Consider the following 119,595-nt stretch of genomic DNA (forward strand, 5'->3'; position numbering starts at 1 on the left):
ATACATAAAACATGAAAAAAATATAACAATAGCGCTGCATTTATATACATGTTACACAAATGCATTTACTATTGTAGTTGCTCCGACATTTTGAATTTTTCTATTTGGTAGGTTGAGGGGAAAAATATTACTTTATAAAAACAGCCGATAAGGAGCCCTACAACCTGGTGGACAAACTATTCCAAACGGTGGATGGGACATTCAGGTATGGATGACAACTTCATTTAGTTATACTATCCTTTTCGGTGTTAGCTGAGTTGATTCTGAAATTTATTTAAATTTTACTCATTGACAGAAAGTAAAGAAAAAGGAACTTGTAAGGCAATCCATGCAGAATAAAGGAGATGCCTTGTTTTACTGTGCCTACAGAAGACGGGAAGCAAAGGAGGTGTATATATTACTTTTTTTCAAAATGGACACAATAAATGAACTTACAGAATCTAATATCTGATCGACAGGATGCTGAGTAAACTTTGCATGAATTATTGCAAAACATCATCTGTCCTTCATGGCTGTAACATTCATCACCCAGATCAAGGAATCATCCCACCAGACACTATCAGATGTGATTGAGTGACTTCTGAGGTATATAGATCATCTACTAACTACTGAATTAAGAGAACTCTCAGGGCTTCACTTCAAATTCTTGCCATATGGAATGTGTGTCAATGAAACTTAACGACAAAGACCAGAGATGTTATATACTTTTCAGCAGTGTAAATAAGAATGATGGATATTCAAGCTGCCTCAGTTTTTCCTAATAATCTGATTGCTGTGTGAAAACTTAAGAAAACAGTTCATATTACTTCCATGATATCTTTTATGGAATTGCTCGTGAAAGAACACACTGAAAAACAAAGACTTGCTCATACTCAACAGAAGTATCTTTAGAGTAAAAGATCAACTATTGACCAAGATTACTTAGGTTCACTGTTATATCTGAAAATGACACCACCTGTGTTTATAAGAATCATTTAAGAGAGTAGTCAATCATTTTCGAAGTTAATTAACACCAACTTCACACCAAAAGTAATGAGCTCTAATTGTTAAACATTTTTTCTCCTGCACTTTTTCCTTTTTTAAGTTTATTAACTAAGTTGACCTAATATTGTTATTACACTTATGTATGTGTCTTATACATCATTTTTTTCTTTTTCTTTTTGAGCAATTCTTTTAATTTTATACATGTAACAGAAGCTATTTTAGTTTACTGAATTTCTAAGATATCCTTAGATTTTTCTTTACTTAGGTATGTCTTTATATCTATATGGGTTTTTTTTCTTTAAGTTATTTAAGCTTAGAAACAATGGACATTTTTTAATCAGCGCTTGTCTTCCTATTGAAAGCTTAAAAGCAAAGGTTGTATTTTGATCAGTTCTGGTCCGAATATTTAAGCTTAAAAGCAAGGGAGATTTTTTAATCAGTGCTTGTGTAAATATTTAAGATTTAAAACAAGAAAGGTGTTTAGTGCTTTTCCGAATATTCACATGTAAATTTAAATGTGAGGGAGGTATTTGTGCTTGCCTTAATATTTGAGCTTAAAATGAGGGAGTATTTAGGCCTGAGTTTTTACATGTCAGTTTAATTGCTGTGGAGCTATTCATTTCTCCCCTGAATATTTATGTTAACAAACGAAGGAGGTATTTAGTTCTTGCCTGAACATATAAGCTTAATGCAAGGGAGTTATTTTGTGCTTGCTGAATATTAAAACTTAAATGTTAGGAAGGCATTTAGTGCTTGTATGAATATTTAAACTCAAAAGCAAGGGAGGTTTTTGTTGCTTGTCTGAATATTTAAGCTTAAAAGCAAAGGAGATATTTAATGTTTGCCTGAATCTTTAAAGCGAGGGAAGTTTTTTTTTTTGTTTTTTTTTTTTTGTTTTTTTTTTGCTTTTCTTAACATTTAAGTTTAAATATGAGGAAGGTACTGAGTATTTGTCTGTATATCTAAGATTAGAAGTGAGGGAGGCATTCAGTGCTTTTCTGAATATTTAAGCTAAAAAGCTAGAGAGATGTTATTTTTTATTTTGCTTACCTGAATATTTAAGCTTGTAAGTGAAGGAAATACTTTGTGCTTGTCTGAATATTTAAGTTTATAAGTGAGGGAGGTATATGGTGCTTGTTTTAATATTTAAGCCATAAAGCAAGGGGTTTTTAAGTGCTTGTCTGAATATTTAAACTTAAAAACGAGGGAGGAATTTGATGTTTTTGTGAATATATAAGTTTAAAGACAGGAAGTATTTTGCTTATCTGGATATTAAAGCTTAAAACCTAGGAAAGTAACTATAGTGGTTCTCTGAATATTTCAGCTTAAAAGCGAGGGAGTATTTTGTGCTTGCCTTAATACTGAAGTTTAAAAGCTAGAGATGCATTATTTCTTTCTTTTTTCTTCTTTCTTTCTTTTTTTGTTGTAGATTAAAATGAAGAATTTTTCCCCAATATTTCCTTACATTGAAAGCTAATTTATTTTTAATTTCTCTCTCTTTCTATGTAGTTTTTTTTTCTTTCAAGGATGGTAAGTAAAAAGGCTGACCAGTCCCCTTCCTCTCTTTTTTCAGAGGAAAAGATGGCAGGAGATATCTCAAAGGATATAAACCCCCCTCTCCTTTGTATCTCAATTTAACTATGAACATTGAAAGTTAGACTTCTTTTTGAATAAATAAAAGTCTCCCTCGTACAGATTTTTTACTTAGACAGCATGTCTTTTCTTTTTACATTTTTAAAAAGCAAGGAAGGTATTTTGATCAGTGCATGTCGGAATATTTATACTTAACAGAAGCTATTTTTAGTGTACTGAATTTCTAAGATATCCTTAGATTGTTTCCATACTTAGGTATGTCTTTGTATCTAAATTTTTTTATTATTATTATTATTCTTATTTTTTAGACAAATTTTGTCCAAGCAATATCTCGAGAACTATTCAGTGGTTTTTCATCATTCTTTCAGGGATAACGCACCAGTTAATGGCATTGTTACATTTAAAAGAATTTTGGAAAAATTCGCTTCCGGTTCCATGTTATGGACATTTTTCTGATTTTAAAATGAAATAGTTTCTGCGGGATATCTAAAGAACAACTAAAGATATGAACTGGAGACTTGTTAGAGATTATAGAACATGACTTCTAGATATGCAAATCGACCTTGATTTTCGTCAACAGTACTTCCGGTCGCTACCGGAAGCGAATTAAAAAAAGTCGAATTTTTCAACTTTTCTGCTTTTCGATATTTTTCTATGATATTAGTAGGGTTAATAGAGACTCTTTTAAGAATGATAAATATATAATTTGTTTTAAAATTAATAAATCCAAACTCTAGAGAATTTTTATTATTCTCTTTTTTTTAGACAAAATCTTCTGCACGCGAATTCTCGAGAACTATTCAATGAATTTCTTTGAAATTTTCAGAGATAAAAGATCTGTATATGAATTTTATATGAAATTCCGTTTTTTGGTAAATTCGGTTCCAGTGCCGAGTTATGGACATTTTTTTTATTTTAAAATGAAACTTTTGTCTGTGAGTGTTTTCAAGAATGGCTAAAGATATGAACTGGAGACTTGTTAGAGATGATAGAACATGATTTTTAAATTGGAGAGGGGACCTTTTCATGCGTCGTCGTTACTTCCGGTCGCTACCTGAAGCGAATTTAAAAAATCGATTTTTTCTACGTCAATATTTTTGCTGTAATATTTGTAGGGTTAAGAGAGCCTCTTTTCAAAATACTAAATATATAATTTGTTTTCGAAATGATAAATCCAAACTCTAGATATTCGTCATTTTCACTTTGAAGCGGGAGTCCAAATGGCGAAATGGTTATCGCGTTGGATTTTCACGCTGACGACAAGGGTTAAATCTCCAGTGTGTCTGATTTTCTTTATCACTTTTTAGCTTCAATTTACGTTTTCATTTTCAAAATCGGACGGAAGACCTCTCATTGCTCGCAATGAGTTTCTAGTTTTTCTTCCTTTCTTTTTCAAGAGAAGATTTTTTTTTTGATCCATACCTTATCATGTTTATTGTCCGTTTCCTTTAAATAATATTTTGCTTAATATTTTATATGTCATTTTTCTTTCTCTTATTTCTACTTATTTCTTCTTTTATCTGTTTTAAAAGTTTGAAGTACATATAATGATTTTTCAAATTTTTTACTCTACCTGAAACTGAGTTGTTTTTCTTTCAATGATGTGTTGTAAAAAGGACTTCGTTTTTCAGATGAACAAGACGGCTTGAGATATCTCAGAGGCTATAAAAATCTCCCTCTGTACATCGATTTAGCTATGAACATTGAAAAGTTTGCTTTCCTCCTCAATAAAATAAAGTCACCCTCGCAAAGATTTTTATTTAGAGAGCACATTGAAGTATATTTTCTTATTAATATGTTTTTTTTAAAAAATCTTTTCACGTAATGGGTAACTTCTGTCGCTCGAATTGTTTGTTTTTCCCGCATTTCAATTCCACACAAGCAGTAATACTCTTTAGCTTTGTTTTAAAAACTGTAAAAAAAAATCTACAAAAATTAATTAAACATAAAATTTACCTGATATGTGTTTTCATTGTAAGCTAGATATTCTATCCTTTTTTCTTTCTCTCATTATTCTGATTAATATTATATTTATGAAGCTAAGTGAGGCATTCTTTTGCTCTTCTTTTTTTTTAATTAAGAGCTTTTTAAAAGCTTTCTCTCTTATTTAAGTTAGCTTTTAAAGGATATAAAAAGGACCAGTCTGATCAGTCCCCTTCCTCTCTTCTTTTTTTTCCAGAGGAACAAGATGACAGGTCTGGAGATTTCTCAAAGGCTATAAGCTCTCTGTATACTTTAATTTTACATTAATTTATGACTATAAACATGATGAATTTATAACTATAAACATTATGAATTTATAACTATAAACATTATATTTTTGATTTATAACTATAGAAATGGAAATATTTTTTTGCCATCTGAATGAAAAGGAAACGGTCCTTAATTTTCTTCCTTTTTTCTGAACTTGTATCTAAGCAAATCACTGTTTCAAGCAGATATTCATTCACTTTTATATTTTAGCAATTTATATATGAAATACCTCCCTCCATCTGCTTATTCTCTATACATTTAGATACTGTTATATATTTATATATTTGGATACTTTTTTGCTTGTGGTTGTAAAATTTATAAATCTGCCAGATAATACAATTGCATCTTCAAAAATATGTTATGTATTATTCTCTGACAAATAAAATTTTGTTTGTATTTTGACATTGATGATTCTAGAATGAGCCCAAATGATTACCACTAGACATCCTTTATGTGTAGAAATTTTAACCAGCAATTTTATTTTCTTGTCCATAAGTTTGATTTTATTTTATTGTTCAGTATAATGAAGATAAGACTAAGACTTCTGCATGTACATACCTTCTATATGGTCTTTCAAATACATGCATTTTTGAATGCAAGTTATCACATCATATCTCAGTTTTGCAAAATAGCTGAAATACAAATACATGTACTTTTTAGGGATGTCAACGAGTACCCGGTTAACCGGGTACTCGATCGAACGTCCGAGTATCGAATACTAAAAATGGTACAAGGTTACCCGGAAGTATATTTTTTCTTATTTCAAAGTACATATTTTTATCAAAAACTTATCAAAAAATTACTTAAATATTCATACGGTAATTAGCGTGTCGTCATCTACAGCTGTAAAACACCTGTTATCACCTGTGGCTGTGTATATACAGTAATTAATGACCAATCATCTGGTACACAGCTGTTCTCACCTATTGTGGTCCTTAATTTTTGGATGGCTTCAATGATTGTTTTCAGTAAACATCGTTTAAGTATGGTCTATTATATTCAAATCGTTTTTAAATTATTTAATTAATATACGGTAGCGAAATCGGACATGCATAGAAATACCGCTACCCACTTCAAAAGTGAAGAAATATTTAGAAATAACTAAAGATTTAAAAAAAATTGAAAGTCAGTTTGCGTAGTAGGTTTAGTGGGACACAACAAATTATGAAATTATATTAGATTAGCGATCCCAACAGCGTCTTTTCCTTGTGTTTCGTTTGTCTAACATCACAAAACTGCGTAACAGATTGTCCTTTTGCGTTGATGAAATAGCTCCTAAACAAGAACTGTAAATCATTTTTATTTTTTTATGTATTAATTGTGTCTTTTGAGTTTATCTGATAAAAAAAATTGGTACCAAAAAATCATTCCCTTTGACTCAGTTGTTTATATACATTTATTAACGTGATAAAACAGCTTTGGGATTTAACAGAGCTTAACTGGGCTCAAGAAAATTAACACACTGTCTTGTATTTTCATTTTACCGAGTACCCGGGTACTCAATCGGAAAAACGTCCGAGTAACCGAATATCAAAAATTGACCGATTTGACATCCCTAGTACTTTTCAATGCATATCTCATTCCCTGAATGGGGGGGATGTATATGTAAATATGGTTCATTAAATGCATAATTACTGAAAAAAATCACCACTGTATATCCAAGATTTTTTTTATTGTGGGAGAGGCATGCAGATACATATATTTTTTAAAGAACTTAAAAGATATACCATCACTGTAAGTTATTTTCTGTATAGGGGAGAAACAATCCAGTTCATTTTCTTTTCTTTTTGACAAATTTAATGCATCATTGCAGGAAAAAAGGTATCAATTTCCTTCTTCTCGTTATTATTAATTGGAGAAGAGACACTCTAGTGAAATATTTTTGCCAAAGAATGGTGTGTTTTGTTAGAAAAAAATATGGAATTATTATACTAAGTAAATAATTTTTTCATACCGGGTGAGATATGCCAATACATTTTTTTTCAAAATTTTATGCACAATTGCCTAAAAAATATATATATAATGATCATATTGTAACATTATTACCTTTTTGGTATTTTGTTAAGCAGTCCAATATACATAATGCATATTTTCCCACATTTTCACCTTTTCTCAGCAAGACCCCACATGCTTATTTACTACCTATTTTATTTTTATTTTTTTTGTTTTTATTTAACCAATTCTTACTTTTCTATGTTAGAAATACTTGATACTCTTTACAATATGATATGTTAAATAACTTTTTAAAAAGAAAACAAAATTAAAATTTAAAGAAAATTTATAAATAATACTATGAATCTTTGTTTAGCACATTAAATTTTATGCACCTGCACCTTTTGCAACAAAAATAGAATTTCTGGTACACAAAGGTTTTCTACAGATTCATTTTTTCTCTAGTTTTTCCTGTTTGAAAAGCATGCAAAGATATCTAATTGTAAATTGTCTTTTTTCATAGGTTATCTAGACTTTCTCTCTCTGTCTCTCTCTCTCTCAAGTTTTTCCTTTCTGAGAAGCATTAAAAGTTATATGATTGTAAAGTGTCTTTTTTATAGGTCTTTCTAGAGTATCTTTTTTTTTTCTAGCTTTTCCTTTTTGAGAAGCATGAAAAGTGATGTAATTATAAAATTATGTATTTTACATTTATTAATTATTTACATTTTGGTGTTTTATTTGAGGGAGAGACATTTTCGAATGAATAATTGCTAAAAAAAAAAAAGTTACTTTCTGAATAGGTGAGAAACTAAACAAATCATTCTTTTTCTTTTCAAAAACTTTAATGCATCATTGCACGAAAAAAAAGATATCAATTTTCTTCTTCTTAACATAATTATAAATTGGGGAAGAGACATTCCAGTAAAATCATTTTTGACAAAAAACAATGTGTGTTGTTAAAAAATATGTTAAATCACTATACTAAGTAAATATTTTTTTCATACTGGGAGAGATATACCAATACATTATTTTCGTTCAAAATTTTATGCACAATTGCTTAAAAAAATATAGTGATCATATTGTAACATTATTACCTTTTTTGGTATTTTATTTAGCAGTCCAATATACATAACGCAATTTATATATATATATATGTTATATATATATATATATATATATATATATATATATATATATATATATATATATATATATATATATATATATATATATATATTCACCTTTTCTCTTAATTTTGTCTAGCAAGACCTCACAATGCTTTATTAATTACTTATTTTATTTTTATATTTTTTATGCAACCAATTTTCATTTTTCTGTGGTAAAAGTACTTGTTGCTCTTTATAATGTAATATATTAAATAACTTTTTTAACGACATTTTGCAACTACAATAGAATTTCTAGTACACATAAGTTTTCTAGAGATTCATTTTTTTCTCTCTAGTTTTTCCTGTCTGAAAAGCATGCAAAGAGATTTAATTGTGAAGTGTTTTTTGTCATAGGTTTTCTAAGGGTTCTTTTTTCTCTCTGGTTTTTCTTTTTTCAGAAGCATGAAAAGTGATACAATTGTAATATTTTATTTAATTACATAAAATATTGATGTTTTATGATTCACATCAAAATAAACTTTGCTATGTGACTTTCTTGTCGAGGTTTTATTAATATTTCTTGTTACGAAGAAACTGTAAATTAAAACAGAATATGTGAAGCGTGAATTTTTTTTGATTTGATACTTCAAAAGAAAATCAAATACCTCTACTTTGCAATTCAAACAGCAAGAAAGTAGGTAAAACATGTACACCTACATAATCCAGGGCATGGTCCCTGTAATTTTTAGCTCACCTCAACGAAGTTGGGGGAGCTTATGTAATACCCTCGGCGTCGGCGTCGGTGTCGGCGTCCCAGGTTAAGGTTTTTGGAGCAGTTTTCTTTTCAAGTACTTCTATGGTCTATATTAGTCAGAGATGCATGGCTTCTAGTGTGTTTCATTGTACCAGTCAAGGTTTCAGATGTTGCAATTTCAGCTAAAGAATGACAAGGTTAATGTTTTGGAGCAGGTAAAAGTTTTTGGAGGAGGTCTCATTTCCAAGTAAATATAAGCCCTATATTGACCAAACTTGCATGGATGATACATCTAAGGATGCACACTACTGAACTTGCTTCGGATGCTGGATCTGACCTACATTTTTCGGATGAGTGACTAGGTTAAGGTTTTTGGAGTAGGTCTCATTTCCAAGTAACTATAAACCCTATATTGACCAAACTTGCATGGATGATACATCTAAGGATACACACTACTGGACTTGCTTCGGATGCTGGATCTGACCTACATTTTCCGGATGAGTAACCAGATTAAAGTTTTTGGAGCAGATCTCATTTCCAAGTAACTATAAGGCCTATCTGAACCAAACTTGCATGGATGATGCATCAAGGGACGAACAATCTCAAAACTTGCTTCGGATGCTGGATTTGACTTACATTTTCTGGATGAGTCAGTAGTTTTAAGTTTTCAGATAAGTCTATTCCCAAGTAACTGCAAGCCCTATCAGACCAAAATTGCATAAATGTTGTATCTAGGGATGCACACTCCTAGATTATTAGTTTAGTGTGGGACTTTGCCTTACTTAAAGACAGCATTCGTTGAGGTGAGCTCTGTAATCTCTGATTACCTATGTTTTCTACCTAAGGTTGAGAGGTACAGAAAATATGATAGGAGATACCATTTGTTATTTGAAAAGAAAAGACGTGAATTTCAAATAAGAATGCATGTATCTACTTTTCAAAAATGGAGAAGAAAATATAATTAAAAGATGGGGATGTTTAGTTCTGTTAAGATTTTCTTTTTGTGCTGAATGCAACAACATACGTAGTTGTAAACAAGTGGAATATCAAAGGCGAAGTGCAAAGTCCAGAAATCAATCGATTCCCTGCGTTTTTGTATACTTTGGCTACATTTGAACGAGATTTAAAGACAAAGGGTCAGAAGTCAGGGTTTTCCGAAGAAAAAAGGCTTCATACAATTTTTTTTTTCTGACTTATAAAATAGATAAGATTTATTGATACCCTCAGGGCATACAAGTAAAGAATAAAACACATAAGAAGAAATTCAAAATTGATAGCAGAAACATGTCGATATTAAAAGAAAAGAAACTAACTAAAGAAGATGATGATGATTATAGCAGATGGGGATTACCTATAATAAATGCTCAAAAACATATTTAATTAGCATTCGTACAAAGAATTTGATACAGAATAGAGCAGAACAGAACATTTTATTTCTAATTTAGAGCCAAGAACAGACAAGTATGAAATTATTACAATAATAAAGAAAAGATCTGCAACATGTATATATGTACTAGAGTATTAATATTATTACTCTTATGCATTTATTTGGTTCTTTTTAACATTGTCTAATTCGCTATTTCTTATTTAAAAAATATTGATTAAAAAATTACCCAGCTTGATAAGCAACATATCATTCTCATTAGACATAACCCACAAAAATAGTAATTGAGAGTGACCTCCTGTAAAATTCTCTAAGCGGTGAAAACCAATAAAGCGTAAGTTACAGTGGTAAAGAAAAGCACGTGTACTTCCTTCAGAATCATACAGCAAGAAAGAAAAGTAATAATGACTCCTTGTACATTGTATTCAGGGGACAAAGAGCCAACAGGTAGTCATTTACCATAGTTATGCTCAGTATAGAAAGGGCAAAGATATGCTGAAAGGTAGACCAACTGAGAACAGTTCTTAGGTCGTGTGAAGGAAGCAGCATTAAGTAATAACTACGAATAAAAGTTAAAAATAAATCCATGCCAATATTTTTATGACAATGTGTTTGATTTTAATCAATTCAGCCAATAACATGATAGAAACAAGATGTGTTTGTGAAACACTGATGCCCCCGTATGGCAGCTTATGGCGAAGGTTAAAGTTTCTTAAATGCATGTCAAACTCCAGGTCAAGAATCAAAAATTGTTGGTACCCAAAGAAAGGTCTTGTCTCAAGGAATACACCTGGGAAATTTGAAAGCCCTAGCACCAACTGTTCAAAAGTTATGGCCAAGGTTAAAGTTTTTTTTAAAAATAAGTAGAACGTCAAGGGCAAGGTCAAATGGGGCCCTAAGGGAAGGTCTTGTCACAAGTGTTACACATGTTCGTGAAATGTGAAAGCCCTAGAACCAAACGTTCGCATGTTATGGCCAAGGTTAAAGTTTTTTTAAAAAGTAGGTCAAACTCCAATGTTAAGGTCAATGCTAAAATTGTTGGTCTTGTCACAAGGAATGCACATGTGAAGTATGAAAGCCTTAGCACCAAATGTTTAAAAGTTATGCCAAAATTAAAGTTTTTCAAAGGTAGTTCAAACTCCAAGGTCAAAGGGTCAAAGTTGTTGGTATCCAAAGGAAGGTCTTGTCACAAGGATTACATAATATGTAAAGTATGAAAGCCCTAGCACCAACCGTTTAAAAGTTATGCCAAGGTTAAAGTTGTTCAAAAGTAGGTCAAGGTCAAAGGGTCAGAATGTTTGGTATCCAAAAGAAGGTCTTGTCATAAGGAATAGACAAATTAAATATGAAAGCCCTAGTACCAACTGTTCAAAAGTTATGGCCAAGGTCAAAGTTTTTCAAAAGTAGATCAAACTCCTAGATCAAGATCAAAAGGTCAAAGTTGTTAGTATCTAAAGGAAGGTCTTGTCACAAGAAATACACATGTAAAGTTTGAATGCCCAAGCATCAACTGTTCAAAAGTTATGGCCAAGGTTAATGTCTCATAAAATTTTGCAAAAGTGGGTCAAACCCCAAGGTCAAGATCAAATATGATGGTACCCAAAGAAAGGTCTTGTCACAAGGAATACGCATGTGAAATATGAAAGTCATAGCTCCAACCAATTAAAAGTTATGCGCAAAGTTAAAGTTTTTGCGGACAGACAGACAGACGGACAGAACAAAAACTATATGCCCACGAATCTTCGATTCAGGGGCATATCAATCAACCAGTCTGAGTCTCTTGACCAATTTTAGCTGTTAAAGAAAGCAACTCAAAAAAAATGATCGACGCCGGTCTTGTAGAATAGGCTTTCCCCTCTAAAATCTTTCCCCCCCAGAAAACTGGCTCTAGAGAAGGATTTCCTCCCGGAAAATAGGCTCTAGAGTAGGATTTCACCCACGGAAAAAGGACTCTAGAATAGGATTTCTCCAACGGAAATGCCAGATCAGATTTAATTTTCCGGGGGAAATCCTACTCTGCATAATAGTTATAGAGTGCGATTTCCCCCAGAGCCAGTTATATGCAAGATATAAATTTCTGGCATGGTCTTTAACCTGTTGATTCCAAAAGGAGTCTTTTTTTTATGTCATATTGACTTAAGGTATAAAATTTCATTCCAAAACCCCAAGGAGAATTAGTTATCACCAGGAAAGCATTTCATGCAAGATATGAATTTTCGCCTTGATTTTTGACCTAAACTTCTTTAAGTCACTGGGAGATATAAAATTTCATAGAAAAGGCTCGAGGAAACAAAAGATATCATCCGGAAACTATTTTTGTATTGTAGGAAATTTTAACCTTTGATCTTTTGACCTAGAAATAAAAAGGGGTCTTTTTATCTAAGTTATTGAGAGCTATAATATATAACTTCATTGAAAAAACTCGAAGAGAACTAGTCAACATCTGGAAAACAATTTTTGCAATAAATAAATTTCTTACCTTGACCGATTTAACCTCAAAATCAATAGGATCTTTTAAAGGTCATGGGGAGTTGTTATATAAAATTTAATCGTAAAATCTCTCAGATTTTTAAAGATATAGACCTGAAGCGAAATTGTTATACGCAGACAGAATTTCTGACCTTGACCTTAAACCTTTTTACCTCAAAATCAATAGTTTGTTTTCTTGATCCACAGGGAGTTACATTTAATTTTATTTAAAAAAGCTCGAAAACTAAAGATATCATCTGGAAACTGTTATTTGCATGAATTTATGACCTTGACCTTTTGACCTCAAAATCAAAAGGGTCTTCTTTAGACCATGGGGAGTTGTGCTATAAAATCACAAATGCAAAAGCTCCTGAAAAGGCATTTTGATATATTGTACGGAAACGAAAGTGTTCAACTCCGACAGAATGTATGAATATCTGACCTTGAACTTTAACCTCAAAATTAATAGGGGTCTTCTTGACCATAGGTAGTTGTAAAAATTTGATTTTAAAATTACACGCAAAAAAGCACAGGCTTTTCGAGATATCATCAGCAAAAGAAAGTGTGACACACAGACAGAATGACAGACATACCCAAATTAATATCCCCCACTTTCAGTGAAAGCGGTGGACTAAAAATGAATTCATGCAAATTTTCTTAACTCCATTCATTATATGCCTTTAGTCTATTATGATCAGCGTTTGTATATAACAATTGATACTAGAAATGTACTGCAAACATGTATAGGTGTAACAATGAGCGAGTCCGAATCTGCCAAGAATCACATCTTTACTTTTTTTCTTATACTAGTATACCAATAGCATCGTTTTACAAACGGAGCAGAATCCTATTTTATATTCAGCACAGAAAAATAAAAGGGTATAATAACGTAGGGAGGTCAGCCAAATCGCTAATTATATGTGGGTGTGCGGGGGGGGGGTATACAAAAATAGTAATTGAGAGTGACCTCCTGTAAAATTCTCTAAGCGGTGAAAACCAATAAAGCGTAAGTTACAGTGGTAAAGAAAAGCACGTGTACTTCCTTCAGAATCATACAGCAAGAAAGAAAAGTAATAATGACTCCTTGTACATTGTATTCAGGGGACAAAGAGCCAACAGGTAGTCATTTACCATAGTTATGCTCAGTATAGAAAGGGCAAAGATATGCTGAAAGGTAGACCAACTGAGAACAGTTCTTAGGTCGTGTGAAGGAAGCAGCATTAAGTAATAACTACGAATAAAAGTTAAAAATAAATCCATGCCAATATTTTTATGACAATGTGTTTGATTTTAATCAATTCAGCCAATAACATGATAGAAACAAGATGTGTTTGTGAAACACTGATGCCCCCGTATGGCAGCTTATGGCGAAGGTTAAAGTTTCTTAAATGCATGTCAAACTCCAGGTCAAGAATCAAAAATTGTTGGTACCCAAAGAAAGGTCTTGTCTCAAGGAATACACCTGGGAAATTTGAAAGCCCTAGCACCAACTGTTCAAAAGTTATGGCCAAGGTTAAAGTTTTTTTTAAAAATAAGTAGAACGTCAAGGGCAAGGTCAAATGGGGCCCTAAGGGAAGGTCTTGTCACAAGTGTTACACATGTTCGTGAAATGTGAAAGCCCTAGAACCAAACGTTCGCATGTTATGGCCAAGGTTAAAGTTTTTTTAAAAAGTAGGTCAAACTCCAATGTTAAGGTCAATGCTAAAATTGTTGGTCTTGTCACAAGGAATGCACATGTGAAGTATGAAAGCCTTAGCACCAAATGTTTAAAAGTTATGCCAAAATTAAAGTTTTTCAAAGGTAGTTCAAACTCCAAGGTCAAAGGGTCAAAGTTGTTGGTATCCAAAGGAAGGTCTTGTCACAAGGATTACATAATATGTAAAGTATGAAAGCCCTAGCACCAACCGTTTAAAAGTTATGCCAAGGTTAAAGTTGTTCAAAAGTAGGTCAAGGTCAAAGGGTCAGAATGTTTGGTATCCAAAAGAAGGTCTTGTCATAAGGAATAGACAAATTAAATATGAAAGCCCTAGTACCAACTGTTCAAAAGTTATGGCCAAGGTCAAAGTTTTTCAAAAGTAGATCAAACTCCTAGATCAAGATCAAAAGGTCAAAGTTGTTAGTATCTAAAGGAAGGTCTTGTCACAAGAAATACACATGTAAAGTTTGAATGCCCAAGCATCAACTGTTCAAAAGTTATGGCCAAGGTTAATGTCTCATAAAATTTTGCAAAAGTGGGTCAAACCCCAAGGTCAAGATCAAATATGATGGTACCCAAAGAAAGGTCTTGTCACAAGGAATACGCATGTGAAATATGAAAGTCATAGCTCCAACCAATTAAAAGTTATGCGCAAAGTTAAAGTTTTTGCGGACAGACAGACAGACGGACAGAACAAAAACTATATGCCCACGAATCTTCGATTCAGGGGCATATCAATCAACCAGTCTGAGTCTCTTGACCAATTTTAGCTGTTAAAGAAAGCAACTCAAAAAAAATGATCGACGCCGGTCTTGTAGAATAGGCTTTCCCCTCTAAAATCTTTCCCCCCCAGAAAACTGGCTCTAGAGAAGGATTTCCTCCCGGAAAATAGGCTCTAGAGTAGGATTTCACCCACGGAAAAAGGACTCTAGAATAGGATTTCTCCAACGGAAATGCCAGATCAGATTTAATTTTCCGGGGGAAATCCTACTCTGCATAATAGTTATAGAGTGCGATTTCCCCCAGAGCCAGTTATATGCAAGATATAAATTTCTGGCATGGTCTTTAACCTGTTGATTCCAAAAGGAGTCTTTTTTTTTATGTCATATTGACTTAAGGTATAAAATTTCATTCCAAAACCCCAAGGAGAATTAGTTATCACCAGGAAAGCATTTCATGCAAGATATGAATTTTCGCCTTGATTTTTGACCTAAACTTCTTTAAGTCACTGGGAGATATAAAATTTCACAGAAAAGGCTCGAGGAAACAAAAGATATCATCCGGAAACTATTTTTGTATTGTAGGAAATTTTAACCTTTGATCTTTTGACCTAGAAATAAAAAGGGGTCTTTTTATCTAAGTTATTGAGAGCTATAATATATAACTTCATTGAAAAAACTCGAAGAGAACTAGTCAACATCTGGAAAACAATTTTTGCAATAAATAAATTTCTTACCTTGACCGATTTAACCTCAAAATCAATAGGATCTTTTAAAGGTCATGGGGAGTTGTTATATAAAATTTAATCGTAAAATCTCTCAGATTTTTAAAGATATAGACCTGAAGCGAAATTGTTATACGCAGACAGAATTTCTGACCTTGACCTTAAACCTTTTTACCTCAAAATCAATAGTTTGTTTTCTTGATCCACAGGGAGTTACATTTAATTTTATTTAAAAAAGCTCGAAAACTAAAGATATCATCTGGAAACTGTTATTTGCATGAATTTATGACCTTGACCTTTTGACCTCAAAATCAAAAGGGTCTTCTTTAGACCATGGGGAGTTGTGCTATAAAATCACAAATGCAAAAGCTCCTGAAAAGGCATTTTGATATATTGTACGGAAACGAAAGTGTTCAACTCCGACAGAATGTATGAATATCTGACCTTGAACTTTAACCTCAAAATTAATAGGGGTCTTCTTGACCATAGGTAGTTGTAAAAATTTGATTTTAAAATTACACGCAAAAAAGCACAGGCTTTTCGAGATATCATCAGCAAAAGAAAGTGTGACACACAGACAGAATGACAGACATACCCAAATTAATATCCCCCACTTTCAGTGAAAGCGGTGGACTAAAAATGAATTCATGCAAATTTTCTTAACTCCATTCATTATATGCCTTTAGTCTATTATGATCAGCGTTTGTATATAACAATTGATACTAGAAATGTACTGCAAACATGTATAGGTGTAACAATGAGCGAGTCCGAATCTGCCAAGAATCACATCTTTACTTTTTTTCTTATACTAGTATACCAATAGCATCGTTTTACAAACGGAGCAGAATCCTATTTTATATTCAGCACAGAAAAATAAAAGGGTATAATAACGTAGGGAGGTCAGCCAAATCGCTAATTATATGTGGGTGTGCGGGGGGGGGGGGGGGTTGTTGAATGAATTGGATGCACTAGCTACATGTGCAGGTCTGTGTTTGTCATACATATAGGCAAGTATTTTTCTTGCTAGATATGGCCGCGGAACATTAACTGGCAAAATTGGAAATATACAGCTTACGTTTTTTCTATCTGTTACCGTCAAAACATTTAATGAAAGACAATGAAATGGGCGGGTACAATTCGGCACGGACGTCCGAGAAAACATTGGATTGAAATTCTAGTTTGAAATTCATTTTCAATCCACCTGAGCTGTTTTCAAACGCAGAGTGTGAATGTATGATCCAAAAGACAAAATAAATTAAATTCCCAAATACATGTTGTTTGAAATTCATATTTATCATTGTTTATATGAGTTTTTACCCTGTAAGTTTGAGGACACGTAAAAGTCATAGACGGCAGAGATTATTTTTTTTCAGGAAATGGCTATTTTATTCTAGATGGGGGGGGGGGGGGTTAAAAATTGTTGAGTCAGATTATGCCTTCACATGACAAAATATATTTATTTCTAGGATGACAAGAGGTATTTTCTTCAGTTTTATCTTCACTGAAAAATGTTTGACAATCAGAAACAGGGAGAGGTCGTCCAAACTAAAAAAAAATACTTTCTTTTTTATTTCCAAGATCGCCCCCCCCCCCCCCACACACACACACACACATGCATGTGTATACCTAACAGAAATCAAATACTCAATATTTGTCCCTTTATATTTCTTTAAAAACACTGGACAGAAATTCTGAGTTATATATTTAAACTTCAAAATATCCCGAAATTGAAATTATTTGTCGTCTGGGTCATTCAGTAACACATTGCCTAGGTGGATTGAAAATGAATTTCAAACTAGAATTTCAATCCAATTTTTTCTCGGAAATCCGTGCCGAATTGTACCCGCCCATTCCATTGTCTTTCATGAAATGTTTTGATTGTAAGAGATGGAAATGACGTAAGCTGCATACTCCGTATTTCCAATTTTGCCAGATACATGTAATGTTCCGCGGTCTTAATTGATAAATATGGTATAGATACATATTTGTAAAGTACTTAAGTTCATGACTTGACCATGCATTGCGTAATACATAGCAGAGTTCTGCATGGCAGTGGTGTTTGGAACCCATGGACCAGGAAAGAATTGAAATTGATCCTGCTAGAGCTAAATTTATGAGCAATTCTCTCTGGATGTTATTAAAACATGGAAGTTTTTCCTCGGGTGAAAAGGAAGAGGATGTGCCATATGTGTTATAGATAAATTATAGATGGTTCTTGAAAAATAAATACTTCGAGACTTTGTGTGCTGCAATATGAGCTATCTTTTAAACTGAAAATTTTCATTGAATGTCGAAAATTTTGTTCTGTCGATCGTGATGTGACTAACGGCTTAAGTTTGAACATTGCTTGGAGTTTAAGTTATTATATTTTGTTGTTTACATGTCGGTTTCACAATTAATGGATGAACAACAGCAAGACGATTCTAATTGTCCAATATGTGCTTATCAATTTTCCACTCCAGATAAAGTTCCGAAAATTTTACCCTGCTCTCACACGTTCTGCAGTCCTTGTATCGACAATATTATAGCCGCCACTCCTTCCAATTCAGACTCCGCTGTAAAGTGTCCAATCTGCAGGCAGGACATCTTCATTTCGAAAGATGGGGTCCAGGGATTTTTTGACAATTATTTTAAATCCGCGCCAAAACAAGAGGAGATGTGTGATATCTGTGGTGCACGAGAGGTACGAAAGCTGAAGCACTGTCATGAATGCAACAGTATTCTGTGTAGCGTTTGCCACAAAAGTCACCATCACAAAGATGAGAAAAAATTCGGCGATTACGACGAGGACAGCGACGAAGAAAACGATGGTCATCGTGATTTGCGAATTCTCCGAAGAATTGGAAATGCTTATCGAAGTACTGTGAAGTCTGCATTCTTCGCTTACCTCAGTACGTCATTCAAATGTAATAATTTTGAGCGTATTCGAAAGATAATTCCAGATGACAAAAACGAGTGCTGGGTTCTGACAAATAGACCATTCGTAGCCACATTTTCCCGAAATGGCCAGGAAATGTACAGAAAATATGTCGAAAACGTACTCCAAGACATAGCTCGATTTAGTGATGGTACACTTGTTTTAGCCTTCTCTAGTGGTGATATTCTGTTGCTGCGGGGGCAAGAATTAAGCTTAGCAACAACCACAGAAAACAGCGTCCCCATCTCACTGTACGCGTACGACGATGGTCGTCTGCTAATTGCTACGCGGCCTCACTCTAGTAACACCCATTTAAACAACAGCGGTCTATATATCACTGACCTGATAAAGAAGAAGATCCGGCCACTTTATGTGTACAATCTTTGTGAAGAGTCATCAATGACTGTAAATGAAAAAACCGGACAGGTCGCTCTCTGCGAAACGACAAAAAAGTGTGTTTATTTCGTAAGTACAGACAAAAAGTTCAAGTATCCTAAAGTGAAGAAATATACAGGAAAGAGGGGACTACAAAGACTTGAGCAATCAGAAGATAGTATTAATATCACGAATAGCTACCCTTTCCAACCACAATCAATTGCAAGTGACCAGAATGACAACTTCTACATACTGGATGCAGGGACAAACCTAATCCATGTAGTGGACGAGGAAGCAACGTTTCAATCCATTGTTCTAGCCACCATGTTTGGCAGTATAAGTTGTTTCAACGTGGATTCACATGAAAATTTGTGGATAGGCGACATCTCTGGTCAGATCAGAGTGTTCAGAATGGAGCGGTACAATTTTCTTGGACCAGAAGAAACAGACACTAGATCAGAGGAAGAAACAGACATAGACCTACCAATTGGTGGTGGTGGCCCGGTGTCTATGGAAGACCTCGGCATGATACGTTTGCTAAGAGTTGGACGGTCAAACTCGGGAGGATTAGAGCTTCCTGAAGGATTTGATCTTGGTAGTGGACTAAGGGAGATGTTGTCTGGTTCGTCATCGAATCGAGAGGAGCCGACTCGAATTCGAGACAATTTCATAAGAAACACATTTTAATTACCAAAATCCAATTATGTAAATAGAATTTGTACATGCAAGTTTCATAAAAGGAAAAAAAAAGACTTTTAGATTGCTTTTCTGCAGACTTGGTATGTTCTTTAAAACTGAAGTTTTGCAGTGAGTTAACATTAGTGCAGTATTGTAGTCCAAAATTTAGTTTCCATTCCTAGACATTTCCTGGAAAACGACATTCTTCCTTTATAATACGCCGCCAAGAGGAAAATTGAATCTATTTGAAACAGTGTGTTCGAGAAGATCGAATGTAATTGTTTCATTCTCAAACTGGAGGATGTGAACTGTTCACATCCTCCAGATTGAGATGCCTAGAGACAAAGAGGGATCTAAGGTAGTGTTCAGGTTTGAATGCCTTTCCACACTCTGGGCAGATCTTTGCTTGTTTGTCATTATGGTGGGTGAGTTTATGGGTGTATAAACCACACCTCTGACTGAAGGACATCCCACATGAATCACACATATAGGTCTTTTTATTCAGGTGGATTTTCTCATGTTCTTTCTTCCCACTTCCTGTTATGAAAGCCAGATCACAGTACTTGCATTTAAAGGGCCTGGCTCCCAAATGTGACCGCTTGTGAGCAGCCAGGGACTGCCGAGCACGAAAGGATTTACCACAATCGTCACACAGGTAGTGCCTGTCATTGGAATGAGAGTTCATATGAAAAGTTAAATGACACTTTTCGGTAAAACCTTTGCCACAGCTATTACAGATATGTGGAAGCTGTGCCAGGTGTTTTTTGGCGTGTCTGGTTATACTGTCTTTTGAATTGGTAACAAAGTTACAAAATCTACATGGAAACGTCCCCGTGTCATCGTGTTCCAATTTGTGACGATACAAAGCCATTGCCTTCTTGAATATTTGTCCGCATAAATGACATATCAGATCATTTGAACTCTTGTCACTCTGTGATGCAGAGGTGGGAATGTCAGTTGATGTATTAATTTTAGAAGCACTTTCTTGTTCCACGTTTGTGCACTCAAAACGAGAAGAGCCTGTTTCTATGTCTTGTTGCTGAACATAATTTGAGGATAACTTGCTCAGCTCACTACTCGGTGGACTCATTCCACTTTGTTCAACATTGATTTCAGTAGTATTTTCTGAAACTGTCATTTCTTTTTTGAACAAGAATCTTGATTATTTTTATGCATTTCCAAATGCTTTTCGAAATTTTTCTGCTATGCAAACACTTTGTCACAAATCCAACAGTTAAAGCTAGTTTCCTCAGGTACCTCTGGGGCACTGCAGCTGTTCTTTTCATTATGATATTGTAAGGTCTCATCTGAATCAAATCCATTTCTGCAAGTCCCACACAAGTAGACTACAGACACCTTATGAATAGCTGTATGGGTAGACAACTCCTTTTCAGTACGGAAAAAACTGAACTGAATTGAACCTGACAAAGTTTACATGTTCTACTTTCAACTTCATTTATCCCACTTGCCACATTCCTATCATTCTTTGTATTAATACTAGATTCCGGTTTTGAAGAACTTTTTCTTCTGGTTTCCAAAGCAGGTCTTACGGACTGAAAATCATTAATTCTAAGATGCTTCTGTAGTATATCTCGCTTTTTACATAATTATGATGTCACAAATTTTACATCGAAGTTTCTTCCCAGCATCAATGACAGCATCTCATCAAAGTTTTTCTACTCTTCAGTTGTTTATCACAAAACAAACAATTATGTCTAGATAACTTTTCTTTTTCTTCAGTTTTTCCATTTCCACATTCCTCCTCTTCAATAGAATTTTTCTTTCTTCTCCTCTTTTCAACTAATTCAGCCCTCATTCCTAATTTTTCTCTTGTTTGTTTACTCTGATTATTTATTTCATCTCGTTGAATGATTTCGTTATATTTACTCTCTTTCTGACCAGATCTTCTAAGATTCTTCCCTTTCCTTTCAAACTCTGATCGTAGTACGACTCTAATGTCATCATTCTTTTCTGTACCCTGTAAACCCCCTGAACTTTCCTTACTGTTATTCGGAACCCTTTTTTTGAACTCCAAAGACCCAGGGCTGCAGACGTTATTCATTACACTCATTACCTAGTCTTTAAATTTTTCTGGGGTATTATTACACATTTGTGCTTTATTATTAGATTTCTCTTCCTTGGAAAGCTGCTCTGTACTTGAAGAATCTTGTTCATCTTCAAATGTTTCACTGGGATCAAAATCAGACACATTGTAAGCTCCAGAACTTATCTTGTTATTCTTGCATTCTTTATCAGTATCCTCCAAACTTCCATGTAAAAAAAAACTTTCTGAAATGTAAAACACATTTCAATGAATTAGATCTTATTCTCTCCTTGCTTGAACTGCTTGTGGGCTACACATCTAATAAAATATCAATATTAACATTGATTATTTAGAATTCAGCTTATGCCACCTTCAGGCAATGTCGTTACATTTTTTGTATATAATGTGTGCGAGAAGATTATGTGTTGACAATGATTTATGAAAATAAAATAAATTTATTCTTGGGAATGAAAGAATCTTAAAAAAATCTTTTTGCATATGATTATAAAAAAAAAACATGTTTAAATCTCTTTTTAAAAGGATCAAAGAAAATCTCAAGTACAAATGAAGATACATGTAATTGATTTCATTTCATTTTAAATCTGGTAGTATTGCATAAATAATGTATATTTACATCCACTAAATATTATCTCCTTTATTTCTTAAGAAAACCATTGCCATTTATCAGTCAGTAAACACAGCTAAGCAAATCATCTCTACAGATCTGTTGGGCAGTGGCTCTTCCATCAATGAAATGTACAATCACGTACATATCAATAATACACTATTTCATCTACTAAATCCTACTTTAAATGATTATTTGTACAGTTATAAATTTAAACAATAAAATGCATTTCTTTGTTTGTTAGTACGGGAATTAAGTTCAATTAATGTTGCAGTTATTGCAAAAAAAATTACATTTTTCCTGCAACAGCTGTAACATTAATTCCCATATCAACAACCAAAGAAAGCACTTTATTGTTTAAATAGTTTCCATTTGAATTGTACCTATATCCTTAATAATTAATCTACATGCATTTTCTTCTTAGTTACCTTCATAAAGTGTTGTATCTGCTTAATACGTATCTACGATAAAAAAAAAAAAAAGAAAAAAAAAAAAGACAGATAATATGTTCAATATGGTAATATGTTGTTATAATTAATGAAATGTGACATTTTTCTGTGTTGTGCATGTAAACAAACCCTATACTCTTAAGGATATCCTATCCTCAGCCAGGAAGGATAACTCTTAAAATTATTATTAAATTAAAAATGTCTCAACATGAAGCTTGAAATTGAAAACTTTTCATGCAAGAATTTTCATTTTATGCATCTTAATATGATTCAAGATTCTTTGAAGTGTTAGAAGGGGTCTTGTAAAAAATTCTCATTTGTAGCTTTAAAAAGTAAAAAAATAAATACAGTTTTAGAGAAATAGGATTTTCTTGAATCTAGCCTTAGATACCAATGCTTATTAGCATGTTATGAAATTGAATGAGCTGTGTTGTTTTGCAATGGTAACACAATCTTTTTACTCAACCTATTATAAAATAATTGAAGAAAAAAGAAGACCTAGAATACAATAAGCATTAAAAAACATGCATTTTTTCTGAATGGCTGGATACCTATAATTTTTTTTTACCTAAAATATGTTTGTTGATCAATTTTCAATTAGAAAATGCATAGTTGATGTTTCTATTCGCTTTTTTCTGAAAATATATTGGAGATTTGGTAGTTTTCCCCATATAATATGATTAACTATAATAATTAACTTTAAAGAAATACTGTGAGTAAATATACATTTCTTTGTGAATTCAGAGATATTTTTGTGAGCATTTTCAATTATTTAATTGCTGATTTTATGAACCTGAGGATCGGACTACCTTAAAAAAATCATATCACGTAAATTCCACATTAATTTACCTGTACAGAAACTGATAAAACTTTTCACTGTATTCCTGTTCAAAGAGAAGTTTCTGCCAACACCACTGCTACAATGATAAATTTTCTCATTTTTTTGATCCAAGATTTTACTATAGAGGCATGATCTGCTTTCTCTAGCATGGAACACTAAACAAGGAAAAATTGCACATAAATGTACACACCAATAAAACATACAAATAATTGTAAAACCATACTATTTAAAAAAATGTTTACCATTCCATGCAACAGTATCAAATATCCATTTCTATGCTTTTTTGAAGTAGCCATTACAAACTTCTTTTGAAATAAAAAGCAACATGTTTTGAAACAACTGGAATTTTGCCTTTTTCAGAGAGATAATACTCCATTGTCATATTGTATGATAATATCCACAACAATTCACAAATATTACCAGACTGGATAGAAAAGAACCTATATCATCCATTTTGTATTTGGTCTCCATGTTGCTGAGTTAGTTTTGATGATTGTCATGAATCAATATTCTGCAAAATTGAAAAGACATTTTCATTCCACAATGATTTGACAAGTGATATTATGAAAGCTTGATATATATAAAATAAGCAATTTCAATACTGATCAGCCAACAATTTACCAAAGAAGGATAGCACCGATTGATATATATTCCAAGGCTTAGACCCATGTCTTCCCCATCATCACCTGCAAAAAGTACCTTGCATGTATTGACTTAAAATAAGTGTTCCTTATAACCTTGTCTTCATAGATGAAATAAATGGAGATAACAAACAGTATTCAAGCTCAAAAGTCCATTAAACAATACAAAATAGGAGCAGAGCAAACACGGGCCCCCCAAACATCAGAGGTGGGATCAGGTGCCATGGAGGAGTGAGCATCCCCTGCCGACCGGTCACACCCGCCGTTTGCTCCTTGTCATGATCGGGAAATAACGGAAAGATCCGTCGACAATTCAGTGTGTAAATAATGGCCTAACAATTAGTATGAAAAACGTCAGTCAGCATTTGACTCAATCTATGAAAATCTTTATGCCACATGTAAAAAATTTAGTGACTGTGTAAGGCACATTTTAATTGTTATGTATTCACCAACAAGTTTTCTTAAAACTTGACAGAAATTCTAAGCAACCTACCTAGCTACTACATGACAAATCTACCTGACCACCATATCTTTGCTTTTTTAAAATTGTCTTCATTACCATACTCTCACGGTCTCACCTGGCTTTTTTTAAATACACAAGTCAGTTCTAGTAGCAGCAGACAGCACAAAATTCAGTCAAACCTTATTATCTCCAACTCGATGGGACCGAGAAAAAACTTCAAAATATATGAGGATTCGAGATATCGAGGGTAAGATACTTAAGAAAAACGTGGTAACCACTTCCTAATTACTTCTACATACCCATAGTTTTCAAGATATCCGTGTTCGAGATACCGAAGTTCAACTGTAAAACAGGGATAAGTGAGAGGCTATAACAGATTTTTCATAACCCCCACTTTTCTGTTTCTGAACAGCTGCTCTTGCAACTGAACGTCACCATCTCTAGCTATCTGCAGGTCCAGTCCAAAGATTATTTCTACCTATGTAGCTACATAAAACTAAACCTAATCCAGGTAGGTATTTTTACATACTTTTTGCTTTACTTAATATTTTATATCTCGTCTTTTTTTTCTCTTATTTCTACTTATTTACTTAAATTTTTTTTATATTTAAATAAAGCATTTCTTCTTTTATCCGTTTTAAGTTTGAAGTACATGTAATGATTTTTCAAGCTTTTTACTCTATCTTAATTTAAGTTGTTTTTTTTTTTCAATGGTGTGTTGTAAAAAGGACTTCTTTTTTCAGAGGAACAAGACGGCTTGAGATATCTCAAAGGCTATAAAAACCTCCCTCTGTATCTCAATTTAGCTATGAACATTGAAAAGTTTGCTTTCTCTCTGAATAAAAAGAAGTCACTTTCCCAAAGTTTTTTTTATTTAGAGACCACATCATTTGAAGTACCGGGTATATTTTCTTATTTTTTTTCCTTCTTTTTTTAAAAAACAATTTTATCATATAATATAATATAATCTGTGGCTCAAAGTATTTTCAGTATTTTATTTAAATTTTCATTAAAACTGCAAAATTCTACAAAAATTGAAAAAATGAAAATGGGAAAGAAAACAATCTAAAAACAATACAAATCTGTGAACCGGGCCTAAAACACAGATTCTCGGAAACTCCAAAGGTGGAATCAGGTGCCTAGGGAGGAGTAAGCATACCCTTTCGACCGAACAGATCCGCCGTGATTCCTATGTGTATTGGTCAACTAGACGGAATATTTAGTCAGATTTAGAATAAAAACAAAAACCTACGAACTGGTATGAAATATCTGTCAAAATAAGCACAAAAATTACCCAATATATGGTATTTTAAAGAAAGATATTCTTTCTTTCTTCTTCCTTTTTCTTATTATATTTTTTTGATGGCAAAGCTTAACGAAGCATTTTTTCTTCCTTTCTTATTGAAGTAATAAAATCCTTTTTATTATCCATTCCTTATCATGTTTATTTCCTTTTCCTTTAAATGATATTTTGCTAAATATCTTATATCTCATATTTCTTTCTCTTATTTCTATTTGAGATATCTCAAAGGTTATTAAAAAAACCCTCTGTATCTCAATTTAGCTATGAACATTGAATAGTTTGCTTTCTTTCTGAATAAAAAGAAGTCACCCTCGCAAAGATTTTTATTTAGAGAGCACATCATTTGAAGTATATTTTCCTATATGTTTTTTTTAAAAATCTTTTTAACATAATGGGTATTTTCTGCAGATTGTTTGTTTTTCCCGCATTTTCAATTCCACTTAAACAGCAATACTCTTTTGCTATGTTTTAAAAACTGCAAAATTCTACTAGTATGGCAGTAAAATTTATAAATCTGCCAGATAATACAATTGCATCTTCAAAAATATATTATTTATTATTCTCTGACAAAATTTTGTTTGCATTTTGACATAGATGATTCTAAAATGAGCCCAGATGATTACCACTTTATGTGTAGAAATTTTAAACAGCAAATTTATTTTCTTGTCGTCCATGAGTTTGATTTTATTTCATTGTTCAGTATAATGAAGATAAGACTAAGACTTCTACATGTATATGCCTTCTATATGGTCTTTCAAATACATGCATTTTTGAATGCATGTTATCACATTATGTCTCAGTTTTGTAAAATAGCTAAAATACAAATACATGTACTTTTCAATGCATATCGTATTCCCTGAATAGGGGAGATGTATATGTAAATATGGTTCATTAAATGCATAATTACTGAAAAATATCACCACTGTATATCCGAGTTTTTTTTTTTAATTTGAGGAAGAGGCATGCAGAAACATACTTTTTTGAATACCTTAAAAAATATATCATCACTGTAAGTTATTTTCTGAATAGGGGAGAAACAATCCAGTTCATTTTCTTTTCTTTTTGACAAATTTAATGCATCATTGCAGAAAAAAAGGTATCAATTTCCTTCTTCTTCTCATTATTATTAATTGGAGAAGAGACACTCCAGTAAAATATTTTTTTGCCAAAGAATAATGTGTTTTGTTAGAAAAAATATGGAATTATTATACTAAGTAAATAATTCTTTTCATACCGGGAGAGATATGCCAATACATTATTTCTCAAAATTTTATGCACAATTGCTGAAAAAAAATTAATATAGTGATCAAATATTTGGTATTTTATTAAGCTGTCCAATATACATAATGCATATTTTCCCACATGTTCATCTTTTCTCTTTATTTTTGTCCCAGCAAGACCTCACATGCTTATTTACTACCTATTTCGTTTTTAAATTTTTTATTCAACCAATTTTTATTTTTCTATGTTAGAAATACTTGATACTATTTACAATATGATATGTTAAATAACATTTTAAAAAGAAAAGAAAATTAAAATGTAAAGAAAATGTATAAATAATACTATTAATCTTTGGTTAGCACATATAAACGATATGCACCTTTTGCAACAAAAATAGAATTAATGGTACACAAAGGTTTTCTAGAGATTCAATTTTTCTCTACTTTTTCCTGTCTGAAAAGCATGCAAAGAGATTTAATTGTAAAGCATATATATACAAAGAGATTTAAAGCATGCAGAGATTTAATTAATTGTAAATTGTCTTTTTTCATAGGTTTTCTAGAGTTTCTTTTTTTCCTCTCTCTAGTTTTTCCTTTCTGAGGAGCATTAAAAGTGATATGATTGTAAAATGTCTTTTTATAGGTTTTTCTAAAGTTTCTTTTTTTCTAGCTTTTCCTTTCTGAGAAGCATGAAAAGTGATATAATTATAAAATGATGTATTTTACATTATTTACATTTTCGTGTTTTATCTGAGGGTGAGACATTCAGAGGCGTACATTTTCGAATAAATAATTGCTAAAAACAAAAAAAACAAAAACAAAACAAAAAACAAACAAACAAACAAAAAAGTTACTTTCTGAATAGTTGAGAAACTGAACAAATCATTGATTTTCTTTTCGACAAATTTAATGCATTATTGCACGAAAAAGATATCAATTTTCTTCTTCTCATAATTATAAATTGGGGAAGAGACATTCCAGTAAAATCATTTTTGACAAAGAACAATGTGTTTTGTTAAAAAATATATAAAATCACTTTACTAAGTAAACATTTTTTTCATACCTGGAGAGATATACCAATATATTATTTTTTTCAAAATCTTATGCACAATTGCTGAAAAAAAATATAGTGATCATATTGTATCATTATTACCTTTTTGGTATTTTATTAAGCAGTCCAATATACATAATTCGAATTTCATATTCATTGTATTGTACCATTAAACAGTCATTCATATTTGTTTGCATTGTATGATTATTCATTTCACATTTTATCTCAAAATAAAGCCATGACAAAAACTGCCAAATCATTGTTGCTTTATTCTATCGAAGCATATTTTTTTTTTTTAATTTTCACCTGTTCTCTTTAAGTTTGTCTAGCAAGACCTCACAATGCTTTATTTACTACTTATTTTATTTTTATATTTTTATGCAACCAATTTTCATTTTTATATGTTAAAAGTACTTGATGCTCTTCACAATGTAATATCTTAAATAACTTTTATAACGACATTTTGCAATTACAATAGAATTTCTAGTACACGTAAGTTTTCTAGAGATTCAATTTTTTCTCTAGTTTTTCCTGTCTGAAAAGCATTCAAAGAGATTTAACTGTGAAGTGTCTTTTTTCATAGGTTTTCTAGGGGTCCTTTTTTCTCTCTAGTTTTTCCTTTTTGAGAAGCATGAAAAGTGATGTAATTGTAATATATTTTTTTATTACATCAAGTATTGATGTTTTATGATTCAAATCAAAATAAACTTTGCTATGTGACTTTCTTGTCGAGATTTTAATTGATATTTCTTGTTCCGAAGAAACTGTAAATTAAAGCATAATAGATATGCAGCTTGAAATAGTTTTGATTTGATACTCCAAATGAAAATTAAATACCCCCTACTTTGCAATCTGATTCACAAGAGATATCTAAAAATATTAATTAAGTAAGTTCCTAGATTTGATCAAACTAGGGCCTGTTCTTGGATAGGAACTTTGTCAAGAATATGACAAGTGTGCAGACAGCCATCTGCAGTTTTTTAGACCTACGTGCACTCTTCTGAGTTTGAAAATTATTATTGTAATTTTTTCTTCAAAACCTTATATAAAAATTCACCATTCTAATTCATAACAACCCATGGACATCCTTTCATGTCAAATGAAGATGAACTAGATTATTTTATTATAGACATATGGTTCAAGTACCTGTACAGTTGTATTTTTCCAATTCAGACATCAAGAAAGTATAGGTAAAACATGTACACCTACATAATCCAGGGCATGGTCCCAGTAATTTTTTCTACCTAAGGTTGAGAGGTACAGAAAATATGATAAGATACCATTTGTTATTTAAAAAGAAAAGACGTGAATTTCAAATAAGATTGCATGTATCTACTTTTCAAAAATGGAGAAGAAAATAAAGATAAAAGATGGGGGGTTTACAGTTTCGTTAAGATTTTCTTTTTGTGCTGAATGCAACAACATACGTAGTTGTAAACAAGTGGAATATCAAAGGCGAAGTGCAAAGTCCAGAAATCAATCAATTCCCTGCGTTTTGTATACTTCGGCTACATTTAAACAACAAGTCATACATTGGCATGTCAGGGTTTTCCGGCGAAAAAATGTTTAATACATGGGTTTTTTTTTTCACTTATAAAATAGATAAAATTTATTGATACTCAGGGCATACAAGTAAAGAATAATAAACACAAAAAGAAATTCAAAATTGATAGCAGAAACATGTCGATATTAAAAGAAAAGAAACTAACTAAAGAAGATGATGATGATTATAGCAGATGGGAATTACCTATAATAAATGCTTAAAAACATATATAATTAGCAATCGTACAAAGAATTTGTAACATGTATATTTGTACTGGAGTATTAATATTATTATTCTTATGCATTTATTTGGTCCTTTTAACATTATATAATTCATTATTTCTTATCTAAAAAATATTGATTAAAAAATTACCCAGTTTGATAAGCAATAGTGTTTTTCTTAATCCACAGGGGGTTGTATTAAATTTCATCTTAAACGCTCAAAAACTAAAGATATCATCTGGAAACTGTTTGCATGAATTTATTACCTTCACCTTTTGACCTCAAAATCAATGGGGGTCTTCTTTAGGCCATGGGGAGTTGTGGTATAAAACTGCAAATGCAAAAGCTCTTGAAAAGGCTTTTTAAGATATATTGTACGGAAACGAAAGTGTTCAACTCCGACAGAATGTATGAATATCTGACATTGAACTTTGACCTCAAAATTAATAAGGGTCTTCTTGACCAGAGGTAGCTGTAAAAATTTGATTTAAAATTACACCACAAAAAATCAACTGAAAATGAATTCATGCAAATATTCATAACTCCATTTTTTATATGTCTTTAGTCTATTATGATCAGCGTTGATATATATATATATATATATATATATATATATATATATATATATATATATATATATATATATATATATAAAACATTTAATACTAGAAATGTACTGCAAACGTTTATAGGTGTAACAATGAGCGAGTCAGAATCTGCCAAGAATCACATCTTCAATTTTTTCTTATACTAGTATACCAATAGCATCGTTTTACAAAGGGAGCAGAATCCTGTTTTATATTCAGCACAGAAAAAATGGGTATTATAATGTGGGGAGGTCAACCAAATGGCTAATTATGTGTGTGTGTGTGCGCGGGGGGGGGGGGGGAGGGGGGAATGAATTGGATGCACTAGCTACATGTGCAGGTCTGTGTTTGTCATACATATAGGCAAGTGTTTTTCTTGCTTGATAGTTGATAAATATAGTACAGATATATTTGTAAAGTACTTATTCCTATGACTTAACCATGCATTGCGTAATACATAGCACTTGAGTTCTGCATGACAGTGGTGTTTTGAACCCTGGACCAGGAAAGAATTGAATTTGATCCTGCTACAGCTAACTTTATGAGCAATACTCTCTGGATACAATTAAAACAAGGAAGTTTTTCCTCGGGTGAAACGGAAAAGGATGTGCCATATATGTTATATATAAATTATAGCTGGTCCTTGAAAAATAAATACTTCGAGACTTTGTGAGCTGCAATATGAGCTATTTTTAAACTGAAAATTTTCATTGAATGTTGAAAATTTTGTTCTGTCGATATGTGACTAACGGCTCAAGTTTGAACATTGTTTGGAGTTTTAGTTATTAAATTTTGTTGTTTACATGTCGATTTCACAATTAATGGATGAACAACAGCAAGACGATTCTAATTGCCCAATATGTGCTTATCAATTTTCCACTCCAGATAAAGTTCCGAAAATTTTACCCTGCTCTCACACGTTCTGCAGTCCTTGTATCGACAATATTATAGCCGCCACTCCTTCCAATTCAGATTCCTCTGTAAAGTGTCCAATCTGCAGGCAGGACGTCTTCATTCCGAAAGATGGGGTCCAGGGATTTTTTGACAATTATTTTAAATCCGCGCCACAACAAGAGGAGACGTGTGATATCTGTGGTGCGCGAGAGGTACGAAAGCTGAAGCATTGTCATGAATGCAACAGTATTCTGTGTAGCGTTTGCCACAAAAGTCACCATCACAAAGATGAGAAAAAATTCGGCGATTACGACGAGGACAGCGACGAAGAAAACGATGGTCATCGTGACTTGCGAATTCTTCGAAGAATTGGAAATGCTTATCGAAGTACTGTGAAGTCTGCGTTCTTCGCTTACCTCAGTACGTCATTCAAATGTAATAATTTTGAGCGTATTCGAAAGATAATTCCAGATGACAAAAACGAGTGCTGGGTTCTGACAAATAGACCATTCGTAGCTAAGTTTTCCCGAAATGGCCAGGAGATGTACCGAAAATATGTCGAAAACGTACTCCAGGACATAGCTCGATTTAGTGATGGTACACTTGTTTTAGCCTTCTCTAGTGGTGAAATTCTGTTGCTGCAGGGGCAAGAATTAAGCTTAGCTACAACCACAGAAAACAGCGTCCCCATCTCACTGTACGCGTACGATGATGGTCGTCTATTGATTGCTACGCGGCCTCACTCTAGTAACACCCATTTAAACAACAGCGGTCTATTTATCACGGACCAAATGCTGAAGAAGATCCAGCCACTCGACGTGAACTTTGGTCTTTATGAAGTGTCATCAATGACTGTAAATGAGAAAACCGGACAGGTCGCTCTCTGCGAAACGACAAAAAAGTGTGTTTATTTCGTAAGTACAGACAAAAAGTTCAAGTATCCTAAAGTGAAGAAATATACTGGAAAGAGGGGGCTACAAAGACTTGAGCAATCGGAAGATAGTATTAATATCACGAATAGCTACCCTTTCCAACCACGATCAATTGCAAGTGACCAGAATGACAACTTCTACATACTGGATGCAGGGACAAACCTAATCCATGTAGTGGACGAGGAAGCAACGTTTCAATCTATTGTTATAGCCACCATGTCTGGCAGTATAAGTTGTTTCAACGTGGATTCACATGAAAATTTGTGGATAGGCGACATCTCTGGTCAGATCAGAGTGTTCAGAATGGAGCGATACAATTTTCTTGGACCAGAAGAAACACGTATAGAGGTACCGATTGGTGGCGGTGGCCCGGTGTCTATGGAAGACCTCGGCAGGTTGGGTTTGCTAAGAGTTGGACGGTCAAGCTCGGGAGGATTAGAACTTCCTGAAGGGTTTGATCTTGGTAGTGGACTAAGGGAGATGTTATCTGGTTCGTCATCGAGTCGAGAGGAGCCGACTCGAATTCGAGACAATTTCATAAGAAACACATTTTAATTACCCAAATCCCAGTGTGTAAATAGAATTTGTACATACAACTTTTATAAAAAGACAAAATTGACTTTTAGATTGCTTATCTGCAGACTTGGTGTGTTCTTTAAAACATAAGTTTTGCAGTGAGTTAACAATAGTGCAGCATTGTAGTCCAAAATTTAGATTCCATTCCTAGACATTTCCTGGAAAACGACATGTTTGCACAATCTTCTTCCGTTATAATACGCCGCCAAAAGGAAGACTGAATCTATTGGAAACAATGTGTTCGAGAAGATCGGATGTAATTTTTTCCTTGTCTGCATTAGGGGTTGCGCACTGTTGAAAACCAAAGCAAGAGATTACAATTTAAACCATGCTTAACTCGTAACTTGCAACGATAAAATTAAATTCCTTAACATTAATATCTCAACTTCCGATGTTATTTCAACAAGGAGCAATTACAATCTAACGTTTCTAGAATCTGAAAGGACCAACAGATTACATCATGCTTGGCCAATGTTTAGAAGTACATATGACATGTAACATTCAATCTAGAATCTACGTGATGATTTTGTAACATTCAGAAAAGACAACGAAGCAACATGTAATAAACTTATTAATTATTACAATTTGTTGGCGTTATCTATGCCCTTTCAAATGGCAAATTCCCAAGAGATAAATGATTAAGTCCGTATGTGCATGGTTGCGTTTTTTTCCACTGTGGCGTACACAATGTGAAATATATAATTACAGTATATATGGCGCAAAGGGGAAGAAAAACCAAGTTTAAAAAAGACGTACCACACCTATATACATATAGGTGTGGTAGGTCTTTTTTAAACTTGGTTTTTCTTGACTGAGTGTCAGAATCTTTATTTTAACAACTTTTAAGTGTATTTAAAGTAGATTTAAAAAATTTTTAAATTTATTTTACATTTAACAATGCGGAAGACAAGCCCCTATGATATGGCGTACACAATGTGAACTCTCCCTCTCTCTGTATATATATTTATATGTATATATATATATATATGTTACGGCGCATCTTGGAAGTTAAGGGTCCAAAGATACTGATCAAAGGTACGTTCTGTCAAGATACTGTTTACCTTAAAGGTCAGAGTTCAAGGCTGTGACAATGTACATAATGTTCTAGAAACACCTCAAGAGTAGCATTTGACCTTTCATTCATACAGTACCCACTGAAAAAATTCTACATTGTCAGAGAAAAGCATTGATGTTAGTGTAACAAGGACAGACATCAAAAAACAAAAGCAGTATAATTTAATAAGCTTTTTGCTGTGTTTGAAGATGTAAATGTGTTTGGGAGACACACCCCCTTCCCCATTTTCAGAGAAAAAAAATTAAAAGCAATAGAATTTGTTTTTTTTAGAGACTGACAAGAAACATACAGCTTGCATTACTGAAGGACTCCCATAAAGGGGTTTCAACTACTGAAACACTAATCATCAAGAAGAAACAATTTTATTCTAATTCACATACCATAAAAACTAAAGTATTTGAACATGTAAATAGAAAATTCAAAACTTTTTGCTGTTAGAAAAATATAATATTTCCTTTTATCAGGATCACAGTTTCTTATTAAAAAATGGTGGATGGCCAAAGATATAAATATCAACAACATCCACTTGTCAACTTTGTGTCAGATTTAAAAAAAATCATTTATACATATAATCTTGAGAAATATTGGCATGGACTTCAAACTCCCCAATAGTATTGGTATTCTGTACTTCAACTGTCTCTGCATCATCTGTATTTAGAGAGGACCTCAAAAATTCCACAGCAGCTGCCGATTCCTGCAATCTGTCTGTGTCATCTGCTTGAGGTGAGTGGGATCTGAGGTGCTTCTTGAGGTCCCTATTGAAAATAAAGCCTTTCCCACAGATATTGCACAGATGGGGCCTCACTTCCTGGTGAATTCTCTGGTGGGCCCTCATGTTACTCCTATCGGAGAATCCTTTATTGCAGTAGGCACACTTGAATGGTTTCTCTCCTAAAATTAAAGGAAAAAGAAGAAAAAAATTCTTTGGACAAACACTATTTATTTTCATCATATTGGTTATCCCTATTTGTCTAGCACAAAAAAATCCATTATTGCAGTAGGCACACTTGAATGGTTTCTCTCCTAAAATTTAAGGAAAAAGAAGAAAAAAATTCTTTAAACAAACACTATTTATTTTCATCATATTGGTTATCCCTATTTGTCTAGCACAAAAAAATCCATTATTGCAGTAGGCACACTTGAATGGTTTCTCTCCTAAAATTTAAGGAAAAAGAAGAAAAAAATTCTTTAAACAAACACTATTTATTTTCATCATATTGGTTATCCCTATTTGTCTAGCACAAAAAAAAATGAAACTCAAAAAAGCTATGACTCTTAGAAATTGAAAACTTCTGTTATCAATATTTCATTTACTGTTGATTGTAAATATACCAAATAAAACAAACCTGTATGTTTATTCATGTGACTTTTCAAGTCACTCTTGTCTGAGAATAATTTTTGGCAAACTTCACATGTATAGACTTTAAAGCCATAACTGTTCACATCCTCCAGTTTAAGATGCCTAGAGACAAAGTGGGATCTAAGGTAATGTTCAGTTTTGAATGCCCTTCCACACTCTGGGCAGATCTTTGCTGGTTTGTCATTATGGTGGGTGAGTTTATGGGTGTATAAACCACACCTCTGATTGAAGGACATCCCACATGAATCACACATATAGGTCTTTTTATTCAGGTGGATTTTCTCGTGTTCTTTCTTCCCACTTCCTGTTATGAAAGCCAGATCACAGTACTTGCATTTAAAGGGCCTGGCTCCCAAATGTGACCGCTTGTGAGCAGCCAGGGACTGCCGAGCACGAAAGGATTTTCCGCAATCGTCACACAGGTAGTGCCTGTCATTGGAATGAGAGTTCATATGAAAAGTTAAATGACACTTTTCGGTAAAACCTTTGCCACAGATATCACAGATATGTGGAAGCTGTGCCAGGTGTTTTTTGGCGTGTCTGGTTAGACTGTCTTTTGAATTGGTGACAAAGTTACAAAACCTACATGGAAACATCCCTGTGTCATCGTGTTCCATTTTGTGACGATACAAGGCCATTGCCTTCTTGAATATTTGTCCACATAAATTACATGCAAGATCATTTGAACTCTTGTCACTCTGTGATGCAGAGGTGGGAATGTCAGATGATGTATTAATTTTAGAAGCACTTTCTTGTTCCACGTTTGTGCACTCAAAACGAGAAGAGCCTGTTTCCATGTCTTGTTGAACATAATGTAAGGATAACTCGCTCAGCTCACTACTCGGAACACTCATTCCACTATGTTCCACACTGATTTCAGCCATATTTTCTGAAACTGTCAATTCCTTGTTGGAACAAGAAACTTGATTGTTTTTATGCATTTCCAAATGCTTTTCGAAATTTTTCTGGTAGGCAAACACTTTATCACAAATCGAACAGTTAAAGCTAGTCTCCTCGGGTACCTCTGGGGCACTGCAGCTGTTCTTTTCTTTATGATATTGTAAAGCCTCCTCTGAATCGAATCCATGTCTGCAAGTCCCACATGAGTAGACCAGAGATACCTTATGAATAGCTGTATGGGCAGACAACTCCTTTTCAGTACGAAAATTCTCGGAACACACATAACATTTGAATATTTTTAAATTTTCATGACATTTCATATGTCTCTTAAGGGAAAAAACTGAACTGAATTGAACCTGACAAAGTTTACAAGTTCTACTTTCAACTTCATTTATCCCATTTTCCACATTCATATCATTCTTTGTATTAATACTACATTCAGGTTTTGAAGAACTTTTTCTTCTGGTTTCCAAAGCAGGTTTTCTGGACTGAAAATCATGAACACTAATATGCTTCTGTAGTATATCTCGCTTATTACATACAATGTCACAAATTTTACATCGAAGTTTCTTCCCTGCATGGATGACAACATGTCTCATCAAGGTTTTTCTACTCTTAAGTTGTTTGTCACAAAACAGACAGTTATGTCCCGATAACTTTCCTTTCTCTTCAGTTTTCCCATTTCCACATTCCTCATTCTCTTCAGTAGCATTTTCCCTTTTTCTCCTCTTTTCAACTAATTCAGCCCTCCTTCCTAATTTTTCTCTTGTTTGTTTATTCTGATTATTTATTTCATCTCCCTGAATAATTTTGTCATATTTACTCCCTTTCTGACCAGATCTTCTAAGATTCTTCCCTTTCCTTTTTAACTCTGATCGTAGTACAATTCTGACGTCATCATTCTTTTCTGTATCCTGTAAACCCCCTGATCTCTCCTTACTGTTATTCTGAACCCCTTTTTTGACGTCCAAAGACCTGGGGCTGCAGACATCATTCTTTACACTTATTACCTTATCTTTAGATTTTTCTGGGATATTATTACACATTGGTGCTTTGTTATTAGAATTCTCTTCCTTGGAAAGCTGCTCTGTACTTGAAGAATCTTGTTCATCTTCAAATGTTTCACTGGGATCAAAATCAGACACATTGTCGGCTTCAGAACTTATCTTGTTATTTTTGCATTCTCTATCAGTGTCCTCCAAATTTCCGTGTAAAAACGTTTCTGAAAAATAAAATACATTTCATTGAATTAGAACTTGTTCTCTCCTAGCTTAAACTGCTTGTGGGCTACACATCTAATAAAATATCAAGACTAACATTGCCATTTTAGAATTCTACCTATGCCATCTTTTATGCAATGTCATTACATTCTTTGCATAGGATGTGTGCAAGAAGATCATATGTTGACAATGATTTATGCATAGAATTTTTCTTGGAAATGAAAGAACAAAAAAAAAAAAAGCAAAACAAAAAGAAAACAAAAAATCATCATCCTTTTCACAGACTATGATGAAACAAATCGTTTTACTTTCTTAAAGGATGAAGGAAAATCTCAAGTGCAAAGAAGATAATTGATTTCATTTCATTTTAAATCTTGTACTCTTGTATAAATAATATATAAATTCCAGTTGAATTGTACCTATATCGTTAATAACCAATCTACTTGTATCTTCTTCTTGGTTTTCTTCATAAACTATTTTATCTGCTGCATATGTATCTACAAGAAAAAAAATCTGTTTAGGTTTAATATGTTGTTATATTTAATGAAAAATGACTCTTTTTCTTTAAGTTTTTTTTTGCAGATTATACTAATCAAATACTGCATAAAACAAATATTTTTCTGTGTGATGCATGTTAGAAGGGAAAAAACCCAAACAAACCCTATACTCTTCAATAAATCAATATCAAGTAAATAATTCCACATTAATTTACCTGTACAGAAACTGATGAAACTTTTCACTGTATTCCTGTTCACTAAGAGAAAGTTCCTGCCAACACCACTACTACAATGGTAAATTTTCTGATTTTTTGGATCCAAGGATAATACTATAGAGGCATGATCTGCTGTCTCTAGCATGGAACACTAAACAAGGAAAATTTGACATAATTAAATGTACACACCAATAAAACATACAAATAATTATGAAAGCATAATATTAAAAAAAAATAATATTCCATGCAACAGTATTAAATATCTTATTTCTGTACTTTTTGAAATAGCCATTACTAGCTTCTTTTGAAACAAGAGGCACATAGGCCACAACACTCACCTGAGTAACTGTGACCCTGCTGTTCTTGACCTGATTTCCCCCTTTTATTACCTATTCCCCCCCCCCCCCCGGGTCATGATTTGAATAATTTAGAAATGAGAATCTACACTACCCCAGTATGCTTCCACTAAAGTTTCAGATTTTCTAGCCCAGTGGTTCTTGAGAAGAAGATTTTAAAAGATTTTTCCTATATATTTTAATGTTAAACTTAGATTCCCTAATGTGGCCCCATCCTACTCCCAGGGGTCATGATTTGAATAATTTAGAATTTACACTACCTCAGGATGCTTCTACATAAGTTTCAGCTTTTCTGGTCCAGTGGTTCTTGAGAAAAAGATTTTTAAAGATATTTTCTACATATTTCAATGTAAAATTTGGATTGTTATTTTGGCTTGCCCTACCCCAATGGGACATGATTTGTACAAGAATCTACACTACCCCAGGATGCTTCCATTTAAGTTTCAGCTTTTCTGGCCCAGTGGTTTTTGAGAAGATTTTTTAATGATCCCACCCTATTTTTGTCTTTTCTTGATTATCTACCCTTGGAAGGGGGCTTGGCCCTTTATTTTATCAATTAAACTCCCCTTCACCCAACAATGCTTTGTATCAATTTTGGTAAAAATTTGCCTAGTGGTTCTTGAGAAGAAGTTGAAAATGTGAAAAGTTTATAGACTGACAACAGGTGTTCAGAAAAGCTCACTTGAGCTTTCAGGTGAGCTAATAAAAAAGCACAATGTTTTGAAACTACTGGAATTTTGCCTTTTTTCTCAGAGATTATACTCCATTGTCATATTGTATAATAATATCCACAATTAACAGTCACAAATATTACCAGACTGGATATCGAAGAACCAATTTCATCCATTTTGTACTTGGTCTCCATGTTGCTGAATTAGTATTGATGATTGACATGAATCATTCTGAAAAATTGAAAAGACATTTTTATTCCACGATGTTCACACTTCTGGCAAGTGATATTACGAAAGCTTGATATATAAGGTAAGCAATTCCAGTCCTGATCAACCAACAACTTACCAAAAAAGGATAGCACAGATTGGTATATTCCAAGGCTTAGACCCATGTCTTCCCCATCATCACCTGCAAAAAGTACCTTACATGTATTGATATAGAATAAATGTTCCTTATAACCTTACCTTCATAGATCTATGTAAATCTTTATGCCACATGTAAAATATTTAGTGCCTGTGTAAGGCACATTTATTTGTTATGTATTCACCACCAAGTTTTATTAAAATTTGACAGAAATTTTAAGCAAGCTACCTAGCTAACAGATGACAAATCTACCTGACCACCATATCTCTGCTTTTTAATTGTCTTCATTACCTTACTCTCACCTGGCAGTTTTTTTTTTATACACTCAGTTCTAGTTACAGTAGACGTCACGAAATACAGTCAAACCTCATTATCTCAAACTCGATGGGACCGAGAAAAAACTTTGAGATATTCCAGGGTTTGAGATATCGAGGGTAAAATACTTAAATATGTAGTAAGGAATTCCCAATTACTTCGACAAATCCATGGTATTCGAGATATCCATGTTCGAGATACCGAAGTTCAACTGTAATACAGGGATAAGTGAGAGTGTATAACAGATTTTACATACTCCCCATTTTTCTGATTTTGAACAGGTGCTCTTGCAACTGAACATCACCATCTCTAACTATCTGCAGGTGCAGTCCAAAGATTATTTCTACCTATGTATCTACATATAGCTACACAGACCTACTCCAGGTAGCTATTTTTAGCTTTACTTTTTGCTTTACTTGCATTTCATGGCCAAACGCAGGAACAGCACAATATGGTGATTACCAAATTTCTAGATACAGTCACACTGACAATAAATACAACAAAAAATTTGGCCAAAAAATGATTACGTTCTAACTTATCAATTTTGCATCGAAAATTACATCCAGTTTCATTTTCTGATAGCTAAGAATCAAAACTAAGTCTAAAATGTCTTCAAATCTGTATCAATTTAAAACTTATCTTCATGCATTCTTAGATAAAATGTTTTTGGGATGATTTTTCATGCTTTTCCTCTCCATTCTCCACCGGCCTTCATAAAGTTTTCAAATTAACACCCTGAATTTTGCAGTGCAAGTGCACAAAATGATAAACCACAAGTTTGACCTATTCTAAATATGCCCCTCAATTATTATTTCATTTTACTTTCAAAGATAGGTTAAATTCATTATATTTTCAAAGATACGTAAAAGTAGGTGTAAGTAGCTACTTCAAGTAGGTTTAAATACCTAGGTAGCTATTTATAGATATGTAGTAGAAATAATTAATCTTTGGACTGGACCTGATCTGATCATGATCAAATGCATATGATGAGGTCTAACACTTTAACTTATGGTGGCCACAATCTGCAACATGATGTGGTTACCCATCTAACCGAAGGTTTACCATGCTAATTGTAGCTTAATCTGCATGAAATGGACAGATGGAAGGAAACTTTACGGCATCACTTGAAAATCCAGATCACTTACTAGTGAGGCAGTGTATGTACCCTACGGGCCTATATAATATTTACTGTCCACTACAAATTATAAGAACAACAACCACGACTGTTGAATGGAGCACATATATGAATATAATCTGCATTCTGTGCAGGTTTCCTGGAGTTTTAAATAGATCTTATATTAAACGAGTTAAAAAAAAAATAAAAGGGGGGGGGGGCTTGGTATTTTCATGGGCAAAAGAATTAAGGCTTGAAGAAATCTAAAGTTACAATAGAAAATTTGATCAAGCACTGCATATCTTAAATATGAAAGTATATAATATAAAAATATGCAATGCATAAAATACAGGTCTCTACAGGTAAAAATTAAGGAAATTCGAGCTGAATACATGGGTTTGTGTGATTTTTTTTAAAAATAGAAATTAGTTTCAAGTATTTGTTAATGACATAAACTACCTGCCAAGATGAAAATGTTGAAAACTGAACACGACTAAACAACTTCAGTGAACTTGTACCCTTTGCCTACGGTGCATGCAATTTTCGGATGACATCTGTCTTTTTTAAAAAGGGTAAGAAGTTCCGATGGACAAATTCAAAACATCCGCATGCGCAATTAACCATTTTAAAGATGGCGGAAAGTTGAAAACTTTCAAAGAACAGAAAGAAGCATGATTCTACCTTGATAAAACCAGGTTAAAAAGAATGAACAGATCGAAGTTGTACAATGCAACTTTACCGTTAAGTGCTGATGACAGGTATGTAATGTTTTGATTTTAAAATATACTTTGAAAATTTGAAAAAAGAAACTAAATATTGTATGACACACCTTTGAAAAACTAACGATCATTAGCATTTTGTTTCCCACTTAAGCCTTCACTCAATTGTATCAGAAGAGCCAAAGTCTAAATATAAAATTAGGAATTTGAAATATGGGTAAAAAATGTTACAGAAATTTTATTATTTACGTGGATCAACCAGAAAAATAGCATACCAATTCAACCATGTCAACCAACTAAAAAGTAATAATTGTTTTATTACATAGTATCGAATATCAAATTTACTGAAGTCTCCTAAAAACACTTCTTCAATAACTTCTGTTGCAGATAGGTCCAACAGTTCAAATTGTCTAGTTTCCAAAGGTGTCTTTAGATAATTTATCCTTCGTAGATTTGCCAGAAAGTTTTTGTGTTAGTTGCTCAGGTCGCTCCAAACATCACAGCAATTGTTTACAGTTATTTGAGGTGTCCTTTGTGATGTTGCTATCACTTTAGATATGATTTGGTTGAGTCAATGTGATGTTTCAGGATGGTCTATATTTGCTGCATGTGTATGACCTAGTCTTGGGATTCAGTATTGGTTGTACCCTTGGGTTGGTTGTGGCCTACCTGATCATTGGTTTCTTCAAAATTTGTACAGTCTTGATGAAATTCTATTCTTCAGAAGCTAACTTGTCTTGTTTCAATCTAATGTTTTATTGTTAAAATGATACTGTCTTACGGACCTGCATCCTCACAATGCCAGGGGTCTGGAATCCGCAGGTGGTCGTTGAACCCCAGAGAAACTTCATTTGATATTTTAGGGCTGACTGCAGTGATGTCTTTCAGGGAAATTACAAATCTTTATTGTTTTTTTAATCTCTCTACCAATCACATTAAGGCTTTTCATGATAAACAACTTGGAACACGTGCATTGAGGTGTCATATCTGTTTTCTTTCTGTTCACATTTTTCAAAATAAAGGAAAACTGGAGACCAACACCATAAGGTTGAAAATGCGGAAGATTCCCATGTGTGGATACTGAACGGTATTCAATAGGGTCTCCATATATATCAGTACTACTAATCATGGCTTTGCTGTACTTAAACAGAAGAATTTTAAAGATTTTTTTCCCCAATGTTTTCCGATGTAAAACTGATCTCTCATTGTGGCCCTACCCTACCCACCCTAAATTTGAACAAATTTATACTACCTGAGGATGCTTCTATATTAATATGACTAATCATAGCTTTGCTGTTCTTAGCAGAAGATATTTTGAAGATGATTCCTATATATTCTTATGCAAATCTTTGACCCTCTGCTGTACCCCCAACCCCTGGGGGTCACAATTTGAACCAAAGAACTTAAGGAACTATTTTATTAATCATAAAACATACATATTTCATTTATTTCCTGTACCTTAATTCTTATGTCATAAAAAGTTTCAGAGACAATGTAAACTGAAAATATAAATTGTATAAAATATAACTGTTTAATAAGCAGATTTTCATAGGTACAAAACCTTTCACATTTTATTTTGTAACATAATGACAGCCAAGTCTGTTCAGTTAAGACTGTGTAGATTATTCACTCTGTGTGATTAAATAACATATTAACTATTATGGACTTCAGTGAATGGTCAATATGTGGTTATAAGGACCCATGTCAAGAGATATTGACCTCAGACACAGAAAATGATAGCGACCGGGCTGTGTCTGAGGTCAATATCACTTGACATGGGTCCTTATAACCACATATCGACCTACACTGAAGTCCATAATTGTATAATACTGACATTTCTTTTTGCTGTGCATTATGGTATCAGCATGCTTAATTATTAATTTCATTGCTAGCTGCATTTAATATAGCACATGTCATTTGATTGATAATTAAAGATGATAACATCCTTACACCGTTCATTGAATTTAGTCAGAGGCATCACAATTATTTTTTACCTAAAAGTAAACCTCCAGAAATGCTTAAGGTAATGTTGAAATGGTAACTTTCACTTGTGAATATTATGGTCTAGATATTTATTTCTGAGGTAAATTGAGAAATATTGACTGGTTACTTTTCATTTCACTGTATTAAAACATTACAAAGGCACACAATCTAGATAAAACTGAAGTCAATAATATAAGTACATGTACTTTCATTTATTAGGAAAAAAATAACTGAATTTAGTTATGTCCCTGAATGCTATAGAATTTATCTTTTTTTTTATGTGTTTAAATTGAAAATAAACATGATAAACATTTGCTTTCTTAGGTTTGATACTCTGATAAGAGAGATAACTCTTAATGACATATATCTCTATTACTCTTTTATAAATAGATTTGTCAAGTTGAAATGTCTTTTTTGTTTAGTTTTGCCCAGCAAGCTATTGTATAATTGTTTGTACTTTACTTATAAAATACATTTCTTTTGGAAAATCAGAAAAGTTCAAGCAACATTTCATATGATTGAGCAGAGGGTTTATGAACCTTAATTGATTTAAGTATAATGTACATGTACAAAATGTGAAGTATTATAATTAATTTTATTTCTTCCATCTTTACTTGTTAAAAGTAGAGAGTTCAGTATATACTGAGCAATGTCACTTGTCTGACACATCTAGGAAGTGAGAGTCTGGTCCATTGGATATAACAGGTTTTTGTACTTTATTTTTGTATTGGTTGTGCTGTGCAAAATGCAGATCTGGTGTAAAGATTAATGATCTCTGTCAACCTATTTAGTAAAGCATTGAGTTCTTTTGTTAACTTGTTAGGTGATCTATTCAAAGTAAAATCTTCCAACGTCATGCACAGTAAATTTTTTCATCATCAGTATAGACTTTGGCCTTGAGCAGAGGAAAACACGGACCTCTGAAAACAGAGGTGGGATCAGGTGCCATGGAGGAGCAAGCATCCCCTGTCAAGGGGTCTAACCCTTGTCATGATGGGGTAAATGGAAAATCCGTACACAATTCAGTATGGAATATATGACCTAACAATAGTATGTTTGAAAGACGCTCAACATATGACCTATTGATTCCTTATTCATTCAGTTATTTCACCTGATAAACTTGTTTCATAATGGTGTTTTATTTATTTATCTTCATATATGCTGCCATTTTCTACTTTTGTCGTTGTATTACCATGATGTTTTTAATACAGTATGGTAAAACATGAAATAAGTCATAAATTGAACACTATATTAAAAAAATATTTTTTAGTAATTCTGTAAATTTGGTGCAATTGTTTCTGAAAAACATTCAAGTGAAAGAAAAACTGTTTGTTGCATGTATGAACTTCTGTGTTTACAAGAATAGCTTGTATTATATAGATGATCAGATTAAGAATAGAAAAACTATAACCCAATTGAGAGGCCTTTGGACATTTGACTTCATCATTGAACCAGATAGATTTTCATCAGATTTATCCAACGGACTGTAAAGTTGCTTTTGGAATGGACTGTTAGAGTAATGGTTGGGGGAGGGGGGGGGGGGGGGGATTGGCGATGACAGGTTGTTCATAGGATTGTATGGGCGTAGAAATAATATGGTTGAAAGTGCTTAAGTTTTATGCATAGGTGTTTTAACTCAAAAAAAAAATTGGGCTGTAGTGTCTTATAGCTGTTAGCATGAATAAATTAGATGTGTGTCAATATTTCAATTTATATTTCTTTTATTTGAGAATTTTACTACATGTCGTTTGCTGAGTTTAAGTGGCTGAGCTTATCATGAAAGGTTTCTTCATTTTGATGATGGATGCCAGGAAAAATTTCTTTCCTGACGTAAATGAAAACTATTTTTGTAAGTTGAGAAATCGTCTGAAAAGACTCAGTTGCTCATCTGCAAAAAATTATCATTAATAGTCAAGCGATAAGTATTCCTTTGGAAATTCTCTGATTTTCAGACAAAAACCCAGGGACATGTAATATATGTGCATTTTGAAAATTTTAATCAAATATAGCAAAGTTTGTTCCCTGGGTAAATTTTCTGCTATAGACACCTTCATCACTTGTTATGTTCTTTCGTAATGGCTTTGTGCACTATAGGAGTGTTCCTGGTCAGCTGTGTAACTGAGAAGATCATTTCTTGGCTATTGATCTGAACAGCACCCTGTGGAGTCCTTGGCATTTAGACACCAGCCAGTCAAACAGCACATATAATTTCATACATACACATACCATTGGCACATTGAATGAGATAGCCCAATTACCAGCTACATAGATAAAGACACTGGTATCATCATGCTCTTGGATTCAGCAACACTAGGGGTTACCCAATCATAATCTGCCAAGAATTGAGAACTATTTATATCTTTTGGCTGGTGTGTGTGTAAAACTTGTGTCATTCAATTGTGAATATCCTGTGAAAACTTTAGGAGTGAAGGATGTAACTTCCTGTAGGTTGTGTCAAATCAAAATCTTGCACATGTGTGCTTGTGATTCAGGAGTTACTGATTGTGATGTGGAACAAAATAATTCTGGGAATTACGTAGTAAATACAGGGATATTTTTATAGGAGTAAAGGTTTGTGTATTTTGGTTATTGATATTGGGAGTGTGAATGGTATTTCATTCATTTGACCACTCCTGAACATACAAGATTCTGAAAACATCTTGTTAGTTTCATGTATACATGTGGCCTGTGAGTTTGTTTACAGCATGTAGTTTTATCTGGGTCAGCCTCCAAGTATACTTCTTATCTTCTTCAGACATCAGTTTCTTTGTGAAAAGAAAACCAGTATTTCTAATCTATTTGCCTTCCCCCTAATTTCCTGATAATGGTTTAATTGAATTTGGTGCGAATCCCAATAAAAATAGTTCCAATGGGAAAAGAAGTTTTTGTAGCCAGATTTGATGTTGGTAGACTGAGTGTGGTTTTGGGGGAAGAATGGAGAAGGATTCATGATCAATTCACAAAGGTGATGGAGTTTATACTGTTATGTTTTGTTTCTGGGGTATAAGAATGGGGTATTAATTTGGGAATGACTTGGCGTGTGGCTGTGCTTTTAATATGCCTGATTGAGATCATTGGTTCACAATAGATGTAAGCCGATACTGTCAAAAGATACTGTCAATTTGGCAATATGGGGGCCTTGTGCCACGATCAAACCATTTAGTTCAGTTGTTGTCATGTGTCATTGGCAGACTTTAGCACATGGCTTTGTTTCAAAATAAAACATGATTCAAGATTAATATTTGGGTCTTAAGAAATCTACTTCCAAAATAATATTATCAAAGTAATGAAATATCTGAAGTTAAATGGTGTCATAACATTACCCATGTGATCGTTAGACTGATCGTGTGAAAAATGTAATTAACAAGTTGGAGAACGAAATTGAACATTGGTTATTAATTATTGGACAGATGGTGCCATCTGGGAAAAGACAACTTAAGATACAAGACAAAAAAATCAATCATATGTGATGCATGTTAGAAAAGACAAAGGTTTTTTTCCGAGGATGGACAAAGCAGGAAATATTTAACTGATGACTGCTTGCAACTTCCTATACAATGTCAAGGACACTCAAAACTTCATTGTGTGTGTAGCTTGTAAACGTGTCTCAGATATTGGAATTATAAGTATTTTGTCATGATAGGGATTAAGGTAGGACAGAAATAGTAGATTTGTGATTCATTGTGTAATATTGAGTTTTGTCAGTTGTTACAATTTTCCTCATGATGATGCTCACGAAGTACACGATTTGTGTGTGGGTGTCATGTGCAAGGTTCTGATTGAGCTTTAACTAAGCATCAGTTTTATCTTTGCCTAGTCTGGCTATATTTGAAGTTGAAACTTCTCAGAATTATGTAATATGCTGAATGACTGGTTGGGTTTTTATTGATTGTGTTTTGAAGTAGGGGAATAAGACATCTCTGATTTCTGATTATTGTTGCTCAAGCCATATAGTGTCGACTCAGAGAGGTGGAATTTTTTTCATAAAGTCACAAAATTAATACACAAAATTGGTAGTTGATTACACCAAAAAATTCAGCAATGGTGAGAAATGCTTAGAAAATTATTCCATTATTGAGCTAACCCCAAGATTGCAAGTCATATTCTTGTATCAGCTACATAATTACATTGATTGAGAATTTATGAGAGAAAAAAATAAGGTGTTGAAAACCACCAAAATCACTGCAATGTGGAACTGCTATTCAGCAATAAGTATGCAGTGCAAAAACTTAAAGTAGATTTCAAATCTTCTACATTGTCAGGAACAATTCTTTTTTCTACACTTCAATTGCCCTTTTGTTTCTAATATGTACCATAATAATTTCTGTACAGAATGTTTAAGTTTTTTGTATGTTTTGTAGTTTGAACACAGATAAATTACAAATGGATCTAAACTCTGGACCTTACTTAGAGTACCCTGATGGGACTGTGCCAAGTAAGTAGGAAAAATGGTACAAAATTCACTATAGTAGAAAGCTATTTTATTAGGTTACTATCATGAGCTGATTTTCAATATATTCATTAGGTCTCTTTTTGGGTAAAACCTTGTGTGGATTCATGATACATGTATGTATAATGTAAATACAATAAAGTATTTTTGTTTCAAATATTAGAATCTTTGGACTTTGAAACTTCTCCCTAAATTTCTCGGAGGGAGAAGTAACGTCTCCTTAAATTTTGGGTCTAGGTTGGTTACTGTATAGTATCTTGAAATCAAAAGAAACTGTGTTCAGTATGGAAAATTATTTTATACAAAGAAATGACAATGTTCCAAAAATTATATTTTCTGTTTGATATTTTTTCCCAGTGGTAACCAAGATGAACACAGGGCGGATGTCACCAGTTCGGTCCAGGACCATGAAGGAATATGATACAGTAAGATAGCAGGCCACAAATTATCAAGTCTTTTTACATTACCTATAGGTCTTAATCTTACCTATCTCTTTTCCTGCATAAGTTTCTCATTAAAAAATTGTTGTTGTTATTAGAGAAATTATTAATGGACATGTATCAGCATTATGTTCATGATGTTTATACATTAATTTGAATGCATGAGTTTTTTTTAAGAAACAGAGATGAGTTAAAAGAAAAAAAAGAGAATAAGGATTAAAGTTAAAGATTTTGTAGTTAGTTGTAGTTAGTTGACAGATATCATGAAATTTCTGTATGTTTACAATCAATGGATGAAAGAGAAAGAGGTACTGTGGTTCACCACTGAATGTAAGACAAATAATAAAGAATGTGGTACTGTTGTATATATGCAATAGTTAATCAAATTTCCTTTTATTTTTACTTAAAACAGCAAATAACAGAATTAAAGAAAGAAAACTTTAATTTAAAACTGAGGATTTATTTCATGGAGGAGAGAATGCAGCAAAGGCTAGGAGATGGAGACGATGTGTTTAAAATTGTAAGATTTTCTTTTTCTTTAAATTTTCAGTGTCTGGCATAAGTATATCGATTATTTATAAAGGCTTTGAAAAATAGGAACCATGTCTTTTAAAATAAGAATTTTTGCAGAAAATGATACTTATGTCTATATTTATAGAATATTGAACTAAAAGTAGAAGTGGAGACCTTAAAGAAGGAACTGAAAGAAAAACAAGAATTATTGAAAAAAGCCTCGTAAGTATTTTATATGTTAATCATTGGTTGGTTGATTCTTCTGCAATGTCTGTAATGTTAGGTGTAAGAGATACTGACCAAATGAGAAAAGATTGTGCATCAGCTGTGACCAAAGTCCTTATCTCCTCTCTGTAAAGAAAAAAAACTGCAGAGTATTATAAATCAGGAATAAGTGAAGGGATGAACAAAGTCATTTTATTTTATTTTTCCCTAGTGAAGCCATAGAAACATTGTCCACAAAACGTGAAGAAGACCTACAAGAAATGCGCCGAGAAATGGAGGAGGAAATGAATGAAGTCAGGCAGAGGCTGGAAGAGGAAGTGGAGTGTAAAAAGAAGGTGACAAGAGATTGAGAGATTGTGTCAATTGTTTTTTGGTTTTTTTTTTATTTGTGGGGCCTGATTGATATCTTGCTTTATTGATTAATAATCATGTTTCCTGAAATGACTTGTATTTGAGATGGAGAGATTACTGGTATTTCTGTTAATTTGTTGTGTTTGATTAATCTTTTATTGTAATAATTATTAATTTTATTATATGTTGAACAGACGAGAGGTTGAAATGAACCATTTATTACTTCATCAACCCAAAATAGGATGCAGAAAATAAGACGATACCTGTCAATTGATTACAGAGTTTATTTAGTTTGTTGTAAATTTATGTGATTTCCTGCTTTTTTATTCTGTCAGGAGGTTGAAGCTTCCCAGAAGTCCCTACAGGAGGCTACTCATCAGCTGGCTGACCTGGAGAACCGGAATGAACAACTTCTAATGGAGATTCGGCAACTGGAACAATCCAAGGAGATCCAGATGCAGGTATGTTGGAAAATAGAAGATGATAAGTCACCTATAATAAAAATGAAAGTAAAAAATAAGTTTCGGGCTTAGTTTTAGGAGAATCAACAAAATTATTCAAGAAATAGTATGGAGCATATAAAATATACATGTATAAATAAGTGAAGATACATATAAATTGATTGCATGGAATTCATAATAAATTGATTAAAATTTATCCATTTTTTAATGCAATGCTTTAATTTTTTATATTCAGTCATTAAAGGAAGATTTGGATGCACAAAAAAGGTAAGGCTTATTTACTTGTACATGGCTGTCTATCCAATGGAAGTGTATTAGTCATTTGTGGTTGTGGGGAGATTGAATTTTTTTTTTTCATCTTTAAGGGAGCTGGAAGCTCAAATTGAGGAGAATCAGAAGAACTTAGGACAAGCGGACCATCTTCAGAGGATTAAAGAGGACCTAGAGGAAAAAGTGGAAATGTTGGAGAAAGAGTTGTCAAGAAAAGACCGGGATATGGAGGTTTGTGCACAGTTTTTGGATATTGTACATTCTGTGAATAAAACTCACTGCATTTTAGAAAGACATGTTTGATTTTTCACTTTGTGCATGGAAAGTTTGTAGTAATCTATAATTTAAAGATAAAAATTTTCATTATTCTAGAGAGTTTAACTTGAAAATTCATATTGAATCAAGTGCCAAAAACTTTTGAGTGTGCATTTTTAATGCAAATAAAGGTGTAAACTTCACATACTAATGCAGGGAAAAAAATCTTAAGAGTAAGAAGCGCTTTATCTTAACGTAAATCCATCTCTTTTTTTTTTAATAATGAATCATCTTGGAATAACTTCTTGATGCTGATCATTTTAGGATATTAGAACCAAGTAGCTAGTTTGAGAATTTTTCAATAGGGATTGAATTATGTTTGCTTCTTGTTTTAATTTTTACATTGATGTTATGGTTTGAGATAAATAGGGGCAAAACTGTAAGGAAATAGAATTATATAGTTGTTGAATGTTTTCATGTGAATGTAAATTGTAGATAGTCTCTTTCCTCCATGCCCGGACATGATTATTTCTGATCATCACTGATCATGTTTGTTTTCTTTCTCTCTGACATGCAGCATTTGTCATGTATTGTCAAAGACACCACACAGGTAGAAAGTGAGTCCTTCCTGGCCCCCCGCCATTTACAGGTGGGTCTCATCAGTAATTACGCTAGAATTACCAATGGTAGACGGGCCTTATCTGCACCCACTAACATTCACAGTAGAGCAATCCTATCTAACATTGCAGTAGAAATGACCACTTACTGGCACCTTACATGTATTTATGTTTATTGTATATTTATTAAAAAATTCTATTGTATATTGATACGTAATTATTATTTTCAGGTTAATCTTGGCAAAGACTTAATGTCATTAATTCAGATTATTTACTTGTAATTTACAATGTTTAAAACTTTTTTTGTTCAATTTGTCCTTATATGAATTGACAATGAAAAAAGTTATGTATTTGATTAAATATTTTCTTAAAAAATGGTATTGTATAAATACTTGCATAGCAGATTATTTATTACTGTACATGAAAAATAGGGAAGGATATCTTTCAGAATACAAGGAATTTTATTTTGAGAATAGGATATTAAACTTTGTTCTAAAGATCCCAGGGTGAAGTAAAATAAGAAAAAAAAACTGACCAAAGCATGTATACAACATTGTTTTTATTTAGCAATATCCATGCTTTATTAGTTTTATTTTTTTTTTTTCAACAGTCCTTTTAATATCACAGCTAAAAAATTATAGTCACTTTTATGTTGGCTGCATGAGTAGGAACATAAACTTATATTTACTTCTTGGTTGATGTTGATTGTGGTCTATGGTTTATTGTCCTATTTTTGTATCTCCTTTCTTTTTTTCACATCACTCCTTTTGTTTTCATTAACAAACATTTTAAGGTAGAGTTGGTAATTTATCATTAAACTTCATGAAGAAGTAGTCACACTTTAGAAAATTATTAGCTAGACAGGTAATGCCGTTTGTGGCTTGAGTAGATTTTTGCTTTTTTCAATATGTTTGACATTTTGAGCTCATCTCAACAAAGGAGAATCACTATACTCTTGATATTGGCTTTACTTTATCAGGTTAAAGTTTGGGAACCAGATTCATTTTCAAGTAACATTTAGCCCCTATGTGTATTGCTTGATTCAGATTAAAGATGAGATGCAATTTGTCTTATATACAATATCTGGTAATTTATCCTAGACTCAACAATTGTGGATTACATAGTTACTTAGGTCTCACAGGTAAACAGTATTATCTAGACCCCTAGCCAATCCATACCTTTTAATGAGAAAAAAGTAATGCATCTTAACAAAATCAAAGATTCATTGGGTATGAGACTTTGCCTTACCTATATGCAATATTTGTTGAGGTGAGCAACCATGTATGTAGTATTTTCTCAATGCCCAAAATGATAAAAAAAAAATTCATTTAATGCTTTTGATTTAGTTTCCTAAGACTATACCAAGACTGTATTTGGTGATCGCTTTTAATTTGTAGTGTGTATGATTAAATACATGTATCACTTTATTTTATTTTAGAATTTTTTAGTTATTGAATTCACAATATTATTCTGGAAGAAGAGTTTCTAAAACCCAAATCTGTGTTCGAGATGAACTATTTGTTTCTAAACTCCAAATTTGTGTTCATTGTTAGGATGAAGTGGATGATCAAAGATCTGAATTAGATACCTTGAAAACTAAAGTGGAAGATCTGAAGGAGGATGCAGAGAAAAAGAATGAGATGATTGGAGTAAGTATGGGTTATTGGTGTCCATAAGAAGCACTTAGAGCTTTTTTTGGGGGGGGGGGGGGGCTAAACAGAAATTCTTTGACAAAAGAAAAGGTCTTCAGACATTATTATTTTGGGGGCACAACTGTAAATTCATGAAATTAGCTGTTTTTCTGTTGTTTAATATATATTGGTTAATTATTTTGGGAAAGCAGGGGTGAGTTACACCAACAGTTTCTAACTCAAGAAACACTGGATTTTTATTTTAGAACATATGAATTTTATTTTAATTATAAAAAAGAGGGTTGTGAATTCTTTAGACAGAAGGAATTCTGAGATACAGTACCACATGTTGTATGTGAATTAGGTCACTTTCTCTCATAAACTAAATTTTAATTACCTTGCAGAAACTTGAAGATCTGTTGAAAGCAAACGAAGAAGAAAAGAAAGTAAGTGTTGATTTTCGCTGTCCATGCTAAGGTCAGAAGACTTAATTATATATAATTTTTCCCAGAATTTGAGATTGAAGTATTTAACTATTCCTGAAATGACTTCAATGTAGTGTAATAGCTAAGAATGATTTAAAATTTTGTGTTTTTATTTGTAGGATGCTTTGAGGAAGTTAAAAGAGGCAGACAACAAATTAAAAAAGCATGAAGACTTACAACCAGTGTGGAACTCCACTGTAAAAGGTCTACACCAGGACCTTAGGAAGAGAAATAAAGAGGTCAGAGGTCAACAATTGAATCATTTAAATTTGTGGGGGTGTAGGGGGTCAATGTTCATGGACAACCAAAATTTTACCTATTCGTGAGGATGTTATTTTGTGGGTGATTTTTTTATACAGGAGATTCAGTGAACTGATACATTGACTAAGATTTCATTCATGGGGATGTAAATTTGAGGATAATTTGGTAAGCCATGGGTTACACACAAAATCCATGAGCATTAGTCCCTCACAAATGATGATTCCTCAGTGCATGAGAGGTTTATATAGGCTATGCCTGCTGCCCATCCATTTATGTTTCAATATTTACATTTCCAATGTCTTTGTCCGAGATAAAATTTCAAATAGTAAAAATACTTTATTTCTACATAAATCTACTGGTTCATCGAAAGGCGTGGTGAAAAAAAATCATGTGCGGGGCGGGACAAACAGAAGCGGGGCTTGTAGCACGCAGCTTGTAGCATGTGGCAGAATCAAGAGCATGTAAATATAAGGAATAACTGTCAGATTTTTTGGTTTCATGACGATGATCAATCGATTGGCTTGCGTGATAATTTTATGCATAAATGCCTTTGGCGTTTATGCAAATTATCACGCAAGCCAATCGCTTGATCACATCATGAAACCAAAAAATTAGACAGTTATTCCTTAAGAACATAATAAAATATGTTCAAATCCAAAAAAAAAAAAAGTGCATGAATTGTATAATGAGGAGGAAAAAGATCTTACTGTGTTTTTTTTTCTCTTTCTCTTTACTACATGTACCTCATTTTGAAATTTAAAATATGGAATGAAATGCTGAAAATATACATGAAATATAAAAGTTGGGATCCTTTCAAAACTGCGGAGATCGTTTTGTATGTTTACATTAATAATACTGTGATACTTTCCCTTTTTAAAGGGCTTTCTTTTTAATTTAACGTATTTGGAAATTCAGGTACCAGTACATTTCATGTGAGAATGATTTGAATTGCACAAATTTCAGATTTGTTGAAGTGCTTAGCACAGTTTTGTGAAGTGGTAATTAAGAGTTATTCCCCTTAGGTTGCTTCTCAGATAATGATCAATTAAATGCCTGAGAGGAAAAAATATGTTTGTTAATTTCACTGTTACAATTATTTTATCACAATGAGTTTTTCTGACTAGGTATATCTCATTATTTTCATTTTTCACATCATGTAAATGTATTATATTTAACACTAGAAGAGGCACAGGAATTAAAACTTGGTTATTAATACAGATCATATTATGTTCAATATTTCATAACTGATTAAAAAAAGAAAAAAAATGTTTTTCCAATAAAGTGTCTGTATTATTATCAGTTTCTAATCACTTCTGGCAATTTTGAGGTACAAAGCTGATACATATGTACTAGGATCTTGGGTTTATTTGGGGTCTGATATTGCAAAGAGATCTATATATTGTTAATGGTTTCTGATGTTATGTATTGAAAAATAGAGAGAACTCTCTAGCATGTTTAAGGTATATTATTTATAATATTATTATAATAAAGTTTTCATCATAAATCTTTAATGAAGTCATAAGCAAGTGTCTTCATATCTGACAATAGAAAATAGGCACAATTATTATGAAACTTTTTTTTTAAGATGTTACAAATTTACTGAGATAATTATTTGATGAGTTGATATTTCTATCATCTACAGGTCGATGATTTGAAGGATAAACTAGAGAGAAAGGAAGAGGAACTTAGACGATGTCAGGATGAATTGCACACCTTGTCTGTCCAAAAACAAAAGGTAGGTCTCCTGATGTTGTGTGCTGCTGTGCTATGTTAATTTGATTTGCAGTGATTTGATCTGAAAGTTTTCTAATTTGTGAGAGAATGTCTTTTGCATTAATATTGTTTCTGAAATATATTTCAATTAGGGATGGCAATTTGTAATCGGTTAACCGGTTACTCGGTCGGAACGATGGTAATCGGTTAGAAAATCTGTAATCGGTTAGTCGGAAAAAAAATACCCGGTAATATATGTGTAAATCTGAACACAATTTCATAAAAAAATCATTTAAAAAAGATACATCAAAAATATGTTAATTTTTTACCTATCTATTTAAGCTGATTCGGAGATAATTTAGGCTGTACAGATGGACACCACGGGGGTAATTAGTCAGTTTTTGAGATGTTAATTGTTTTGTAAACACCATGTCGTTACCCGTGTTTCTTTAATGATTTAAATTAAATGATCGTTGAGTACTGCAAACTGTTTATAATGTGTACCTTACCTCTTCTGTCCTTTGCCGTTACCTATCAAATTGTATTATTAAACAAACAATGTAAATTAAGCTATCATGGTTTTGATAATGGTGACAATGTAGAATGAATTTGCACGACATCTCTTCTGATATTTTTTAACGTATCTGATATACTTCAGGCATATCCTATGGGTTTCTTTCTCTCCTTTTTTTTGGCTTATTAAAATTAAGATAATGTATAATAAAATAATGTAAACATCTGATAAATTATAAACATGCCGGTAATATTTATTTACTATACGTAACATTTTTTTAATAGAGCTTACAATGAAGAAATATGTCGAGAATTTTTGATACGATTAACCTATTAATCGGTCGGAACGTCTTGCGGTTAACCGATTGGCAATTCTGTATTCGATTGCCATCCCTAATTTCAATTGATTTTTTTTTGGAAGGGGGGGGGGGTCTGGGCTTTCAAACAAAGAAGAAGATATTAAGTGTTTGATAGGCAGAGTAATCTACATGTAATTAAGTGTACATTTAGAGTTATTGCATGACTGTGTAATGTATAGCATAACATGCAAGAAAAATCTGTATGCATGTCTAGTGTCTTCTTATCAAAAATAGACTTGATCGCCCAACTTTCGATGTAAATGATTTTAAGAACAATATTGCAGAAGGGGAGGAATAAAAGGGAGAAGATGCTATAAAATTATTATATTTAATCAACTATGCTGATAAAATCATTTGAGTTTAATCACCTCTTGTATTACCCCAAAAAATCAGTATGGTTGTACTTAGCGGGGAAAAGAGTGTATAAGAGGCCTCGAGTGGTACTGGTGGAATTGTTTTTACTGGAGATTAATAGTTATAACATGAAAAAAAGAATAGCTCTGAATAACAGTAATCCGCCTTAGACTGACCTTTGTTTAAAATCAACTTCACTGGGGTATAAAATGCAATTAAAATGTCTTTGTTGTCTTGCGAGTTTAACTTTTTCCTCAATAGAAAGAAAATATTGAAAAGCTGTGGATTACTCTATCATGGAGATCATGGGGGATTTTTGTCCTTCTTTTGCCTATTTTGTATTTTCATATATATTGATGAAAGGGCACCTCCTCTTTTGTGTGTTAATTTGTAAAAATAGACGAATGCTTTGATCTCTTGCATGTAGAAAAAATATTGAAAATTCATTATTGATACATTTAAGTACTGGTATATTCTCTGTGCAAGTGAATGAGAAAAATTAAATTTTTAAAAATGTTTTTTGAACAGGCTGTTGAACCCCTTTCCACTTAACAAAATGCAGTGATTTCATATTCAGCTGAAAAGTCCCATGCACATATTTTTTGTTGACATTTAATCTAATATGTATTTTTTCCACAATCCTGTGGTGGTGGGCGTGGGGGTGTCTGTGGGATTACAATAAATAACTTTCCTACTTCACAAACTGTTAATAATGCTTCATTGATTATTGGAATTTTTGGATACACAGATATCTGCCTCATATGAATTCACTTGAAATTTTTCATGAACTTCATGTGAAAAGAGCACAAAATAAAAATCATCAAAACTCTAAATTTCACATGAGCAAATGCATATGAGACAAATTTATCTGTATAAATTACCATAGAAGATTATGTAAGACACAATGAATGAGCATGACTAACTAGTTGTTTGATTGTGTTTGTTAATTGATGTATTTTTGACTTTTTTGTTTTTGTGTGTTTTGTTACTAATTAGGAGCTAGACAAACAGCATGAAGACCTTACGTTTTTAGAAGACAGTTTGTCCAGCATGAAACTACATCTAAAGGAACGAGAGCTGGAAGTAGAGGTAGCCATTTTTTTCCTCTATGTTTCGTAAGCTCTAAACATCTTGGGTACAAGTCTGATATGACATGTACTTGGGATTGACTATAAGAGCTAGAATTAATCATAGCATAAATATTGATGTATGATGGTTCTTTTTGCAATTGCAGGAGACATTGTAATCTCGGGCAAAACTAAGTTAGATATCATACAGAGTTCTACTGTATTATTAGCATGGTCACCATGGGAGCATGTTCTTGGAATAGAGAAATTCACAGTAATATTGATTGAAGATATTATAAGAATATGAAAAAATTAAATTGATTCAGATATTTGCAGCATAAGTTTTTCTTATGTGGAGTTTATCTTTATTTTACTATAGATGTTAAAATATTGTGTATTGAATTCTTTGAGACATTTGAGAGAGAAGTTATATGGAAAATAATTAATCCAAATTTGAGAACAGGTGATGTTTTAGGTGGCCAGTACTGAATTTTAAATTGTCTTTGGAATGATGGAATAATGTTTTATTTTTTGTTTGTTTATGACAGACAGTAGACTGTTCATTATACAGTGAATATATCATTTATGTTGATCTATGGTATTGCATCCACCTTTCAAAGGTCTGGAGTGCCATCTCTTCTTGGGAGGGATCTATCTGCAGTCATTTAACAGATGCACTATCTATCCAGCTCAAATAAATGGATTTTAACAAACTATTTGATGTTAATCAAATGATACTTTAAAGGTTTGGGAAGATTTTAAATTCTGCAGAAATTCTACAGAGTTAATTGTCCAGTTTGTATGATTTTTACACGCCCCTGTGGCACGCGTCAGATATACGCATGATAGGGTATAGGATGTTCAATGTGAAGTGTACGGGCAGTTGAACGTTAAATAAAAGAAGCTCTTAGGTTTTTTCAGCAAATGATAATAGACTTGTAGGGTCACAATAGGATGCTTTTGAAGACATGCGATATAGTCTTCAATAGATATCAGATTTAATTGATGTGTATTGCTCAGTTGGAAGTAATACTTGGTAAACACCTAAGCGACAAGACATCATTTGGTCTCTTTAAGTATGCCTTTGAATCTGAGCTTGATGAGGAAGGGGGATTAATTTTGACTTGCAGGCTTATTTTCTGTGATTTATTGTTGAATTTGCATTAACTTGTTTGAACCTTGGGGCAATATGCTGAAAGACACACCGCCAATACAGCATCAAACATGACGAAAATATGAACAAAGTAGTGCATAAATTTTCTCAGTGGGATAAAATTCTTTAAATTAATTAACCACTGGATTTTAAATGTTAAGGTTTGGCTGAATTGAGGTGATTTTATTTTTTTTCATGCTTTTTGTTCAAGTTATTTTTTACATGAACTTCAAAAGTTCGTTTGCAGAAAAACTAAAACTGGAAATTTCTTAAAAGTGCAAAGAAATGATGAATGTTAGATTTGAAGCCTTTGATAAAATACTTGGTAGAAGTAGACATCAACAATTTTTGGTATTTGAGGGGGGATTTGATGGTAAATCTCTTAAGTACCCATAAGAAATTGAATATATTTGAAAATTTTGATGCAGTACCAGGGACTAGTAAGACATAAAATTTTTTATAGCAAATAAATTTGGGGTGACATTTATGTTGTATTAAAGTATTTCAAGCCTCTTAATCCAGCTAATTCTTTTTATGCTGTTTTATTATTATTTTTCCAAATTTATTAGTCTTGTAGGTTGTATTTTATTATCTTTTTCCCTTTTGGAAGGCAGCACTGCCTGATCCTCTTATTATCCTGTGTATTGACCTTTCAGGCAAATTAACTTTATTGACCCAAAAGGTGTAATTAAGTCGTCTTTATTGATATAAGGTGTTCATTCTTAAAATAAACTTTATTTTGTGAAAGAGCTCTCTAGGGCCGGAGGGGAATTCATTGACAAGGTCTTTTTGATCCAGGGTTAGGCTAAACTGCCGTCTGCAGATACTTCTTGGGAAAATGCCCTTTTAAATAAACTATCCAAAGGGCTATGTGTATTAGCTAGTGTCAAATTGTTAAAAACAGATTGACTTAATCTTTGTCAGTGTAATTGTTATTTAAAGTTGGATTTTTATCCAGGCTGTCCTTTTTTGTGTCTTATTTTATTTATTGTTATTTAATCTTGGGGACCATTTTTTAGGGTGGAAGAAATATAAGTTCCTGTTGGCAATTATTTGATTCTTTGAGATAATGGCTAGACGAAAATGTAAAAACTGCAATAAATAGCAAAACAAGCATGCAAGTTCATTGTCAAGGGCTTTTAGCTTCTAAAGTCTGATTTTAGAATTTGTGTAGTTCTGAGGATTGGAGAATTTTTTTTTTGACTGAACACCAGAGAGGATGACATTTTATATGATGTATTACCAGAATTAATTAACCATGGATTTTAAATGGGGGGACTTTTCATGGGAGTCCAGTGATGAAAGTTTGTGGGACTCTGGTATAGAACAAAAATGGACTAAAAACTCAGAAATTTCTGCTCCAGTGCAAAGTAAGCCTGTAGGAGAAGGTTGTCATAGAAGTAGCAAACATTCAGAACCAAGATGGGCTTCAGAGTTGTTAGAAGAAGATTCAGGCATTGAAGAAAAATTTCCAGCAAATTTGAGTGAACTTGAGGAAAAATTTCCAGGAGGTTTTAGTGAACCAAAATGGACTATGGATCTCATTGGGATTTTGGACACAAATCTAGTCCAGATAACTGACTTATTTAGCGACTCTAATTTAGAGGAAATATGGACTAAGGAGTTGATTGAAGAGAGACTGGCTTTAGAAAATCTGACCATTGATTGTGCTGATTTTTCTTCGCAGAATCTGCTGAAAACTCTGGGTAAGAAGGAGGGAGAATTGGAGGGATTCAAAGAGCTATTGAACAAGGCAGAGACAGCACTACGGCAGAGTGAAGATGCTGTGCAGGTAGGAAATTAGGATTAAGGGAAAATACTGTATACAGGGAAATTTTCTCCTTCATTCATTTGCACTTATCTTCACCCTTATCGCAAATGGGCAAATTTTAAATGGGGTGCATTCAAGTAAGCATTAACTCTTCAACACAACTGTGTCTGGGCGAATTTAATTTAAAATTGGACAAAATTGTTTGCAAATGTAAAGGGGTGAAAATAACCCAGTATACAGTTACTGTCTTCTGAGGGAGGTAACGCAGTATGGTATCCTAAATTCGCTTGAATTTCATTCTTGTCTGCAATGGGATCTTTGAAAGAAAAAAGTCATAATTACAGAATTTCATTTTAGCAAGCTGAGGATTCCCTTTAAAACACTAAACCAGAAAATAAATGTTAGTTGTGATGATATGGCATAAGATCCCCTTGTTTTGTTGTGTGTGTTGTTAAGAAAAATAATGTGAATTTAATAAGTTATATGAATAATTGTTCCATTTGGCATATTTTAGGGCACAAGAAATTTTCTGTGTTTTCAATTGAAAATGACCAACAAATAATTTGAATTTTAATAAGTCACCAGACATATGGCATCTTTTTTGGGACACAAGAATTGTTTAGTTTGTGCATTTCTAATCGAAAATTAAATCTTACTTGGTAAATAAATTATTATAATTTTTAAAAGAAGATCTGAAAAAAGTTCTGTTAGGCATCTTAAATTTCTGTTGTGTTTTCAATCAAAAATTTAAATCTTATTTGGTAAACAAATAATCTGAATTTTAATAAGTTATTTGGGGAAAAAAAAATCCTTTTTGGCATCTTTTGTTTAGGGCACAAGAAATTTTCTATGAGTGTTTTCAATCAAAAATAAAATCTTAGTTGGTAAATAATTTGAAGTTTATTTTGGCTTATTTGGATATTTAAAGCAAATAGAATTACGTAGACCCTGAGTCTACTTTATTTCTATGACATTCGCCAGTTATGGCTTTTAGGTTTGAAATAGGAGGGAATCACAGATTTGTATATAAAAATTTTAAGTTTGGTTTTATTCTACTCTGTTGATTAATTAACAGTGATACTATTTACAGTGTACTACATGACGTTTTGTCCCTTTAATAAAGCCAAAGTCAATATTTTCTTAACTCTGTTGTTTACTAACTCAACTACATAATTTCAAATAGTACTTTAGTGAAAATTAATGTTATTAATGTTTAATTTTTTAAATTATTCAGTCAACATTTTAAGGGCGCTTGCTACAAACAAGATGCATGAACTGGTATATATTTAGCTCACCTCAACGAAGTTATGGGAGCTTATGTCATACCCTCGGCTTGAGCATTCCAGGTTAAAGTTTTTGAAGCAGATTTCTTTTCAAGTTCTTCTATTGGCTTACACTGATCAGAGGTGTACATATGGACAATAATTTTAGTATGTTTCATTGTACAAGTAAGGTTATAGAAACTGCATTTTCAGCCAACAAATGACCAGGTTAATGATTTTGAAAGTCTTTGCCAAAACTTTTTTTTCAGCACATGCCCTTCTGGCAGGTACATCCACTGACAGGATAGGGCATTAATGGGTGATCAAGATTTTACATAGGAATATATAGGAAAAAATCTTTTAAAAAATCTCAAGAACAGCAAAGGCATGATTGATATGGATTGATGTGGAAGCATCCTTAAGTAGTGTAGATTCAAGTCTGTTCAAATCATGACCCCTGGGGGTAGGGTGGGGCCATAATAGGTTATTAAATTTTACAGAGGAATTCTATAGAAAAAAAAAATCTTTAAAAACCTTCATAAGAACAGCAAAGGAATGATTAGTCATATTTATATGGAAACATCCTCAGATTCAAATTTGTTCAAATATTGCACCCAGAGGGTAAGGTAGGGCCACAATAGTCATAAGAATATATAGGGGGGAAAATCTGCTGATAAAGAAAAGTATGTCCAAAGTGACTCAGATGAGCATTGTGGCCCATGGGCATCTTGTTAACTAGTACAATGGTTTTTTTTTTTGATATTTGATATAAACTAGACAATGCCATGGAATATTTATTTACTGGAAGTCATGCAGGGTTTTAGAAAAGCTTCATCACATAATGGATAAAAAATGTCTGACCATCTCAGCTTTATGAAGAGAGTGGAGGAAGATTCTAAAAAAAAAAAAGGCTTAAGATGAAGTTTGTTATAATCTGTTGTTTTCACCATGCAATGCATAGACTAGAAAAAATATTTTAAAAGAAGATATTTTTTCTTCCTGTCCAATAGAATCTGTAATGTTTTAGATATGTGATCTAACGGCATTCATGTATATTTGTAGGACCTCCAGTGTCAACTGAGGAAAGAGAAGGAAATTGCCTCAGAGGATTACAGATCTCAACATTTACAGGTGAGTAGGTGGGAGAACATGTAACATTTCAAGTGTGTGGTTAGGTGTTACATGTAACATTTAAAGGTGTGTGGCTGGAAGTTACATGTAACATTTAAAGGTGTGTAGGTGGGAGTCACATGTAACATTTACAGGTGTGTAGGTGGGAGTCACATGTAACATTTACAGGTGCGTAGGTCGGAGTTACATGTAACATTTACAAGTTTGTGGTTAGGAGTTACTTGTAACATTTAAAGGTGTGTGGCTGGGAGTTACATGTAACATTTACAGGTGTGTAGGTGGGAGTCATATGTAACATTTACAGGTGTGTAGGTTGGAGTAACATGTAACATTTACAAGTGTGTGGTTGGGAGTTACATGTATCATTTACAGGTGTGTGGCTGAGAGTTACATGTAACTTTTATAGGTGTGGAGATGGGAGTTACATGTTATATTTACAGATGTGTAGGTGGGAGTTACATGGAACATTTACAGGTGTGTAGGTGGGAGTTTCATGTAATATTAACAGGTGTGTGGTTGGGAGTTACATGTAACATTTAGAGATTCGTGGTTAGGAGTTCCGTGTAACATTTACAACTGTATGGTTGGGAATTACATGTAACATTTACAGGTGTGAATTGGTTGGTGGGAGTTGTATATAAAATTTGCAGGAGTGTGGTTGGGATTTGCATGTAACTTTTTCAGGTGTGGATGGGTGGGTGGAAGTTACATGTAACATTTACAGGCATATGAGTGGAAGTTGTATATAACTTTTAGAGGTGTGTGGGTAGGTTGGAGTCACATGTAACATTTACAGATGTGTGACTGGGTGTTAGTTACATGTTACATGAAAAGGGTGTGGGTGGGCAAGAGTTACATGTAACATTGATAGGTGTGTTTGTGGATGGGAGGCACACGTTACTTTACAGATGTGTTGGTGAGTGGAAGTTAAATTAATGGGTATGTGGAAGTTACGTGTAACAGAGTTGTGTGGGCAGGTGGGCGTGACATGTAGAGGTACATATTGTCTTGTAAATGATACTGAAATATGATTTGTTCTAATGTGGTAATAATAACATGTATATTGATTTTTGCTTTACAAAGAAATGTAACTATATATATTTTACTGAGGTCATAGAGTTTTCAGTCATCAGCATTTTTTCTTGTCAAATTCATCATAAAGGTTGATCTTTTGTTATACTGATATTAGAATGTTCAGTCACCTCATTGAACAATGTGTAATGATTATGTTTATAGTAAATCACCATGTGTTTGTTGATCTTAATACCTGTCCAGAGTTGTAAATAGTCTGAAAAACTATCAAATGTAATTCTACACTGTGCATTAGACTGATATACTGGTTTCCATAATTATACATGTACATATTTCTCTCCGATTTTGTGTGGGTGAGCATATAATCTTTCACAACTGAAATTTTGTGTAAAGATTACAGCCATCTTTAGTCATGTATATTTATTTGGGTGAATAAGTGATTGTCTGAAAATGCTATTCTTAACAAACAGAATCATATGTTTATTATCACCCTCTTAGTTCAAGATAGATGACTTGGAGGCCCAGCTTCATACCAAGGATAAGATTATACAACAGCTATCAGACAATCTGAAGGATAAAGAGAGACAGATGCAGCAGTGTATGGAGATCTTCAGACCCACCCCACAGGTAAGGAGCGGATCCAAGATCTTTATATAATTATATGTTGTATGAAATGAATCTCTAACCACAGGTTAGGAGGTGGATCAAAGGTCTTATTTTAATGTATTACTTGAAATTCACGTTAGGAGGTGTATCCAAAAAAAAATTTTCAGGATGAATGTCGCAATAATGACTTCCATTATTTAACTGTATTCATTCATTGTAAAGAGTATTGATTTAAATGTTTGAGGATTTTTTTTTTTTTTTGCAAACTGTAGAATCTATTATAAAATAAACATTGATTTTTTATTAAGGATACATCACCGATGATGATGTCTATTTTTATTCTGCATTAGTAATTTAGATACATATATGTTCTGATTTAAGGAGGACAGCTCCATTAAGGACAAATGGATCAGAGAGTTACAGAACAGACTTCAAGAGAAGGAAAAGGCTGTCGAGGTAATATCTGTATTGTGTTTTACAATGCATTCTCTATAGTCTGTCCCACAGTACCATCATCATCACTTTTTGCGTAATATTTCTAACAAAATGCATAAATATCTTGTGTCAATGAACTAGGTTCTCGGAACGAAGTCTTTTTTTTTTCTCTTTTAACCAAACACTCTGATTTGTAATGATCTCTCCAGTTCGAACTAGTGTTGATATTGCAGCAGATTTAGAGTCTGTGGGAATTAAACATTAAATATAGCCACCACTTTGAAAAGGGATCTATCATTATTCATAATTTTGCATATCTTGTCATCAGTAACATTAAGAAGTAGCACATGTTTGGAAACAAAATTAGGGTCACACTCAGATGATCTTTTAAAATAATGAACTACTTCCTCACATGCTTGAGTACAGAAGGCTGAAATTAGCATTGTAAATTTTTGGACTGAGAAATCTTCTCATGCTGGTTAGTTTCATGATGTATGTATCCAGTCTGACTAAAAATGATAAAACTTCAATGTGTTAAAAATATTTTCTCTCATGTGAAAATTCATTTACTATAGTAAAAAAATGAGTTGGAAGCACTTGGATGGGACAGACTATAAAACTAAATTGATATGTCTTATTGAAAAGAAAAGAAAATATGTTATTGTGAAAAAATTTTTTTCAATGTCAGGAAGCTTTGAATGAGAGAATGAAACTAGCGGATGACAAGGATGCAGAAATCCGACAACTGAGAAGAGAGGTCCGTGACAAAGAACATGAGATGGAGCGAGCCAATCAGATGTTGCTTACAGCAGAACAGACCATTGAGGTAACAGCAGTAAGGGGAAGGGGGGAGGGGGTGAAACTAAGTTAACACCTGATATATTGCTTAATTTTTAAAATTGGCAAAATAAAAATTCTAGCCTTTTTTGTATTTCTTGATTTCTTTGGAGAAAATAAAAGTATTTGATACTTTGATAAGATACTTTTACTTTTAAATATCTTAGTTTCTGAGTCTTGTATGATGAATGAAAATTTTGGTTGAATATTATTTAAAAGAAAGAATATGAAGATTGCAAATCTTTTTTTTGTAAGAAACCTGTATTATGCAGAGAATAAACTGCACAATATATTTGGGTTACTAAATTGAAGGAAACGGTAAAAATTGAAATGATGTATTTTTCAGTGTCTTGAGAAAGAGGGAGATGAGAAGGATAAAACTCTGAAACAGCTGACAAACTCGTTGAAGGTCTCCCAGAAATCTCTTCAGGTAAAAATGATATCATTTCTGTCAACCTCAACAAAATGTATTTTATTATTATTATAAAAGAAATTTTTTTTTTTTTAAAATTATGTGTATTTCATCTGAATTTCTGGAAATTTCACACACAAATTAGTTTGAGTGCACAAGAGATGTTTTTTTTTTTGTAGGATGCTTTGGAAGAACACAAACAAGAGCTTAAGGAGAAAGAAAATGAGATAGAAAGATTGAAGAAAGGAATGAAAATTTCAGAAGGAGAACTACAGGTATGCTTGTATTGAGGGTGATCTAAAATTTTGTTTTTTTGTTCAAGGAAATGAGCAGAAAGGCGTATTACTTGATGAATTTCTGAATTTTCTGTCAAATACTTCAGGGAGCAGAAAATGCAGACACAATGAACAGTTTGTTGAGGAAATTACGTGACAAGGATGAGGCTCTACTGAAACAAGCAGAGAAACACGACACTGAAATGAACAAGCTAGACAAGGAAATTCACAATCTCAAAACTGAGCTGGCTCAAGTCCAGAGGGAGCTACAGGTACTCTGTCAGGAGGAGATAACTCTGATATAGCCAGAGAGAGTTAGCAAAGAGAAATAACTCTGTCTAACCTCCACTGAAAGTATCAGTAGGGATCACTGAGACACTGAAGTTTAAAAAAAAATCCAATTTAAATTTAATATCTTTTAAACATCAATATGTAAGACTTGATATCACTTACTTGTATCTTACAGTCAGTGGAAAATAGATGTGGCTGGTCTGAAAAACGGAGTCAAGACACTCTGGATGATTTGAGAGAGACACTTAAGGAGAAAGATAAAGTTATTGAGGTGACTATGAATTCAGTAGTTAAGCTGTACTTAACTAAATAGACTTTGAAATTGCAGTAAATACAGGATTTCTATAAAAAAAAAAAATTCTAAATTTGTCGTCATTTTTGATAATTTAAAATCTTTACAAATTTAATGCTCTAAAGAAAGTTTTTTCTTTAATCAATTTTAATGCACTTATTTGTTTTTCTTCTTTTAGGCCTTAGTTGCAAGTGGAAAAGAGAAGGAGAGATTGATTGTAGAACTACGAGGTTTGCACTCCAACGCAGACACCATCAGTCTCCAATTCCAAATAGAAAAACTGAAAAATGAACTGCAGGACAAAAATGGTACAGTCAAACACGCTTATAGCGAATTGCCAGGGATGAACGATTTGATTTGTTATTAACATAATTTATGGTATCCATAAAGTTCATAGTATCTTTTAAAACTACAGGGAATGAAAATCACTTCGCTATAAGCATGAATTCATTATAAGATGAAGTTCATTATGACAATGTTTTTCTATATTAGTCATTTCATTCTCTGTTATAGCTCATGTTTTGAGGTCCCGTTAGAGTTAATGTTCTGTAATTAAACAAGGCCATATTAATCATCAATCGATTTAATTTTAGAAAAATGAAAATTTCAGATTTACTTGATTCATGGACGTTTGATGAAAATGAACAAGTTATCAGTCGAAGGATAGAAAATTTACAATCGGAACTTGAAGCTGCAAAAGATGATCTTCAACAGGCTCTAAAGAGAGAAGACATCCTAACAAAGGAATTGGTAGGCTGTCAAAAACAAAATCTGTGTGCTGGCATTCATAGCTTCAACAAAAAAAATTAAATGATTTTCCAAACACTGCCTCATTTAAATGTACAATGTACCTATATAAGACATTATAAGGTTATTTGTAAGGGTCAGTAAATGTGTTCATTATTTTGGTCAGAAAGGGAAAAGTTCAGGTATTTTAATTTTTTAGGGTACATGTCAATATGGGTCAAGTGTCATTAAATTAAGGCAGATTAACTTTCTTGTATCAGATTGGTTTATTTTTAGTCATAAGAGAAGTACATATGTACTTAGTCTTATTCTACAAGTATATGAATTTCATACAAATATGAATTTCTGTTTCATTTAAATGCTCCTGAGCTCAAGGTTATACAAGTATAAATACTTTGAGGGTGCAGTAAAACTTGGTTGTAGCGAAGTCCTGGGGACCTGCAAATTTACTTTGCTATATCCGTAATTCGTTATATACCTATAACAACTTCGTTAAATTATTTATAGAAATTCCCAATATAGACTTTTCTTCTGACTGTCAAATGTATTTTCGGATGTATTTTAAAAATACTATAGTTTGGTGTCCAAAAGTTTTTGGATGAATTTAAATTCAAATATAATACTTACAAAAAATACCAGATCAATATTTTAAAGTTGAGATCTTTTGAAATTCGTTATAAAAGATGTAAATTTCATAAAGTTTAACCAGTTGGGGACACATAATCATTTCATTATATCTGTAAATTTGCTATATCCAAGTTCTTTATATCCGTAAAATTTTACAAAGAATTTTTCAGAATTTTGCTGAGGATTCCAAAAAACTTCATTGTTATATATCCATAAATTCGTTTTATACATGTTTGTACTAATTAAAGGAGTTTTACTGTATAGTGTTTTTTTTTTCATGTTTAGATATGATTTAATCCCTTTTAATTGAGTTTGTAATGTGACAAAAAAATCTTTTAATGATATCATTCATCTTGGTAACTGTCAACTTAAAGCAGTGTATACAAACATCAAGACAAGACACTCATTCATTAATCAGCAGCAAGCATATAAAAAGTGTCTAAATACAGTCTTTAAATATATCACTTTATATGTTGGCTCAATGAAGAACTCATTTACTCATTCATTCATGCAAGCTTCTTTAAGAAAAAAGGTATGTACGGTTAAACACAAGTTGTGAAAACCTTTCACTCTTCTCTGGATCCTATCATTTATACTGCATAACTACAATATAATTACAAAGCATTCTGTTTAGGAAAATGCATGGAATTGGTAAATGTGTCTCATTTACAGTTCTCCTTCTTTAGCTCATCTTGATGAAGTTGAGCTTATCTGTACTTCCTGTCAGAGATAAATGTTTTTGGAATAGGTCTATTGAAAGCCTAGATTACACCAACTTTGCATAGATGATGCATCTAGGGCTGTTTACTAGCAGTCTTGCTTTATATACTGTATCTGAATTATATTTTTATGGATGAGTGGCCAGATGTAGGTTTTAGAGCTTGTCCATTTCAAATCTCACTTGGACCTGGTGCACCTGAGGGTGCTGGCTACCTATCATAGCTCAGTGTGGTGTATGATGGATTTTATATGGATGAGTTGCCATGTTTGAGTTTTGGTACAGCTCCATTCTTATGTAATTAACTTCCCTATCTGGGTCAAATTTGAAGGGATGCAATACTATTGCAGTCTTCCTTCAGTTACAGTATTTTCCAGATGTTTGACTAAAAAACTGTGTAATGATGTGTGTTATTATTGTACGTGTATCTTATTTAACATTCAGTTGATTTGAGACTTTGCCTCACTTACAATTGAAATTCATTGAGAAGAGCATTGTAATATGATTATCTGTGTGTTTAAACAGAATGATCTCAGACAGAAGGAAGTTTCATCCCAAAACAGAGCGGGAGAAAATCACAAAGTTGAAATAGAGGTACGAAACGTCTGTGAACATCACTCAAGTCCAGGGAAATCCGAGAAAGTGTCAACAGGAGAAGGTCAAAAGGTCAGACATTTTAAGTAGGAAAAATGAAACAATGATTAAAAAAATGTATTTTCTTATATTTGGTTGTGAAATTCACATTGTATAACGCATTATTTAGAATGAAATGAACATATCAATACTGTTTCTCAAGACTTTGGCATCTGTTACATCATGGGGTTCAAAAGTCCTCACACAACACAGAACATGATAATAATGCAGTTGCCTTGAATCATTGCAGTTGAAAGAAACTCTGGAAAAACAGCTGTCAGAGCTAGAAAAACTTGGTGATACAATAAAGAGAGAAAGGCAGATTATCCTAAACTTGAATGAAAATGAACCAAAGCTCAGTGGGTAAGGATTTTTTTTCTGGTTTTAGAGACTCATGTTCTGTGAACCTATATGTCTCTTATGATTCCAGGTACATGTAAAAGTTTTAAAATCTTATGCAACACATCAGGGTTTGAATTAATAAATAGTGGGCAAGACTAAGACAACAATGAGTGGGTTCTTTTACTGAAGTAGGATAATCTTGAGGTCATATAATGTATTGCCATATTCATCACGTTTTGTTAAATACTATTGTTCAAATTAATTTGACCTAAATTTTTTGGCAGAGGGTTTTGATTTTTCTACGCTGACATTGAAAATGTGCAGTTTTAACACACACATGGTTTTACAGAAATCTTAATCTTCACAGGGCTAAAACAACTATCACCTTTTTATTGTTTAATTGCAATTAAATCTTATTACAGTCTAAGTCATGCATTCACTATATTAATCTGAAGAGTAAACCAGTTCCTGTTACCCCCTTACCAGAAAACAGCACGTGCACACCTCTATATACAGTAAAACCTATCTAACAATTTAGCAAATCTGTTAATAACAGATTTCTGCATATTCCCTGGAGGGCTTTTACCACTACAATATCCAAACCACAATTTGATGTAGCAAGTTTCAGATGTAACTTATTTTGGCAGTGCATACAAGTAAGTCTTTTTTTTTTTGTTTTGAACGAGAAAGGGGGCATTTTTCTGTTTGTTTTGTACTTGTGAAGCCACAGTGCATGGTACAACTTTCATAATTTGCTACTGTAATATTTAAAAACCAATAAGCCAGATAAAAGTATGTTTTAACATTGAGTAAATTTTCATTGTCTACTTAATACCATTTATGGTACAAAGACGACATAACAAAATACTTTCGATCAAAACTAGGGAATAATTGATAGTTCAACACGAACTTATTCAAATACATGTGTCGACAACATGTGTTGACCCATGAAAACTGTAGCTCTTAAATCCTACATGTACAATTCATTTATAGCCATTTTCTTATTAAAAATGATGTGATTTAGCTGTATATTAATACAATATAACAATACTGACTGATATTCAGATGGCTATTACTCTACCAATGCAAAGTTTTCATTTCATTTATAGGTTTTATTATATAAAGAATTTTTAATGTAAATAAGAAATTAATAGCAAAACATGTACATCTCCATTGCAAAATATTGAACTTTTTGAGTAAGTTTCACTAAGACATCTGTGGAATATAAGGTCAAGACTATTGATATGGCCATTATTATTTGAATAGTGCTGATTGTAAATATGGTATTGTTAAACCCTAATAGAATATTTCACCATTTCTTTCTATTTCTTCATGCTGTTTAACTTTTTCTGGTTTATTTCTAATGCACTTTTCATATTTTGTAGTAAACTTTGGATTTGTGCATTTATTCACGCCATTTTCCTTTACTTTCACTTCAATGTGGAATAAGATAATGCGTTCATAAAAAATTTAACTTGAAAAACAGCTTTGTTTATTTAAGAAATTTTTAAACATCTATCGGGCTATAAATACGGGTTGGTACGAGATCAAATTTACCATAAAGCCCTTTGGGTACGAGATCAAATTTACCATAAAGCCCTTTGGGCTTTATGGTAAATTTGATCTCGTACCAACCCGTATTTATAGCCCGGTAGATGTTTTAAAATGATACCTTATTACTTATATTTACATTTGTGACTTATTCATATTTTATATTTGCCTGATTATAATCTTTTAACGCGTGAAACGTTTCATTTTTCCAAACCCAACGGCACGTGTTTTATCCACTGATTACGCGTCGACCCTTTATGATGTCATTGAGAAATTACGTCGAACGTTTATGACGCGAGGAACCCGTGTTTATACGGATATAGATACGCGTTGTTTTTAATAGTGTTATATAAAAGAAAACATTTGAAAATGTAAATATTACTTAATAGATAACAAAAAAAACATTGTTTTTATTATACCCCATTACAAATGAAGTTTATTAGACCCCCAGCAAACGAAGTTTGGGGGGGGTATATTGGAATCACCATGTCCATCTGTATTTCTGTCTGTCTGTAACACATTTGCGGGTGATATTTCGAGAACCCTTAAAGGTTTTGCAATGAAATTTAACATCACAACTCCCTATCATCTAAAGAAGACCCTTACTGATTTTGAGGTCCAAAGGTCAAGGTCATAAATTCATACATTCTGTCTGTTTGTAATACTTTCATGGATGGTTCCACCCCAGTCAAAAATTCCAACCCAGAAATTTCTTGACAAGCAAAAAAAATATATATTAATAATAATTATAATAATAATAATTATAAAAGAAATAAAAATTAAAACCTGAACTCCTTTCCCAAATGTATCCAACCCAGCAAATTTCATATCACCACTATCATTATATATACACAATGTACATTAATAATGTAATATATATTGACAATATACAGATTACAAAATAGAAGTCACCGTCCATGTGTTAGACATTCTGTGGTAGAAAATGCAAGGTTTTAATTGTTTAGCTTGTTTAGAATCTAGATATCATCTTTTTTGACAAGTACTTACATTTAAATGCCTAGGTAAATTTATACAACTGAAATATTTCCAATATAGCCTTTAAAAAACAGGCATGGGCATTTGGCTTGGATAATCCCCCATTTCTTTGTTTGAATGATGATTACACAAGTACAAAAAATTGCCTTAATCTGTATGCATTTACTTGTATCACGTGCAAGAAATATTGTGACTTTGTAAAATTGCTCAGCTGCCAAAATAACAATATTTTAAAATCCATTACAAGAGTTTCTTTCCACGACAGGGCATTGGCATCTTTCTAGAACAGATGTGCATTGTATAGCAGGAAGACGTCTAGGTACCCCTTTAATCTGTTATTCTAGTCTCAAGATATTCATGTTCTTTTTACAAGAAGCATAAACTTTGCAAAACTGTAAAGTTGTAAACAAAACTGCTAGGAGGGACAAAACTGCAATTAAATTAGAACCATGGAGAGATAGTACACATGTCAGTATTATTATTTTTTTAATTAGAAAATTTATTCCTGTAAAAAATCACAAAATTTTTATAGGGGGTTTAATATTCGTTGTTTTTCAGTGTTATGAAGAGACCCACGAATTCATGTCCTCCATGAAAATGTGAAAATTTTACTGTGTCCTTTTTGTCTACCATCGCTTCTTCAACCAGAAAATCAAATCTATGTGAATCAATATTTTTTCCTCAAACCACAAAAATTTGACCCCACATAATTAAGTGATTTTTCAGTAAATTACTTTTTACAATAATAAATAAAGTCGCCTATTTCAGTAGTTATTCAAACTAAGTGTCCTTTATAAAAGTGAATGGGGTTATACAACTACAAGTGCATAAAGTTTTATAGCACAGAATTAATCTTTTTAAACAAACAAAGTTTTAAAAGTACTTATAATCTTATTAGGAATAAACTTTTACTGCCACGTTAATATCTTCTTAATTTTCCCCCAAGCAACTAAGATCCATCTCTCTTTTAGAATGTGTTGAATTAGACCTTAAGGCTATTTAACATACCTAAATTCCAAAGATATTGGTAAAATGAATAAGCTAGATTCACTGTATGTTTAAGATGCCTATGTTTATAGACCATTTTAATAAATTTCCATCATTTTTCAAATATTTTTTTTAAAAAAAATAGGGACTTCATTGCATGTAATATAGCCTATTTTGTATACATAGCAATGAAGAGTGGAAAATGCCCTCGTGTGTGGATAAGTTGAAGTTCTCATGAAATATTTACTTTACAAGTAAAATTCAGACTTGCCCCCAGCAATTTCTATGTTCAGTAGAATATGACTAATTGACATGTACAGTCCCTGAAACGTTCTACTTTCCCATTTTTCCGTTCGTTCACCGTTTGTTCAGCGTGCGTTCACCGTTCGTTCACTGTGCGTTCACCGTTCGCTCTCCGTTCACAGTTTTGCGTTCTGCGTTCACCGTGCGTTCGTGTTCACCGTTCACAAAGCGTTCACCATTCGCTCTCCGTTCATTCACTTTGCGTTCACCTTGTGTTCAGTGTTCACTTATCGTTCAGTCTTCACTGTCATTCGGAACTCCGAAGTGAAAGGACTTATCTTTTTGTAAGTAAGGATTTACGGGACTTGAAATTTAATAATTAACATATCGTGTTTAAAGGATCATTATTTTATGGGAATAAATTATCTACAACATGTTTTATTATTATTCTAACTTAGCTGTTAGGTTATTAATTGAATTACTTTGGAAAATAAATGTTGTTATAAGTATGTACCTATGTAGAACGATGCTGAAAAATTAAATTTAAATACGGGCAATATACAAGTACTTCAAGCACTGCAACATTTTGTTGTTATGTTAAAGACGACAAGTCGTTAATGGAGAGATAATAATCCATGTCAATTAATTTACTAACTGCATCAAAATTACGAAAGTATTTATTACTAACACATTTTTTTTTCAATTATTATAGAAATACATTATTAGAACTAGTTCTGAGAATTATAAATAGTACTGCGGATATCCAGTTAATTAAATATCTTTGGAACGAATTAAATTGATAGTATGGTTAAAAAATATTTAAATGTAATATGATACAATTCATATATAAATTCTATTGTTAGAGAGAAAAAATTCCTTTCTTCACAATAACTTTATGTGTTTGCCATTCAATATGATTAAGACACCCCCCCCCCCTTTTTTTCCACGTAGATCGGTTACTTAGTCAGTATTTCCAGAATATTTTAAATTAATATTTACAAAGGAGTTAACACGTTTTGTAGCACAAAAATTTCAGTCTCAAAACAAACATGCATCTAAAAATGTCATTAAACAATAGTAGTTCAAAATATACAAGCGCCGACGGTGGTATTTTAAATTGGCCAGGGAGTATGTTTCAAATTCATTCGAAGTGTTTATGCCCAATTTATTTTATTTATTTATTTATTGGAAAAATTGGAATCAGATCTAGAAATGATAAAACATGTTAAAACTTCTTGGAAATACTACAGTGTAGCACTTCGCCTTTGGTGTGACGAGACTTTCACACCTGCACAGTGTCGAATGATTTTGATTGACAGGACAAGCACGTGGACTTCGTGTGAACTTGAAGCAGGAAAATAAAAACCGATTATGACTGTCAAACAAAGTGAATTTGTTGATAAATAAAAAAGGTTACTTTCACTGCCTGATATATTTAGATAAAAATTAAGATTTTTTGTTTATACAGGTACATATGTACATGTACATGCATTTGTGGAAAGGGGGGCTAAAACGGAATCTCTCTCTCTCTCTCTATCTCTCTCTCTCTCTCATTTGTCCGTTTAATCAAAACTATGACACGTATTACTTAAATACCAAGTTCTGAAATTTTAATCTATAACAAATAATATGAATGCTTCTTTGTATCACCTTGTCCGAGTATAATCACGGGGAATTGTCTACAGATACATGTAGAAGTCTGCTGAATAAATCATCATAAAAAAAAAAAAAGAATAAACATATTTATTTTACAACTAGAATAATTTTATCTTACAGCGTTCGGTAACAACGACAATGTTTTACAGCAATAAAAATCGTGTGATTAAACAGCTGAATTTAAACATCATACATATGTGCAGAAAATATTGTAAGAAACTTAATTAATAGTTTTACTAAAGGCGCATGTTTCATCTTTCTTAGGACAATTTTTGAATGTTTATTTATTTATTTATTTTCCGCCTGACATTAGAATACAATAGAATAGATAAAATGCATGGAAAAGATCAGAGGCATTCCGAATAAATCGTTCATCTTGCGTTCACCGTTGGTTCACCGTTTACTTTGCGCTCGCGTTCACGCTCCGTTCGCGTTCTGCGTTCGCTCACCGTTCAGCGTTCACCTACTGTTCACCAAGTTGCGTTCAGCGTTCACACATCGTTCACTCACCGTTCGCTCACCGTTCGCTCTGCGTTCGTTCACCGTTCGCTCACCGTTCAAGTGGGAAAGTAGAACGTTTCAGGGACTGTAACAAAAAAATTTGTTAATCACTTGTGCGTATATGATTTTTGTGCAACATTGAGGAAAAATTGTGTCTGTTACATGGGGTTGCAATCTCATCATGTTTGATATATAAAGGTTTGGATTTTTAGTAACAATTCTAATTGATCAGTGGTCCGTTATCTTAATTTTCAATGTATTTAGAAAGGGGAGAAAAAAATGCTGTCTTGAATTCTAATTTTGTAAATGAGAGATATATTTCATAATATTTGTGTTGTCTACCAAAAAGAGAACTTGAAAAAATCATTTTGTTTAAGACCAAAGCCTTGGTTACTCATTGTAAAGCTGAACTTGTATTAAAAAAAAAAAATAATTGTAACAAACACGTTATCGATAAATCCTGATTGGCCTCAATTTGGCCCAGTCAGTTCTACAATGGCTTTTGTTAAATCTAATTAAAGAAAATCCCATTAATCTCCTTAGCAGTTTGACCCTCTGTCTGCAAAAAAAAAAAAAACTGGAAATATGCTTCCTCACGTGATCAATTTTAAAACGGGTATGTCACGTAAATTTAAAATCAAAATGTTTCTTAAAATTTCAAGATATCTCTTTTGGCCTTGGAGAAAGTTGGAGGGAATAGCAAAGGTGAAAGTGCAGACTTACAGACATAATATTATTCAGTTTTGAAACTGATTCCCCCCCCCTCCCCCCCCCCCCCCCCCAAAAAAAAAAGAATTTAGTTCTAAAACTTGTTCAGTTTAGTAGAACAAGCGCTTGAATATGATCCTTTGCCCCCCCCCCCCCCCTTCAGTTCTTTTATTTGATCAAAAAGAAAATCATGTTCAGACTTAACCAACAGGCTTATTTTACATTACTTCACTTCATTATTATGGGCTTCAGTATTCCCTCACACTGACATTACCTTTCTTAAATAAATGTTGCAAAAATAATTACTTGTGCATATGAGATCAGATCAGTGTGACCGAGGATTAATGGTGTGCTATATAAATTTGGTTCCAGATGTTTTATGTTTAGTTTTAATCCTATCATTTGTATTATGATAGTTAAAGTAACCGAAGAGATTTTTTTCCAAAAGATCGGACATTAACAATGTATACTTACAATTTTTAAGTAGGTAATGTGCCTGGTCAGTTTTAATGTGTTGATTTTTTTCTGAAAGATGAAATTGTGTGTGTAATCTCAAGAAAAATAGTTCATCATAGTGTTGGACTAATATTATGGCAGTTAACAAGATTATCTTATTTTAGGTGATCAAGCTTTAAAATAATATCTAAGACAAACGTGGGCAGAGTAATTCTTTGGTCTGCTTAGAACATCCAATCAGCTCACAGCGCAGGGACTTAAAATTAACAAAAAATGCATTGTGCATTTATTAAAACTCCTCCCTTTAAGCTTTTCTCATTACAAAACAGTGGACTTTCATTTAAGAAGATATTATTTTTTTTTGAAAGAGGTTGAAATAAATGGTGCAAAAATTATAGTCATGATGCTGTAATCTTGCAGTGCAATCAGTGAGGATTTGGCCAAGGAACTGAAGACTGTGCGAGATTTGCGGAAGGACTTGGAGGAGATTTTGGACAAAAATAACAAAATGACTCTAAATTTGGAGCAGCAGTACATACTGTACAATAGAAGGTTTACTGACGGTAGGAAATTTGTACTTGTTTGATTTGCTATATTTTTTTTTTTTTTACAGCCTCATTATTAACTTTTTGATCTTTTAGCAGAAGATAAATTTTTGTTTTTACTGCTTAACCCATAATGAAATTACCTTTCTTTGTCAAATGAAAAAAGAGTATTAAATAAAATCTAGAGAATTTGTCTAAAGGATGTTTAAATTCAGAAGATGTGTTCATTACTTTTTTGAGAGAAAAAATTTTTTTACTTTCTTAAAACATGATACATTTAAATTTTAATCCATAGATTTTTCCTTCTTTCTTTTTTTCTTTTTTTTTTTTTAAATCAACACTTTTATGTAGAATTTCCATTTTTTGTGAGTTGGGCATTTTTAAAGGATGGAAGAGAAAAAAAAATTTCACCATTTTTTATAAAATTGAAACAGAGTTAACATGGACTCTGTTTGTATAATGATAGTTTTAAAGTTTTATCACTCAAATTCATGAGAGAGGATTTAGTGGTAAGAAAACAGATTGTTTGAAGTATTACAGATTAATGATAAATTGAGGGGATTTATTCCATCAATCCTGCTTTGTAGATATATGTACATGATAATAATTAGTTTGCCAATAGAGATAGAAGAGGTTTTTAAACATTTTTGACCCTTTAATCAGATCTAACTGGACATTTTAATATGGAGATCTGGTTTTTAAAAAGAGGAATTATCTAGTTAAGTATGGATAAATTTGAAATCAAGGAATTAAGGATTTTCATTCATCAATTCTAGAAACTAATCATCAAATACATGTGCACCAATATTCAGGTTTTGTCCAGAGATCCTGGATTTGCTAATATTGTGGATTCTTTATTTTTTTTTTTTTTGAATAGATTATACCACAGGAATTATGAGTGAGCTGAACTCAGATCTAGATTCACTAAAGAGGGAGCTGGAACAGAAAAAGGTGGAAAATAACACTCTGTTGGCCCAGCTCTATGACATCAAGTATAGCCATAAGGACCATGATGCTATGCATGAATCAGGGCAGACGTCACCTAGGAGTGAGACTCGATGGAGCATGACATCCAGCTCAAGTTCCTCTTCTTCACCGGAGTTTGATGTTCCTCTGAATCGGCAGACATTGTCAGACATGAGCGCCCCCATGTTGAGGAGGTACATCAGGCAGATCCAGAAACAGCTGGATATTTCTGCCCATGAGAAAGATGAACTGCAAGAAAGATTGAACCTCTCACAGAGAGTGAACGCTCGGGAAATTCCTGGGAAAAATGAGGATGATTTCAATAGCGTTCCTCATCTTAGAATGGAAGTTCAGAGTTTGAAAGGCAAATTGGCAGCGGTAGAAAGTGATCTGAAAGTATTACGGCAAAAGTTTGGATTAGACAAGGACATGCCATGCAAATATTCTGAACTCCCAAATGTACCTGATCTACAGAGAGAAAATGTCAAACTGAGAAATGATTACAGGAATGCTTTGGATAAAGTCTCTTCTTTGCAAGAACACATTGACAGTTCATTAAAATTGCACAAAGAACAGTTGGATAAATTCAGTCAAACAGTGGCTTGGAGTGGTATGATTCCACCCCTTGGGCCCAAATCAACAGATCTGAAGTGTCAAAGCAAAAAGGTTCCCAGTCAGATACCCAGGCTCCATAAACCTGGACACCCTGTCAATGGGGATCACTCTCATCTTCAGAAACCAGAAATCTTGAGAGAAATGTTGTCTGAGTCTAAAAATAGAATCAGTGACCTGGAGGCCAAGTTAGAGGCTACTGAGGGGACAGTAAGAATTCAGACACAAAAAATGAAGCATTACAAGTCCATTCTGGAAGAGCATGGCCTGATGGCCAAAAGCCCATGCATCAGCCGCTCTCATAGTGAGACTAATCTGGCTGCTGCCACAGCAACTACCTCCAAGATACCTGTCAGAAAAAGAGCCATGTCAATTGAGCATCTGAATGCTGTGGGAAAATCTGATTTAGAGGGACAGACAAGACATGTAAGTGATTTTTACCCATTTTAATATTCATTATTGCAAAAGTTTGTTAAAGCTCATCAGATATTTTTTGGAGTGTAGTGTAGAATGACTATATTGCAATGTTCAAATTCTTTTATAATTGGACTTTTCTCCCAGCAGGTCAGCGACAGTAGTGAGGGATCCCAGGAGAGCACACTGCTTCCCTCCCAGACATTATTAGACCTCCAGGAGAGAATGGCCTTCTTACAACAGAGCCTGCAGGAGACCAAGAACAACAACTCTGAACTGCAACAAAAACTCCAGGCCAAGCAACACTCTGATCAAACTATTGCAGAATTAAAATTCCAGCTTGGACAGAGCAGGGAAACAATTGTGGCCCTGGAAAAGCAGCTGAAGTCTTATCAAGGGTCTTCTATGCAAGAAGTGCTGGAATTGCAGAGAGATGAGATAGCTGTTTTAAGAAAAAGGTTGTGTGATTCCCAAAATTCTTGTGTTCAGTTAAATCGATGGTTGGGTGACTTGAATGTGTATTTGGATGGGCTGACGGAAGACGAGTATGGAAGTATCAAACAGAAAGTCCAACAGACCCAAAAGGTGGCTAAGTCACTCACACATCTTCTAGGTAAGGAAAAATTGCATTTTAGACTTGGATTAGCCTTTTTTGGAAATGTTCAGGGAAACAAGTACTGGTACATATTAAACAAGAGTAGACTGAAATTTGTACTAATTAAAAAATTCCAAGTTAACAAAATATGGACTCCTTATATGTATTATGCAGAGTTTCTTTTTGATAAATCAGCAATGAAATAATTACACATAATTATTTTAGATTCAGATAGTGATGACTCTGGGAATGAAGGAAGTAAACTTTTGAGAGGAAACTATTCACCAGTAAAATCTCCAAAGAGAGAAGCAAAAAGGTAAAAGAACGAATTCGTAAAAAGAATTTGCTTGAAACTGTTATAGAGAACCTTATATTTTTAATCTGACCTTCACGTTTTTTCAGACATGCTGAGGAGTTGGAGGTCAAGGAAACAGAAATAAAATCATTGAAGGAGGAATTGGAAGAAAAGAAAGCTTTCATTGGTCGATTGAACACCAATCTATTAATAGCCCAGAGGCAGTTATTGAACTGGCAAGACTGTGGAAAGGGATCATCCACTTCTGGTACAAGTGCTGCTGATGGAAATGTCTTCGAAAGCAATCGCCAGAGACCAAGGGACATCTTCCTTAGAGATAGTCTGTCCCCTGCTTCACAGACATCAAACAGACTGCCTGGAGATCATGAGAATTCGATAGAGAAAGTGAGGCATAGTAGTGAGAGGACTCAGAGTTCTAGGAGGTCCTCTGATGATATAGAGGTGCAGGACACCACAGTGACTTCTACTCATACACAGGGTTCTGTGCATTCTCACAAAGAACCTATCAGTGGTAAGGCTGATCGGATGGACTTTGGACCAAACGTTACCACTCCCTTAGGCCTGTATACGTTTAACTCTGATGAGCGTTTGTATGGTAATGCCAGATTTGCTGATAGAGACATGTTTGATCAGACTCTGCCTGTGAATGGACATAGTGAAATGTCTTTCATGGAAAATAGGGATTTCTTTGAAAATGTGAGTAAGTACAGTGAGTTAGATGACACTCGTGTGACTCAGCGATCAAGTTTCATGAACAGGAGTGTGACTGTTCAGAGTGAGAACCAGCAGTTGAAATCACGGTTAAATGTTATGGAGGACTTGAACAAGACCCTGAAGGATGAACTTCAGGCATATGAAAACTTGTGTTCATCTATTGGTATTCAGAGCTCACCAAGGAAGTCTCCACGGAAGTCATCAGAGGACGGGGATCTGTTGAGGGAGCATCTGTTGGAAATTCGAGCTCTGCGAATCAAGCTGGAGAAATCCCTGAAAGACAGTGAGAAACTGAGCCAGAAGCTACAGCAGGATATGGATGAGTCCCATGCCTCAAGTAAGAGACTTCAAATATAATACTGCTTTGATCTGAAAAGACATCATTAACAAGTTGATATTTTTAAAAAAAAATTTAATAGCGATTCTCTGTAACCACTTAAACTTCTTTGCCACGCATGGTCACCGATTTTGATGAAACTTTGCCCATTATTACAACTTGACACCAGAAACATATATCAAATAAAATTCCGTTGCTATGTGTCTTGGTTGCCATGGTAACAGCCAGAAAAGTTGAATAAATTGAGATTTTCAGCTACTTTGAATCTTTATTAAGCCTTAATAAAGAATAAGAATAACAAACAAACCATTCTCCCCAAAACCTGACACCTTGTTGCCACTTATGCTATAAAGAAACTATTTAGAATTTATCTCTAAGTAAGTGGTAACCATGGGTACATTTGGAATACATTTTAGATGCTGAAAAATGCTGAAAAACGCTCAATATTCACTAATGATAGGTGTTAAATGATCAAACTCAATCAACAACCTAAGAAAAAACAATAAAAATATTTGACCTTAAGTAATTAGGTGTTGGCAATATTATTCTAAAAATGACTTTCATGGTTGCCATGGTAACACAGTGTTACCATCCAAAATGTGTTGCTAAGATCGGTTTAATGCTACTATCTTCAGGAAAAACAATAAATTTCATGACTGGCACATATATATCCTTAGGACCTTGCAACACTGACAACATAAGAAAAATTGGGATTAATTGTTATTTTGCAGTGTAACCATGGAAACAATGTACCAGTTGTTTTAAGTGATATTTTTTGCTGCCCTAGGAATTTACTTACCTTTTATTCAAGAAACACATTGTTTGAATCACCTTGAATAGTACTTATCTGGTAAAACTAAAGTTGAATATCATATATTGATAACGTTTGTTGAAAAATACTACACTGTTGCTATGGTAACCAAAAAGGGAAAATGTTCGATTTTGTTAATTTTATATCAGTATTAAACCCTATGTGCCAGCTTTTTGCATCCAGTTAGAGATTGGGTGGCAGTCAAAATTGAAAGTCAGGTTAGTTGTTCATAATTACCAATCATAAAAGTTTTGGGAATCTACATACAAGGATACGTATCCAAGGAACTAGAATATTTTTCAGATTTTTATGCATATTTTTTCGGCTTATTTCCATAGCAACGCTCTATTTAAAGAATTGAATTTGCATTTTTTGAAATGTGAGAATTAGGGTCACATGAACATCTTTAAAAATTGATCATTAGTTATATAGAAATATGCTTTTTAAAAAGATAGGATTAGATTTAATCACTAAGAGAGTAAATCTAAAATCCCTCCTTGGTATTAAAACCATGGCAACCATTGCCAACCTATAAGAAATATCATATTTCTTCCATGGTATATGTTATAATGATCTTTTGTCTATTATTTGCTTATATTTCAACCTATATTTTTTTTTATTCTTAAGTGTATGATGTTATAAAATTAAATGAGCAAAATTATTACTTTTGAATACTTTGTTTCCATAGTAATGTATGTAATAGTTGATTTACCAAACATGTTTATCATGCATTTAAGACATCAGGCCTTCAACTTTCAGAAACAATCATTACCACTTGTTTGCTTTGCCGCAAACGTTAACTGTGGGACTCTGAACATGTTAAAAAATGCCATTTTTCAAACTTTAGGACATGTTGCCATGGTAACCATGTCACGTTGCAACCAATTTCTGCCTGATTTGAGTTTACAGTATCAAAGACTTTTATCATAGAGAGTTTGGAGAAATTCTGAGACTATGTGTGCCACAGCTTCTATATAAAAGTTCAAGTCGTTACAGAGAATGGCTCTTAAATGTTAACATGTTGCTGTACAAGAAAAAAAAAATATCATTACAGAATAAGCTTTGTATTTGTTGTCTTGAATGTTTATTGTATTGCATGTAACTGTGACAGACTTGTAGAGATCACTGTCCATTGTGAGTCAATCCATCTGTCTGGGAAGAGTCACACTTTACAAATAATTCCAACTGAAGGCAACATGTTTTTCCCAGACCACTCCATTAAGTTTGAAATTTTTGTAATACAGGTAATACTACCAATGTGTATATGTACAGCCAACATCAGGCCCATATCAATGAGTTACAAAGGGCCATCGACAAGCTGAAGACACAGTTAAGAGAGAAGGAAAACAGCATCACAGAGAAAATCACCATCATCAGAGAAAAAGAGAGGATCATCCACGAAACCAAAACCATCATCACCGAGAAAGAAAAGAGGATCGGCGAAGTCTTACAGGAGAAGGAAGAGCAGACGCGATCCAGTCAGCAGACGTTAGTGGTACAGCAGAGGCGGATAGAGAAACAGGACGAGACCATTCAGCAGCTGAGGGAGAAGCTGGATCTTCAGGTGGAAAGTCTTCATCAGCAGGAGTCCAAACTGAAGGAACAGTATGAGGTCATTCAAAAACAGGAGCTTCTGTTGGCAGAGGTTAGTCATTGTGTCAGGTTGACTTTTCTCTTTTGAAATAAGAAATAAATAAGAATCTATATTAAGAAACTCAGTTATTTAATAAGTTTTGTGCAGATTTTATCTAGAAATTCTTGTGAAAGTTTGTTTGCTCAACAGTTTATTTATGAGTGTTGGATACCAAACATTGAATTTTTGCATTTTATGACCTACACAGGTTAGAGGTAATTTAGCCTGCAAAGAGTCAACATTAGAAAAGCAGTATGAGCTTCTCCAACAGCAGGACCTGCAGATAGATAAACAGAAGGAATTGATAGACCAGAAGGACAAGAGTTACCGATCACTGGAGGAGGAGCTGGAGACTGTGACCAGCCAAATCCGACACTTACAGAGGACTGCTGAGGGGTCAGTGGACCAGGAGGAGTCGGGGACACAGACCCTGAAGGACAAAGTGGAGAAGCTGGAAAAGACGGTCAGCTCTCAGAACAAGAAGATGAAACAGCAGGAACAATGGCTGACCGAGAAAGATAAGACCAACTACAAACTACAGCAGATCAGGGACAGGCTGGACGAGAACCTTAAAAAGTCATCTAAAGAGATCAAAAGGTACAATGTCATCAACTAACTGCTTGAAGGTGAAATATTAATGGTACCTCTCTTTTACCAATTGAAAAAAAAAATGTCAAGTTTTTTTTAATAGCTTGGGGAAGCTTTTCTTTTTATTGCTGCTGCTCTTGAAATTTAAAGATTTTTCTTATCTTTTCCATGTAAAACTTGGAGCTTCTAATGTAGCTACACCCCTGCCCCTTCATTTTGTGCTAGTATTTCTGTCCATGGCATTCTGTTCAAAATGTTTACCAACTGCCATATTATATGACTGCTGCACTAAGATTAGAAAACCTCAATTCTAATACTTGTAGAATAATCTAATATGAATTTATTGCAGATTAAAAGAAGAGATGAGGACTTTGAGGGATCAAGTCCAGGAAAACAAAGATCTGAATAAAACTCTGAAGCTAGAATTAAGTGTCTATGAAAAATTGGAGAACACAGAGAATCAAGGTGGGGAAAGTAAACATCTGCTTTTAAAAGTAAATTGCTGATTATGATTTCCACTGTGTGGCTGTGCTACTTAGTTCAATATCAAAAAAAATTTCATTGAAGGAAGTCTGGTAAATTAATAAATTCTAGATAATATTTAAGATGGGTTGTGATTTCTTGGACATTTGTTTTACATCTTTTGATCAAATGTAGGCTGGAGCAATGGCAATGGCAAACAGGACAGCTTTGACATGAGGGAGTTCCTCACTGAACTCCGCCATCTTAGAACACAACTGGAGAGGTGTATAGAAACCAACAACGAACTGAGGAAGAAACTGGAAGAACATCTGTATGCCAAGAGTCAGCGACAGAGAATATCAAAGACAAACATTTACCATGTCAAAGACCCCAGTCCTGTTACATCTCAGGGTAAATAATGGACAACTCATCCTTAAAATGATAGTATTAATAGTTTGCTTTTCATTGAACAGTTTTTGAAAATAGTTTGAATTTCTTATATGTGCAGTAAGCTCTTCTCGTATGTGCTGTAAAGAGTTGATTGATAAAAAATGGAAAGAAGCTTGTCTATCAAGTTTGTTGCTTAAATTTTTTAGGTACTGATGCACCTGATGGACTGCCGAGTGTGGAGCAGAAGTCGGGTGGGTTCAGAAGTAACCATGAGTCTGTAGAAATTTTTAGAGGCACTGCTGATCAAGATTCCATGAAAAGTCTGTCTCAGGATTCATGTATCAGTGATTGTGCCTCAGGTATGGAAAGTGCTTTTAATGATAGTTAGGGATGGCAACGAATATTCGAACATTCGAATATTCATTCGATGAGTTGATATTCGAATATGAATTTAAGATTTGAATATTCAGTGTTTTTCAGATTTCATAAAAAGAAGTACTGTGATTAATAAATTTTGATTAGAACAGTGATGGAATTATCCCTGTTTAATTTACTAGCGATCAATTTCGATCAACTGATTTCTTTCACTACTTTCTTATCTTATAAATCTTCTAAATTACATGTATTTTGTTTTGAGTAAGGTGTTGTAAAAAATTGTACAATAGTGCTTTATGTATAATACAAAACGTGTACTTTCATAGCTTTTATTAGGTCACCTGAGTTTACTCAGGTGACCTATTGCTATCTGTTTTCGTCCGTCGGCGTGCGTTGTCCATCGTGCGTTAACATTTGAACATTTTCAGCTTCTTCTCTGGAACCACTGAACCAATTTCAACCAAATTTGGCACATAGCATCTATATGTGAAGGGGAGTAAAAATTGTGAAATTCATGACCCCTACCCCCCTGGGGCCTGAGAGGTGGGGCTAAAACCATCAGAATTAATGCAATCTTTAAAAATCTTCTTCTTTACTCCTGGGCATCAAGCAGGCAAACTGTTGGCATGAATGTAATAAGCATTGAGCCCTCTACCTAAATTGTGAAATTTATGGCCCCAGGGTCAGGGGTTCTGGTGCTAGGGTGGGGCTCTGTTGAATATGTAGTGAAAGGCATTATTCTTAAAAAATCTTCTCCTCTGCTCTTGGGTATTTAGAAAACAAACAATATGCATAGTTATGATGAGGAAAGGTGTCTCTTCTAAAATTGTGAATTTCATGGCCCCTGAGTCAGGGGTTATGGTGTTAGGGCAGGTATATAATGATTATATAGTGAAAATGCATTAATTATTCAAAAATCTTCTCTGCTCCTGGGTATTAAGCCGATGAACTAAGTACATAGTTATGATGAGAAAGAGTGCCTCTTCCAAAATTGTGAATTTCATGGCCCAGGGGTTCTGGTGTTAGGGTGGGGCTCTGTTGAATATAGTGATAATGCATTATTTCTTTAAAAAGCTTCATCTGTGCTCTTGGATATTATGAAAACAAAATAAATACATAGTTATGATGATGAAAGGTGCCTCTTCCAAAATTGTGAATTTCATGGCCCCAGGGTCAGGGGTTCTGGTGTTAGGGCAGCATTCTGTTGAATATACATGTATAGTGAAAATGCATTATTTCTTTTAAAAATCTTCTCTGATCCAGGGCAAACAAACTGAAGGCATAGTTATGATGAATAAGGGTGCCTATTCCTATGTTGTGAATTTCATGGCCCCCTGGTCAGGAGTTCTGGTTTTAGGGCGGGGCTCTAATGATTACATAGTAAAAATGCACTAATTCTTTGACAATCTTCTCCTTTTCTCCTGGGTAATAAGCCGATGAACTAAGAGTATAGTTATGATATGTAAGGGTGCATGTTCCAAAATTGTGAAATTCATGGCCCCTAGGTCAGGGGTTCTGGTGTTAGGGTGGGGCTCTGTTGAATATATAGTGAAAATGCATTATTTCTTTAAAAATCTTTTTCTTTGATCCTGGGTATTTAACAAGAAACCTGATGCATAGTTATGATGAGTAAAGGTGCCTCTTCCAAAATTATGAATTTCATGGCCCCTGGGTCAGGGGTTCTGGTGTTAGGGTGGGGCTCTAATGATTACATAGTAAAAATGCAATAATTCTTTGAAAATCTTCTATTTTTCTCCTGGGTATTAAGCTGATGAACTAAGAGTATAGTTATGATATGTAAGGATGCCTCTTCCAAAATTGTGAATTTTATGGCCCCTGCATCATGGTTCTGGTGTTAGGGCAGAGCTCTAATGATTACATAGTGAAAATGCATTAATTCTTTGATAATCCTCTGCTCTCTTTCTGGGTATTAAGTAAGCTTACTAAATGTAAAATTATGATGAGCAAGTGTGCCTCTTTCAAAATTGTGAATTTCAGGGCCTCTGGTTTAAAACATGAATCCATTGTGGCGAAGTTGTTGCATGATACTCAGGTGACCTATAAGGCCCGTGGGCCACTTGTTAGTTATAGATACGATCGGATCTAGAATCGAGGACAACAAATGAAATCTAAGAATATCTAAAAGGCGTGAAGGGTATACTTATCAAAATAAAATTAATTGATCATTGAATGAATGTCCGATAGAATTAATCTGTAATTAATATTGTAAAGGGCTTAATTTCAGAATAAATGTGTAAATTACTTGATTATCTTGGGTTGTACATAATTTATATTCATCATCGGGAAAACAGTTAATTACCTAGGAAAATTGTCTATGGAAATATTTGTTTACTTTTTATCAAAGATTATAATCATATCTCTTATCAGGCAGATAATTGTAATTTATTACACATATTGAAACTGAACAGTACTGAACAGTATACCGTTACGGCTATCTTGCCTTATGTGAGACGACTGTTTCCTCAGGTGGGGCTACTATAAATACACGTTTCATTTGTCAAAATTATACTTTTCTACAATTAAATCAATTATTTATTTCAAACATTGACAAATATCAAATGGAATTTCTTATTGTACACCTACAAAAGTCTTCATACAATTTTACTTCCAATATAAGCATACCTACGAGAGTAGGATGATGCATATTTAAAATAAAACAGATTTTATTTATTTTATCGAATATTCGAATATATTCGAATACTTTCATTGAATATTCGAATATGAATTATTGACAAAATTGACATCCCTAATGATAGTACATATTTTTGCAAGAAAGATATGATTTATTTATAGTCATAATTTCTTTTTTTTTTAGTATACCATATGTGCATTGTTGATTTTTATTCAGATGTTCTTTCAAAATATATATTATATGATTATGATGAAGCTATTGCTAGTTTTAAAAAAATCATATTTGATGGAATTGGTAGGTATATGCATGCTTAATGGAAAACATGAGCATAATATGCAGATTGCTTAAGTATTCAAAAAGAAATTAAATGGAAACGATGTTTTGCATCCTTGTGCATTGTTATTTACATATATATATATATATATATATATATATATATATATATATATATATATATATTTGTAAAATGCAGGAACTTCATCAGATCTCGGAAAACCAGGATTTGGAATAGCAACCTGGCCTCTTACAGCTGACAATCCACTGAAGGTTGTAGAGAGCCTGTCTAGTCCTGGAGGGACCTTCCATAGGACACACTGCAGCATGGCATCATCCAGACTTCACCAGTCTGATGGAAATCTGTCATACTATGTACAAGACTCGCCAAGTGTACTGGCTGGTATGTCGTATTTATGTTGTGTGGAATATTTTCAGTTGTTAAGTTCAGAGATTGTGATTTGTTCTCTGACCCATGAATTAAAGAAAATTACAACTGATTGTCTGAAATTTAAATACACAAGGAGTGTACATCATATATTCGTTATTATTTGGTGACCTTTGGATACCTCATGATTTTTTTTTATGATTAACCCCCCCCCCCCCCTTTTTTTTTCATGAACTGTAATTTGATTAATTTGAACTCATTTAAAATGTAGACATGACCTCCCAAAAGGTGGACTCAGATCTGAGAACTTTGTTTGCCATTGGAAAACTGGATGATTTTGAAAAGTTGAAGAAAGAAAACGGAGAATGTGCAGTTGTGCTTAGAGGAATAGAAGCACGGATTCATGACAGGTTGAAGATCTTCCGCAATATGTCTCCAAGGGAGGTAAGCCTATTGGAAAACAAGTTTTGTCATTGTGTTGGTGCAGGTTTTGCATTTTTAAAATGATCTATGTTGGTAATGGAGCTATAAGTGTACACTGTGTCCAAGTAAAGAAATTATATTTTTATGTGCGAACCCTCAAATAATTAAAATGTTGTTCAATTTTTTCAGTTCATCAAGGTAAAAATGTTCACTGGTATTCAGACATTGTACCTACCCAGCCTCTAATCTATCTAATCAAACTAGACCTTAATTTTAATGCATGTTTAGGATTATGCAGAATTTTGGTTCAGATTATGCCTTTGGGATTTATCATATATAAAAGTATATGAAGTGTATCTATCTAATACAGAAAGTAGATGCAAGTTTGCCTGCTAAGAAAATTCATATAGCATGTTGCAAATGGGTACCAATGTGTATGCACTAGTGAGGGTATTTTATTTATCCGGTGATGTCATGGGTCTTGTTTACATGTATGTGTTTTTGCATGTTTATCATGTATGTATCCTGTACAAAAAAGACATTATAATTTCATTATTATTTCATCATTTGTACTAGATATTTTATTTCATTGTGATATATATCATTTTGATGACTCTAAATGTGTATAGTGAGTAGTGTCCCCTGAGAATATTTTCAGTTTTCTTGCCTGTACAATTATTCATGTGTAAATCATTCATGAAATTTCACTTCTGTTGTCTTTGAAAGTCAAACATTCTTGCATAATAGTAATACATACCAGTAATGCATTTAAAAGATATCGGTAAATTTTGTCCATGGAATGACAATGCATGACATTTTTAAGTAAGTAAGAGGGAATTCTTATATTCCTAAACTTTTCGATATACTGTAGATGTACTTTTTTCCACGTGGGATTAATTTATGCTATGTACGTGGTCACAGATTTTCTGTGGAAATTTGTCCAAATTCCTCTAAGACATAACAATGACAATCCAAGAAATCTGTGTCATTTTCTACCCATGGACTGAGCAGAAATTGTGATTCCGCAGAATTATGACCCCTTAGAAAAAAGTACGATTACAGTGCTTGGCCTTGTGAATCAAAATTCCTGTAAATGTATATATATAATCCCTGAATATATAAGTAATTATAACTCACAACCTAAGATAATACAAAAGAATATTCCTTCAAATATATAAGTGAATTGTGGCTATAATGCATCATTTATTGCTGTGCTTTGAGGTAATGTACAAAAGCTATGTATACAACAAATTCTGTTCCTCTGTAGAGTATGGAGTACAGTACTCTGAAGGAACTCTCTCTGAGTGTGGAGAATTTACGCATCTGTCTGAATGAGGAAAAGTCCCTCCTCAGCTGTTTCTGGACCAGCTCCCTCCCCAAGGAAGGCGTGGAGTCAAAGCTTCTGTTTGAGGTGAGATATTGCTGGTGGGGTACATAATCCTTAAAAATCTGGACTAAACTGGAATCAGTTTGATGTGGCAGGCTCATCTCCCTTCATGATTAGATACCTAGATCAAAAAGATCTATTTTTCTAATCATTAAATTGCAAGAAATTTATACCTTCAAATTGACTCTCTTTTTTTTCAGAATGAATCTCTGAAAAATGAGATAACAGCAATCAAGTCCAAATACTCATTTTTGACTCAGTTTGTTCACAGTGCTGAGGAGAGACTCCATGCAACGAATCAACAGAAACAAAACATGGAGGATTTCATCTATAGGCAATGTAAGTACATGTACACCAAAATGTAACCTTCTAAGAGAATTGGGAAAGGTGGTTACTGTAGCATGCCAGTCAGCCGTAAAATCCATTATGCAGAAAGTCCCTTATTTCAAACAAAAATTCTGTTTATGGAGATCTTAAAAACAAAAAATTATTTTTTCATACCTAATGAAAAACCAAAATTGAGTTTGGTAAAGGTAAAATAATTATTTCATGGATTTGTATCATTCATTCCACAAGGTTAGCAAAAATCTACACCAGTTAGATTTCACGAATTACAAACACACATATATTGACAACAGGTTCCCTGATGGTTTATTTGAACCTTTTCACATAACTGGAGGGTTGATCTGCACCTAGAACACCATTTTTTTTTAAATCAAGATTTTACATCTTAGATTAATTTGATTGCTATAGTAAATTCAGGGTTTTCATATACAGTACATATTGTATTACTTTCTACTAAATACTATTTTGAATGTTTGCATGTTGGTTTGCCTTGTCTGTATTATGCATGCCTTGATCATTTTGCAGACGACAAATTACTGACCAGTATTTTATCCACTGGTCAGTTCAACTTAGCCATGGTACCGGGCGGCACTGCATGGTTTGTTGACACCAATCATTATTCTGGATTTTGTGTGCTCATTCCCCCCATTTAACATCATCAAAAGCTAGATTTCATTGTACAAAAACAATTTTTTCATCAACACTTTTGACAATTTTTTTTTCCCTAAACATACTAGCTGCAGTTTTTCTATTTGAAGTGAAACATGCTTTAACAATCTTTCATAAAACAATTTCTTCAACTAAACTTACATAAAATCTCAATACATCTATTTAGTTTTATGTGTGGCTTTTAGAAAATCATCTGCTTAGAGCACATTCACATCATGGGTCATCAAAAAATTGAATCCATTTCATGAATTATCTCAACTGTGATATTTTAATTTTCATGGATTACAGACCACCATTTTGTCAAACATTGTTCCTTTCTCATCCTCTTAGCATTTTTCTTATTAAATATCATGACTTATTTTTTTCTTACTAGTACTTTATAAATGCAATAATTTGAATAAATTGACTACATATAACCTATTAAACATTAAGAAACTTAAACTCTCCTTAAATATGTATTGATCTTGCTAATGAGTCTTCTTGATCTTTAAATTAAATGTTTCTGGAGACTTTATATATTTATCTAAAAGAATTGTTTAAAAAGAGAAATGAAGTTGGTTCCAGACCTAATATTTGAACCTTGCAGATCTGAGTTAATAATTATGCATTTCATTTTTCAGTAAAAAAGACTACCAAAGTAATGGTGCATGCCCGTGGAAACTTTGAGAAAAAGTTGCTGCACTCTGGACCGGAAGATAAACCCGAAAATCAAAGAAAGTCCCGAGGATATAAAGGAGACCCTTCAGTGTATTCCGATAAATAACAATTATGAACAGGTACTCACGTACCATTAGGGGGAACAAAATGTGGGCATCATTATCAAAAAATGTTCAGTGCAGTTTCTCAAAAGAAAAATGCATACACATTGAAGCATTTGTGATACACTGATATTCATGTGTACACAGTTTGCGACAAAAATAATGTAGTGCAATGACACATGGTATAGACATATATAGAAAACCAGCAGCATGGATCTTCCCATTAACTCGTATCAATGCCTGCAGTGGTCACTGCCTTCAAAGAGTTCATCTGAGAGAAAATTCTGGATAAGTACTCAAAACTGCAGACACCTTGTCTTAAGTGTATCAGAAAAACTGGAGCATGCTTTCAGTACTTTACAATGTCGAGTTTATCCGATGTGCCAATGACTTATTATTTTGTGTTGTTTTTTGCATGTTGTGTTAAATGTATTTTTTTTTATCACTTAATCATTACTACAATATCATTATATTTTTTTTTCTCCCGTTGAAAACTTCTTAGTTTAAAATGCATATTTTTTCTTTTCTTTTTATAACTGCATTCATTTACTCATATTATGGGACCAAATGTATTTGGTAGAAAACAGACATTTTGATATATTTTCATGAACATCTGATTGATTTTTTTTTTCCATGAATGAAGCTGATATAGTAAATTCAGCAAGTCTTCCTGTACAGAGATTGAAATATCTCATGTGCAATACATTTATACTTTGAAAAGCATGTAAAACCTTGTCTCTGGTAATGTGTGTACATATATATATTTGTATATGTCATTTGATAGGGGACATTCAGCAGTGGAAATATTTTGTGTTAATTTATTCTATAGAAGAAAACAGCTTGTTAAAAGAGGAAATACGTATTAATCAAATATTTTGTCTGTTATCAAAAACTGAATAAAAGAATTGAAAGGATGTATGTTTTGTTTTCTTGGGAATACATGGAAAATGTTTTATTAGGGCCCCGCAAGTAATCACTCTGTCCGTCTGTCATTCTTCCGTCCACAAATTTTCTGTATTTTTCTAATAACTTTTTTTGTAGTTGGCCAATTAAGTTCAAATTTGGTATGTTGGTTGAAGAGGCAGTAAGACATATTTTGATGCTAAGTTTGGTACTCTATGTCATCCAGTTTGGAGCTGGGGTGGTGGGGTAGATTCCTTAACGTTACATTAGAATGAATGTCAGGGCAAAGAGAGATAACTGCTGAGAATGTTCCAATTGTAAACTATGAAAGCTGCAACTAGTCCCATGGGATTAATTAACTTTCCTCTTGTAGAAAATCCAAAGCATTATCTGTTGCTGTCAAATTGAGATTAATTAACACCTCTGTCTGCAAATGAAGTTTGTTTTGAAGTTAAGGTTAATTCTGAATGATGTTTACATTCTCTGATATGTGGATTTAAATAATGTTCATACTTTATTTTGGTAAAATATACAATGATTTATGAATTTATTGAATTCTAAAAACAAGATATACATAAATATATGGGGTTTTTTTAAATTTTTTTTTTATTTATTTTATTTATTTATTTATTCATTTATTTTTTTTTTGGCTGCCGTGTGTAAATTCAAGAATACTATTAATTTTAACGGGTAGTCCAATAATAAACTCATTCTATCATTACTGAAAGAGTTCTTGTAGTAAACTTGGAAGAAAAGAATGAGAGAGCAGTACAATTAATCCCTTGGGATTAATTATCTTGACTGGGGCAGAAAATTTTCCAGGCTTATCTTTATTTGTCATTTTAAGATATATTAACCTTTGTCTGCAACTGATGTTTGTTTTGAAGTTAAGGTCAAGTCTGGGTGATATTTGTTTTCACTGAAGGCTGGCATTTTATAAAACACATGCTTTATTCTTGTTTAAATATACATTTAATTGAGTTATTATAGATATGTTTTTCACTGCCTTACCGGGATGTAAATACAGGGATACTCTTTACAGGTTGTTGGATATTTAGGAATTATCTTGAAATTTTATAAATACAGTTGTTATTGCATATTCTCCTTCATATATTTTTAAATTTTTGTAATCAATTAAAATTCTCATTCTGTAAGCTGCACTCTTATATTTCTACCCCTCGGCGGGGCCCTTGCTGACTGGTCAGTTTTCTAGTTAAGCTTCAAGGATTGCCAGAAGTACTCATGTATAAGGACTGAGACAATGTAACAGCTTCAAATACCATAGTGTCTCTATATTTAAGACATGGTTTCAAAGAGAGCTTATATTTGAAGACTTGAAGGGAGATAAGTCATATTATTATATACCCAACAGTGTATCACTCAATTTTACTGTAGATTTTGTACAATCATATGACGGTGTGATCCGACTTTCCGCATCACCACTCTGTGGTTTTCTGAATCCATATCACCCCTCTTTGAAATTGATGACGTAGTACACAGAAACATGACGTTATTTTTCTAGCATTAAAAAGTCCATTGACACAATGCTTTGTTTAATGGAAAAATATTAAATAATTGGTCTCAGTTTTTAAAACTATATCTTGCTAGTTGTAAGGGGGTATAATTTAATTCTGGATGTAACACTGTATTTGATTGGATAAAAAATTTACTTTATATCGTATAAAATGGGTTGCCTACGTCACAATGACGTGTCAAAAACATATCGATCCGTCTGACATTACATTCAAATTTTGTGCAAATTGAAGTCATTTTTTAAGGACAATCATCTTTTTTTTCTTACACCAAATGAATGAAAATTAAATTATAAGTAATGAATTTAATAGCTACCCAATTTATACGGTATAAACTGGGTTGGAACAGTTTACGCTTTTTTTTTTATAAACCGCTTCATGGTTTATAAAGCGTAAACTGCCCCAACCCAGTTTATACCATATAAAACAGGTAGCTATTAAATTTATTCCTTATATATAATAAATTTATCATTATAACAGTAACTTGATCCGAAGAGCTGTTTCACGTCTCATTGACAGTCGCAGATCATCAGATCAAACTCGACGCTTCGCGTCTTGTTTGATCTGATGATCCGTGCCTGTCAACTCAATGTGATACGACTCTTCAGATCAAGTTACTGTTATAATAATATATATTCATTAACATTTTAAGTCTTATATGAAACTCGTGCAGGTTTATTCCAGAAAAATCCTCACATAGAAGAGTGACCTGAACAGAATAACTGGAGTTTTCGTTTCCTTCCTGGCCTACTAGGAAACTTGGGTTTCTCTTCTAAAATTGGGAATTTCATGGCCCCTGGGTCAGGGATTCTGGTGTTAGAGTGGATTGAAATGGATGTAGCAATTAAATATGCACAATCCTTCTTTTGAAGAATATGGATGAAAACTGTCAGTTGACTTCTTCTGAATGTTATTTAATCTGAGCAACATATTGCTGTTATTAAAAGTAATAATTTACTTCTACGCAAGCTAGATTTTTTTTTTGAAGCCAAAAGTAACTACAAAGTGAGGATGTATTCCTGTCTCTCATTTCTATGTAACGTACAAATAAATACATTGTAATGCAATAATATTTCAAGTACTTTCATTACTTGATATGAATAATTTGAAGACAGCAGTAAAAATACTTAATGAAAGAGGTGAAGATACTGAACAGTGATTGATCTTAAAAAAAAAAAAAAAAAAACAGTAGAAATCTGTGAATGGGGCATAAAACGTGGATACCCAGTGTAATCGGATCCCTAAGAGCATAGTCAAATAACCTGATTCTGCAATGTTTCAATCATTACATCCCATAATACAAAGAAAAAGAAAGCATTTTATTTTTTAATTAATCTCATTTTACAAAAATACCAGTGTAAAAATAAAACAAAAAACATATGTACTAGGAATATCAGCAATAAAAATGACTGCTTTGTGTCTTGTTTAAATTGTAAAATAAAATCAGACTTCTAAGCTACTTGGTGAATGTAAGTGTATGAAAAAAGACATTGTTTAATTTTTCAACAGTCAAATACTGGTACTGGAATTTAAAGACAATTAATACTAGTACCTCTATTTCATGAAACATCTACTGCAGCACTGATCAGTTGAGCAAAGTATTTTATACATGCAATTCCAAAATACACTATCACATTGTTAAATTATACCCCTTTCCTAACAATAAAACAAACCTAGAGCATTATACATAGTGCCCCTTTGTTAGTACATAGAAAAATCTACCATTAACCAATTAATTAGTCCTCTCCTCAATAAATCTCAATTAATTAGTCCTCTCCTCAATAAATCTCAATTAATTAGTCCTCTCCTCAATAAATCTCAGAAATCTGTCGGCATAAATGTCCGGCGGAACCGTAGAATGATCACAGGAACAATTCTTACACACCTTCAGAACTCGAGCAACCCGCTGTTTACACTCGTACTGAGTAAAAAAATCAATGATGCCCACGTAATATCTTTCATGAGATCCGTCAATTACATGCAAAGGGTTCTTGCATTCTAGTAAAAGTCTTCTATTTAGGGAATCATCCATATCTAAAGATGAAGAATCTAGCAAGCTGCCTAAACTTGTGGAAGTCTTTGTTGGTTTCATTGCTGCGAAGGCTTTGTTGAGATCCCTATGACGTACTCGTCTGGGAGATTCGTCTTCCTCTTGGATAGTATCTGAAGGGTGAACTTGATTATGCAAATGAGATGTGTCCAAGATTGATGAGGATTTCTTTTTAGCAAAAGATCTACAAGAGAAGGAAAGAACAAACTTGAACAAATTACCAGTACATATAAATTGATAAATTTATGCTGTAAATTTTTGGGGCTCAATGTTCATGGGCAATCAAAATTTTACTGGCTCATGGGAATGAAATTTTGTGGGTAACTTGTATATATATACAGGAGGTTCAATGAACAATTACATTGACAAAGTAAGGGTGACCCTCAAAATCCATGAACAAATGAAGATTATTCCACAGTATTAAAAAAAAATAATAATAAAAGAATTCAGTTTAAGATTGATTCTTAGCAACAAAGTTTTAGACAAATCACAAGATGCTTTTAGGATCTTAGGCGATTTATGTTAAGTTTAAATATTTTTGTGATGTCATTCTCTTGTTCCTATGGTCTTATATTTCAAAGACTGTACTTGCTTTGTCCAAAATTATATTTATGAGTACAGTATTATTTTTTATACTGTACTCCAAAATAATACTGGACTGAAATGGAGATATGTAAAAAAGAAAAAAAGGTTGATATTGCATAACTTTTTACACAAGAATAGGAATGTAGTATCGGGGGTGGGGTGGGGGATTCAAATACAATACTGTTCAGTATGAAAATTTTCTTGAAAGGCTAGTTCCCCCCCCCCCCCCCACACACACACACACATACACACTTTTTGTTGCAGTATGGTGTATGTTAATGTATCCCAAAACTTAAACAGACTATTTTTCAGATACAGTTACGAGACTCGACACCTTGTCTCTGTCTCGTATCTGACACATTAGACTATCTTCATCTTGTATCCCTTACATAACTGGTTTCCCCCTTTCAAATCAAAACTGGAAAAAGAGTATGAAATATACAATGACAGTGATGAATGACAATTTGAAAACACTAATATGGTGGACTTACTTCCTCATCCTGTACACTAGATTTCCAAATGATGTCTGTTGATCGTCAATATGGAGTTCGTGACGACCTAGAAGCAGACTGTAATCTTGCACACCTAATTCCCGCAGAAAATTCACATCATGGCGAAGCTGTCTCAGGAACCACTCTCGCTGACTTCCTGTAAAAATATTTGCGTTTTATACAGTTTTTGTCTTAGTTTCATACATGTATCTATAATATATGCATGAACAATGTTATACTGGATACTTGAAAAACTGATACATGATTTTCTTTATGGCATGTTTATTATACCCCCCGCAAACAAAGTTTAGGGGGGGTATATTGGAATCAGCTTGTCCGTCTGTCTGTCTGTCTGTAGATGAGATTTTGTCCGGACCATTTCTTAGAAAAAGTTGCAAGGATTTGTCTGAAAATTTGTACACTTATTCTTTTCCATATGAAGGTGTGCACCTGATATTTTCATCATGATTGGATAATTTTTTTGCATTTTACAGGTGTTTTTTTCATTTTTATTATGTGGTTTTGTCCAGATCTGTTCCCAGAGACTATTGCATAGATTTGTATGAAAATTTGTACACTTATTATTTACCATTTGAAGATGTGCACCTGGTATTTTCAACATTATTTGATAATTTTTCTGCATTTTACAGGTGTTTTTTTTTTTATTTTTATTGACTTATATTTCGGGTTCATGTCTAAGATTTGAGACATAGAATCTAGAACATCAGTACAAAAATGTGAACTACAGCTTAAAACTACTCATTAGAACTTAAAAAAAAATCACAAAGTATTAAAAACAGTTTTTACATTACACAGCAGATAGTGTAAATCCATTTGTTCCTTGGGAGTAATGAGTGGACATGCATCCAGTTAAAGATTAATTAATGAGTTCAGTGTGGGAAGCTGTTAGGGCATCTCTGATCAAGCAGGTCTTATCTATAACTCCTGGGAATTGGGCAGAAAGAAATAAAGATCTCTGTTGTCTAAGTCTCTTAATTGTAAATTATGTCTGTCAAAATACATAGTTACTGGAACCAGCCTTTTATTTTTAAAATGAGTTTGATATAAAGGTATTAAGATCAATTTGATTTTGTATAATTAATTATCATATGATTTTTTTTTTCAACAATCAATTTGCAGAGTGTCATGTCTCACAAAGATGACAGATAGTTGCAAACTATTTTTTCAATGTAATAAAAAACACTGTACCAGTAATTACTAGTATTGATGTTTTATTAGGCTGCACCTTAGTTTCATTCATTAAAAAAATACATAATGAGTAATTAAATTTTCACTCTAAATGTTTAAGCAAATTGTGAACACCTCTCACATCTAGAAAACGTTAGTGATTTGGTACTTTCTCTGAAAAACCCAGTGGGGGTATTTGTCCCTTTTGGACAGTTCTAGTTTTTTTTTAATATAAAGAAGTTTTTTGGATAAAAGAAACAAGGTAAATTTTCTTTTCATTGTTCTGATTTCTAATCAGAAATTCCTTACCTAGGTTTATAGTCTCATGATAAAAATTCTGATCCTTCAGAACATGGAGAACTCCCTTCTCCTCTGTATAGGGCTGAAATGTTAAAAAAAAATTTAATCTAAAAGTAGAGGTACTGTGAGTGAGCTTACAAGTTATAACTCCTCCCCCCTCCCCCTTTGCAGTTTTTTAAAGTGTCCTATACAATTTTCTAAATGTGACCTTGAACTTGCCAAAATGACCTTGGTTTAAAAGAGAAAAAAATGACATATCCTGTTGTCACAAGTATAACCTGTGGGTGGAATATGAAATCCAATGTGAGAATCATAGACCTGAATTTAATACTTTTTCTTCTTTGAACTTGACACAATAACCTTGCAACTGGGTCATGGTCAAGGTTATGACATACCTTCAGCTAAGGATAATTTTAGTTTAAAGTTTCAACTTCCAATACTTGTCTATCAAAGAGTAATGAATTGGACACAGATTTTATAATTTTTTGGCCAGTGACCTTGAACTTGCCTGACTGACCTTGGTTTAAGGTCATGACACACCTTTAGGTCATGAGCAATCTTGAACTTCAAATGTTTGTTTTAGACAAGAAAGAATTTTATACTTTCTCTGCCAGTGACCTTGAACTTACTGAAATGACCTTGGGTCAAGGTCATGACACATCCTTAGGTCATAAACAATCTTTGTACCAAGTATGAGCTTCCAATGATTTTCTATTACAAAGTTAAAGCCAAGACACAATTGCACTGACAGACTGATGGATGGACAACTAGACACATGAACAAGGTGATATTCCCCCAAACATTTGCTGGGGGTGTAACAATTAAAAAGATTCCTATCACACAACAGGGCAGAAAGAGAGTTGTTTCATATAAACACAGATAAATAGGTGACTGTTGCTTTTCAATATGAGGCTATTCTACTGGGGGATGGAAAAGTCAAATATGATAATTTAGATTTATTTGTTTTTAACAATAAACATAATTGTTGTTCAAGAAAAATTAAACAAATATCAGATCAATTAATCTTGTCAAAGATTATTTATAAAATTGTTTTTTACTAAAATTACCTTTTGATACCTGCCAGCAAGACATCCTTTCAAATCAAATCGTGCCTCAATTCTTTCCACAGGAAAGAACACATTTTGCATCACAAGGAAATACATCTGCAAAGAAAAAATAATAATAAATAAATAAATAAAAATCCTATTTCTACATCACAAAGGAACAGAATGGATTCAAATTGATAATTTAAAAATCTTTTACTGTAACACTCATATAGCAAAATGGCTCCCTCTTTCCTGTGAAACAGAACTTAACTAAGGAAGGTGGCTCAACTGCTATGTTGAAATATATGTATGTATTATTAAGTATTTGATTGGCATATTTAAAAAAGTATTTTTTTTTCTTTGTATGCAAATTACTGTGGAATCATCATTGTTCGTGGGGGGGGGGGGGGGGGGGGCAATGTTTGTGGATTTCATGGGTCACCCTTACCCTCCCCAAGACATTTATTTAGTAAACATATTGATTCATTGAATCTACTGTATAAACAAGTAACCCCAAATTACGACCCCATGAACAAGTAAAATTTTGTTTGCCAATGAACATTGACCCTCATGAATTAAAATGATTCCACAGTAAGTGTCAATCTAAAGTTTGCTTTCTCTTCCCTACTGATTAAATTTTCTTTGAAAAGTTTTGTTAGAAAAAATATTTTAAAAACATGTAATATACTGCACAAAAATAAGTCTTCATTCAGTAAATCTAAGATAATTTGAACAAGACGCCCATGGGCCACAATGCTCACCCAAGTCACATTGACCCTGCACTGTTTTTAATCAGCTGATATGCACAAATACCTGAGGATGCTTGCATATCAATAATAATGACTACTGTTCACAAAAGAAATTTTTTTTTTAGATTTTTCCCTATGTATTCCTTTATAAAACTTTGATCTCCTATTGTGGCCCCATTCTAACCCCAGGGATCATGATTTGAACAAACTTGAATCTACACTACCTGGGGATGCTTTCTTCTTAATATCACTAATCATGGTTTTTTCGTTGTTGAGAAGAGATTTTTTTTTTTTAAAAAATTCCTTTATATTCACATGTAAAACTTTGATCTCCTACTGTGCCTTGCCCTCCCCCAAGAAACATGATTTGTACGTAACTGAATCTACAACTACCTGAGGATGCTTGTATATTTTATGACTGATTATGGCTTTGCTGTTTTTGAAGCAAATTTTTTTAAGGCTTTTTCCTATATACTCCAATGTAAAACTTTGATCCTCTGTTGTGGCCACAACCTACCCCCAGGGTTCATGATTTGGACAAAATTGATTCAATGCTATGTAATGAAGCTTTATCAAAATTTTCATATTTTCTGGCCCAGTGTTCTTGAGAAGATTTTTAGGATGCCATTAAATTTTCACTAATACTTGTCTCCCTTTGAAAGAAGATATGGCTCTTCATTTGAATAAACTTGAGTTCCCTTCACCAAAGAATGCTTTGTGCCAAGTTTGGTTGAAATTGATCCAGTGGTTCTGGAGAAGAAGATGCAATCGTGAAAAGTTTTACAAAAGACAACAATAGACAATGGGCAAATTCTGATCAGAAGAGCTCACACAAGTATTTGGCTCAGGTAAGGTTATAAAAAAAAAAAAATTGTCTTTATTGCAATTTTTGTGAAAAAAAAAATTGAAATGCAATAATTAGGCTTAGAATTAATGGCAAAAATTCCCAATGCTCAAATTTCTGGATCAATGTAGTTCAAATTGTGCATGGTGTAGAAGATTGTGTTGTTAGCTTAACATATCATCAATTTGGATGAAATTCAAAAATGTTTCACATGCTTCCATTCTTGTTCTTTTTAAATCATGCTTCTAGTGTAGAACACACATTCAAAATTTTATTTCTATTATCATCATATTTTTTTTTATAAATTGGATGTACATTGTTGAATAAAAATATAAAGAAATTATTTTAGAGGACATTGTTATATAAGTATCCATAATGTTACCTTGGGTTGCCCTGCTACATTAATAGAATACAGTCCTAAGAATTTGACTATGAGTGAGTGTGGGTATCTCTGGAAATGCATCAGGTAGTCACTGAAATAAAACATTGAATATCAGCAGATTATTTTTACTGTCATATTTCTTGTCTTTTTATCACATGACAAGAAAATAACTTAGCTTATTCAATTGATTCTGGTATGCAAAGTCAATTCAGTTTTACACCCTTTTTGTTCATTTACAATTTACATGCATATAATTAATGTCAAATATAGCTAGGGTAAAACTTCAATTCCAGTTATTTTTTATAACACAATGAAAATATTTTTACCCAAGAATTGACATGAAGAATTCCAAATGGTATTTCTTGTCAGTTTTCAGGATGAACTGCTGATCGTTACTGTAATGTACAAGTGTCAGAAATATAGTTTACAAATTCATATACCTGGAGGTCTATTTTCAAGATCATAGCAGCTAGCCTAGCCACAAGGCTGGACATCTAGGTCTACCATATATACTCACCTATAAATAGGATTTTTGGGAGTTAAACTTTGGTCAAAAACTCTATGTCCGACTTATAGGTGAGTTATAAAAAGACTGGTATTTTAGAAGGTCAATCCCTCTAATATAAGCTTCAAAAATACAACCAACTTATAGGCGGACAGACTTATAGGTGAGTATATATGGTATATTGAACACACTCTATGAATTTATGCTTGTTATCCCTGTACATGTACAAAGTGGCTACGCTAGCATTGTTCAAAATTGTAGCTCTATGCAGTGCTAGGTAGCTGCTACAATCCTGAAGACAACCAGGCATTTAAAAACAGTATACAGAATCTAACTTTTAATCTAAGTAATTATTCATTATTACTGTTTATTACTTATATTTCATTCTGCTTTCTTTTTGTGGGACAACTACTAGTTGCGTTTATTTAAGACATAAATTTTCTGTCTCATCAATATGATATCAGTTTACAAGTTACTTCCCCTGTTTGTGAAAATTTCATCTTGGTGTCGAGATGACTTTTTGGGAAATACTCAAATACAATGTAAATCTCCCAAATAAAATGAAATTTACAGTAATCAAAATGCAAGAATACTGTATTCTGGTTTTAAATGGTGTTTCAAATTTCATTTCAAAAATTCAAATTTAAACATTTTTAAGTTCACCTGAGATAGAAATCCTGCCCACTTCTAGAATTGCTAAAAAATTCCATATAATCCAGGTCATCTGGAGCTACTGATGACAAGAAATCCTTGTCAGAAACAGACACTGCTCTTCTGATGCAGGAAAATACAGAACTAGCATAACTGCGGAATTTGAATTTCTAGAAATGGAAATTATTAAAAAGATTACCAACATCTCTTAACTTAATTTAATATTATTTCATATTTCATAAATATTCAACTAAATTCAACCTTTTGCATATATTACAGCATTATTATACAGTGATCATTTTAGTTTTTGAAAATATTTTCCTTAATCTTACTGATATATATAATTATTACCTTTCCTTGATTAGTTTTAATTGTTTTGCTGTGAATATGGCAAAAGTCTTCTTCTGTCAATTCATCCTGAGAAAGATCAAGAGAATACAGGTGAAATAGTTTTAGAATATTTTGTTTTCATTAAATCTAACAATACTCAAGTTTTTATGAGCACAAAATCTCAAATATTTTCACTAAAATATAAGTAGCAAAATCATTTCTGTGTGTAACTGGAAAGGAGAAAAATGCAATGGACCAGTCCAGGACTTGAGCCAGGGCCTCCTGAATCACTTAAGTCAGGTGTTCTACCAACTGAGCTATCTAGCCACTGGCAATCAAACAATTGTGGTGGTCAGGTGGATTTGATCGCTGGTGGCCAGATAGCTTAGTTGGTAGAGCACCTGCATGGAGATTCAGGGGGTCTGGGATCGAATCCCGGTCTGGTCCATTGCATTTTTCTCCCCTCCTATTACATTTGGTGCCCTGGAAGTGAGAGGTGAAAGACCTGCCAGGGATGAGCCTAGGTTGGTGTCTTCGGGGGCCAAAGACCTTTAAGAAGGGAGGAATGTGGTGGTCAGATAGATTTGATTGTCGGTGGCCAGATAGCTCTGTTGGTAGAGCACCTGACTGGAGATTCAGGGGCTCGGGTTTGAATCCTAATCTGGTCTGTCTCATATTTCTCCTCTCCCATTACACAATCATGACCATCACATTCCTCCCTCCTTAAATGTCTTTGCCCCCAAAGACACCAACCTAGGCTATTCCATGGCAGGTCTATCAACTGTCACTTCCAGGGCATGCATGGTCTCATCACCAAATGTAACCAGAAAGGAGAGACAGACCAGCTGAGCTATCTGGTGATTAAACCTGCCTGACTGCCACATTCCTCCCTTCTTAAATATCAGGAAAGGAGAAAATTATGGCTGGACCAGGAATCAAACCCTGGACCCTGCATCACTAGGCAGGTGCTCTACCGACTGAACTCCCCAGGTTGATACAGTAATGCAGGTATCCCAGGTTCAAGTCCTACCTATAATTTTTTTCTCCTTTCTTGCTACAATTCTATACCCTAGATTTTGAAATTATCAAACCATATAATTTACCTTAACCCCTAGTTCTGGATGTTTGTCAAATAAGTCCTGAATTCCTTCTCTGATGCACTCAAGAGCTCTATAACGACGGTGATGTTCATTTACCACAACAACATCTTTCCTCTGCCATTTTTTCCACAATTTCATCCACTTGTTGTTGGATAAAGATCTTGAAAACTGTCTCTTTGGAGTTGCCATGTTTCATGTCAAATCAGCTTTATCTAGATATGGAATTTTTATCTGTGGTAAATGAAGGCTTCAAAAGCTTAAATTGAGGGAATGATGGATTGAAAATGTTTTAATCAAAATCATTCAAGTATTTTAATTTTGTTTTATTGTAATTTCTTACTAATAAAAAAAAATCAATATTGTTGTGATTTTTTTCATAAAAAAAGATGGTAACATATAAAATCTAATTCCCTTAAGTTGGCTTAACGGCAGTTAGGCAAGTGTACATGTATTATTTACAATAAATGTGATAAATCAACATTGTATAAATTTAACTTTTTACCGAGAACATTCGGATTTCGATGGAGGCAAATACATAAAAAAAGAAAAACATTGTTTATACCAAAAATATGACACACTTACACTGTCTTGCTGTCATACTGTAACTGGAACACTTGACAAACTGTGTCATATGAGATCAGTGCCTGACAACTTGTAAACAGTTGTGATAATCGGAACTCATCGGATGTTTTCGAGCCTTATACTCTCTACTTTCATTTTACTTTTTAATGGCGCGTAAAGCAAGTTTCAGAATGAATACAATATGTCAAAAGAAACAAAAGCAGAATTGACAGAATCAGATGGATCCAGAAAGCTAGAGGACGAAAACAGCTTAGGAGATGTGAAGTTTTATCCACCCCTATACACGCAGAGGTACTCCTTTGCCACAAAGATCTTGGAAAAGCATGGTGTTAAATGGGTTTGATTATTATTATATTTTATTTATTTATTTATTTATTTTTTGCGAACTGTATTGACAGAATGAGAATTGAATTAAACATTGACCAAAATCTGAAGTGGAAAGAGAATATATGCTATAGGTAACATTAAAGAATTGATACATTTCATGAAAAGAAGAAAAAAAAATGCATTAACAATATAAGAACTAATCATTATTAATTTCAGGTGGTTGATCTAGGATGTTCAGAGTGTGCAGTTGTGAGATTTTATAGAGAGGTTCCAAATCTACAAAAGATACAGCTAGTGGACATTGATAGAGAGACATTAGATTTTAATAAAAACCGCATTAAACCACGACCATCAGATTATATATTCAAAAGGACTAATCCACTGAGTATTGAGATTTATGAGGGGAGTGCGACAAGTTTAGATAAAAGAACTGTTGGATGTGATGCTGTTTCTATGATTGAGTTGTAAGAATTATGATTTTCTTTCATAGTACAATTACCTTAAGACTGTTAAAAAGTTTTTTTCTTTGTTATCAAAAATTATCTGTATGTATATCTGAGTTACTGTATTTGTTACTTTCATGCCGGTTTATTTGCCCGATTTTAATTTTGCGTTGACACAGATTCATTAAAGAGATAATGCTGTCTTCTTTAAATTTGTCCTGTCTTAATTTTGCCCACTTGTGACAAGCTTGAAAGGGGCAAAAATAAAAAGGAGGCAAAAATTTTCCCATTTAGAGTACTTATCTTTTCCTTTTTAAGCATTTACCTTCAATGTCAAACCCTGAGTTATATCCAGAGTTAGCTCTGCTCACAATACAGTGTATTTCCATCAAACTTCCATTCTGTGTTTAGTTCAGTTTCAGAAAAACTTTGTAGTCATTTTTTTTTTTTACCAAAATTCATACTCTGATAGGTTTTCGGGAAAGCAATTTGACCATCAGAAATTTTCTGACCTTCAAATCATGTCTGACTTTTGACCTTACTTTTCCTCAAATTGTGATTGGCATATTTTCAAAGATAATGCTTTGTCCATTAAGGACATTTTCATGTAACTTCATTCACCAAATATTTTGACCTTTACCCTATCTTTGGCCTTGTATTATCTTAATGTGCTTTAATCTGTTCATTTTCACAGCATAGAGCACCTTTATCCAGATATTCTTGAGAAAGTTGAGGAGAATGTATTTGGGCAACTCCAACCCAATTTGGTAGTAGTTACCACTCCTAACTATGAATTCAACAGTCTCTTTCCAGGAGAACTCAGATTTAGACACTATGACCATAAGTTTGAGTGGACAAGAAGTGAATTTCAAAGCTGGTAAGATACATTATTTTTAAAGTAAATATTCATACTGTATTTTTTGATGTAGGCCACAGATTACATCCAGAATACCTTCAGCCTTTTAGGGAAAAACACCCTAAGAGGCCCAAGGTGTTCAGATGGGACTAATTAGAGTAATTTTAATTTAAGAATGTCTGTCTATACATTCATCTTAGTGAAAATGGTTTTTGCAGTGATCATTTAGTGGGGTAGTGTAATAAGTATACACCTAAAAGTAAGAGCCTAGGTTAACACCCCAACATTCTTTATATACCTCATTATGTGGCCTCCAGTCAGAAATATCTGACCATAAACCTCTAGCATGCTAGAGAACTTCATTACCAATGATTTCCTTAAGTAATGTATTGGAATGCTACACAAATCTTTCCTACTTTGTGAAATCTAAAAATGAAGTTTTTCACACTGTTCTTAGTTGCATGTCATTGACTAATCAGTATTTCAAAAAAAAAAAATTGAGATTTTGAAAATTTCATTTAGAAAAAAATTTAAGTAGGAAATAATTTGGTAAACAAACAGAGGTCTACCATGTTAACAATTTTCCCTATATATCTCTATCCTTAGTTGCATGTCATTGACTAATCAGTATTTCAAAAAAAAATTGATTTTGAAAATTTCATTTAGAAAAAAATTTAAATAGGAAATAATTTGGTAAACAAACAGAGGTCTACCATGTTAACAATTTTCCCTTTCTTTATCCTTCTAGGTGTCAGGGTGTGTGTGAGAAGTATAAATACGCTGTGGAGTATACAGGGATTGGGGATCCTCCATTGGAATCTCAGCAGGTCGGATTTTGTTCCCAGGCGGCCATCTTTACTTCATCATCTCAATCTAAACCATCTGTTGAGTCAAAAGGAAATTGCTATTGTTTAGTGAGTACTGTAAATAAATTTTTATTTGCAAGAACTTTATTTTTCCGATCACCCACAGTTTGTATGAGTATATTAAACTCTGTGTTAGAATATTTCAGTGAGTTACATGTATTTACACTTTGTGTGAGTACATTTCAATGAGTCTATTACACTTTGTGTCAGTACTTTTTAATGAGTCCATTACACTCTGTGTGAGTACATTTCAGTAAGTCTATTACACTTTGTGCGAGTTCATTTCAATGAGTCCATTACATTCTGTGTGAGTACATTTCAATGAGACCATTACTCTCTGTGCGAGTACATTTCAATGAGTCTGTTACACTCTAAGTATATTTCATTATCAGAGTCTATTTCACATTGTGAGAATGTTATACTTCTCAGTGTGATGATATTTTAATGAGTCTAATTAAGGGCGAAATGATTACACCTGTAAACGGCGACGTTTCGATTAAATGCTCTAAACGTTTACGAATTGAGTAAACGTTTACACGAAGGTCATTATCAATGTCTATCAGAAGTAAAGATAAATACAAACAAGTTGTTTTATTTCATATTTACCAATGAAATTATTGTTTTCTGTAGCTAGCTTATTGGCCGCTAGCTTGACTTTTAATCGATACCGGAAACATGTTATTATAATAAACTATCTAAAACCAAATACTGTCTAACATATTTAATTCCGATTTCCGAGTAGCAAATACTAACGATGTATTATGATTTTATTTTATTTTTCAAAGTACAAAACTTGATTTACTTTGATTAAATAAATATAATACGTTTTCACCAGTCTTTGAAAAGTGTTTCAATACAGTCAGCAGACCGCGGTATACTTAATTCAGGATTAAAAGAGCCATCTTTGCAAGTTTAATTTGACAATGCTTTTTCTACGTCGGGTATGTAGCCAAACAAACTATTAATGCAATATTGGGTGGCGGTTTAGAAAGTGAATGAGTTTTATGCGCTTCATATTCTTTTGTCATAAAAACCAACAAATAAATAGTTAATGTATAACAACTCATACTCACATTATAGTGAAAGAATAGAGTATTAAATTAGTGTTTCATGAGTAAGTATCCATAAAAATTCAACAAAATATTCTCCAGTTTAAACGGTAACATTTCGTTTTACTGCTGTTCGTTTAAACGTTTACAAAATTCAGTAAACATTTCACCCTTAAGTCTAATACACTCTGAGGATTTTGATTATATACAGATATAATTAAAATTTCTTTGTCTTCTTTATAAATACCAAATCATATCTCATGAAAATATAGTGGCACATAAATTTGGAAATCCAGAGAATCGAAGTAAATATAAGATATAGTAGATGAAGAGAACAGTATGTATTTTCAGTGCCTACTGTGTATAGTGAATGCTAAAAAAGTTGTGCTTGCATGGTGTTTTCTTGAACTGCATTAATTGAAATAAGAAGGTATACAATGTTGGTGTGTCTTGTTTTTTTCTTTTCATAAAATACAAATGCAATATACATGTACATGTATAATTTTCCTGTCTTAGGTTGCAGAATCTACATTTCCATACAAAGATAAGGACACCTTATCTGTAGAAGAAACCCTGAAGTCGGAGGTGTCGTACATCATTAATTTACTCACAAGGAATCATCAAACTATGGACTTTGACCAGTCATGTTTGTGTGTACAGGAAGACGACAAAGAACAAATGGAGATCCCTGTTGAACATTTGATGTTCTTCAGTAGAATTTCTAAATTAGTCAAAACTGATGATCTAAAGTGAGTCTAACATAATACTTGATGTCCATCTTTTCATACATACTTTGTATAATTTGTGCATTTACACAAATTTTCCAAACCTGTACATGTAACATTTCAATTATACTTCACATGATACAGTCAAATCTTGTTACCAAGAAAGAAAACTTTGAAACTCCAAGATTCAAGATATTGAGATTAAAATACATAAAGAGTTGGGACTTCCAACTTACTTTAACATATCTGTGGATTTCTTGATACATGTATTGTTAGAGATACTGAAGTTCATTCACTGTAGCCACTCTAGCTTAATTGAAAACAAATTTTCTTGAGATTAGTATTTTTCACTTTTCGGGGTTTTTTTTTTTCGGTTGTAGGAAATTTTTGCAAGATAGTGGTTACCAGCTTACAGAGGACCAAACCAGAGTGATCATTCCCTTGGAAGATGATTGGGAAGATAGATACGGCAGCGAAGAGGAGAGTGAAATGGACACTTGTGTGGAAGATTCTAATGAGAACTCTTATGAGGCAGCCACTTCCTGTGTCATTGACACTGAGGAGATCTGGGATTGATTTGAACAAGGGTTAATATTATTCTTGTTTTGCATCTTTTTAAATTTTTGTTATTTTTCATAGATATTTTAGTTTTTGACTTTAGTTTTACTTTTTGTCTTGTTAAGACATTCCTTTTTGTCTTGTTAAGATATTCTTTTTTTTTTCTTTATTAATTTAAAAGAAGAATTATTAAGTATTGCATGATATTTGTGCAGGAGCTACTTCTCTCATGAGAAGGAAATTTAATTCTTTTAATTGTTTTTACTTATGGAAAAAGTATTAATAAAATTGAGAAGAAACTTGAATATTTTATTTATCCTTTTCCCACTGATACACATTTTAGGACAAATGAATAATTAATCTTATGAATATTATAATTAATCTTTGAATTATGAAACAATGAAATCATTCCAATATCTTATGTTCAAAATATGGGTTATGTGTATTTACTCCTAATCCCAGACAAGTAGATAAATAACTCCAGGACAAGCATTATGGATTTGGCAATGACTCAAAAGAAGTTAATCTTTTATATACTTTTGTTTGAGTACTTTGTTAAATCCATATTTCTTCTAGCAATTATTGTACTTATATCTTTTATTAAATGTATTGATGATGAACAAAAATTTATCATGTAAATAACAAAGATAGACTGACAAAGAGATAGGTATTTCTTGCTTAAAAACTCACTTCATATAATCAGGTACATGTATCATTCTAGTCAATTGTTTGATCAATGTAAGAATACTAATGGAAAATCTATATTCTTTTTGAAAAAAAAGTTTGAAAGTGCATGTTTCATAAGCATAAATAAACAAATTTTAAAAAGAGAACTAAAAGGCCACAGCACTAAACAAAATCATTGTTTCCTTTCAGGCAAGAGATTATTGCCTCTAACTTGACAGACACTTCCAACAATTTTAATCTATAGTAAGTTAACTGATAACATATTTACACATTATATCCTAATTGTTGAAGTAAAGAGAAAGCCTATATATTCTTATGTGATTATGACCCCCCCCCCCCCCCCATTGTAGCCCCACCCTGTAGAGCCATATGATTTCAACATATTTTAATATTCACTACATAAGCAAATGATATTGCTTTAGCAATGTCCTTCTGTTCATATATTGAAGAATTTTGAAGGGATCTTATGTATTAGTTTGACTTACTGAAGCTCTTTGGTTTTTGAGATTTTGCACCAATTTCTTCCTGTAATTTTTGCCCCCCCCCCCCTCCTCCCTCTTTGTGGCTTTACTGTATTATCCATGGGGCAATAATGGTACGCATAGGATTTTACACTATAGGGATTCTTGTATTTATTTGCCTAAATGTTAGCCCCGTTATCTGCAAAACAAAATAATTTGAGGTTTCTTTAGAAAGCATTATCCCCTTTCATTGCCCTACTCTGTCATCAATGGGGCATGATTTGATCATACTTGAATATAAATTTCATAGGGATGATTGCAAAATGATTAAGTTATTATTGTCCAATTGTTCTTGAGATATTTTCTGAGCATAATCTTGAATAAACATGGATACATACTTAATAAAGAAGTTTTCATTTAATTTATTTTTCTTTCTTAGCTCAGTGGTTCTTAGAAAATTTTTAAATGACCCATATTATTTAACCTTTATTATTTATCTCCCTTTAGTTTGAACCATGGGCCTTCCACAAACAACAAACTTAACAAACTAAAAGTCCCTCTTACCCATAGATGCTTAGTGCAAGGTTTGGATGAAATAGGGCTAGTGTTTCTTGAGAAGTCCAAGTGAAAAATTACAGGCAGGCGGCTGTGACGACTTTGATCACAACTATGTGAACTTGATTAGTGAACTAAAGAATTTTTACTATTTTTTTTCAGCTACAATAGGACTTGGTTACCTTTGTCCTGGTAGAAAAACTTACATTTTGGATACATTAATCAAGACCTTAATGTTTTTATCGATAATATTTATTGATCTTGATCATAAATAAATGAAGACAGAAAACATATGGAATTAATGACACAGAATTGAGAAAAGCCCTTCTAAAAAGCTGCACCATAAGAAAATGTTTGAACTTTGCACTCACAATATCAAAACTTCCTTACTTGATAAATGTAATGTATATGGTCATTTCTTATTTGTAGTTTCATAGATGAATACATATAATATTCATTAACAAGAATCTGTTAATGGCATTTGTAAATCCCTTGTGAAATTATTTCAACACGTATTTACCCTACACTTTGATCTCAACAGTGTTTAATTCCTTTCCACCGGTTGCTATTTAAAATACCGAGTTTGTCGTCCTGAACCGATTTTCGTATTTCTTCTCTTGCAGAATTTGGAGGCCATCTCTCAATATCATATGTATTCAGTCTCTCCGTTATCTCTTCCAGTTCATTACTCCCAACTTTCTTCAATCCCCGAAAACGATTTGGCGCGAAAACCAAATAGTCCACCCGAACGCGAGACTGTGGCTTCTTTTCGGCTTCATCAAAAAATACTCTGCTTATCGAAGCCGACCTCGCTCGACTCGCATTCGTTGGTCTAACAAGCCTCGATACTATTCCCTCTAATTCGTCATCTGAAACTTTCCTATCGCCAATCTTTGGCCGATGGATTCCTTCTTCTGGTATCGGTGAGATTTTGCATAGTCTCTTCCCGTTCCTTTTTTTCTTCGGAATCCTAAATTCTTTGTTCTTTTGCGGCGGCTTTGGCGTTTGTGCATATAAATAAAGACTATACGGCGCAGGCGAGGGTAAAGTTGACCCAGTGTTTAGCAAGATGGGTTTCCTTTTCCCCGCCGCTTTGGCAATGTCAAAGAGACCACTGAGAGGCTCATTATGCGAAAACGATTTACTTCTCGATAACATTGCTGTTTCTTTGTATGACTCACTACTATCCTTCCGAGAATTGCCGTCTATCCATCGAACACTCTTGTTTCTAGAAATGCTAGGATTCGATGTCTCAATTCCAATTGAAGTTTTGCTGCGAGGGAAATCAACAATATTAACATCAGATGGTCTTTTCTGTATCTGCGTCCTACTTCTGAAGAGGCTTGCCGCCTTGTTTACAGTGACTGCGGTCGCAAAACTTATTCCTTTCTTTCTGCTGTCTGATTGTCGAAAACTTTGTTCAGAATCAGTATCGTCATCCGAGGAAGAATAAACCCCCGGACTAGGAGTGCGAGTGTACGAAAACTGACCCTGCTCGTCAAGCCAGTTAGGTTTAAGCCATGACGAAAAGTCTACAGATTCTCTCATTCGCCCATCCACACGGGGATTAATCCATAATGGGGAGGGCCGTGTGGTTCCATCCTCGTCATTGTCACCCTGTAGATTAATGCACAACCGCGTTGTAACGGGCTTTTTATTCGTATCTGTCATTCTGAAGAATTTTTCATTAAAGAGGTCTTTACATATTTCCCACAAGATAATTCTTCTTTTCAATTTTGACTTTCAGCACCTGTCAAAAATTTCATTATCCAGTGGTTTGGTTTGAGATAAGATCCATATTTCGTAGATCTTTCTCCAAGCAAAGTATGAAAATTAGATTGTTCCCGTGAACGACGACTGGTTTCCGCGATATGCCATTGTTCTCTGTTCAAAAATGAAAGTGTCGTTTGTTTTTCTTTAAACTTTTAACTCGCTCGCAGAATCGGCTTTGGCCGTTGTTAATGCGTCCTATAATCCCGATTTACAAATTATCCCTTCGACACTAAAACAGTTTAATTTACACACATTTTTAAGAATTAAAGTTTAAATAGATGAACTAGATTTCTCTAAACAATGTAACCAAGTATACCCGTCTTAAACCAACATTAGAAGACGAAAATATTGTTGGGTCCTTTTTCGTGGAATCATATTTGACTTTTATATTTATTTAACATTAACTCTATAATTGACTTCTTTAAAGAAAATGGTATTGCAATACAAAATCCATATGATAAATATTTCCATAACATTAATAAAGGATAAAGGTTCCGGCATATAATTTTCAGATGTTGAACTTTATACTTCGAAGTTTGATTGTGATATCTTGTACACTCTTCTTTTGTTACTAGTATAACATGGACAACAAAAATATTGTCTCGCTCAGTAGCCAACACCTAAATTTAATCTTCGGAAATGAATGTTTGACCATTTAACTTGACCTCAAGTTTTTATAATAGGATTAAACAGTAAGAATAATTTACATCGAATTGCCAGAATGCCTTTGAATTAAACTGGTCTGCTGTTTAAAAATACATTATGTATTTCACTAATGAAGTGAAATGACATATTCCATATGTACACATATACGGGTGATGGTCATTATAACTGCGTTCACAAGAGTTTCTATATAGAAGACAAAAGCCCCCATGGAAGATTTCTTAGGATTATGGAAGTTGTATAACCAAAGATTTGAAAATTTCTAGGTATAACTTGACCTTGACCTAAGGTCAACCTTGAAGTGGATGAATGCTGAATCAGAGAGATATTCAAGTAAAGTACACATAGGTACCTACCAAGATGAGTCATGAAAAATCAAATAAAAAAAGGAATCAAATATTAGTCAATATTGACCGGATGTTTCCAAAAACGGATACATGTACTTCAACTCCTATTTGTAATTATGATGTCATCACGAGGATGATGTAAAAATGTCTTGTATGAAAAACTACTCTATAATAGAACTAAGAATTTTAAACCTATTTTTTGATTTTCTAATTAAAAAATAATAAAACAAATGTAGCTTTTTGATTCGGTTCAATTCCCGTTGAATTGAAAACAGTCTAGCATGAAAGGGCTTGTTTTGTTGGGGCTTTTGACATTTTGTAGTGGAGGCTTTGAAACAGTTCCTGAATAGAGTTTGGCAAGGGGCATTGAATTCCTTCAGTTTTTTTCCAAAACTGCTCATCATATAAACCAAATGCATATTCCTTGTGTAGATACTGCACTTATAGTTGATCATGTGATTATTTGGCTCAAAGGAAAATTTTCAATATAAATGGCTGTAAAATGAGTAAGGCATCTGTCCACTGGCCATGGGTGAAAGGACTTTAGATTTCTGACCTTGATGGAGATTTATTACTTCTGTTGAGATTGTGACAGAAGAGCTTATGCGATAATAAGGTGTCCGTCTGTCTGTCCATCTGTAAACAATTTTTCAAAACGCTACTCCTCCTACAGTTTTAGTCTGATTTCAATATAACTTGGCACACAAGTAGACTATACTAAGATATATAATTCTGTGTATCGGTTATTGATTTCGATGAACGGTGTTGCCATGGTTATTAAAAACAGAGATTTCTGGGAAGTACTTTCAAAATGCTACTCTTCCTACAGTTTTGATATGATTTAAATATAACTTAGCACACAATTAGACTACACTAAGATACATAATTCTGTGTACCGGTTTTTGATTTCTATGAACGGTGTTGCCATGGTTACTAAAAATAGAAATTTCTGAGAAAATCTTTCAAAATCCTACTCCTCCTACAGTTTTGGTCTGATTTCAGTATAACTTGGCACACAAGTAGACTACACTAAGATACATAATTCTGTGTATCGGTATTTGATTTCTATGAACGGTGTTGCCATGGTTACTAAAAATAGAAATTTCCTTGAAATACTTTCAAAAGCCTACTCCTCCTACAGTTTTGGTCTGATTTCAGTATAACTTGGCACACAAGTAGACTATACTAAAATACAAAATTGTCTTTATTGTTTTTTGATTTTGATGAATGATGTTGCCATGGTTACTAAAATCTAAATTTCTGTAAAATTCTTTTAAAAGGCTACTCCTTCTACAGTTTTAGTCTGATTGCAATAAATCTTAATAATACAAAAATCTCAATAAAACAAAAAGAGACTACACCAAGGATCATTATTCTATGTATTGCTGTTGCAAAGTTTCAAGTCCAAGTGTTACTTTTATCTTCCATTGTTATAAGTACAAACCAGTAGAGCTACAGTCTCGTCAGAGACTTCTGGTTTTATTTAAGTAATAATCTGTGTACTCATTGTTCCAGATTTTTGTTTTTAATTTTAATGACACTGTCATCATCGGAACACACGGGTTTGTCCATGTAGTGCAACGGAGAGAAAACCCTGAGGTTTCGATGACGATGTGAACCTAACGAAGTGCCGTTTTCATATCAACCACATTCTGAAATGGCCTTGCTGGTTTATCTTAAAACACATTGCCAGTAGCAATGTTCAATTTTCTGATGGTAAGCTGAGTGGAGGTCATGTTGATGAGAAGCTAGAACACTTAAAGCTGCTCCCATTGTCTCTGTCGATCCAGTCGATTCTTGTAGGTTTGGTGCGGGTTGTTCGATAGTACCTACTCCTAATCTGTCAAAATCTATATCTCATGATGTGAGGAAGTGCAGGGGCCCACATATTTTTGGCCAAAATTTACTTATCCTTCGTTGAGAGCCACGGTTTTATGTCAATTCCATTTCCACAAATAGAATTAACACAAAACCCATGGCTTGTGACAATGTCACTTGACCTACCTGTATTTTTACTTGCCTCAACTTAAATTATGAAATGAAAACGACAACACATAGTCGACTTCCAGTAATTGTTTATTGTCCTACTTCATAATTATCATAATGAATGGATTCATGCATCTACTCAAACAAGAGTGCAAACTCTACATCTATACTTATAAATTAATAAATTTTGCAAATAAACTCCGAAACGGGTGCACCAGAGTTCTTACTAACTCCTCTAAGGATACACACGATACAAGATGATGTCCGTAAACTATATTTAGATTTCACTTGCATAGTAAGTATCGTACATTAAATCAAAAGTCTACTTTTATTTTCTATAAACAGCCATGAAATAGCAAAAACGTGAGTACGGTGGCGTTTCCGGTTGGCGGATCTAAGTTACTGGCAATTTTTGATGAAACTGACAACAAGCAATCGTTTATTTATTTCATTAAACGTCATTACTGAATTACTCAATCAAAACTTGATTTAAATGATATAAAAGAAATAAGTTGTGATGACCGATTAAAAAGGAAAATGTGCAAATTATTTTCGTCATTCACCGATCGTAATATTGACGGAAGCTTCTAGAACATCATATAGCATCGAGCCCGATGTTAAAAAGAAAATAGCTGCTATAACATAAAAAAACTTTTGTGTGAATGGTTATTGAAATAATGGTAAATCATTGTTAACACTGAAAGTTGTAAATATATATATATATTGAAGACTATTACATATATTTAGCAGGTTTTTCTAATAAATTTATCGATAAAATTTGTATATATTCCTCACTGAGGGCATCGTGGCAACGAACCCGAAGTACAATTTGTACTTCGTAATAAACTTGCTTACATGAAAAGAGAAAATTAATGAATAAGGCATTGTTCAAATACAATTATGCTGTAAAATTTTGTGCTTCTGAATATAGTCTTTTGTATCAAATACTCAGCCTATTCCAGTGGCGGATCCAGAAATCTTGAAAAGGGGGGGGGCGACCAGTTTGGGGTTGGGGTAGGTGCCCACGCACACACCCAAAAAAAACTGATTTATTAAATTTTATGTATAGTTTGGACACAAAACGGGAGGGGAGCTGCCCCCTCTAAATCCGCCAATGTACTCATAGGACGTTATATAAAAGCTAATTTTTACACAGGTACTTGGGTCTTAGATTATAAAAATGTATGTACCTCATTGATATGTAAAAAAGAAAAAGAGGTAAGGTACAGTTTTTACATATCAATAAGGTACATACATATTTATAAACCAAGACCCAAGTACCAGTAAATATTTACCCCAAAAAATCAATTTCTCAGTAAAATGTGCATTTCTTGACGGAAATGAAATAAAAGCATCTGAAGTACAATATCCATAACATAGAATGTAGTATATACAATATCCAAAACATAGTATATAACAGGTTTCACAATAAACGTCAATTTATGAAATTTTTATTCAAGTTTTACAAGGGGGTGGGGGGTGTAGACGTACTGTCTTCTACTTCATGTTGGATTTTGAACAAATCCCCGCGCTTGCGCGGGATTTCATCTAGTACATGTAGAATTCGTCATATTTTGGATGCTGACAACAGTTAAATACTCCCGACAGTAAGTTTACTAGTAAGTATGATTTTTGCCACCTCATAAATAACGCTTTGCATGCTTTCTCGTACTTGGTATGTTTAGATGCTTGCGTGGTTCTTTTTCTGACATTATTCCTGATATTGTTATTATCATTTACTTCTGACCTTCTGACCTCTTCTGCTTCATAACGGTAATTGTAAATTTTAAGTCACCCACGTACAAGTACTTATTAAATGATTCACTTGTCCGCCCCTAAAAGTCACTAGCCCCGGGCGTCAGGCAGCGGGATTCGTTAGCCCCAGGAGTGACATCAGGCTGCATGGGAGCGACATGACTAGGTACACTCCTATCATCAGAATGGCTGGAAATTGGAGCAGTTTTTTGTGATGACCATCGCTTCTTTTTGGATTTAGTTGCCAAAGGAACAGATGAT

The 119,595-nt window shown here is 33.2% G+C and overlaps 7 protein-coding genes across 8 annotated transcripts; 4 read left to right on the forward strand and 3 right to left on the reverse strand.

Annotated features, from left to right (window-relative positions):
* Positions 1–17,986: 17,986 nt before the first annotated feature.
* On the forward strand, positions 17,987–19,594 carry LOC133192894 (uncharacterized). The gene has a single exon (XM_061328901.1). It carries the CDS (start codon positions 17,996–17,998, stop codon positions 19,592–19,594), a length of 1,599 nt encoding a protein of 532 aa, XP_061184885.1. The 5' UTR covers positions 17,987–17,995.
* A 280-nt stretch (positions 19,595–19,874) lies between these two features.
* Positions 19,875–20,723, reverse strand: LOC133192895 (zinc finger protein 616-like). Its single transcript, XM_061328902.1, has one exon. The coding sequence runs from the start codon at positions 20,721–20,723 to the stop codon at positions 19,875–19,877; it is 849 nt and encodes a 282-aa protein (XP_061184886.1).
* Positions 20,724–31,349: 10,626 nt separating this feature from the next.
* Positions 31,350–33,526, forward strand: LOC133192002 (uncharacterized). The gene has a single exon (XM_061327821.1). It carries the CDS (start codon positions 31,377–31,379, stop codon positions 32,952–32,954), a length of 1,578 nt encoding a protein of 525 aa, XP_061183805.1. The 5' UTR covers positions 31,350–31,376; the 3' UTR covers positions 32,955–33,526.
* An 869-nt stretch (positions 33,527–34,395) lies between these two features.
* On the reverse strand, positions 34,396–39,681 carry LOC133192003 (zinc finger protein 85-like). The gene is made up of 6 exons (XM_061327822.1): positions 39,616–39,681; positions 39,413–39,500; positions 38,243–38,393; positions 37,950–38,027; positions 35,397–37,532; positions 34,396–34,941 (listed from the first exon to the last, which is right to left on the reverse strand). Exons 2-6 carry the CDS (start codon positions 39,461–39,463, stop codon positions 34,607–34,609), a joined length of 2,751 nt encoding a protein of 916 aa, XP_061183806.1. The 5' UTR covers positions 39,464–39,500; positions 39,616–39,681; the 3' UTR covers positions 34,396–34,606.
* A 1,993-nt stretch (positions 39,682–41,674) lies between these two features.
* Positions 41,675–93,959, forward strand: LOC133192004 (trichohyalin-like). 2 transcript variants are annotated; one of them, XM_061327823.1, is made up of 43 exons: positions 41,675–41,820; positions 48,126–48,199; positions 48,572–48,639; positions 49,067–49,174; positions 49,313–49,389; positions 49,604–49,727; positions 50,079–50,204; positions 50,440–50,471; positions 50,570–50,705; positions 51,307–51,378; positions 52,900–52,995; positions 53,382–53,423; positions 53,582–53,701; positions 55,366–55,458; positions 57,659–57,751; positions 60,570–60,674; positions 62,978–63,046; positions 64,577–64,705; positions 65,066–65,140; positions 65,808–65,945; positions 66,303–66,386; positions 66,548–66,643; positions 66,751–66,915; positions 67,110–67,205; positions 67,405–67,534; positions 67,837–67,976; positions 69,844–69,984; positions 70,202–70,314; positions 77,812–77,954; positions 78,814–79,940; positions 80,079–80,541; positions 80,749–80,839; positions 80,926–81,890; positions 83,946–84,346; positions 84,543–84,931; positions 85,272–85,387; positions 85,580–85,795; positions 85,981–86,133; positions 89,275–89,478; positions 89,735–89,907; positions 91,154–91,297; positions 91,474–91,612; positions 92,908–93,959. In XM_061327823.1, the coding sequence occupies exons 1-43, from the start codon at positions 41,768–41,770 to the stop codon at positions 93,048–93,050; spliced, it is 7,662 nt and encodes a 2,553-aa protein (XP_061183807.1). In that variant the 5' UTR covers positions 41,675–41,767; the 3' UTR covers positions 93,051–93,959. The 2 variants fall into 2 exon arrangements, with proteins under 2 accessions (XP_061183807.1, XP_061183808.1); XM_061327824.1 differs by lacking the exons at positions 91,154–91,297; positions 91,474–91,612; positions 92,908–93,959 and adding an exon at positions 90,076–90,147.
* A 2,879-nt stretch (positions 93,960–96,838) lies between these two features.
* LOC133192621 (phosphatidylinositol 4-phosphate 5-kinase-like protein 1) lies at positions 96,839–106,366 on the reverse strand. Its single transcript, XM_061328614.1, has 10 exons — positions 106,284–106,366; positions 105,705–105,913; positions 104,623–104,688; positions 104,284–104,441; positions 103,442–103,510; positions 103,116–103,206; positions 101,162–101,257; positions 100,104–100,176; positions 98,607–98,763; positions 96,839–97,714 (listed from the first exon to the last, which is right to left on the reverse strand). The coding sequence occupies exons 2-10, from the start codon at positions 105,888–105,890 to the stop codon at positions 97,273–97,275; spliced, it is 1,338 nt and encodes a 445-aa protein (XP_061184598.1). The 5' UTR covers positions 105,891–105,913; positions 106,284–106,366; the 3' UTR covers positions 96,839–97,272.
* A 73-nt stretch (positions 106,367–106,439) lies between these two features.
* LOC133192622 (small RNA 2'-O-methyltransferase-like) lies at positions 106,440–111,369 on the forward strand. Its single transcript, XM_061328615.1, has 6 exons — positions 106,440–106,620; positions 106,827–107,074; positions 107,748–107,930; positions 108,658–108,823; positions 110,341–110,573; positions 110,930–111,369. Exons 1-6 carry the CDS (start codon positions 106,465–106,467, stop codon positions 111,123–111,125), a joined length of 1,182 nt encoding a protein of 393 aa, XP_061184599.1. The 5' UTR covers positions 106,440–106,464; the 3' UTR covers positions 111,126–111,369.
* The last annotated feature ends 8,226 nt before the right edge of the window (positions 111,370–119,595 follow it).

Source organism: Saccostrea echinata, unplaced genomic scaffold (genome assembly GCF_033153115.1).
Source record: "Saccostrea echinata isolate AGI-Se365-2 ecotype Australia unplaced genomic scaffold, CSIRO_AGI_Sech_v1 ptg000025l, whole genome shotgun sequence".
Lineage (NCBI taxonomy): Eukaryota > Metazoa > Mollusca > Bivalvia > Ostreida > Ostreidae > Saccostrea > Saccostrea echinata.

Excerpts from the sequence above, each read along its gene's own strand:
- LOC133192894 (XM_061328901.1), top strand. The coding sequence starts at position 17,996 with ATGTCGGTTTCACAATTAATGGATGAACAACAGCAAGACGATTCTAAT.
- LOC133192895 (XM_061328902.1), bottom strand. The coding sequence starts at position 20,723 with ATGACAGTTTCAGAAAATACTACTGAAATCAATGTTGAACAAAGTGGA.
- LOC133192002 (XM_061327821.1), top strand. The coding sequence starts at position 31,377 with ATGTCGATTTCACAATTAATGGATGAACAACAGCAAGACGATTCTAAT.
- LOC133192003 (XM_061327822.1), bottom strand. The coding sequence starts at position 39,463 with ATGGAGACCAAGTACAAAATGGATGAAATTGGTTCTTCGATATCCAGT. Across the intron at positions 38,394-39,412 it reads GTTCTTCGATATCCAGTCTG|TGTTCCATGCTAGAGACAGC; the intron begins GTAATATTTGTG and ends TTCCTTGTTTAG. Across the intron at positions 38,028-38,242 it reads TTTCATCAGTTTCTGTACAG|ATACATATGCAGCAGATAAA; the intron begins GTAAATTAATGT and ends TTTTTCTTGTAG.
- LOC133192004 (XM_061327823.1), top strand. The coding sequence starts at position 41,768 with ATGAACAGATCGAAGTTGTACAATGCAACTTTACCGTTAAGTGCTGAT. Across the intron at positions 65,946-66,302 it reads CAGCAGAACAGACCATTGAG|TGTCTTGAGAAAGAGGGAGA; the intron begins GTAACAGCAGTA and ends TGTATTTTTCAG. Across the intron at positions 67,977-69,843 it reads ACATCCTAACAAAGGAATTG|AATGATCTCAGACAGAAGGA; the intron begins GTAGGCTGTCAA and ends GTGTTTAAACAG.
- LOC133192621 (XM_061328614.1), bottom strand. The coding sequence starts at position 105,890 with ATGGCAACTCCAAAGAGACAGTTTTCAAGATCTTTATCCAACAACAAG. Across the intron at positions 104,689-105,704 it reads ATCCAGAACTAGGGGTTAAG|GATGAATTGACAGAAGAAGA; the intron begins GTAAATTATATG and ends GATCTTTCTCAG. Across the intron at positions 101,258-103,115 it reads ATGTAGCAGGGCAACCCAAG|ATGTATTTCCTTGTGATGCA; the intron begins GTAACATTATGG and ends TTTTCTTTGCAG.
- LOC133192622 (XM_061328615.1), top strand. The coding sequence starts at position 106,465 with ATGTCAAAAGAAACAAAAGCAGAATTGACAGAATCAGATGGATCCAGA. Across the intron at positions 106,621-106,826 it reads AAAAGCATGGTGTTAAATGG|GTGGTTGATCTAGGATGTTC; the intron begins GTTTGATTATTA and ends TATTAATTTCAG. Across the intron at positions 107,931-108,657 it reads AGAAGTGAATTTCAAAGCTG|GTGTCAGGGTGTGTGTGAGA; the intron begins GTAAGATACATT and ends TTATCCTTCTAG.